Below are 118,573 nucleotides of genomic sequence, written 5' to 3'. Positions count from 1 at the left end.
GCCGACTCAATCATTTCCCTCGTCCGCAGCATACCGCTCTTGCTCGGTTGAATCGAGAGCTCCGTGTCAAGCAGCGGCGAGCCCGCAGCTCGCGTCCTTGAATAGGGTCTCCATGCTTTTCAATAGAACACTACAGGTGTGTTTATAGGTGCTTGGTATCGAGGAGTCACAACGGATGGTCTAGCGAGAGCAAGAACGATCCATAAGGAATACATTGGTCGTCCATCAGAATCCCATCATATCATCGAGATGATGGACTCGCTACGATCGGCTAGATGAATGAGAGCGTGAGTGACAGCTAATCGGAAAGCCGTTAGAACACGGAAACTCAGTTTTTCGCTGTGGTCGGAGCTGGCGAGGGGGACTGTGCCATCCCAATTAGCGTCCACGAACGTTACCCAGCCAAGCAGCGAACTGTTCAGGGAAGCTCGCAGAGAGTCACCGAGAGCAAGTCGTATCAACGGAGCGCGCGGGGTGTATCCCGCGCCACGAGACTTCTATTGGTCGCGTCGCTGGCTCCGTACCGCGTTCAGGGATATTGATTGGCCATAACCGTTTCCAGCGGTGCTCCACGGCGGCTCACAGAGTCGGTTCCTTTCGATCGAATCGTCGTCGGGTGAACCTGCCCGTCGCTACGCATAGTTCGAACGCACTCCTGATTGATACGAGGCTTTTTCCACGCAAGCGGCTCGAAGACAAATGAACAGATTCACCGAGAGAAGGCGCAGAGACTCATCGACCGACCGACCGCCCGACCGACCGACTGATTGTGACTGATACTCGGACTCGAAGCGTAATGACCTTCTTCCCTCCGGTGCGCCGTGTTGATAATTTCAATTGATCGACACGTACGCAACGTGTCGGATATCGATAAGGCTCGTTCCCCACGTATTTATCCTCCTATCATCGGAGCTTATCGAGCTGCTCGCCAGCCAGCAGTGCATGATGTTGAGGAGGAGTCCGGTGCCCTGAGGCACGCAGTCGAACGATTCTCCGTCTCCTAAGGTGGGCGAGCCACAGGCTCTGCCTGACCATATTATGTGCAGATACATTCTTCCAGGTGGATGCCCGGTGATTTCCGGTCCCTGACGCCGATACCCATGATCGCCATTCAGAGTCTCTGTCTAGCACGGATGCTAAACTCGACCCGAGTGCGAACACGGTTGAAGCCGTTGACGGGGAGGAAGATGATCCGAGAGCTCGATCTTTAGAAAGATCGGCAGGGTTTAGAGTCCTATCCTAGATTAGAGTCCTCATGTCGATTGATCTGGACGGAAATACTGGCTCGTGTCCGACTGACTGAGACTTCCTTTCTGACCAGAATCGGCCAGACCCGCCTCGCTGGAAGCGCAGAGTGCGCCGAGGAGCTCCTGACTCTCAGCACGCTCGACTCCGTCAGTTCGGTCAATGTCCCCATTCAACGGCTTCTCCTTTCTCATCTCATCCATGACTACGGTCATCTGGCCAAGCTCGAGTGCGGCTCCTTTCAGATGAGGCTTGATCGCAGACAAATCGCACCTTCCCGCTGTAGGCGAAGTCGGTCGCTCGAGTCGGCATCCAATCCAACGGTCAAATCGATGCGTAGCGCAGCTGCCCCGAGATCGCGGATCGAGTGCTCGCGTTACGTTTCGGTGGCACGCTCGAATTCCGGTCGACGCTGCGGGAGAGGGCAGGCGAGGAATTTCTTGCCGCTTGATCAGGCCGGATGTTTCCGGGCATCAATATGAATTCAATCCACGATTCCCTATCCTGCTGTTTCCGAGTTTCGAGGGGATCCTCTCCCAGAGAAAGTTGGTCATGGATGACCTCCCCCAGATGGTCGCATTGCTCGGAATGCTCTTCGATTGGGTGTAGGGAGTAGGTACCATTTCCACCTTCGTCCAGCGCAGGCCGATCGGTGAGCGGGTAACGTGGAAGCTCGAGGGTCTCTGGGTAGGGTGTGGTTTTGGGGGGAGCTCCACGGCGAAGCTTCGGCCTTGGCTCGGAGAACTGATGCTCGAATAAGTCTATCGATGTTCCCATGCTCAGAATCGTCGATGAAGAGCAATGAGAAAATGGGCCTTGCTTCGCAAAGACTCAGAAGAGCCCTTCCGTCTTGGAAAGTCTTGAAGGTCCTAACTGAAGGCGGACCATCAGTAACCTTGCCGATGAATTCGAGAAAGACAGAGATATTCATGGTTTTCCTATGATCGGTCGATGAGGCGGCGGAGAATCCAGTGAAATCTGGCGTCTGGAGAGCAACGGCTCAGGTCCGAAGTAGGCAGCCACGGAAGTCGCGTCCCCGAATTCCGTGGCCTCGTTGGACAGCGACATCTCGATCGGACTCTCCTAGGAGACATCTCGCTTGTCAGTGTGAGCAAAACTTTCTATGAATCACGATCCGCTCTATGATTAGGAAAGAGCAGACTTATGGACGGCGGCGTGGTCAGCGTCCGCGTTGAGGTGAAGCGTGAAATGAACCTCAGCGTTCGCCACGGGACAGAATTACAGGTGCCGGGGTTGGATCCTCTGTACTGCGGAGTCCCTCATTCCCCCTGCGGAGAAATTCTACCGGGAAAAACACGTTTCCCGTTTCCTATACAAGTCTTCGAACGTACTCACTGATTCCGACGCGACCCTGTGGTGCACCGGCACCGCCGGCGAGTCACCTGTCGAAATTCTCTCTCGAGAAGGGGGGCCATTTAGAATGGAGGGGGGAAAGGTGGGGACCGAGTGGCTTCGAATCAGAAATGCGGTGCCCGAAAGGACACACCCCTGCTAAGCTTACAACATCCTGATGTGGTGGACCCTTGCGGCCCCATCGAAGGCGGTGGCGTCAGATTCGTGCTTGAAACGACTTCGGCCCACCCGTCAAGATTTGTGAAGCCCCTCTTCCGTTTCTAGCGAAAGAAGATCGTAAGTGACGAGAACTCTTAGTAATTACGTATCCAGAATACCTTTCCTGACTGATCATCCTATTTTTTAACTGCCGGCCCACGCGGTTATGGCTCAACCCAATTACTGATGTCCTCATTAAAATATGGTGTCGTTCCGAAGTGCCTTCTCACGGTCCCCAGCAACTAGAGTTTTTCACCTAAATCGCTCGAAATGCCCAACCCCTCTGTGAGTACGCGCCGGCTTGCGGTAGACTGGAAATTCCAGGCTCTGAATTCGGCTTACCATCACAGCATCCGTAAAGAGAGGGGGTAGTTTCTAGATCTTTCGTTTATTGACCATCATGGATGGACTGGGACGCTTTTAAGGTAAATCTATTGCTCTGACATGAGAGGTATGATATTTTACAGAAATGGAGTCGCAGAATCGCCTGACTGGAGCGACGAAAATCTTCAGACTCAGACCTTCATAATATGAATACAGAAAATATTTTCTGTGAATGTCGTGCCTTGGCATGCCTCGACACTAGCTTGCATGCGAATCATCCGTACTAGTACACCGAACATGTTCCCAATCGCTCAGGGATTCTCGCATGAAATCGCTCCCGCTCTTCTTATTCTCGCTCTCGGGAGGCGGATTTTGCTGATTCTCGACCATGTAGATTAAGTACTATTATTGCCAGATGATCGGAATCGAGAGTCAGCTCGTCGGATTAATTTAAAATTATGCCCTTCGAAAACAAAATGGATCGTTGAGAACCTTAGATGAGGCCGGCGTCCTTGGCCATCGCGTGGAACATTGAACTGGGATCTTCGAGGAGAGTTTTCGGAGAGTCGTATTCTGACACGCTTCCTTCGGATAGAACCAGAACTCTGCAATGGGTTTGGGGAGAGTTTTAGCCAACGCTCCCACGACTGGAGACCTTCGACAATGGAACTATGGATCACAACAATCAACTCGCAGCCTACCTGTCGTAATCGAGTATGGTGTTGAGTCTATGGGCGATCGTGAGCGTCGTTGAGTCCTTGAATTCTTTCTTGAGCGTTTCTTGAATAAGATTATCGGTTTCCATGTCGACGGCCGCCGTCGCTTCGTCGAGGATCAAGATCTTCGATTTCCTGAGGAGAGCTCGGGCAAGACAGACCAGTTGCCGTTGCCCGACGCTGATGTTCTCTCCACCTTCGGTGACTTCGTGCTCTAAACCCTTCTCGAGACCAGTGACGAAGTCCTTCAAGTGGGCCTGCTCTAGAGAAGCCCAAACCGCCTCGTCGCTCTTCTCGCCGAATGGGTCGAGATTCTCGCGGAGAGTCCCGGAGAACAGTACGGGGTCCTGAGGGATGATCGTCAGCTTCGATCGAAGGTCGTGAAGACCTATGCGCGAAACGTTGAGTGCGTCGATCGAGATGTTCCCTTCTACGGCTTCAATGAGTCTGAACAGAGCGAGCGTCAACGACGATTTACCGGCGCCTGTTCGACCGACGACTCCCACCTGGACGGAGGGGAGAAGATACGGCGTTTGTTCGTTTTGCAAACCTGAGTTTCGACAGCGGTTTCCTACCTTTGCTGCGATAGTTTCATGTGCGAATAAAAACACTCGGAATCCGTGTTGTCATGTACTAACTTTTTCGCCCGGTAGGATCTGGATGCTGATGTTCTTCACGACAAGAGGGAGGCCATCGCGATAGCGGGTCGAGTAGTTTTTGAAGTCTATAGCGCCTTCGGCGGGCCATTCCGGGTCGGGTCGATTGCTTTCGACGATCCACTCGGCCTCTGATTCGACTTCGGCGTATTCGAGACACCGCTCGATCGAGACGAAATTCGTCTCAACGTCCGAAGAAGCTTTCACCAGCATGTTCAAGGTTGTGGTGACCTGCGAAAGAGTCCGTCTCGGTCAATACTATCGTTGAGCGTTTCGACTCGGATCTCTCGCTTCGGATCGCGATACGGGAGCGGCGCTGACGGAACTTCCTCGGTCATTCCTGATTCCTACTCACCGTTAGTGCAGCCGTGACCGAGAGACCGGCGTAACCTGGAGACAAGCGGTCGCGCGCCAGGGCCGCCAGAAGAGCGGCTAGGAAGACGATCATGTAGCCGAGGAACTCGAGACGCACCGATAGCCAACGCGAAGCGACTATCGACGGATAGTAGGCAGTGTGATTGATGTCTGTTTTCATATTCGATATATCCACGAAGCGTTTCTCTGCTCCGTAGGCCCGAATAGATGAGCTACCGGTCAGAGTTTCCGAAAAATGAACGTAAACTGGAGATCGTGAAGTGGATTCGATTCTTTTCAGATGTCGGGAACAGGCTATGTAGTATTTCTGCGGGGAAGAAATCGGCTCAGGTGAGTTTCTCCTCGATTCTTGCGAGGAGTAGCTCTTTCGCAATTATGCCTTCCTCGTCGTCAGATTTGATTCTTCAATTCTCCAGCAGGGCTTTCCGAATGAGTCGGAATCAGTAGTGTCACTGGGGAGCCTAGTAAGACTGACGGCGTGAATCAGAATCTGCGGGACAAGATCACGCACCTGGACCACGAAGTAGATTACCACGAGAGGTAATGCCAGAGCGAGAAAAATCGGAGTTTGCATCGAAATCAACACCAGTGACGCAAGAGTCCTGAAGAACTGTTGGACTACCATCCTCAGGTTGAATCTCATCGTGATGTCGGCAGTGTCGATATCCTTAGAAAACCTAAAACATCCAACGATGATTATAATCAGCGCTGCTTCCCCGCATTCGATCGGCCCTTGATCAGGAACGATCGCTGACTGAGCGTCACGTGCAAATTGATTAATTCATTACAGTTGTTCGCCCTCGGAAAATATCGCTCTACCTGTTGAGTATACGACCCATTGGCGTCGTATCGAAGAAAGACATCGGAGAGCGAAGAATTCGCTCAAGCATCCTCTCATGAAGAACTCGCCCGCCTTGAAGTGCGATCAAGTTCAACGAGATTGACGCCACCAGAGCTGCAATCGTTTCCCCCACTCCCCAGGCAGCATAAACACCGAGTCGGTAATCCCTCTGCGAAGTGCTGTTCCTCAGCTCGGGCTTGAGCGAATCCTCGCTCCAGGCCGATAACCAGAGCGACGTCATGATATTGAACACGCTCGTTAGGACGAAGGCGACAAGAGTAATCGCAGAACCGATTGCGCCCATCGCGACGAGGTAGTCTCTGTAGACTGTCCATTTCACGGAACCGACGGCCGCCTCTTCTTCTTTTGTGAGGGCGGCGCCTGGTCGGGCTCTCTTCTCGTGTTCTTGTGCAGATTCGCGACGTGACAGCTTTGATTTTTCCGAGGGAATGCTCGACGCAGTGGATCCCTGTCGCTGCCTGGATGAGCGTCTCCTAAGGCTCCCGACTTCAGAGACGTTGTCATCGTCCCCATTGCTTGTCATCGAAATTTGCCTGAGGGATAATTCAAGCCGGTGAGTGAGGCTTTGTCTGAATACGGAACTGAGGCCATTCGGTATTGGTGAGGCTAGTCGGCCGCGCTCGAACGGGGGCGAATCTTACTTCATGAGATGCGGTGGTGCGGCTCCCTCCTTGACAATTTCCTCCATAACTTTCATATCCTCCTCGGGAATTTCGTCACTACTCGCTTTTTCCTGGAGGTGCTGCACCAGGAAATCGGCGAACGCTCCTTTGCGTGCGACGAGCTGTTTATATGTCCCCCACTCGGAGATCGTCCCGTCCTTGAGAACGTAGACCACATCGCAATCGGCAAGAACGGAGAGACGATGCGTCACGAGGATTCGGGTCTGCTCCGACAAAAGCGAAGAACATGGGATGAGACGCTTGGCCATATAATCATCCACTAATATAATATCCCCGGGCAACGAATTCTCTAATCAATGAATAATTCAGCTCATATTGTGTGAACGGAAAAGAGCGCGCTGTCCTCTCACCTTTGCTGAGAGGATTCCTTTGTTGCTGATGACTTTGTCGAATATGTGCTTGCTGACATGAGAATCAACAGCCGAGAGCGGATCGTCGAAATAGTAGTTATCGGAGCCGGCATAGACTGCTCTCGCCAGAGAAATTCTCTGTTTCTGTCCACCACTCAGATTGATACCTTTCTCACCAACTTCAGTCTCGTCGCCTCCAGGTAGGATGGCTAAATCAGCTCTCAGAGCACACACATCCAGAACCTGCTCGTAACGAGCTCGATCGTATTTTCCTCCAAACAGAATATTATTCTTGATCGACGTCCCCTGGATCCAGGCCTGCTGCGGGACGTACGCTACAGAGCCCTGAAATCGAGTCCAAATCAGTTTCCTGTTCTTATCGTTCGAAAATCTTCTCCGCGACGCGATCAGCTCCCAATAAGAAGTCCCGGCTGTCTTCCGGTCGAGGGTTTGAGTAGCTCACCGAAACTGTAACGCTTCCCGTCTTCTTTGTGACGTCCCCAAGCAGCGCACTCAAGAGTGTGGATTTTCCTGTTCCCACCGTTCCGACGATGGCAACCAGCTGGCCCCTCTTTATTTCCATGTTGATGTCTTTCAAAGCGGGACTGATATCTGTGCCTGTGCCATATTGGAAAGTTCCGTCTTTGATGCTCACCGCGGTACCTGTCGGATTGAGTTCTTCTTAATAGCCTGCTTTGGAGCCTTCGCCGCGTACTGGAGCTCTTCGAACTTCGCCTGCTTCTTCTCGATCATGGCCAGAGGCTCTGGCCCAGAGCTTGAGTGTCGGTGATGAGCCTGAATACCCATCCCGGTAGGGGCAGGGGATTGGTGATAATATACGGAGGAAATGTCTTCTGACTCACCGCTGTCTTTAATCTTCGTCACGGCGTTTTCGTCGAGTTCCTCGCATCGGAGATACTTGTTGAGTCGCCCCACGGAGACGAAAAACATCGCGAAATACGTGATCAGTATCGGGAGGAGGGCCAACGGCACTTTCAAAATGTTGAACAAGGATAGCGACACGAAAGCCTTATTGGCATCGAGCACATTACTCGGATCACTCAACACGAAAGCGGCGAAAGAGGCCAATGCCACAAGGAAGGGAGCACTCGTGAAGGCGAATACCATGAAACCACTGAGCCACGCCTGCGCCTTCAGAGCGCTCAGTTCCTTTTCCCGGAGCTTGGTGATGCGCTGCATGAAGGAGTTCTCCCACGCGTACAGCTTGACTACTTTGATTCCGCCGAGAATTTCATTCATGAGTTTTGTACGTTTGTCTTTGTCACGCATCAAAGAGATCTGCAACATACGACGGGTCAATTTCTCGACCTTCGCTCTCTACCTGACCGGAAGCTCTCCGAATTGCATCGCCCACTCGAGCGAAGTTTTGATCTCTGACAAGGGGTGACGATTCGCAGTTTTGCTCTCGACCCAGTGGATCTCGTCCTCAAACGAGGTGGGAGCCGGAAAATCGCGGCTCGCTTACCTGGTATTTCCGGAGGAAGGTGGTCACGACCGCGTTCACCGGCATCAACAAGATCATGACGGAAACACCACCGAGGGTTGCGATGCCCAGCTGCTGCCACAGCATGTAGAGAGCGATGCCGATCATGAGGGGAACGGACCACAGGAGGTTCATCATGTGCACTTGTTCCATGATCCTGTGGAGAGGTCAAGGAACGTGTCAGCTAAACGGAGCCCATCTCTCGATGGATTACATCGCGCCGAAAATCAAGAATCCGGAACAACAAATACCTTTGACTGTCGACAGACATCAGGGTCACGATCTCCCCCGTGGTGAATTGACCCCTCGCCTGTGAGCTCAGTTTCAGTGCTTTGCAGTATACGGCGTACGTGAGCGCAGAGCGCACGCGCATCGCGAGACGGTATATGCGGTATTCGTATTGACCCGTGAGAATCGACTCGAGCATGGCCGAGAACAGCATCACAGCAGCCAAGAAGACTCCTTTCCACAGCGGATCTGCACCATGAGCTCGATTAGCGAAAATTCTCAGTGATTGCTCGAGGAAATTCCTCCCCATTATTTTTTTGAGACAGTCCCGAAGTCGGGTATCGAGTTGACTTCTTGAGAAACTCACCGTCGGAACTAACGAATGAAATCAGCGCACTGAGAACATTGGGGGACACGAAGGCTAGGAGCGAGGTGATGAGCTTCAAGAATGCGATGCCCAAGAAGTTCCAACCGAAGGTTTTGGACAAGGGGACGATGATATTTACTCGACTTTGCAGAACAGAGTTCCCATCATCGTCGGCCTTGCCGCTAGTCCGTGTTTGTTTCTTCTGGATTTCGGCTTCGTAGTGGGGCAGGAACTTCCTGATGACCCCTTCCGTTTTGTTCTCATCGTCAAGTTCCCAAAGGTCGTCCAAACGAATTCCGGAGTCTTTCTGGACCCTTTGATAGCCGAGAGCGATCAGACTGTGGAGGAAGAGCTCCTTCACTTCGTGCACTTGTTCTCTCCTAAGGCGTCACGGATAATTTTGCATGGAATGGAGCTCAACTCACCCGTTGAACCACCAGAACCAGAAGATGGAGAGGTACGAGGCGTCATTCTCTGGAGAAGACCTGTCGCTCTTCTTTCCGATGTAGTAGGACAATCGCTTATCCGCGAAACAGTTCAAGACAAGCTGAGCCAATGCGAGAGGGAAGGTGCACGTCGCCAAAACGAATCGGAGTCGACTGGGAACCACGAACTGCGAACAGAGTACCGCTTTTGGAAATCCGACCATGTAAATCCACGGAAATGACCGAATCTTCGGACGAGCCGCAGAGAGCGACCCAGACTCGCAGTCTGAGGCTACGTATTGCTCGCTCACCCTCGGCTCCGATTCGAAAGCTCCGAGCAGAACGGAGCGATAGCGGATTCCCGTTGCCACAGCGTAGAGTAACCAGAAGACGAACAACGAAATCGAGCTTATTTCACCCTTCATCTTGTTGTGGAATATCAGCGCCGCGACTCCGACCTGGAATTTCAAAGGCGAGGCTCTCACTTGGCGCTACCCTCCTACGCGAGCTGGTTAGATGAAATCACACGGTGCTTTGATTGAGGGCCCGATGCGCGTTCTCATCGCGAGAGACTGATTTATTATTATTACCAAGGTTAGGAGCTGGATCAGGGGGCTCCATAGTTGCGAGGAGTAATACCCCAGCGGGAGGTGGGTCACGTCCCATATCTCGCAAATCTGCACCAAGATCAGCACGACGCAAATGCACTGGAACGAAATTGAGTTCATAGAAAATCATGGAGCGGAGCCTTCCGTCGGCATCTCAAGTTTAACCCCGTCATGACGCCCCCGCCACTTCAAGTCTCCAAGCGGCTGCGCTTCGGTGAGTTCACCTATGCGCGAGAGTATGTATGACTTACCATTTTGGCGATGAGAAGAGCAGTCCATGGCAGCCTGATTCCTCGTTTACGGTTGAGCAAGAGTTCAAACAACGAGGAAATGAAAAACAGCGAGCACGGCGTCCATATCAGGCACGTGTCTTGGAAACACTGAGTGAAGTCTGGGTTCGAGGTCCCAACCCATGTCAAATTCCAGTCCTGTAATTCAATGCCAACTCGATTTGAGAATGACTTCGAACTTTGGGAAGCGCGGGCGCTCCGATCTGGCGACGCTCCGGGGGGGGGGAAGAGGTAGAATCCTCAGAGCTCCTCAGAGAAACCCATCGCAGAACAAGCCCATGCCCCATGCATATCTTTCTTGGAGACAGGTCTCTCCCGGCTTGGGCTCGAGCCGAGATCAGGTCGCTATAAGTAGTTTCGAAGAGTTAAACCATTCCCGTTCGATTTCGCTCCGCCATTGAGCATCAGAGTTTGTTCAGGGCAGGTGGGCTCGACGGAAAAGTGGGTCTTCCGCTCTGAGAATCTGACACGCGGAATCGTGGGCAGAGTAGGAGAAGCCAGCGAGTATTCGTTGGATTCCTCTCTTCTAGGTCAGCTCTAACATTCGATGAAAAAGAAACGGCGAGACTCTCGCTTCGATGCTCATACAGCCCAATTGAGAAACATCAACGACCCATTCTACCGAAATTTCTCTATTGCCAACCGCCCTCGCGGGATTTCGGCAAAACGATCGTTCGCTCAGTGGAAGGCGACATCAGATAGTGAGGTTACGGAACATTTGATCGAGCGTCGGAGAGCGTTCACCCATTTGACGTAAAGATGACGGCGGACAGTGATTTCTCTTGCGGAAGGAGAGAACAGCTCTCGATTCGTTTTACGACATTGCTCGTTTGTTTTGCTCGTTTGAACCGGGTCCGTATTAGAAACACGGCAGATTTACGATACAGGAACCTAGGATTCTGCCATCTCATGAGGCGATTTGCTTATGCATTCCAAAAATTGCTCGCGGGAAACACCGCATGCGAGATGTAATCGAATTTTCGAGACTTTGCTGCCTGCACTCGATGCGATGACGCACCCCCGGAAGAGATTGTCAATGAGCACTCCGATATCTACGACTTCCTCGAGCACTAACTACCAACAGAGTCTCTAATCGGACTCTCCGTGCTTTTTCCCGATCGAGTAGCGGAGAATAGTCCCGAACGATTCGTCCTCTGATGCATCGGATATCTTCGAGGATTCGCTCTCATGACTCACATACTCGAAAAAATCGGAAAACAGAGAGGGAGATTCCCGAGTCTCGGCCCTTCTCCGCACAACTTCCCGAATGGAGCTAGAATATCATCGATATTTGATGCCTCACTCCGCTCTCAATCATGAATCGTCGCGCAAGCGAATCTGATAGCTTGTCTGCTAATCCGAATAAAGCTTCTGAGATTCTAGCTGTCATACCCAGTCTCGAAGCCTTGCCCCCCTATCGCACGATAGAAAACTAATGCCAGCGAAATGCGCCCGTCACTCCGCGGAGTCCGATCTCTCGGAGAAGCCTTCGACCGGGGAAATAAGCTCTTCGGCGGACAAGCGGGCGCGCGCAGTGTAACCGGGGAAAACTTCCAGGGCATCGATAGAAAGTCGGATGCCGAAGAAGCGATGAAAATGTGTTGGCACCGGCCGAAAGTGCTGTCTCCAGTTTAGACTCTTATTTGGATGATCATTAGTTCCGAACTTACTCCAAGATCGATCATATGAATTTCTCGTCTGATTATGACACCGCTTCAGAGACCGATCAGAAGTTCATCGGCACCTTCCAGAAAATCGCTAACGGAGATCGTCGCCCTCTGTCTGAATAATCCGCTCCGGTTCCCGTTCATAAATCGAGGAGCTCATCCAGAGATCTGAGTTCTCTCAGTAACTTCCGATCCCGATGGATCCGGGCTTCCAATTCGCTAAATTGCATTCAGGATTTTGCGTGAATCGCGCCGCATGAGAGTGCGTTTTTGAGCTCCGACCAAGGGAAGTTTCCTTCAGTCTCGTCCCTGCTTCCTGCCTCTGGCTCTTGTCGGAACCTACACGCCCCCAAGAACCGTGTCGGAGGCGGTATGAAAGTTTTGAAATCCATTCCCTCACATTGCAGTGTCTTCAGTTCCGAGTCACCAAAAGGTAATTATCGCCGGAATTCGGCCGGAAACCTGCTCCACGCGCCACCGAAGCGAACGCGGCATCGTTCCTGGAGTTGTCAGAATGCAATCTACGCCATTCATTGGCCCTGTCAGTCGAACTCGAGGAAATCAACTTACCCACACTGGTCCTCCACAAAAGTCCATGGCACCGCGTTGAGCAGCGCCGAAACGAGTGTGGTCTCCGTAGCGGCAGTGTGGGAGACTTGAGTCGTTTTAAGTCCCTGAGCTGACGCACTTTCACGGCTAGAAAACACCCGCCATCAATTCGAAACTGAATCAATGATCTACTCGAGACCAGTAGAGTTTGATAACGCTTTTTCTTTCCCCCTTCCAAAGGAGTCGTCAGCTGATTATTCGATCGAGCGAGTAGCAGCACGCGAACAGCTGACGACAATGACTCGCGAGCGGTCGGTCTTTCAAAATCGGCGCCAGAGCGCTCACCGGTACTCCTCTAAACGCGCCTGAACATCGCCTCAATGCCGCAAAGTCGGAGCGCTTGAAACCCTTGTTTTTCGTTGTTCTAATCTCTGGTTCAGACCGTCAGAATCTCCTGGAGCTCTGTATTTATTTGTGTCATCCTCCCGCACCATCAGATATCTAGGCATTTAACTCTAGGCATTTATCGTCGCATGAAATTGAAGGCGCGAGGTCAGCGGTCGACGGAGAAGACCTCAGCGAAGTCACAGCGAGTAATCGTCGCGTGAATCTACCGGTGAACGCTTAGCTAGGGGAGACTTCCTCAGTCGATTCGGTCAATTTTCTTCGCCCTCGTCCTCTGCAAGCTCCTGGCGTTTTCTGCTTTCCCGAGAACACGTTGGCTGCGCCGTGAATCCTAAGCCAGTTCTCCTGTGGCTCGAATAACCGCCGAAGAATCATGCAAGCTCTGGGCGAGGATGCGACGCGTCGTCCGCCCTCATTGAAGACACTGTCTCCGCTGTCCTCTGTCTCTTTCTCCAACTCGTGCCCTCGCTTAGTGGGAGTTTGAAAACGCGCGCCCCTCTCTGCTGTCTGCCCCGAGCAGCAGCCGAGTACCGTCAGCCGCCATCTTGAAAACACTACTTTGCAGCCTGGACACACGGACTCCTCGAATCAAAAGTATCGAGTAAACAAAGGTGTAGAGTACGGGCTCCGTTGATCGGCGTCGCTGTCACCGATTAGAGGAACTTGTGTGGAGAAATGACTTCCTTGAGGTTACTCCTGCCCGCCCCCACGCAGAGCATATACGCTGTGCAGAGCGCAGATGAGGACATAAACAAAAATGAGAAAAAGGATCCCTACGCTCATTTACCCCCTTACGGTGAACGTAAAGGTTGGATACCTCGCAAAGTGAGTGAATCGACCCATTGATGCCCTATATGCGCGCTCGATGCCCGACAGGAGCACTGTCGGCTGAGGAGTTCGATTTGGCAGACATCAACAAACGATGGCTCCCCGATCTATTACAGCTCGAAGACTATGGAGACGGGGGCGCATACCCCGAAATTCAAACAGTACAGTACCCGCTCGACATGGGTCGAAAGAAAGAGAAAAGCGGTAACGCTCTGGCTCTGCAGGTGGACGCTCAAGGTATGTGGGCTATATCGTATGAGTGATTCAAGTGCAAAAATTCGGTAGGCGGCATCGAAGCCGCAGATCTGAGGACGATAAAACCCCGGACCTCTGTCCCACGTCGGTTTCCGTCGGCCTTTTCCATAGAATCGTGCAGGACATGACCTTATAATCGCTTCTTTTTACAGGAAAAGTGAAATATGACGCACTCCTCAAGCAAGGAGCCAATAAAGATAAAGTGGTATATTCGAAATTGAAAGATCTCCTACCCTACGACCTAACCGCCGAGGACGAAGAAGAGCTAAAGAAACCGGATGAAGAAGAAATCGCGAAAATCACCGAAGAAACAAAGAGAGCCCTAGAGAAACTAACTCATTCCAAAGTGACATCGGCCATGCCCGTCCGAGCGGCCGAGAAGGCGGCTCCAGCGCAATACATCAGGTAGGCTCTTGAGATTTCCGCGTTGAACTCCTTTCTGGACAGTCCCAGAGCTGTTCGTTGGTTATTCGAGAGCTTCAGCCCGGTAATTATCCTCCTCATTAGTCAGCGCTTGTTTCCAGGTACACACCCGCTCAACAGGGACCTGAGTTCAATTCAGGCGCAGGTCAACGAATCATTCGGATGATCGAAGCTCAGAAAGATCCCATGGAGCCTCCTAAATACAAGATCAACAAAAAAGTAAGCGAGCCCGGAAATCGACGATCGTGACGACGATCTACCTGCTGATAGATATTCCTACGCAACTCCATCTCCTCGTAGATACCTCGGGGCCCCCCGTCACCTCCACCCCCTGTGATGCACTCGCCAACGAGGAAGGTCACGGTGAAAGAGCAACAGGACTGGAAAATTCCGCCCTGTGTCAGCAATTGGAAAAACGCGAAAGGTTAGCTGTCGATCGATGAGTATAAATTAACCTCTCGGACTCTTCGTCACTGTCTTGTACCCGGCGCCCAATGAAGACTTCTGGGAATCACATCCGTCTCCGTTCCTATTCACAGGATACACAATACCTCTGGACAAACGATTGGCAGCCGACGGACGAGGACTGCAACAACAGCATATCAATGAGAAGTTCTCGAAGCTCGCTGAAGCGCTCTTCTTAGCCGACCGTAAGGCTCGTGAGTCCGTTGAGGCCCGAGCTCAACTCGAAAGGAAGGTCGCCGCCAAGGAGAAAGAAAAGAAGGAAGAACATCTGCGACTCATGGCACAACGGGCTCGTGATCAGAGAGCCGGTATACGGAACGTTGAAGACGTGAGTGTTTCGACTGACTTATCAGCTCTCGGTCGTTTCGCATTATCCCATTTCGCCGAACGTCGGATCATAAACGCGCTCGCTTCCAGGATGAGGACGAAGGCGTGAAGGATCGAGATGCCCTCCGACAAGAGAGGCATAGAGAACGCCAGAGAGATCGAAATATTGCGAGAGCTGCGCCCGACAAAAGGAACAGGTTGGAGCGTGAGAGGGATAGAGATATATCCGAGAAAATAGCCCTAGGTCTCCCATCGACGAGCGGCGCTCGCAGCACGGAGGTCCAGTTCGATCAGAGGCTGTTCAATCAGAGCAAAGTGAGTGTCAGAGATTCACACAGCGCGCGGAAGGACTTCCGATAGAAGAGACCGGCACATGCTGACGATTTTCGCATTCACAGGGAATGGATTCTGGCTTCGGTCACGAGGATGACTACAATGTCTACGATAAACCTTGGCGTAAAGACAAGGGAATTTCTGGTCAGCTCTACAGACCTCGCGGCGATAGAGAAACGGCTGAAGACCTGGAGACTATGATCAAGACCAACAGGTTCGAAAATCTATTGAGGGTGCCTCTTGCAAGATCCCTCCGGTTCTTTGGAATGACCACTCGGATGAAACAAACCCTGCAGATGGCCTGCCGAATTCGATTTATTCTACGCTCTTGCTTGCTCTCTCTTACAGGTTCGTTCCGGACAAGGAGTTCGAGGGCACAGATCGGTCGGAGAGTTCGAAACGTCGTGGTCCTGTGGAATTCGAACGAACAGCTGAAGTTGAGGAAGATCCGTTCGGGCTCGATAAGTTCTTTAATGAAGCCAAGAAAGCCAATAAGAGACGAACGGAAAGCGACAGTAAGGCGGGGAGCAGCAACAGCAGTTCGAAAAAACGGCGAGACTGATTCGGGGACCTGTCAAACAGAATGTACAATAAAGAAATCCTTTGTATCGATATCGGTACCTGTATTTAGAGTTCTGCGAAGTCTGTTGGTATCGAACAGGAACGAGGGAACTCCATCACAAGCGTGGCTCTTCCTACCGCGGGCTCACGTCACATTTCTGCCGATAGCACTTCCGAAACAACATTCTGTTTTCGGAGAGGTCGCTCGGCTTCATTGAGCCTATTTCCCGATTAAAGTTTCCAAGATTTCCCAGAGCGGTGAAGCTCTCGGATCCCGGAACCTCCCCATTGGATGAATTTCAGACGGTGCGAGAATGGAGCGTAACAGTATGAATGCATGGAAACCATGTGAGCGAAGGAATCATGTTAATCGGGGCTACGAAGGCGGTTGTGGAGCTTAAGCGCAACATGATTGATCGTTGACTGCTGGCGACGGCACTGGGTGCATTGGGCAGAAAACTCAAGATTCCAGATGATTCTTGTGTGATATGAGGAGATCGGCTTCGCGGCCTCATGCCCCGAATGGACTCGGATTTTGAGCGGCGAGAGCATCTCATCTCATTAAAAATAGATTGAGCGCCTCAGTTCAAATTTCCCCGCCCTGAAAAGAGCATTGGCCCCCTCGTCTCCAGACATTCATCGGCTCATTATCCGGGATTTTCTTCATCCCAGAGAGAGCCTAATCCTCTCCGACTTCTGCTCTCCGTAAGCAGCTGGATGCTTTCTTGGCCGATGAATCGGCCTCTTATTTCAGTATTGCAAAGGAAGCATAGCGTCTGATGGATATGACGTCTTCCCTCGTTTATTGTACTCCACGGCGCGATCGTAACATTTCACATCTTTTCTCCCTCGCCTCCTCTATCGCTTCCAAGAGAGCATGCAAAACATCAGCGTATAGGCTATGTTTGGATGTCTACGACACTAATACAAAAAACGCGCGCGGCCGGGCCGGTAGATTGCAACGGGGGGTTGGCAGATACGAGCAGCCGACATCGGTAGGGCGCAGAGGCGGCTGCCGGTCAAGAATTTTCCAAGAAGAACAGAAGTTCAGATCACAACTGTGTCAGTCTCCGTCGTTGGCGCCACTGGATTTTCCTTCTTGGTGAAACACAGGAAGGCTCCAAAATTCCTCGTCAAGTTCTGAGTGAGTCCTATCCCTCATCGTCTCACATGCCCGGCATCGTTCGATTATTTTCTAGAGGAAGATGTTCGGTCTCTTCTAGAAGGTATCGATGTGATCGCGATCCCGATTGATCTGATCTCTTGACGGGCCACGGGACGATCAGCCGTCCCTTCAAGACCTCAGAGGTCTTCCGATGTTTTACGTAATCCACGCAGTCCCTTTCATCAATTCGGTGAATGTACGAGAAACTTTTTAACGATCCATCCCATCGGAAAGTCTTCACTTGAGTTCCTCGGAGTTTCGCGCGGGGAAGAGTTCATTTGTATTTTCTGCTCCCAGGAGCTCTTATGAGCTCCCTTGACTGCTTCGGTCTCGGCCTTGATGCTTTATGCTCTCCCGGAATACGTTCTCGAATTCCACTGGAACGCGTAGAATGAAGGAACTTCATGTCCGCCGCACATTCCCGACCATGTGATCATAACCTTGATTAGGTGCGACATTCCGTCGATAAAGTGCGTCTTGTCTATTGCAGGGGAAATGGCGAGCAACAGCTCGCCAACGAGTTCCCGAAAACGGCGGCGACCGCCGAGGAATTCCGCGGAATCGTGCGATGATACAGAACCTAAGATCAAGGTAAATTCATCCCCTTACCCCTCCTTGAATGGGGAACATGACGTCAGGTGATTCCCAGCTAGTGTCTTCCTCCGTCCTTTAACGACAGTTCGAGGACTTCCGGTCCCCCGCACCCCTGAGCAATCCTCACTGAGTATGTGCATGCTCCAAGCGAGACCGAGGATTGCCACAAGAGGCCCCTCCCATTGGCGATGGCTCGATCCGACGGCAACGGGTGAACTTTGGAGTGCAGGAAAGTGCCATCGCCCAGAGTGATTCAGGGAAGCAGGTCATCCGGAGGCGACAGCTTCTGGTAGCGAATTCACGGGAGGCTTTGGAGTGGCTTCGGAAAGTCGTGCTGCTCCGTTATCTGAGCGCCACCCCCGAGTGGACCTCACCAGCCTCATTATAGCGACATGATCCGGAATGACGAAACATGTCTAGATCTGGAGAGGATGTCCAAGATTTTCTTGGTCACTTCTTCTCCTGGAATCGCCCTAACGCAGCCTCCCCTGTTGCAGTCATTGCGGAGGACCTCTTCGGACGCTGATTCGTCATGCGCAACGTCGATCTCCACGAATGACTACGGTGACCGGATAGGAACCATCGAAAAGGTGTCCGTGAAGAATTTCATGTGTCATTCTCAGTTGGAATTCTCTTTCGTCCCGCAAGTCAACTTCATCATCGGTCGCAACGGCAGTGAGTTATCGAGGATTAAAGTTGTTCTGGGGATGTGTGCTCTGGTTCTCCAGCGAGAGACGAGCATTCATCTCGGAGTCGATTCGTAGGAGATCAATCGAGCGGTTGATGAGTTCTTTGTGTACAAAGGATCTTTCTTCCATGCTTCAAGGTGGCAAGAGCGCTGTCCTCACCGCCATAATGGCAGGACTTGGTGGGAAAGCGAGCGTGACCAACCGAGGGTCGAAAATATCCTCGTTGGTCCAGAACGGCCGTCCATCAGCTCGCATTGAGGTGACATTGAACAACACTGGCCCTGAAGCCTTCAAAGCGGAAATTTACGGACCTTCGATCACCGTAGTTCGAACCATTCGAGTGAGTTGAGCTCAAACGTGAGTTAGACGGGGGACTCCGACCCGAGTCTATGCATGCACTTATCTGACGATTTCGAATACCATCATTCACAGGCTGTCGGTGGTTCATACGAGATTCGTGCGCATGATCGCCGTGTGGTCTCGACCAAACGGGAGGAGCTGCAAAATATCCTGGACCACATGAACATCCAGGTCGACAACCCTATAGTCGTGCTGAATCAGGAAACTTCGAGGAATTTCTTGCAATCGAAAAGCGCCAAGGACAAATACGTTTTTTTCCTGAAAGCAACTCAGCTCGAAACTGTGAAAGCAAATTACGAAGAAGCCGAAGAAAATGCCAGGCTGGCCACGAACCTTTTCGATACAAAAAGAGCGGTAAGTCATTGCTGAGCGCATTCGCGAGGCTATAGGCTCCCGGGTGTTCCGTTTGTCTGCGGAGCGGATTATCCGTTACGGAATCTCAGCCACCGCGGGCCCCGGGGTAGCGAATATCCGGCACAAGCTCAGTCTCACAATATTGTGCTCTCCCACGATGATCTTTGCAGAATTTACCTCAACTTGAAAAAGATGTAAAGAAGTACGAAGGCATTCTGAAGCTGCTCGACGAAATTGTCGACTCGAGGACTAGATTGAACCTCCTCAAGGCGGAACTCTGCTGGTCTAGAGTAGTCGCTCTTGAGGAGGAGGAACGCGAAGCGGTGCGGAACTCCGACAATGCTCGGGAGCAGTTGCGAGAATTCGTCAAGAAGATGGAGTCTGTGTCGGAGAACCTCGTCGTCGCCAAGAGCGAATCGGAGCGCTACTCGGCTGAATTATCCGAGATCGAAGGATCAAGGACAACGAGGACAGCGGATTTGCACAAGCGCAAACAGGCGATGGACGAAGCGAAGCGAAGTTTTCGGGAAATCGAGGTGAATGTCGTATCGTTCATCGAGAGCTCCGTCATTCAGAAGTAAAATGGCTCCGATAGACGCCCAGAGTTTATTTCTGATTAATTCTCGGAAGCGGGAAAGTTTGCCCGACGCAAGAAACTTCATCGCAGCTGAATTTCCATTCAGGACATTGAGAAGTCGATCAAGCGGAGTGTTCGAACCCTGGAGACGGACAAGGTCGCCCTGGAGAACGAGATCATTCGGGCCAAAACCAACTCGGACGAAGAATGGAGGAAAGAGAAGGAACGGCGCCTGAAAAAGATCGTCATTGTGGAAGGTAGCGTCTAGATTCCTTCATCCGGGGGATGCCGACGCCGACTTCGAAATACGCTCTCCGGCAGTAGATGCCTTCTTGATGTTAATTAAATAAGCGTTGTGAAATTCACAGAAAAGCTCAAGTCAGCTCAAACTCAAGAGGCTCGAGCCAAAGAAAGTGAAGCGAGCGTTCGTGAGAGCCAAAAGCAGAAGGATGGTGACATGCGGGAGGCTCAGATGGAACTGAGGAAGATCGAAACCGATAGTCAAAGTTTAGCTTATCAAATCCAGAACGCGAAAGCGGCTCAGAAAGACGCGGTCAATCGCTTCGGAGCTCGTACGGCCGATATCCTACGGGAGATCTCGCAACAGCGTAGATTTCGAGTGAAACCGAAAGGTCCGATAGGATCATTCATCAGTCTGAAAGGTACGTTTATTCGTCACTTGTCAATTCATCCGTCGAGAGTTACAAAATCCATGACGATTCAGTCGAAATTCCTTCACGTTTTCTCTTTTACGTTCCGCAGACGATCGATGGGCCTATGCGGTGGAGCGTCATTGTTCAAATTCCTTAAGAGCGTATATGGTGGATAACAAGGACGACGCAAAGCTACTTAAACTGATATTCGATAAATACAATCAGAAGGACATCACTATCTACACGCGGAAGTTCAGTGAAAGAAGATATCAGTGCGCAATGGCGACGCCAACTGCGAGCTCTCAGAATTTGACCCGGGTTGTCGATATCAAGGACACCGATGTCTTCAATTTGTTGGTCGATGTCCACTCAATCAATATGGTCTTATTATTCGATAGCGTCGAGGCTGCCTTGACAACTCTCAAGCGTGTGGACACCGTGCCGAAGAATTGCGCTCTCGCAATCGATGCCGAGTACAATCGAGTCAATCCAGCTCCCAAGTATAGGATATTTAGTAACGACCGGAATATCCAAGTCCACTTTCTGAGGGAGGCAGGCAAAGACAAATTGTCTGCACTGGAAGCCGAACTCAAATCACTACGGGAGAAGAAAAAAGCCTCGGAGAGTCAGTTCCAGCTCGTTCAGAGGGAAGTCGCTTCACTGGAAGTCGAAATCCGGAACGCGACGGATCGTAGGACGAAATTCAGCCTCGAATGTGCTGGCTTGGAGAGGCAACTGCGAGATCTGCGGGACTTCGAGGTGAGTGAGTTCCTCCTTCATTGAGGGTCGATGCCAGGAGGAAGTGTGAGATCTTTCTCGACGATCCATTTTTCGCACAGGAACCCGTCGCAGTTAACGTCACGTTTCTGGAAGACGAAGTAGCGGCGCTTTCTCGAACGATTGGAGAGAAAACGAAAGAGCTGCCCGCGATCAAGGAAAAGCTTCAAGCTCTCGTAGAGGAAGTTCGAGAGAAAAACAGAGCGCTCAAACAAGCTGAAGCGGTGGTGAAAGAGAGTGAGGAACGGATCAACTCTCTCAAAATCGTGCTCAATAAGTGCGCAGATAAGATCGAGAAATTCAAGGGCTATGAGATCGGCCTCGTTTACAAGTGAGTAGGAATGGAGTTCGGAACCATAGAACCCATTGATTTTCTACAAGCTCTCTCGATTCAAGCCAATTTTCGCGGTGGATCCAAGGGCAGGTATTCCACCGTGCGCAGCTTCAGATCTCAATGATGCTCAAACACCATTCTAAGTGTTTCTGTTATGCTCTTAGGAAAGCGCTGCTAGAAGCTACGATCAAAGAAAAGGAGACCGAGTTGAAGAGCAAAAGTGCGAAGCTGGCCAGCGTGCTCGACGCCACTGTGAAAGAATTCCCGCAGAGAATCGATACTGATCGGACAGAAAATGCTTTACAAATGGAAATCGAAACCCTTCAGGGACAGATAGCCAGTATGGAGCGAACGTGAGTATGAAAGTCGCGATGCGTCATACGTGGGAACGCGACGGCCGAATGAGATTTCCCTCGTCGTGGAATCGGGTGCAGAGATCGGCTTCTCCATCTCAGCGACAACTGAGGATAGATTCGAAAATATTACAGACAGCCCGATCCAGAGAGGACGCGGAAGACGTACCGACGTTTGAAGGAAAAGTTCGATACCCTCTCCGGGGAGCTGGACAATCTGAAAACTTATCTTAAAGAATTGGGCAAACTTATCAAACAGCGTCGAGATACTTTTGTCAAAGTCAGGGACTTGGCGTGTTTCCGAGTCAACACCGTGTTCCAGTCATTGATGGCAAGCGAGAATTTCATTGCTAGTCTTGTATTCGAGCATGAAGAGGTAAGACGGTGAAGGAGAATATGTTTTGACTCTGATTCAGATGATTCATGACGAAAAAAACTTATAAACCGCAGCTCTAGGCTGCGCGGGTTCGAGGATCGAAAATTCACGCCGAAGACCTTTCCAGCGCAAGCTGCAGATCGATGTCAAGGAGACGAGTCAGAGCGTGCGTCAATCACAGCGCGACGTGCGAGGACTTTCGGGTGGCGAGCGATCATTTTCCACCGTGTGTTTCATTTGTGCCCTCTGGAGCAGTACGGATCATACGCCGCTGCGAGTCTTGGATGAGTTCGACATTTTCATGGATATGAGCAAACGTCGGAAAAGTCTCCAGATGCTCCTTGAAATATGTCAGAAACAAGCTCGTTGTCAATTCATCTTCTTGACACCCCTGGAGATGCCGAACATTGATGCGTTAAAAGGTGAGACACTTTATTCCGGAGACGGTCAAAAGTTCTCGATCGCGTCTGATCCACTCTGTCAGTCAGGGGAGGAACGTTCGCGGAGTATTCACCTTCCTATCCGGAAAGTGTCGCCGTGAGAGCATTCGAGCTCACAAATATTCTTGATGTTTCAGATGGGTCGGTGAAGATCCAGATGATGCCAGAGCCTGAGAGAGGGCCGATAGCCGCTCAATGAACCACTGATTGTGCTTTTTTTCCAAGCACGAGTGAATTGAGATCGATCTCGGTCTGCGGCATATGACACGCGATCTCGTCCTGTAGAATACTCCTTTCCTTTGTGTGATAGGTTTTATATTTTAGAAGAAAATATGGAGGGTGAAGCTACTTCCGAATGGAAAGAAGGGATCTAGTACCTTATGAGAAGTCAAATCATCGATTCCATCGTCATTTAATTTATGTCTACATTTATGCCCCAGCCCAATCGGAAGACAACGCATGATACAGTCCAATGGTCGAAGATCGGATACTTGACTTGCTATAACTAGATGAAAATTGGATAGTCCCCGGGGATCATTGAGTTGTACCCGGGGATCCTGTGCCCCGCATCCCCTTGTCTTATTCGACCAATCGTCAAAGAATAGCGCGAGGGGGAAGCCAGCCACGTCGATTAAAGAGTCTGTCATGCTGCTCGTGAAAAACATACCAGTTTATTTCTACCTTAGGTCGCCCCGATGTCACCATTCGACTCACTGTCCCGAGGTTCCCGTTCCGGAACATGAGTTATCTCGTTGCCCTAATCCTAAGAGAGGTTCAATCCTCCACCCGAATACTCCACTCTCTGCGAAGAGGAAACTGGTTTTCGAAACGTTTCAGCTGGATGTGGGTAGCAGGCTCGAGCGAGATGCCCCCGATTTTCCCGGGATAGAGGATATCATAAACTCAGCTTGCTCAAAAAGATAACTCACCTGCGCTGGTTCAACGAAGTCGAGCCAGTCAGACGCATATGTCGGGAGCAAGCCCATCGATGAACATTTATACACCACTAGACCTAACGTAGCCAAGTTCCCCAATAAGAAAACGATTTTCTGCGGAATGGAGTGCGATCCCGATATGAGAGCGAAAGTTGCGTTGATTCTGGGGACAAAAAAGAAGCTCATTCGCATATAGAAGTCTTCGTGGGACTCGAGTCTGCCGCGGAAACATGGTCAGAATCCATACGCATTGGGGGGAAAAACTTACGAAAATAGTGCTTTCACCACGCGCAGAAATAGGACGCCAATCATCATCAGAGGGAATAAGGAAATCGAACCACCCGCCATGTACATGATGAAGAGATTCATGGGTATTTGTTTCGTCGGAGCGAGTGCTATATCCCACGATCGCTAGAAAGGAACGAGCCTCCTTGAAAATCAGAGCAAGTCCTCCAGAGGGTCACCCATAAGTGAATTTTCTTCATCGATCGAGAGTTCTCAGAAGACGGAAAATCGTGGACAGATCGTCACCTTCACAATCAGCTTGGTGTCGTTCTCCCTCGATACCTGGACGGTATTGAACGCTGTGTTCGGATACAAACCCGGGGGAACTGCGAGGACTTCGCCGCAACGCTCTTCTGTTTTACTGGATGTGAGAATCGGAAATTGAAATTCATGTGAAGCATTTCCAATCAAAGGCAGTGATGTCGATGCACCTGCGCCGATATACGCTGCCGGATAGACCAGGCATTGAGTCAGTGCTTACCTCACGGCGGGGTTCAGCACACATCGGGATTTTCTAGTCTGTAGCTGCTTTCCGGATGAAGACATAACGATCTCGTAGGGCGACCCTATGCGGAGTTCGCCAGACCTGACTCGATTAGAACACTGTTTCCGCTCTTCAATTTGACAACGCCAACATTCGAATGATGCGGATGATCTCTGCTCGAGGTAAGGGCGGGAGCGGGCTAATCGCGGGTATTCGGTCGAGCAGAGCTTCGGTGGCAGGGGAGGCCGTACGGCAAGGGATCAGGAGTTATTTCCTCCTTGCTCTAGTATGCAGTTCGCTGGTGTTCCTAACAGCGGGAGGTAGGAAGGGAGGCACGATCCGGATTCTAATCGGGGGTCTGTTCGGATCGGAATCGTACATAGAACAAAGACTGAGGGAATGAGGTTAAAAATCGCGGTCGTGTGCTGCGGGGGCCGCGACGTACATATTCCATCATTCGGGTGAAATTAAAATTCTCTTCCGGGATCAGAGCCTCCGAACAAAACTGAACTCCCTGACGTTGGATGGATGTCCCCGCGCCGACTCAACATCGATCCAACGAGAGGACTCTGTTTTATTTCACGTGATGAATGAATGCTGTTCTCTAGGAGACCTCTGCGGCACGACATCAAGATGGAGAGATTCTTGCAGGCGTCGCGGACCTCACCCGCTAGACCGGGTAGATTGCGAAACACTAATTCAGATCTGTATTAGCAGAATCATCGATTCTCGGATCTCATTCATCCTGGTCCCCTGAGCAGCATACTTCGCATCTGATCTTCACATGGATCCGTCTAGACTCTAGAGCGCAGATCTCCAAGTCGAATTTGAACCAAGATGGTCCCCAGCCAGCACCGCCGAATTGCCTCCGCGGGACTCTAGGTACGTGGGCACAGTAGACGCGAATTCCCTCATCGACCCCGACCCTGCTCTGGAGCAGATATGCTCGTCCTCCAATAAATCACAATCAGACTTGCTGCCTTGTCTAGGCTCGCATCGGGTGTCCCCGGGCCTGTGTCCCGGACTCACTAAGCACCGATTGCAGCTCGTTTCTTTCGCCTCGGTCGTCAGACTTTTTTACCTTGCAAGGGAACCCTGACAATGGTCCCGTTATACTTTATGATTATCCGTCGAACTCTCCTCACGGGAAGCCGTGGGGAGCTCGGTGAGGAATTCCGTTGGGAGTCGCGTCAGAAGTTCCTTCAGAGTTCCGCCTAGCGGTTTCCGGTCGTGCTTCTTTTCCTTTTCGGCCCCATCGATCGAGTTCAATTCGTATCAAGTTTTCGATTCGGGAACGATGATCAAGGCCAATCTGGTGTGCACAGATTGGGACTCGGCGAAGGCATTCACCATTCAAGAAAAGTATGGGTGTTTCGACTGAGAACACGTCAGTCGAATAGAGTCCAACGGTATTTCGTCTGTTCAAGAACTATGTCAGAGAGGATCTGGCAAAATTCAGCGCCGGGCATGAGAGAGTGGTAGAGCGCAAATGAACAGACATCGAGAATGCATCGTTCATTATTCGAATTCATCGCGATGCGAACGAGTCCGTAGCTCCAAGGACTGAGGCTTCAGAATACGCCCTGAGAGATGCTCCCACATCTTCAGGCTCAATCCAGTACGTTCAGGGTCAGATTTAAAGGTTCCGCAGCCACTCGGAAGACAGACAAGCGACGACAGCCGTCCCCTTGGGTGACATTCGGCCAGCGTAGTGACGACGGATCTCGTCTCCGCCCCACCCCACCTGATGCAGGCGTCACGGAAGCTCGTTGCCCTCCAGATGGTGGGCTCGAAGAGCTGGCGAGCTCGCACGCCGGAGACGATCCCCGAAGGCGAAGAGGCAGGTGAGTTGGTGAGCAGGCCAGGAATCAGGCCACCACCGCCACCACCGCAGTCGCCGCCGTTTTCGCCCACGAGACAGCCAGCAGAGCCCCAGCAAGTCGGAGGTCCTTCCTTCCTTGAGGGCTCGAGGCACGGCAAAATACCCTCTCCGTCGCGCATGCGTGAGGGCCTCCGAAGGAGCTTATGTTGTGTATTTGAGCAAGTGCGCCCCACGTTCCACGGAAAGGGAGTCCCTCGACCAGGTGCGCCGCCGTTTTCTGTGCACGAACTAACGTAAACTTTTCCGCATCTCGAGTGAAAACCCTGTGCGGCAGTGATCGCTTCATGCAAGCTCTGAGTTCGGTGTCGCGGAGTCGACGGCGGCGAAACTCCCGTTCCGTCGCCGAGTCCATCCCGAGCTGATCGAAAGGTAACGGATCCGGATGGCCGCCACAGACAATGGTGTCGTCCTCGCTTTTAAACGCTCGCCTTACTAACCGATAGCGGATCCACGGTCACAATTCGAGTTCTAGACAGTTTCGGTCGACTCGAGGCTTCTGCACAGCAGCAGAGCGGAAGCCTGAGATGTCTGAACCACTTACGCGGTGCAAACATTTTGGAGTGCAACCTTTTGTATTCCCTCCAAGTAAATAATTGACTCATGTACTTTCGTGCTTGTTTTCGCGGCTGAGGACAACGGCATCGAGACGAAAACTTAAAATTTGCTTCACGTTCTCGATCGGCAGTTCCGCCTCCATTTGAATTCAGTTGTCGACGACCTTCGGCCATCGTCTCGCGCGTGGTCCCGTGGCGCCCTGCTGTCTCCCGTTTCCTCCCGTCCGACTTTCGGTCGACTTCACCGTGGAGTGGCTGTCGCCGTTGTCGGTAGGAAAGCCTCCGGGAGTGAACGGCAACAGTGAGCGAAACCGCTGCATTCGGACTCCTGTGACTGCGAGCTCCTGCAGTCGAGGCTGCTAGTCGGATGAACCAGGATTTCCCGGCTTAACATATGTGATATGGGACCGATGGGAGAGCGTAAAATCATCGATCAGAGATCCTATTCCGTCCTCAAAAAATCAGCTGGCCAGATCCAAAATCCAAATTCCAAAAAACTCGTTTCGGTTTCGGACTGTTAGCTCAAGTACGAGGGGAAAACCCGAGTTCCGAACAGCCTCGCGGCTGAATCCTCGAGCGAGAGCTCCCTCTCTCGGGTTCTGAGCAGCGACAAGATGTATTTGTCGGTCATCTCAGGGCCCAAAGCCGTTCTTGGCGTGCTCATGCGACTCTGTATGAAAGGCTATCACGGGGCAATTCTCTCAGCCCACGCGGATTGTGGAGACGTCCCATACGATTCCACGGAAGGCGAACAACGTTCCATGCTTCAGCGCAACACTCCGAAAAACATTCCTGTACACTTTGTTGGGTAATCCCTTGCGAGGATTCAGACTGTTCTCCACGGGCTTTTGAATTCACTCTCGGTCGACAATACGAAGTCTAGAAGAGACACGCGAAGAAGAGTCGCGGGTGTTGTTGGCGCGCCAGCATTCATTTCCTCCGTAGAATAATTCACCGCCTTACTTTTTTTGGCCGACGACGCCGAATATGAGTTTCGAGATGTGCGTTTGTTTCGTCTCGATTTGAGGAAATCCCGACTGTGCTACGGAGGGGCGGGAACTTTCTCAGTCGACCTTCATCTCGTTTGGGCTCCGCTCGACTAATCCTTATGTTCGTTCCCGAACGCGCATCGCGACAGCCGAGGGGACATGGAGGATTCTCAATTTTTCGCGATGGAGATGCTAATCTTTAGAGGGTTGGAGCTCTATAAGCGAAGAAACTCGCGACTGGTCAATACTCCTCAGAGAGTGGAAAGTTGCCTCGTCGGGAAACGATCAGCGTGAATGAGCTCCGCGTTTTCTGCTGCTCCCAATAGAGTCGGCGGAAGCAACGGGAGAAAGAGGTCTCCATGAAAACAGCAATCACGTTTATAGCTCTAAAAGAGCCTTCGAGAGGTCTAGGGGTGGATGTTGCGTCGCCGTTTCCTCCCGGCAAAGTAGCTCCCCTCCAGGGGCTTGCAAGGCAACATGGGAGCCGTCTTCCTCGTTGATGAATGAATCGCAGATTCGGAGTAGCGGTTATATGGCCCACCTTGGGATAAGAGCCATTTTCCCTAGGCCGATGAATACGTTCAATCGTTAAATCCGTGGCAGCACCGACATCTGCCGTCGCGGCGAGCACGGCCCAATGCAGAAGCGAGAGTCGGAGCTGCCTAGGGAATTCGAGTTCGAGCATCAGGAGCTCGAAATCCCGTGTTTGTCCAAGGACCGCTGTTCGGACCTCACTGCGATCGCAGCGGACCGAATCCCTCGCCGAGGCGTACATGCTTGCTCCATTTAGGGTCGATCTCCGGCTATCGATCGAATCGTCGCGGAGAGTCGCTACCCTAGAAGAATTAAGATGATGCGAGACGGGCTCGGGGACAGGCTGATGTGCCGGGAAATTCCCTCAGCGACCGTTTTTTCCATCGAGCCCATTCTCATCTACCGAGTTCCTCTAATCCGTTTAGACTCGATCCCGAACACCAGCGACAGCGTTCAATTCATCACCGATGCGCTCGGAGATCGGGCCTCGGGAGTCGATCCCAATAATTATTTGAAGCTGTACGGGGATTATGGCAAGAGCTTTCGGTCTGATGTTGTGTGAGCCTGTCTTCTTGGCGCCGTTCATGCATGAACGAGCAACATTGTGTGCGCACCGTCTATGTCACTGTTCACCAGTCTCTCAATCTACGAGCTGATCTCCCCGATCGAGGATGCACGATGTCGACGAAGAAGTGCACGCCAGGGTTTCATCCCAGTGTGAGCTTTCTGTTCAGTCATGAGGCGGGGCCTCAGGATTTGTAAGCACGGCCTCGACCGGATTCAAGCTCGCGCAAACAGTGTCTGTTGTGTCTCAATCGATCGGAATGAGCGATATCTTGCGTCCTCATCCAAGCCCGCGTGCGCTCCTCGAGCCCCAGCGATTAACTCAATGGAGCGCCCGAGACGATTGGAGGAGCATATATATTTTTCCACCGGGATTCACCATATTATTCATCTTATTCGACCCTTGTCAACCCTAATCGACTGCTGAATGATGCGTTCTCCCATTGATTCAAGCCTGGGCGGGATGACCTGTGCGGGTCATTAGTTAAGTATTGGAGTCCAAGGGCACGTAACGGCGTATTCTAGGAGCGTCCGCCAACAAGCCTGACTCAACCCATGCGAAAAATTCTTGATCCCACCCGGGAAGTGAGACAACATCCGTCACAATCAGCTCCCGCTGAAAGCCACAGATGAGCGCCTGACACCTCGCCGCATCCTCAGGGTGCCCTCACTCAGAATACTTTTGGCGTCGTCGAGTCCGAAATCTCGATGAGTTCTCCTATCTTGACCTCGTCAAGCGCGGTGAAAGTTACAACGGGTTCCTCCTCACGGACAAAGAGTGGCGAAATTGATGAGCCCTCGCAGGCTTCTCACCAACGTACTCGATCTTACCGTCGCGTACGTCCGGGGCCCACACTGCGGAGGAATGGCTGCTCTGGTCGATCTCGGCAAACGAGGAGAATTTCTGTGAACTCGCTGCGAGCCTGGAAACAGGAAACATATCGATTCCCTCACGGAAGACACGTCTTCACAGTCGGTCTAAGGTTGTGGTGTACAGCGAGAACAGCTCGTATGATATCGCTTCGGAAGAAGTATCGGAAACGTCGCAGGATCCCGTCTGTGTGGCGAGTGGCGACCCAAGTCTCATCGGCCGAACAATCTGGAACGAAATAATAATCTACGAAAAATCTCCCAAGAGGTAAATTATTTAGCGGACACGGATCTCTAGAGCGCGAGATGGCTTCAGGCTTTCGACGTCAAGAGACCTCGGATTGGGTCATTAAGAACGAGAACTTTGGACGTAAGGTCTTAGTTTCTTCCCTCGTCAGCAGACTGGGGCCGGCATTCCGCTTTTCGAATCCAATTCCAAGGTCCCGTCTCATTCGATCTTGCTGATTAGAATTCGCTGCCACTTGGATCGTTCTCGCGCCGGGCGACACTCAGCTGATAGAATATTCGTTCTGAGCCGTCCGTGCGTCCCGTTCACTGCGATTGGACCCATTCGGTAGAACGGCATTCCCGGAGGCGACATTGAGAGACATGGCGAGGGGATCAGGCGGAGCGAGCGTTTCTCGCAAGCCCGGCTAGCTTGGGGATCCACCACACCTTCTCTGGACAGACTTCCGATTCGATCGATATTGGCCGGAACGTCGATTTCCGTTCGAGAAGTTTGATGAAGGTAGCGGCCGGCGGTGGGAGACAGTTAGAGGGACGTGTCGCTGAAACCGAGAATGGCTACCAGCGAATGGAGCATTCCTGATCTCTGAGTTCTGATCGAGCGTATCGTGGATATATTACACCGAGACAGCTCGACAGGTATCTCCGACGAAGCCAGATGGATCAGGAAGGAGCGCGACCGAGACAAACTCCTCGGTGGCAGGCCCCGTGTGTGCCTCATGCTATTGAATGCCTCTATAGATCACTCCACTTTCGGCCCGAATCAGCAATGTTCCGTCCTCGTGTCCGGGGACGGAACACAAGGAAATCTTCCCATCGGCTTTCCGGCCGTTTCCGGCTTCTCACCGAATGTTCTTGTTCCGTACAGTATACATAGGAAGAACACATAACAGACATGTTTCGATGACGGTGGACCCTCGGAGCTCTTACGCCGCGGGCAGATCTGAATCCATGTTCTTTCTCCAGACAGCGACCCCTTCATCGATTTGGACCCCGTGTTCCTTCGCCAGGAAACTCAACTCGTTATCGGCAATTGCTCGATGAGATCATTTATTTGTTACGATAGCGCCCCGGCGGAACTGGTGGGAACATTTTTCGTCGTCATGTAGTTTGCCTTATAGGACCGTTCTTTGGTCTAGGTCTAGACGACAACCGATAACATTCTCGGACACCGCATTTGAATCGAAGCATAATGATTGCCATTTGACTCCGGCGGTGTTGATTCCGCTCATAAAATCCAACTACCGACCGTTGTGGCTCGTCATGGAGTTCCACGTATCGTTGGTTGGCGCTTCGAGAGAATGACCGCTGTGAACAAAGTCGCAGACAGACACATTGTCTGGTTGAAATGCGACGCACGTCGCCGGCGGCTGCACGATAGAGCCTTTTCGATATGAGTCGTGGCTCGCTCGACTGACAAAGCGGCCTCCATGATATCTCCACGAGGCGACACCCTTCACAAGCACGCGAGAGTGAAGAACGGACTGGCAAAAACGAGAGGACACTTCTATGCGGTCGACGTATGCGGATATATAGCTGATCCCCTAGTCGGCACTGAAGTGTGATTATCGAGACCAACAGGACAACACGCGATACAAAACGTGCCCAATCGTGGCCGGAGGGACGAACAGGCATCGACGATTCCTCGTCGATTTCGTATTCAAACAAATCATCCTCCCACTCATTGGAAGCATCCAGCGCTCGAGATCGTCAGGCGCGAAGCTTCCGATGAGGTTCATTCGGTCGTATCGATTCTACATGGAACGACGATCAGTGGATACCGCCCCTGTGAAATTGTCGTTCAGCTCGCTTGGCTTTTTTCGGCAGCTCATCTCACCCGATGATAGCTGAGGAGATAGCTCCCGGCATCAGCACGAATCCGAGCCGTGATCTCAGTTCAGAGCTCTTCTAATCGTCTCGAACGTTGGTGCCGGATGAAAAACCGATGACTCCGAAATCTCGGATCGGAAACTCGACGTTCACATTATTATTGAATCGATTTTTCTCTTCTCTCTCCGTCTGAACTACCAGGGCAACAAAGCAAACGAGATGAGATATTCGATTAGACCCAGAGAGCTTATGCCGAGCTCTCGGAGCCTATTCGGTAGATGGGCGGTCGTCAGGATGCTGAATCGTTTACCTCATACCACCGTCCGTCATCAATTTCCCGCCTTGGCAGAGACTGGAGTGTAAGCAGAACCTGGAATGCTGACCCCGAGCTCGCTATTTCGCTCAGCGCTCCTGCCCGTGTCAGCATTCCGGGAGAACTTCGTCCGAGATCCACACCCGACCGAACTTACTTCGGCGGCTTCTGGGTAGATATGTAGACTAATTTGTTTGTCCTCTTCGTTGCAGGTGTAGAGCAGCGTTGTTTCGTCAGGATAAAATACAGCCGCTGCAGATGGGGGGAACGACTTTCGCAGAAAAATCGCGCTGCTGACAGCAGGCCTCTTTGAAGGCCGACGATGGGGAACGAGAACGAGAATCGAGCCAACCTGCGGGCTATGGCAAAAACGAAAACGCCCCCGCCACCTGCCGTCGTTATTACTTTGGACACGGATCCTTTCCAGGTTGATGTTACGACCTCCAACTCGCACCAAAACAAATCTCTTAGCAAGTGAGTTATATCAATCGGACTTTCTGAGTAGGATGATCCCTGGAAACGGTATCCGCTCCCCATTCAAAGGAGGCTGGAACAGAGGCTGCTCCAGCCTCTATACGCGCCAAGGATAAGCGCATACGGGGGAGTTGACACATCTCGTACCTCCGCGGAAGGTCTTCGATTATGAACCCCGATGTTTCGCGAAATCGACCGGAAGTTCACGTTTCAGCCCATGGCGACTCGCCGCTGCCATGAATGACTCTTACCCGTGATGTTATTCCTCTTCGTAAAAGACGGAAATCACACGGAATGAAGGAGAGGCTTCCCCATTGCGAGGAACAGAAACTTAGCGAAGAGCGATCCTGCGTTCGATCAGCTCTGATTGTTCATCGCTGAACGCAAAGTTCTCGTGCTCGAGCCTGTCCGTGGAGCGGAAGCTCAACGTTCGGCCGCTAGGTGAGAATCGATTGCTCGCTCTGTGCTGCCCCGGACCTCAGATATCAGAAAAGATCCCGGGGCATGGCGACAAGCTAGCGGGTCTCCGATGAATCGACACGAGAGGTGAGCCCTTGGACGCCGGGCAAAGAGTGATCGACGGCTCTGACTTCGATAATAATGATGGGTGCGATAGGCCGGAGTTTGACGTCAGGGCTTGAGGACCGAAAAACACCCCGACCACTTCCACGAGCGGCTCCCGGCGGACAACATCTGAGGGGACTTCTCCGCGTCGTGGGAGCACCCCCCGGGGAACTCGAGAAATTCTACCGGAGCTTCGCTATAAATACTCGCGACTCTAGAGCCGGTGTCTCCTCATCTTTTAGTGCTTTCCACAAGGACAACAATGAAACCGCTCTCGGATCCTTCTCATCTCTGAGAATCATTGGGGGATCGATTCAATATCTACCGAGATTTTCATTCCGCTTTCTATATCTAGTCTTTCAAGCCTCTGTTTTCATTTTGAATTCAATCTCCGGGAGCCCTCACCCGTCAGTAAGCCCGTGGGTGACTTCCAATACCTACCAAGCAAGATAGTGAGTTGAAAGGGCTGGGAGGGATGTTGTTGCCTCTGGTCGGATCGGAGGGCTCTCCCGAGCTCAATTTTTTGTGGAAATTTCTTGCTGAAGCCTCCCACCTCGAACCTTCCTCTCTCCGCCTCTGCGAAAGCCTCGGAGTCCGATAGCGCACTCGGTCGCGGGAAGAGAGTGAGATGTCCTTGGGAGGAAATGAAGAAACTCTGCTCGTTGTGCAGGAAGAGCGCAGATCAGCGACTCCCTTCTGAGAACTTCCGGCGAACGGAATCGCGGTACCTCGAAAACCGCCTCAGACATACAGTCCTCGACGCGTCGCCCGCTCAGGATCTGGGCGCCTTGACTCTCATCCATGCTCTCTCAAGCGTTTGATCGTGCTCACCTCGGCTGATTGGATCCGACTACGTACGTATTTGGTCAGCTGTCCGTGACTCGGGTACGTGTGCCGATTGACGCAAACTTCCGGCATTCGCGGCGCTTGACTGAAGGCGTTGCGCTTCGATGTCACCGTGACCTTGACGAGTTCGCGCTTATCGTCCACGTGACGAGAGGTCTGCGGGGAGCGTCGTCACCGTTAAATAGCTGTCCGGCCCGCCGCGAGTTCAGTGGGCTCCCGCACGATTTCGTCCACCGACGACGAGAGAGAGCAACGTGTCCACAGCCACCGTACGCGCAGAGGTCGACCCATCTGCACCATGGCCAGACGGCCAATGCGCGTTCAAGTGGCCACCATCACCGCACCCAATGTTATTATCTGTTCTAAAAGAGGGCTCGAGTGTCCTTTTAGCCATCCAAGAAACTCAGTTCGAAGAGCGATTCCTGAGCGATCGGCAGATCAGCTGCGACGAACAGAAATTCGACGATGCGAGGTCTAAGAGAGGAATAATGTGAACGATAGTGTGTGATCCGTCCTGGACAGGAATGATATTTGTTTCTCGTGCCTCCTTCCAGACATCGCGACTCATTACGCGTCGACTCGGCCGATTCGGCGGTTGTGAAAAGCAATGGAGGCCCTGTTGGATCCGGAGGTGCAGCGACGGGGGCTAAGGAGTCGGCGGGATCTCTCTGCAATGTTCGCTCGAGAGAGAACTCGATTGGATTCGAGGCTTCCGCTGCCGGGAGCAGCATAGACCTCAACGGTAAGTTCATTCCTACAACGAGAAGAATCCCTCGCTCTCGAAGATAGGGGATTATTCCCGAGTTCTCGGCTCCGCAGGAATCCCCGTAGTAGCAGCCGGCGGCGTCTGCGATGCGAGCCCGCGAGTGTAGGACAGAATTGAGTGAGCTTTCAAGACACCGCTCCCGTCGATTTCCCAACATGATTCTATCGAGTCGAGCTAGTACCTACTCCCGGGAAAAATCTCGTGTCGTCAATTCCCGATTGCGGGCGGGTTCATTGTGGGCGAACGCCACCTGTTCCGCCGCCGCCGACGAGCGTCCCGTTCCGCCAAGTCCCACCGCAAGGGTCTAGAAATATTTCGTAATCATCATTTCGGAGGACATCTAGCTCGTGGGGTCAATGACATCGTCGTTGTTACTTCGGTATCGATGACCGCCGCCAGGGCCGTTGCGGCGCAAGAGCCATCGATTGGCCCAGAAGGCAAGAGCCATTATTTAGAGCTGACATCGCTGCTGACTTTGCTCGAGAATGCGGTCAGGCAACAGCGCATCGAGTCAAGAGGTCCCACCCTTTTGATTCGAACTACGTGATGAGATGGACTATTATGGCGCATATTCATCGTCATCACGCCACCCGGCTGCCGGTGCCGCCAATACCCACGAATGGCGAGGAGGAGATCCGCTAAAAAAAATTGAACGCTCAATGATTTCTCTCGGTACCCGAAGAGGAGATCGTCGCCGCAAGCCCAGATTCTGGAAACACGCTCTTTCCAGCGATGGTGGCGGTCACACCGACGATCCTGCTTCCGCTGCTGATGGAGGCTTTTCATTGTTCGGCTTGTTTGGACGACCGGCTTGCCGGTGGTTTGCTACGAGTAGGGTGTGACACAGCCGGGCGGGCGGACGAACGAAAGTACGCAGAGTCGGAGAGCCCTAGCAAGCTGGCGGGCAGGCGGGTGGGCATCCGCGAAAGAACGCCGCCGCTAGTCTTCACTGTCTACGGCTTCTGCTGCCGCCTTTACTGATGCCTTCGTGACTCGACGGGGTGACCTGGTTAGGACAAGGGACGCTGGCGGCCTGTTTGCCCCCCTCCTCCCTGCTACAGGAATACCAGCGGCAGCCGCTCTCCGCGGCGGCGCGAGCAGAACGAGCAGCGAAGCTAATCTACGCTGCCGCTTGAGGCCTGGAGCGAGATGCCACCATTCTCCCGATGGGCAGCGGATCGTATTGACTCTTTCTAGCTATTCTTAGTCCTTCCATAACGCGAAATCGGCGGATCGTGCCCAACCAACCGTATCGGGATGAGCTGGAGTCCTATTTAGCGCCCGTCCGCGCAGGTCTCGGTCGTGTATAGGTTTGTGAAGATCCGTCTCAAGACGGTCTCGAGTTGCGCCGGATTTTGTGTCGGAAATTCATGCCGGTCAATTAGCGGGAGACCATGCGCAGCTGGGAGATGTGTTCGACTGGCGTTATTCCCCGGGAATTAGGTAACCTATTCTCCCAGGCTTAGAAAAAACCAACACTTGTTGATTTCTCAAGGACCTATTCCCCGGGAGACCCTGAGCCAGGTAGCGCCCTCCGTCGAGCATCGGGAAAACGGGAGTCGCGCCCCGGCGCGAACTTGGCCTCATGTAGAACTAGGTGGAGCCACGAGGCAGAGCTGGTGCCCTTTTCGGTACTCTCATCGCTCCCTGCGAGTTCCACTCGCGCTTCGGCCATGATTCTGAGCGCCGAGCTTCTCGATGACGACATGAGCATGACTTACAACTCGTTAATCGTGTCGGGTGTATGGTTCGGATCTATAGGTTGTTGTCGTACCGTAGTCGGCTTCGATTGCCCGAGCGACGATTCGGAGGAACATGCTCTACAGCCGTCCATACGACGCCGACGGTCGGATGAGCTTCATGGCTTATACGAATAAGAAACGCATCAACATACTTTTAAACACGCGATTTTATGCAACTTGCGTTCGATCGTCGCGCATCGCTTCTTGACCCCAGAGGAATAAGCAATGCTGAGACCGTCGAAATGGCTCGTGCCGAGATCCGAGCCGATCTCGCGGCATTCGCGACGGTCCACGGGCCGGACACTCGTTGGTCGCCTAGAGAACTTGCGCCGCGCTCGGTGCAGAGAAATTCCTCGGACTTCTTGCAGCCTCCCACAATCAGGGGCATCATCAAGAGCAACCGCGAATTCCGGGAGTCCGACCTTGGATGGGTTTCTGATTCAGGGGGGCCCGTCGTCAGCGGTAGTGTAATTCGCGATAAACGAGCGATATTTCCAATACACGAGCGATATATTTTTTTGTTTCTATGGTTACAAAATCATTGGCTGCAATCGATGCTCCCGAAAGACTCTCGTCCATGATCGCCGATGCCGCCGACGTCGTCGTCGTAAGGATGCGTGTTGACGAGGGTCCTCACCGTTTTGAGGAAGGACGTCATATGGAGGAGGGTAAATCACGTCGCAACGCCCTCTAGTGTTTCCAGCTGATGGTGTTGTTCTCGAATCCGGCGGCTGCTCCCTCTCAATGTGCTTCTCCATTCCCATCCGCCGACATTTTCCCAGTGGCGGCAAACGCTCCCCGTGACATTCACCGACCCGGTGTAGCCCCTTCGTGGCGGTGGCCAATGGAAACAGCTGCGGTGGCTAAGATGTTCGATCGCAACTTTTTGTGATAACTGCCGGATTAGGTATCGCAGCCAGCGAGCGAATTTCATCCTCGCGATGATGCTGGTGACGATGCCCTTGCGAGAGATAGGATTGACCAGCGTCGGTCAGGAAGGCGAAGCCGTGCCCAAGAACCCTTCGATACAAAAACTCAAAACCAGCAGCTCCCATTCGATCCACACGAACGGTTCCAACAATCAGCTCGCCTCAAATCAGAACAGCATCACGCGTCAGAACTCGGCGAATAACTGTAAGTTGACTGAAGAGAGTCTGGACGAGTGCGCCTATTCTAAAAGACCGGACGGGTTGATTGTAAGATGATGGAATTTCGGCGTGGAGGACGCCCGAGAGCTGGAATTCTTCTGCATTCGGCTAATGGGAACATTCCTCCGGTGCATCCAACAGATTAGTGTTCCGGGCATCGGGGAACGTCCGGCTCAGTTTCTACTTCATTTGTCGAAACCGGTCGCCGAGACGGAGGACTTACTCGTCCATCTGCTCTCACTCGCATAATTCCTCGCCGAGATTATCTCGTCTCTAATGATCTCGGACAGACAGCTCGGGCCCGCAGACAGCTCTCGCGGTTCTCGGATATGAACTCTTATTTCGAGGTTGGAACCGGCAGCAGACTCTGCTGCTCCCAGATTTCTAAACTTATCCTAGGGCTCGTCTGATATCCTTTGTTCTCGATAGAATGAAGCCGGCCGCCGACGGAGCAGCGAGAGAATTTGAGCAAGCTCTCTGTAGCTACTTCCATCATCTCTTAGTTAGAGCTGTCGAAAACATGTTCGAGAATCCGGAATGTATCGTTCATTTTTCGTCGGCGGTCGAGAAGCTTTCTACCCCGCTCTGCAATCGACTGTGTCTTCCGCGGTAGTTTCAATTCTGGTGGATTCTCTGAGATTGGAATGAAAAATGGCAGGGGAGCCAGGCTGGGAGCGAATCGATTCGCTTCTTTCTTCGGCTCGCTCAATTTCAGTCTTCGCTTTCTTTCATCCTCCCCCGTCCCTTATGCAGGCTCCATTCGCTAAGTTCGCTTGTTGACGACGCTGAGAGCGAGCTGTCAGCTGACAGGGCGACAGGAAAATGATTCGAACGGGGAGGTATGCGGCGATGTGGGACTTCTTCGCGTCCGTGGATGGCAGAGCTCCATCTTCGGATTCGACTCTCGCGTTGGAAAGGTTTTAAGCTTAGCATGATAGATGACGGCACCACCGTATCCAGATACGGCTTTCTGCGTGTGAGATGATCGATGTTCCTCGAGAGAAATAGACGAAAAACACTTCGGTCTTGGGCGCTCCGACTGGACGATCTCGCCGGAGACATCGCAGTCCGTTTCCGAGTTTCGGAAACGTTTTCGGTAGTTCCATTTTTCCGAAATCGTTCCCAATCCGGATCGCTCCGGTGCAGCTTATGCGGCTGGGAACGCTCAACGATCTTCCTCTGCAGTTTCCCGAAAAATCGCAATTCCAGCTATCCCAATCTACGCGAGAGTACGCTTGCCAGAGTCGAGCGTCGTTGATTGTTCCATTCAGGCGGCGATGAAGCTGCCAGAAGGGTTCCTCGAGGGCGTCATCGGCACCAGCGGCGGCGCTGATGGTCTCGTTCCCTGGACGATTTTTCCCGAATCCAATCAAGCGAGCGGAGCAATATCTCGTACTCGAGTGTGTTGTTCTTCGCTCGTCAACGTTGGTCGTGCTCCAGTTTCACCGACGTCGACGGAGTCATATCGACTGGAATACTGGGACGACCAGCCGCTAGGAGCGTCTGAGGCGAATTTTCGATTTTCGTTACGAAAAGAACGAAATCTGACGAATCAAAGGAATGTTGTTGGAAAATCGGATCCTCCCTCTCCAAATGACGAAGACGAGATGAGAGACGGCAGAGCACGGGGCGAGTGAGCTCTATCGGTCGGATTATCTATTCGACATTGTACGCTCGGAGAAAATTAGCGGGCTGGGGTGCAAACGGATCGAGCCCATCGAATTCAGATAGAATGCGATTAGTCCGTCTGTCTAGACTCTGGACTCTAAATCTAGACTGTGGGCGACTATCTCCCGCCTCGAAGAGAGAGCCTAGATTTAGTTCTACTGTCCGTTCAGGGAGAGAACCCAGGGACGAAAGAGCGTCCTACTCACGCGATGCGTCGACCACGTTTTTGTGTGAGTTTCTCCCTGTCGCTTCTCCTCAGAGTCCCGAGCAGGACAAGACTGTCTAAAAAAGTTGATACAGAGCCAGGCGGACAAACTTTGCGCACCTACCACGAACCGTTCTAGTATGTATTCAGGGATTCAAGTCTCATGCTTATGCGGGGTCACCTTGGCGATTACTGTGCATAAAACGAAATGTTCTCGAACCGGAGCGTATTTCAACCCTGAATACCGAGCAGCAGACTGCACAACGAGATTAGATCATGCGTTGCTAAAACACCACTGTTTAGCTCCGCTTTGCTTCGTATGATACAGAGGTCGTTCGGGAGCAATTCGGTGGGAGGGTGACATCCCCACAAGAGACCCGGAGTTGACAGAGCGCCCGACGTAACTTTTCTACGCGGGCTCCGCGGCATGCATACTTGCACGGTGCACGGCGAGGTGGCCTCCGTCCGCATGGGAAGATAGTTTAGCGTGAGGCGAACAAGGGCACCACCGGAGGCAATGAAGTTATCGTCTCTCGCTGCTCTTCGGTGGATGCGATGTCAGTAGCGACGCCGATCGCGAATACAGCAGCTATAGCGTCAGTTGGAACCTGGGCGAAGCCGAGGTCAGAAATTGAAACGACGAAAAATTTTTCCTCGGACATAGGCCCTGAAGCGGTGCGGTGGTTAACGGCAGGCCTCCGACTCAAGGCAAGCAGCCCGAGACTGCAAGCAATCGATCGGAGCTCCGTGTTCGGAAACATCGCGTCTGGAGCGTGATTGTTCCACAATTTTTTTTCCTATCCATATTCACCCATAACAATCTATTGGGCACACCAATGGGCTCATCTCTTTGTGGGGGTCACGTGTGAGATTTTACGGAGCGTATATCCTCCGACCACTGATTCCGACAGCCGAAAACGCCGACAGTCCTGCACCGTGCTGCGGAGACCAATTCAAAGGGTTTCTTATTCGTCAAACGCCGTTTTGTTTCTTCATTGTCGGGGAGTCGGAATGTCTCTCTATCAAGTTGAAGTCGACGTCGTCTAGGAGGCGATTTTGACGCTGTGCAGATTTCTTGATGGCGGCCACGACCGTTCCTGCTTCCAATTCCTCACGCATGCTACCGTTGCGAACGAGCCCTTCCATAACTGTGTCTTATGGGCTTCAAGCTCGTCGGGCGGCTCGGAAACCTGAACCCGTCATTCGATTGGCCCAATATCTGAGGCTTCGATTCCGACCTTCTAGTCGACCTGTGCGCTGACAGTGAGTCGCAGCACCTTGATACCTTTATAGGTAGCTTCCGGCCGATCGGTCTGAGTGAGAGACCGACCGGCCTGGAGGTCGGGCTTGCGCCTTATGAGCGATCTCGGCATTTAGGAAATTGCCCTAATGATACGGTAAGCGCCTCCTCTCACAGTGAGCCGACATTTACTTCAGCCGCCGGAGCGAAGCCTCGGAGATCGCAACAATTATGCTTAAGTCGCTAAACCCTATCTCAGGGAGAGCTGGACTAGCGCTGTGCATTTTAAGTGGCTTGCTTTAGCGAATCCCGATCGGAGGCGGCCTCCTTCCATGCATAGGAGAATTTCCCCAGGTCTGGCGACGGGGCGGATGGTGACAACCTTCATGCGAGCTTTTAGTTCGTCCGGAGCAGAAAAAGACTCCCGATCGTTCGAATCATTCCGAATGACGACAACGAGGAGAGCACTTCACACGAGCAGGAAACGACCGATTCGACGTTCATGAGAACGAGACCGTGTCGACAATTCAACGGAAGTTGCGAAAAACAGCTCGAAACCCAAAAATAAGCCGAGTGATCGCTGCTGCCCCCCAGCGTCGTCTCGACGGCGGACGGCTCGGCGCAGAGATGAGGGCGCTGCAGTTGGTATTGATCTATGTAAGCTATGGCGAAGTTACGAACGCCTCAAGGATGGATAGCTCATGCTGTGTGTGGAAGTTTGCATCAGGATTTTGTCCGGCTGCGTTCGCGTAATTCCGTGCAAAAGCGAGTTTTCCTGCCCCGATGCACGACACGGGAGAAGTTGTTTCTCGTCGTCGCCGTCGTCGTCGCCGCCCCTTCCTTCCCTGGAAGGGAACGATGCGGTGATGTTTCACGGTGTCACGAAGGAAGACTGCCGCTGCTTCGAACCTCTACTCCGATGAATTTCTCTCGCTGAGCCACCTGAAAGTACTTTGTGCATCGAAGCTCTACAAGCGGGTGCGATACGCTACCCCATCCCCACGGTGGACGTTTTAGTATCGCCGCAACCGGTGCCCTCTGATCTAGACTCAGCTGCCGTGGACGTCGTGTTCTTGTGTGAGGTGGTGGTTGACTTCGTAGCCGACCGGAATTTGGATGTTTTCCAAGAGTTTCCCCTGAGCCCCGTCAACCGAAGAGCCTCGCTCAGTCAAAGAGACCCCGAAACTCCGCTGGGCAGGGAACCCGTTGGCAAGCGTCCAAGTTCTTGCGCGACGACCGCCGTGGGCGTGTGTTTCGGTAGAAGTTGTTGTCGCCGTCGCCATCGCTGTCACCGCGGCCGTCCTGAGAGGGCTCACTCGGGCTCGGGCTAAGGATCCGGAACCGGCTCAGCTAGGCCGGCAGGGCTGCGAGTGGTAAGCTGTAATGGTTATCACAGTTCACGTGAATCTGAGCTGCGACCGACCCACCGACGACGGGAGACTCGCTGCAAGTGATGACCGGGCGAGCAAAAATCGAAGAGCGTCAACGACGTCGACGGGGGCGGCGGCGACGTCGAGACGCAGGATAAGTGTCACCCGCAGAGAAGTTCAGCCGAGTTTCTGCGACAGATTCTGCTGTGGCCGTTCGTATGGCAACAGCTCTTATTTCCGGGAAAATTCACATCCTTGGAGAGACGAAGACACTTCGTGTGCGCAGGAACCGCTGCTCGAGGATCAACCGGGAACTTACGGTTAGCGATTATTTGCTCTTCTTGTTTCATTGATTCGGCTTCAGTTCGGGAAACTCTTCTGTCGGGATTCCTCTGGTCGAACGATGTGAACCGTGGAATCGGCAGCTAGAGAGAACGTTCGACAACTTCTCCTGTCCTTCGTCTTCTGTCTTTCGGAAGGTGTGACAGAACATGGAAGACGTTTCGAAAGACAGAGACTCCTTCCCTTCCGGAAGGTCGTCGCTCGTTTGAGCGCATTGTTATTTTGCTGGCGCTCACCGGCCGTCCCGCTCGGCCACCCGGCCCGCCATCTCACAGCTTATTTGGCCGGCTGGCGGCGGAAGTTTGGAGCAACACTCTACCTGATGAACGAAAGCCCTCATCCATTACAGCACTGAATCTCAATCGGGATGTGAGCGCACTCCTGGGGGTGCGAGGGGGGAATCCGGAGGGTAGGGCAGACGGACGGCTCTCGGCCCGTCGTTCATCCGAAGACTAGGATCGGCGGAGGTGACACGAGACTCAGAAAATCACCCTTATTTCCTCCTCTGGAAGTTGGGATTGGGTCCTCTCCAGGACTCTCAAGTCTCCCTCAGATTCTTCCCGGATGCTCTGCTTTTGCCAGGCGTTCGGGAAACAACTTCGGGGAGGAGCAGAACGACGGAATGCGATGTACGCGACGGCGCGGTTGACGGGTGATCTGATTTTGCTCCCCCGGAATTTCCGAATGTTTTCGTTTTTTCGATTATTTATTCATTTACTCCTACTTACCTATTCATTTATTTATTTATTCGCCATAGCTTTCTGCTCGCTGACGGCCGAGCGCCGGAGGCCGTAGAAGTGCGACCGGAAAAGACTCGATGGAAGAATGGGTGGATGAGTGAGCGGGTGGGTGGGATAATTGAGTGGTTGCACGTGTACGTGGGGGAAATGGGAGGGTGATTGATGAAATCATGAAGAGTGAGGGGCGGGCTCGATGGGATGATGGATGGATGGAGAACTGGGCTGCCTTCGTTGTCCCAGACGGCATCCGCTCAAATCTACTCGACTCACCGATACTAATACCCCCCTTTGTGTTGCAGCATTCGCGGGTGAGCAGCTAGCCCAAGAAATCGCTGTCGGGCGGAGATGTTGTACAGAAAACTCTCGCAAAGTAGCCGCAGGCATCGTCATGACCGCACTTATCGCGCTCAGTTGGGTAGGAGCTGCTCATTGTCTAAAGGTGAGTGTCGTCTGCTGATCTTCTTCCTCATGTGAGAGCATGATGAAGACATTTATCTTGTCCGAGTGAGAACGAGTCACTCCTCCACCAACTTTGTCCCGAAGCGACTCCGCGCTCGGTCTGTCGTAGGCTGCGGTCGGATGATGAGACAGCGAGACCGCTGCGAGGGGATCTCCCGACGTTTCTGACTTGTCGCCATGTAATTCTCTCATGGACACTTTCTCCCGGGATACTTGATGACTAGGATTCCTAGCAGTCCCCTGTCCAACTAGGCAGCTTATTTCGCATTCATGTCTCGAAGTAACGATCTATTTGGGGCTTCTGTCTGGTAGACACGCTTCTCAGCCAACGGAGTGAAGTAGTTAACCTTGAATGAAAACTGCACTCACGCTCTGAACTAACTTGAGCCCGGATTCCAGCAAACCTACAACCGGCCGAGAAATCGAACACGATTAGTGGAAGACACCTCCGCGGACAACTCGACGGAAGCAGAATTCATACCGTTCGATGCGCCATTTTTCACAACATGGCTCTGTACGGCGTTCAATGTGCTTTTTCTTCCTGTGTTCCTCATCGGGAGACAGTGTTGGTCCCGCGGCACCACGTGTCGAGTTATAATGTGAGTACTGGCCGTGAGTGCCTCGTATGAACTGAAAGACTTCGCGTTCAGAGAGAGCGATCTCCCGGGAGCTCAGTGAGCTTTCGAGTCTGCTCTGAATGGGTTGCCGGCTCGAAAATTAGCATGATGGAGATTTTTGACTCGGCGTTCTCCATATTCCCGCAGTCGAGAGAGTGTCCGAGACATCGGAGGAAGTGGTAAGGCGCTCGGATCGTGTCGGGAGGTGGTAGTGAAGAACTCTTCCAAATGTCGTACGCAGCCTGTTCATGATTAAGGATTCCTCGTACAGCGTTCGCTTGCTTTGGGTCCGTTCGGAAAGCGGCTTATTTCCTTCGACACCTTTGAGGCTGTCGAAACGGGGCAATTTATCAAGTCCGCGACTTCCCTGTACTTTGTATTTCGGAGAATGGAGATTCTCCGAACTAACTTCTCGGAGAGACAGCTCTGACACCACAGTGTCTGTATTGTATCGGAAACCTCCATGGACGCGAGAGCGTTGCGGCAATTGAATGGATATGAATCGTGCTGGCAACATTGCTCTGGACAGGAGTTGCCGCTGTTTTTCCTTCGCCTTCACGACGACGGAAGACCGTACACAGAAACAGCCTCCGTAGACCGCAACAGCGGTTGCACAAGCCAACACTCACATGAACAAAAGATGAATGTTGCGTGGCGTCTTTTTCGCGCAGACGACAGACAGCGACGTTTCCGGATGGCTCGAACAAGCCGAGGAGATCTCCTCTGCTCCGTCGAGAATGCGGCGCATCGGAAGCTCTCCGAATCTCAACGGGATCCGCTCGTCTCTATTCTCGAAACTCCAGACCGCAGGAAAATTACACCTGGTCTCCGAAGGTTTCGAGAGCTGGCTTCTTGCGATTCAATCGATGTTCCGCCAATACTTATTGGACGGGCGGATGGTGGTATAGCGTCGGCGAAAGAGAATCCTTTCCGAGGAGCGAGCTCATATGAATGAATATTGCGGGAAGCGGGGTATAGCCCTTGATCGTGCGGCTGGAACGATTGATCAGGTTGTGGTGACGCGGTGATCGGCTCCGGTCTGGTGGGAGCCGTTTCGCATGAGCGGAGTACGGGGTGCTCGAAGCTGAGATTTCCACGCGGAAAAAACAGATTCCAGCCGAAAGCCGTTCCTAGTTCGCGCTCGAGATTAGATGGCAGCGGAATGAACAATCTCCCGACGCAAGAGTTAGCTTCGACAACGCCCGGGTCTGGCACGCGGAGCGGAACGTGTCTGCGAGAAGGGAGCCGGATCGGAGTAAAAGCTGAGTGAGAGGAATAAGTTTGAGATCACTCTGGCGAGATGGACACGGATCTCGTTCGCGGCGTGGAAACGTTCGCGAAGCCCCGTAATTGATGGCGGAACGTCAGCCGAGCGGCCCATGAGCTGGTTTCGTTGGATTAGAGAGAGTCGGATAGTCTGTGGCGAACCGCGTTGCTTGATCCAACCTACAGGAGCTTCCTCATTCATATTTGCACACGACCACACCCAAATCGTCCATTGACCGTTACGCACTTCATCCGGCGAGAACCTCTACCCGGGAGACGAATTTCCTCAAACGAGCGTTTCGACGAGCTGCCCCTAACAGGAGCAATCACAACTTGGCGTGGCCATCGAACAAGCGAACTCGAACCCCTGGGAGAGCGCATAGCAGCAGAGTCTGAGCCCCCTCAGGAAGCCAGCAAGCCGGCATGGACCGTGAATCGAATATTGAAACCTGGACCTTTTAGAAAAATGAAGAAAAGTCGCAATTCATTATGCTGCTCATCGCTGTTGAGTAGACGAGGACGAGAATTTCTTTCCGCGGGAATTCGCTGGAGGCTCGAGAATGTCCGCGTCATGGAACGTTGCGGTGCAGGGCAACCAACGCGACGTCTCGTGAGGAACGCGAGCCTTCTCCAGAATTTATCTGGGATACATCGTCGACGACTTGGCAATGGGGAGCTCTTTTCCTCGCCTCGAGCTGTCGTGTGAATGGAATCGCAAGCGATTGCCGCCGTGCGAGTTTCTCCTCGAGTGTCTCCTTCAGAAGCATTCTGTCGTGGGTCGTGGACCCATTCGCACCTCGATTGGCTTTGTACGAAGTGGCAAGCGGGCTCGAAGGGCCTAGCGATCGAACGGACGGACAGGCAGACAGGAAGACAGGCTTGCGAACGGTCTTGCAAGAAACAGTGGAGAGAGTTCAAAGGTGTTGTTCTCTCTGTTCGGGACGTTTTACCGTTGGTAGAAGTTGCTTTTTCCGCGCTTTGCCGTTCTTCCTGATCGGTAGGTGAGCAGTCGAGGAAACCAGTCGGATAACGATTTCTATTTTTGCTTCCAGTGACACACTGCAGCGGTTCCAGGAAAAGCAACTTTCGTTCTCGCAGTTCTTCGCGCGATGTGGTCTCTTCACCGTAATGTGGATCGTAACGAATCTCCTTCTCGTATTCGGGCTGCGGCTCCTAGACACAACCGATGTCTTGGCATTATACTCGGCTCACGTAGCGTTTGTGTATCTGCTATCATGGGTCATCCTCCACCAACAGTTTGTTGGCGTCAGAGTGAGTACCGTACGGGTTGTTACAGCCGAAGATGATTCGTCCGCTTCCTCCGTCGAGTTCCGCTGTGCTCAGCTTGTGGTTAGAGCGTCGTGAGGGATTGCATTCTTCTCTTAAACGGGAAAGACTAATCAGTTTGGCCTCCGATTGATTGAATGTCTCGTTCGACGCCCTTCACCATCGAGCAGAGCGAGAATCGAGGGAAAAACCCCCTCGGTGATCGAAGCCGACCGTTTGCGAAGCCTCGACGAAGACAAAAACTGCTTATCGGAGGCAATCAACTCAGAACAACTGAGCTGCGGTTATCCGCGCCCCGTGTCCTCTATCAGAGGATGGTGAGCTGCCTATAACTGTCGGGCCATGGATGAATAATAGTTCGCTATAAACACGGCTGCCTGAGGTCTCGTGTAGCCTCTGTTTGACCTCTGAAGGTCACGCTGATAGGACTCACTCCCCAAATCCCTTGATGAGAGCGTAATTCGTGCACCGGCCCAGATCTCGAGGCGTAGTGGAAAAGATGATTCCTCTGCGACCATAGTCTTTGCGAGTTTCGCGAGGCGGTGTGGCCAAGAGAGTTCGGGGCTCTTCACGCCTCACTTCGCATGGTTCCGCGTGTTTGCCCCCGAGTCAGCCGAATAGTCAGACCGGCAGTCAGTCTGTGAGCCCTAGTTGGCAAAGAGTTTTGCGAGTTGGAAGCATTAGCTCGTCTTGCGCTGCATAAATCAGCTTTCAATCGCAGGCTCCTGCTTGTGATAAGCTTCCCCTTTCGCGACCGGTCCGTTGGCTCAGCTCCCGATCGAACGAAATACAAGCTGTTGATGAATAGAGTTGACATGCGTGCCACCGTTCCCCGTCCGCTCGACTTGATTATTATCGATACTGTTGCAGCTCCGCTAACGAACACGGTCGTTCGCGGTGAGCTCGCCGATGCGAAGGTTCCTCGAGCCTCTCAGGAAGGTCTACCACGCTGTATACTGCTGGCGTTTTCAAGCACAACGTCAGCCCGGTACTGACTTGCGACAGTTCTGAGAAATGTTCACTGCAGTTTCGGCGGGCTTACCTCCTGAGTGAGTCTGATAATGGAAAAGTCGGCCTCATTACCGGCGGGTAGACTCGAGCATCCTGTCGCAATCATACTCTAGCTTGATTATGAAGCTCACCGGGAGAAAATTTGAGTTTTTCCCGCAGCGAGAGCTCTCATTACGCGGGAGGGATGCGAACCGAGCATCATCTGCATCCCTGGCTGCGCAAATTACTTGCGTCCGTAATTCAAGGGCACGCATGAGATGGCATGAGTCTTGGAGAAAGTCGGTCCTCATCTCCCGGGGAGCGGGAACTCCAGACTCCATGATCAACGACGGGCTCACACTTTTGCCTCCTTTCGATTGGCAAAAATTTGATTTCTTTCCTCACAAGCATAAAACGATCCCGTTCGCGAAACGAGCTTGCGACCAAGTATCAAAGAGAGACACCTGGCCAATCTCTGGATGAACAAATCCGTCCATCAGTTTTTAATTCATTACGATTTCGTTATAGTCGCAGATCAGAATTAGATTTGCCTCGCGATTGACGAATTAGATAACCATCGCGGTCTAGCGGTCGAAGAATGAGATGCGACTGTTTCCCCGAAGATCGCGTCAAGCCATGCGAATTCGCCGAAAAAACAACACGGCTGCGCTCTCCCATACCGAGATTAACTCGTTTTAGATTGTTGGGCGGAGGCCACACATGTTGACGATGACAATGAGCGGAGGCAACAAGAAGAAGAATCGGCTTGGAGCCTGTAGGTCGGCAGCGAGCGCCGCTCCATTCGATGCAGTTGTTGAGCGAACCGGTCGCTGTAAACGGGACGAGGTCGCTTGTCCCGGGTCCAGACAATGTGGAGACTACTCAGCAAACCAGTTGCATCGATTTATCCCTCGCGGCGGGTGTACCGACTCCGCAAATACTCTCTGAATACAGCGCCCTGAAGACATCGTGCATGTTTCAATGCGATCAATTCAGTAGGAACGATTATTCGCGGAGCCGACGTGGGCGTCTTTGGTTCGCGAATACGTTGCTCAAGCGACCGGCTCCTTGGCTAATGCATCCCGCCTTGCAAGCAGACCATGAATGGCGAACTTCTTGAGATCCGAGTGACTTTCTCGCGGACCGGGTAACTCCGGCTTTCGCTGCCCGGAGCGTAGGGAGCCCCTGGTCTTGAATTATTGAACTGGATTTCTAACCCCGACGCGCCGCCGTCAGTATCGTTCTCAGCGACACGTCAAACGCGTGTCGGGATCGCTTTCACCGCGCGGTGTCAGTGGATGCACGAGCGGTGAACAATATATTCATTCTCTGCCAAAATTATGGGCTCGTCAATGCGCTCAACATTCGGATCTAGCAGAAATAACGAGCTCGCCGCAGAGCGATCTTATTTCCTGCCGACCGACGACCCACGCTGCGACCCATGCAAGCAAGTACATAAGACGCTTCCCTTTCATTGCGGGGCCGTGACTCCGGCGAGCCGGACGGAGCGGGGTTCGTTTGCCGGCTGTATTGCGGAGTCGATTTCGGACCTCACGTCGCGACTCCTAATAGACTCGCTGGTCGTCTACCGTACTGCCCTATCTTTGCTGACCGAGCAATGCTTCCCCGGAGATTCAAATTTTCGCTTGCGTCTGCATGAGCGGTTCGGACGGTGACGTATTACCCACCGAACCGGGTCCTCGCAGGAACCCCACCAGCCGTCCGCGCTGTCTCTCAAGGTCGTCCCGAGTTCCTCGGTCGGCTAATCGATCCCAAAGCTAAGTGTTCCGGTCTTGCATAAGCAGCAAACTTCCGAAAGGGTCGGACCCGTTTTTCCGATGAGACGACACGGGTCTAGCTCCGGTCCCAGAAAACTGGAAATTCGGAAGGACCTCAGTAAACTCCTCTCGGGATCGGAGCTGGTAGGGGCGCTCGCCGCCAAGCTGACCGTATATTCTTGATTTATTCCCCGAACATCTACTCAGATCCATATCAAACGATATGACCTCCGATGCGACCGGTTCCTCGACGATTCAACCGATCGTCACGATCGTACCTCGATCTGCGCAATCGCATTTAGTATGTATCATTTGCGGTCAAGCGAGACCGAGAGAACAAGTGATCTTACCGTCGCTCGGACGGAATCAAAAGGAATCGCTGCGACAGATAGCATTCGTGTCGCACTCGATTCACGACGGAGCAGAAAAGTCGACTCTTTCGCGATACTCGCGCGCCAGATCAATTTCCAGACTTCTTTCGGGAAAAATCCTGCTCTCCTACGGAGGTTCGCGTCCAGTCTGCGAGCTCCCTCTCTGCCATCGACTCCGTTCGGGGCCACCACGCGGCATTCCATCAACTTCGATTCCTCCGGCTGTCCTGCTCGCCATCAGCTCCCTTGCCGTGCCGGCGGAAAATCGAATTCTTTTTCCAAGGCAACTCTCTCGTCTGGGCTTTCAGTCCGGTCATAAATCCCACGAGAGTGTCTTCGGCTCGACTTTGAATCAATATTTCCTTTACAGATCGTGGCTATCATTCTCGTAAACACGGGGGTGGCTCTCCTTGCCTATATGGATGGTGTTTCGGGGACCACAACTCTCGTCGGAGTAGTGCTCTCAGCCACAGCGGCCGGCCTCTCCGGGGTCTACAAAGTCACTTTCAAGAAGCTCATCGGTGAGTAACTCGCTAACTGGTCAGAAGGAGCTCAGCCCCGGGGAAAAAAAACGCTATCCGCAGCGGGGAAAATTATGAGGGAGAAACTCTCAGCCGATCCCGGCGAACGGTCGGAGTGTTCTCATAAAGTCTTCCAGAGATTCAGTGACCTCGGGTTGACAAGGCCGCAGCGGGCAGAGGGTTTTTATTTCATCACCCGATCTACCCGGGAAGGTCAGCCGTGAAAAAAACCCATGTCCGGACTTGAATCATGGAGGATTTTCTCATCGGGAAACGACGCTTCGGCTTCGTAACGGTCGAGAGGATTGCAGTTGGGTGTGAGGTTCCTCTCGACGGGGGAGGGCCGAGATTACGTGAATGTCTCTTCGTATGAAACCAGTTCGAATGGAACGAGAGGGCAAAAAATGAAACCAGCCTAATCAGAGACGTTCGATCTCTTCCCTCTGCCTTCGTTGGTTCCACGGTCTGACATCAGTTCTCCCAAATCCTACCTCAGCACGATGTTCGCCCGAAACTAACAATCATCTTACGTTTCTGACCGCAGGTGATGTGACATTTGGTCAATTGGCAATGTTCTTCTCCCTAATCGGTTTTCTGAACATCGTCTTGCTCTGGCCTTTGGTGTTGTGCTCGTACCTTCTCAATCTCGAGAACCTTGTATGGGAGCATATGCCCTGGGGCTTGCTGTTCGGAGCCGGAGCGCTTTCGCTCAGTAAGTAATGATTTTATTAGCGCGTATTTATAGTCTGTCTCCGGCCAAGACACGATAGACTTTTTTTTCTATTATCTCGATTATCAACGCAGTCGACTCACCGTCGATGACGGCAGCGACAGCAGATGGGACGGGGAGACTCATCTTCGCAGTCGGCATGGTCTCATTAAGTCGAGCCTACTTCAAGCCTACGGGCCTTGTGCCAAGCTATCAAGCTCATCCTCGAGATCGTGGGCGTTTCCAATATGTACAATGACTTGTCCTTGATTGCTGAGCGAGGAGCCTAGCGTTCGGAGAAGCAATTCGCTCACATTCCTGAGCCCCGCTTGTGCGAGGGCTTCGCGGAGACCTTTCTCTCGAATGGTTAGACACGGGAGCCTTGAGAACGTTCGGAACACGCGTATCAATACGTGACCCGATTCCGTTTTTCAGCGGCGAATTTGTTGGGGAACCTGGGAATCGCTTGTACCTTCGAAATGTTCCTTACGCTGGGATTGGCGTTCGCGGTTCCGATATCTGCTATCGTCGACATCTATATGTATGAGGTGGTATTCCAGGGCATGAAGTTGGCCGGCATTCTTCTCATTCTCCTAGGTTTCATGTTGGTGCAGCTCCCAGACGACTGGCCCGACTACCTCACCATGCTACTGCGATACAGGTTGGTCAACGCGAGAATAAACAAGCCGCTGGGGACGATGAAAGTTTTTCAATACTTGCTCCCGCTGACGATGATGATGAATATGGTTGTGATGGAAACCAATTTTTTTTGTCGAGTTCCTCGTCTCGAAAGTACACACTCTCTCCCGGTTTCTCACCGTCATCGTCCTCACGAAGCTTATCGGCTCGAGGCTCGTGCTGGACGTGGCAAACAAGAGCATGACTTTTCTCTCCAAAGAAGAATGGAAGAGAATTTCCGTTCTCCCAATTTCCTTTCTCCTCAAGAAAGCGAGCTGAGAGCTGAGAGATTACATTTTTCCAAGTCGGAATTTCTCCCCCCTTCCGGTTCCTTGTTCATACATGAATGAAGAGTGAGCATCCACTTATGAGGGAGAGACTGTGGGTCCTTTTTTTTTCTGCAGTCGGGCAGTGTTTTCTTTTCCGGGCTGCGGTTTTCATCATCGTCCGGGCGCTCCCCACGCGGCGAGTTCCATGTATTTTTTTCTTTTTTCACAACGGCGTCAATGTAGTCGATGTTTTGTGTCTCTGTTTTGTCGGATTTTTTTCCGAGAAGAACGAAATATTGTTTTTCCCCTGTTCCTTGTACCCATCGTCCGTCCGTCCGTCCGTCCGTCCATTCGTTCGTTCGTCCAACTGTCTTTGAGCGTCCTTGAGAACGTCGGTGTGTGTCTTTTGTGTTTACCCACCTGATATTCTCTCTCCCCCTTTCTCCTCGAGTTGACTGACCGCTGCCATCCTCGCGATCGGACTCCGGTTGCCTTTGGATCAGCCGGTCAGTCATGGATCATGTAACACTGTGACTGACCTGTACTGCGTACATTGTTCATCAGTAAATTCATGCCGTCCTCTTTGTATTTCTTAGCGTGTATGGATGCAAGAGCTGTTGATGTTGATGGGCTACACCCAGCCCAGCAGGGTCGACCCATCATCATAGTCTCATTCCCGGTAGTTGCCATCTTACCAAAGTACTTACCTACTACTACTACTTCTACTACTACCGTACAGAGAAGTGCAAAGACACAGACAGAAATACCGTTGTGTGTAAGTAGGCGATCACGTTCCCGTTGCTCGCACACACTGATTCCGATTGGCCCGAATTTATCCGATTTCCCTGGAACTCGCAAGTTAATCGTCCCCTCCCCATCCCGAACGAAAAAGAGAGAGTTTCGTTCGATCGCCCATTCACTCCAATTCCCCCCAAGATCAGTCCTCAGCAATCTACCCGAGTCCAGAAGCTCATCTTTCCGACCTCGCGTCCATCCCGTGAACGCTTTGAAGCTTATAATCGTTTCTGGTTGAGCTCAAGTCCCGGTCCCGATTTACGAAGCTGGGAGATTCTCTCCTCTCTGTCCCCGATCCCTCGCTGACTTGTCTTGAACGTCTGGTCTTCGTTCGTGTCTCACTCTCTCCTCTTTTAGTGGGCCCGCATTTTATCTTTCTTGCGCGTATGTTCCAGACGTGACTGGAAGCTTCTCCTCTCGAATCTATCGGCGCGTTTCCGGAACTTCTTCCCTTCTCAAACTTATTCGACCCGCTCGACATGACACATTTCCTCACGAATATCTGAGAGTTTCATGACCGAATTCTGTGCTCACTTTCTCGATTCGATGGTTCTCTCTCAATGCGCTTCACTCTTCGGAATATTTTACTCGCCGTAGCTTGAATGTAAATATTCCCTACACGTTGCTCATGCTCCATGCAGCAGTTCCATTAAAATTTACCCTTCGTTGAGGTTATTTCATAATTCTCTATGTGTACAGTGTTTATTGAAACCACTAGGGAAGCCCGGCGATTGAGTGGTTGCGAGTTCCCCACGACAGTTTCCCACGGCGCGGCGTCCAAACCACCGCTTCAAGATCTCTAGCTCGTCTCGTATTAGCAATACGAGTGAGCTCGCACTTCATCTCCCCATGAGTGAGCTGGTCGCTCTCTTTGTGAACCGTGTTCTCGCAGGGCATAAGCTTCCATCATCGTCCTCTCATGAGCTTGTCGGATCCTGACGAGCTTGCTTTTCGTCGATCTGCCATCCACTGACATACAAAGACATCACGACCATTAGAGCGAACCAAGCCCGTCTCATTCGATGCATTTAACAACAGCAGCGATTCCCCGCGAGAACTCATTAGTAGGTCATCGATCAACGGGGTTTTCTTGTTACCAGGCGCTCTTTCATCTAATGAATAGGAGGAGGCTCTCTTCCGGAGCCTTGGATCTTTCGCCGGGCGACCTGGCTCTGCTAACGAACATAGCCTGATCCATTACTATCTGATTCTCTCTTGTCGATTCTGGGTAGCGTTCTCGTCTCGTTTTTGGTCAATAATTTCCGGAAGGAGTTGCTCCTCTCACAATCATCTTGTATCATCATATACATGAGTTTTCTGTCATACCATGATGTCGGGTGGTTATATTCTGCAGACAAGACACGATTACTCTCGCAACCCACACCACTCCGGTAACTCCCTGTTTCCCTTCGAACCTCCTTGTAGGCCATGTAGAAGCTTCCCTGCTCCGGCTCACATCACAAAGGCTGCTGGACAATCCCTACTCCGTAAGGAGTTGGGAATAACCCCTCGCGCAGAGATTTCTGCACGTCTGATCACCTCGATTGCCTTGAGCTTTTTCCTTTCTGCCTTCTTCGCTCAGCCAAGCGCTCCCTCCCGTGAATTGCCTATGTTCCGAGGGTGGTAGCAGCGTTTCCCGGTCCTCCTCCGGCTCCATGAGGAGCTGAAGTTGCTTATCTTACTTACGCTTATCTTACTCGAGTACCCCATGTGTTCGTGGAACTCATCTTTGCCTCGTTTCCACCCGCTCTACTCCCAGAGCTGTTCATAGAGTATGTTTCGAATGGATATCTGCGAAGATTCCTCCATGCCGAATCACATCATCATCATATCATCAAATAATTAAACTAGCTATGGACGGCTTTGAATCTGCGCTCCGGTACACCGATCGTTTGACGCCCGTTTCTAGAATCGGTGACCGGTATTCCATCGGGTATGCCTTCCCCCATCCATTGTATGTGGCTTCGGTCGGTAGCTCATTCGTTTGTCAGTCGTTTCAGAGAAATGTTTTCATGCATGTCACGTTCATACGTTGTTACAAGTGTACGCGAGTACGAGCGTCACGGTTCTCTGTGCGCGACATACGGCTTTCACCGAGCTGCTTCTCGGCACACGGGATACTAAAGCATTGCCTCTCGTCTTTTCTTCTTTCGAATCGTCCGTTGGACTCTACCGTTGGATTACCGCTGGTGGAACTGTTGGGACAACTTGCTTCTGCATCCATTCGCTGTGACTCCCGGGTCCTGATTCAGCATCTCATTGTGCATTCGTCGACAGCAGACCCGGCGCCTCGAGACGCCACTCGAACCAGGAGAGCAAGGCGTCGTCGATTCACGACATGGCTACGGGCCACAGGTCGGGCCTGCGAACCGCAAGCGGGCGCGTTAAGTGAAGCCCTCTCGCGTCTTTCCGCCGGAAACAGGCCGTCTGACTCCCTGGATGAAGCGACGAATTCGTCCCGGTGCTTTCGGGATAGAACGAGCTCCTCGCTGAGCCAAGCATCGCTTCACTTCCAACTTGAGAATTGAGAAGTCCTCTGCGAGACTTGAACCGAGAATCTCAAGTGACAGGATCAACTATCTCTATTCAATCACGGATGTCTCTCCCTGTCCCTGCATTCAATCGGAGAGAATCAGCCACGGGGCTGTGGTGGCTCAAGTGTTGAGAAGGGCTGCAAGACTTGCCCTTCACCACATACTGTATATAGTGAATGACTTTCAAATGACCTTCGATGTGTACCCGAAATGTACTTGATGATTGTAAGCATTGTTGACCCCAATTAGTGTTCGTTTTGATGTGAATCGAAACACGAGAAATAAATGAGGTTCCCGTTTTATTGAAAAGAGCCTCGGGGTCGTTCCTTCTTTCGGAGCCGCGGTCGATAACGGCTCATCCTCGCCTGACGGAAGTATCCAGATACGAGTCCGTCATGAGATTTCTAGAAACAGAGATCCTAGCCTTGGGTCGCCACTAAGGTCGGAGATTTGAATCGACCCGCAGATGAAGTCATCCTTCCTCTTCTTATCAACCGTACTTGATCGGACGCGTGAGAGCGACAGGAGATCCTCGATATCTATGAATGTCCGTCGGTGAAAAATTCGTTCCGTGATGAATGAACGACGAATATCCATCTCGATCGGGTGTCTATCCGGGGAATCATCATGGCTCATCGTATTTGTTGATAGATTCGAGGTAGGCTCCCGCTGAGTAAGTCAATATCACGGAACCATGGTGGGCGAGCGAGATTCTGCGGCGAGCGTCACGTCGTGGTGAGTCAACGAAGAAACGATTGACAAGAGACCTCGAAAAACGGTTAGGCCTAGTATTCGGGGTCATTCGGAGCTGAGGTTGTCAGGGAGTCTCCCCAGCTGATTGAGCTGACGGCCGCGGACAATCCTGACGTCCCCACCGCTACTTCATATTTCATTCGTAGAAGGATTTCAATTGGAAAGGACAAAGGAGTAAGATGAGACTGAATTCGCTAACGAATCGCAGGAAAGAGCTGAGAATTCTGAGCATTCTGGCCTCGATACTGAGAGGATACGCCCAGCTCTTGGCTAGATAAAGCCGCTGCTTCTGAGGCCAAAGCTCATGAATGGATCCGATCATGCATTGAATTCCCTCATCAATTTATTATTACTGAGCTCTTCAATCACGATGAGATCCTCATCAATGAGTCGATGTCGTCTTCAGCAACCTACGTAACACTCCGGAACAGCTCACTCGCTCCCATAACGCGACGCATCCCGTTTTTAAGCAATCAGAGTTTCGATCTAACGCGATTTGCCTTCTCCTCGTTCAACCAGTCGATGGACCCCTGCACCGTAAGCATGATATCTTGGGACAAAAGGAACACACTGTGTTCGCCGCCACAAAGGAATGTTATGGCGATTCCATCACAGAGGTGTCCCTTCGAATGACCATCCCTATACAACCGGAATTCTGTTGAGATTCGAATTCGTCAGCGAAATGCCAGAGCGGGACAATGGCGAAATTAGGACTACTCCGATCCCTGGTGGCGCGTGACTGCCCTCCGGAGAATAGTCGGGGACGCGTCGATGATAATCTGAGCAGGAACGCGGCCGCCACGGCCAGTCGGAACTCCATCCGACGTTTGAGGTCCTCTAAATAATTCTACGACGAAAGCCAGGCAGGATGTCGAGAGACCTACCGCCAGAAGCAAGAAAGAGCCTTTGACGTCTCGTACCGCTAGAGGCTCCATAGCCACGGTTTCTTCTCGCGCACACTTCTCAGCGGCGAACATTATGAACTTCAGCTGCTCCTGATACAAGCCAGCTCCCAGCACGGCGAGACTTCTGTAATCGACGATGACTTGAGTCTTGAGAGCTCTCACTTCGGGTGCATCGGAGTGTGCGTGGGAGAGCCGCAGCCGGGATCAGGATCGATACATCGCAGATCTCTTCCATCATCTTCGTAACATTTATCGCGGTTGTCCGTAGAATACTCACGCGGACCTGATGTCTCCTCGCAAAGATCGGGATAGCATATACGAGACAAAGAAGGTTCCGAGCAGGGGCCCCGAACTCTCGGGTGAGGTCATGACTTCGAGACATTTACCCCTCTCCTTCCAGGCTTTCATGATCAAGCCCTGGCAAATTTCGGGGGTGCAAGTGATGACTCGTTGCTTAGCCGCCACCTCGGACATCATAGCCATCAGTTTCGGGCCATGCGAGAAGAGTCCTCGCCTTTGAATCAACCTTGAACTCAATTTGCGGAAGGTTTCGGTTTTCGGGTCCTGGAAAAGATTATCCCTTTTATTCGACTTCAGCGTGATGAGCCCCGAAGGCCGAATCATTCAGCAAACTCACCTGGAACATCAGAGACAGGGTCGACCCTGCCTCGCTGTAGATTCGGACGTTTGGAAATCGTAGAACATCCTCGTATTTGTTGATGAAATCCTCATCTGTCCTCACGGTCATTATTGATATGAGCTTGCTATTCAACAAATTCATCAAAACGAGCGGGAACACGAACATGAAAGCAGAAAGGCACAGACGGAGCCAAGGAGAACGTCGTCTCAGAGGTGCTAAAAATTTATGACGGTACGATTTCACGAAATGGATGGATGTAAATGGGTCGAATCTGGTATATTTCCCTGCGTCATCCGAGCTGGAGGTCCGACAAACGAAAATGAAGCATACCCAACAAGAAGATGCGCGAGAAGATCTCCCACAAAAAATGAGCCGGAGACGCTCTAGCTGTCTGATCCGTCGGCAAGAGGAAACTGTAAAAACATCGAGCTCATCACAAGTTCGAGAGAACTCGACGATATGATTTTTTTGGAGAACAGTCTCCCGGGCTGGCTTAGTACCGCTGCATGAACCAGCACACTGCTGCGAGCGAGCATATGCTGATGAGAATCGAGATCCATGCATCGATCGTAAAGGCCGTCATGAATTGGAAAGGGTCCACCCACTGCGTTGAAACTGGTTTAAGCTACTGGAATAATTCTCGGCAGATCCTATGAGCTCTAATATCGACAGAGCGAACTCAATTTCAGCGCTCCCCAAGGAGATACGGGATTGGCATGCATGAATCTATTGTTGCTTCGACCTTTGAAGGCTGCCATGTCAGGAATCGATACGTAGTCGCCCCGAGGAAGACAGCTTCAGCCAAATCGATGCGTTCCTCGACCATTACCGAGGGCGCCAAGAAAACATCAACTAGCTGCAGGGATGAAGAAAAATTGAAGTCTCTGCGGAGATTGCTCTGCCTGCCACCGACGCAGCGGAAATTAGAAAAATATCCAGGAATATCGAATGAGCGATCCAGTACCTCCGATTCAAGGCGGATGTTTCCTATTATACTCACTCCTTTTTGGATCAGACCCATTACTCCCGTGAAGCTTCCATTTTCGAGACGCACCCCGTGTGCCATGTCTCCGGCGAGCAGAAAGCTTATGCTGGAACGCGGATCGTCACAATTCACGAAATTCGATTAGATCACCGGATATGTATCGGGTGATATCTTATCTCTTCCTATCCAACCTGCCGATCCGGGCCTCGAAGGCATCGAAGAAGAGCGTCATAGGTCCTGCGACCGAGACTTCGTCTCCGACTCGGTTCAAGGCAATGAAGGGGGTGAACTGTAAGAAACCCGCTTCCGAAATGAAGAGACGGAATCTAGCGAGGACAGAATACATGCCTCCCGCTCTCATGCATGTCAGCCGACCGTCTTCGAGCCTCTCGCAGTTCGGTCCCATTAGGTACCTAGGGAGCTCACGTTAATGACGGCCACGCGCAACGAATCATTCACCGTTGCATTCATCGACGGCCGATGAGCTAAGATCCTCGGCGTAAAGTAACCCATTCGGCCAGCCTGCGGAGAACTTTTCTCTTCTCATTGCCATTGTACAGAGGACGGATGAATCTACGACTCGGCGATCGAGGTCGTACACATATTACACAATACTACTACACAATAGTCGGTGGAATCCATTCCGAGGAACAGTCGCTCTGGAGGTCGAAGTCCCGAACGCGTCTTGGTAGGAGGAGAAAATTACGCTCGCAGGATATTTACCGAGAAATCAGAGGATCTTCTTCCTGCGTAATATATGGGAGTGGACTTTCGGCTCCGTGAAGCCAAGCTCAGTCTCGACGTGCGCACGCACGGAATGGAACAAGGATCCGAGGGAATGGTCTACAGCCTCGCATCAATCGCTACTAGTTCGATCAATGCCGTCCGCGACATACTCTCCGTTCACGGCTCGAGATTAATTTCCTTTGCATTGGGATTAATTGCGTCGATGACGGAATTCCGACGTGCCGATGTGAGACTGAGAGGATCGATGGCACTGCGGAGCGATCGCGGCGTTGATAAAGGAAATGAATTCCGTCAAGAAGCTATCGAAGCATCGAATCGGCGATGCAGGGACCTTGCAAGATCTCGACGAATGATTCGAAATCGGACTCGATCACCATCTGGACCCGGGGGCTGAGACGATTCTCTGGTAGGTACGGATCATGAGAGCCGTCTAGAGACATCGGTACTGTCCCAGGACCCCATCACCGGTGTCGAGCATTGCTGGAATCGATTGCGTTTCATGGGTTACGTCAGGATGAAGCTCTACATACAGAAGCTGACGAATTTGGGTGCTCGGGGCCCAAATTATTGTATTCCGATTTGGGCTGTGGTTCGAGAGCGGCCACCGCTCCCATTCCTTACCATCATCGAGAGCGAATCTCGGGTTGAGGGGGGGCTCCGGTGCCCCTAGGGCCTGGGCCCTGCTCCCGGTACGGCATTGGCACTGTACCGAGTCCTGCTGACAAGGGTACTGGATTTCCGAAGGAAGATCTCGAGGACCAGAATGAGAACGGATGCAGTTAGACCAAGGCTCGAGAGTATGAAGCAACCCTCCAAGTCTCGGGGAGCCAGGGGTTTCTTAGAGATTCTCTCCCCTGTTTTACACCTCTCGGCGGCGAAAGTCGTGAAGCTCAACATCTTCTTGTACACTTGGGATTCGAGCACTATCATGGACCTGTGAAGAAATTCCTTGCTTCGATGACATTGGTTCCGCAAAGTGAGTTCATCGGATCCCTACAAGCGAACATCGCGCACACCTGGACCGGATGCGTTCTCGTACTGAAGGCGGCAGCGTGTAGGACGCGAGGAAGGTTCCCAGCATACCTCCCGAGCTCTCGGTTGTGGACATGATTTTCAGACATCTACCCTCTTCCCTCATCGCTCTTATAATCAAGCCTTCACACATTTCTGGATTGCAAGTAATGACTCTTCTTCTCGCTGCCACCTCGGACATCATCTCGAGTAGCTTGGGCCCATGCGCAAATAGTCCTCGGGTTTGGATCAGCCTCTGACTCAATCTGCGGAATGTCTCGCTTTTCGGATCCTGCAAGAATACTCCCAATATGTAGCAGAGCTCTAGTTTGATACCCGATGGAGATCGATTACGAGGGCCCCATTATATCAATTTGTTCTTGAGAAACTCGCCGTAAACATCAGGGAAAGACTCGACCCCTCTTCACTGTATATCCGGACCTCTGGGAATCGTAGAACATCTTCGTACTTGTTGATGAAATCCTCGTCCTTCTTTATGGTCATGGCCGATATCAGTTTGCTGCTCAAGGAATTCATCAAAACGAGGGGGAACACCAGCAGGAATCCGGAAAGACAAAGCCGGAGCCAAACCTCATCTCGAGAGAGGGGATCTAGGGGAGATCGATCGGAATATAAGATATCGATCTGTGTCGGAAACTTCCCGAGTTATGAACGGGAATCGATGCTAGTCGGCTTAAGCACGGTATTCGTGCGCTAACCTAGAGACAAGGCGCGCGAACACACGCCCCACAAGACATCTCTCAGGGGAGTTCCAGCCCCTTGATCCGAACGCATGAGGAACCTGAAAGTGTCGACTCCTTGATCGGAAACGGAAGCGCAATAAATAATGAATCACGACCCGATCGGACGAATCGAATACAGTTCGTACCTTTCCATGAGCCAACAAATCATCGCGAGTAAGAGAATGCTGAAGAGAATCAGCAACCATACGTCGACCGTGAAAGCCGTCATGAATTGAAAGGGATCCACCCACTGAGTGAGCGAGAGCAAATCAAGAAAGGATAGGTAAATGATTAGGAATTCGGGACAGCTTCGCGGCTCTGCCTAAGACTGTCAGTGCCGTCGATTCTTTCCGCTGCGCACCTTGGACGGTTGCCAAGTCACGAGTCGATAGCTCGTTACGTCCAAGATGAGTGCTTCCGCCAAGTCGAGGCGTTCGTCGTTCATTATCACTGGCCCCACGAACATATCGACTTGCTGCAGGAAGATTTTGAAGAGGTTTCAACTTACTCGGGGTAATTCCAGCAAGATCATGGTGATCGACCGACCCGAGAGCCTGACCTTTAGTACTCACCCCCTGCTCAATCAGACCCATTATCCCCGTGAAAGTTCCATTTGCGAGACGGACCCCATGGATCATTTCTCCGGCAGGCCATACAGTCACTCTGAGGATTTCAATATTCTGAAACACTGCAGTGTCGGTGGAGTAAAGGTCTCCATGGTTTGGAGCGGACGTGCTTGATTTTTCTACTCGATCGGCATACCGGTCGTGGATTAACAAACGCACCTGACTCCAGCCGAAGATGCCATGGCTTCGAGGAACACCTTGAGCGGCCCGTTGACCGAAACTTTGCTGCCATGCTTGCTCAGGGTAACGAAAGGCGGGAACTATGGGATCGTAATGCTAAGTTAATTTTCGAGATCTCTCCCGAATTAGGGTCTATCGTGGGAACTCCTCGACAGCATGCGATGTGGAAGGAATGGAAGCGGAGAGAATGATCGGGAAATACTGATTCCAGCTCACTTTCCTGACTGCGACACGCAATACATTCTCGGTCGTGTTGATCCGAGATTGATCAGGTAAGATCACGGGATCGAAGTATCCCATGGCGGGAAGAACTCTGTCGGAGAAAAAACATTCTGATGGATAGGCGTCTCCCTAGGAGAGGGATTGTGCCGGAAGAGGAAGCGCGAGGGATCTCTCTGGTGCAGATGACACCGCGTAGGGACTTGGAGCTGACGGAGAACTTGCAGTCTCAGAATCTATTCGAGTCGATGAGCTCAATCGGACTTGGTCGCAGCGAGCTCCATCTGCCGAGCGCTCACGTCTAGGAACTGAGTTTTCACGTCTTCCTCCCTATCATTGCAACTCCTGCGATAAAATTCCTACCTTCAATAGCTCTTTCTCTTCTTAATCGATTCCGTTTGAAGCGGAGAGCACTCAACTTTCTCCACCTCTTCAGCCTGGAGAGACAGAGAACCTCTGCCTGACTTGGTGTTGGAGACTCTGACAGCGGTGCGCAGCGCGGAATCTGTACCCGTCTCAGAAAATTGAGGAGCGACCCCCGCGAGCAGAATTCAGAAAAAAAAATTCGATCTGTCACTGAAATCGCGACGCGACCAGCCGGAGACTTCATGAATCGTTCCTGGGAATCCGATTGCCGGCGTTCGTCTCTTAATCGCGAGTTCATTGAGGCGTCAATCGATTATTAGGATGTTCTGTGCCTCCTTGCGCGATCCACGAGAAATCGATTCGGCAGCTCGGACTGAGATTCCGCTTTAAGGCAGATTCCGCTTTAAGGCGAGGCTATCGCGACGAGAAGTCCGAATCGGTCAGGCTCGAGGCGATTAAGAAGAGCCTCCGATCGGAAGTCTCATCTCATTTGAGGGCCAGATGAGCGAGCTGGGAAGATAAGACTCTGAAATAGGTAGGTTCCACCCGCGAGTGACGTTTGGAGGTTGGACCGCAGAGCCAGAACAAGAAAAACTCTTTTATATCGTTGCTCTACAATCAGTCTCAATGTTTATTGTTCATGCACGGGTCACGGCCAACTAGAAAAGTGACAAGTCATGTTTAGCTTCTCTCACTTCCTCGATAAAATTCCCGTATTCTAGGAAGGAATTATTCTCGGCTTCACGCTGTCGAGCCGCGGGTGTCACTCTGTGTCACGCCCATTGTTTCTAGATAATGAGCCAGAATTCATATAATGAAGTATTGTCGGGAATCTCGTCCGTGTCCCGCGGAGGTGAGCGTTCCAGTCTATGGGCTTCCCGAACACCCCCTCTAACTCTAAAGCAAATCGATCCCGGCTTAGCATGAATGGTACAGCCTTTCGTATTTGGGCAATATCTACAATGAAACAGCGGAAAGAGTGCTTGGCTCTATGTAAAACTTCTTCAGGATTGCAAAGGGAGCCCCGAGCTCCGATACTTCAACCGAAAATTAAGCAGTACTTGACTTAGCGTCGGCTCCTCCCCAGACCGGATTAATTATACCCCATGGAACCGTGCAGTTATTCTGCCGTGTTCGAAAATCCTGAGCCCGCCCCACAAAACAGGGGATCCAAACAGCCCCAACCTAGGAGAAATCGAAGATTGAAAAATGTGGAAGATTCGGATATCTAGTCGCAGTACAACTGATGTTTCCGAGCAGAACTCTCACGGAAAGTTTGTGTACTCAGAGAACCATATCAACATAGAGAGGAGTCCGAAGGGGAGTTCTTTGAATAAATTGAGAGCGGCCATCGATTCTACCAGATCGAAGCGAGAATGTTTCGCGTTCAGATCCGCCGGCTAGCGGTACGGCGGCTCTCTCGCGCTGCTCATGCATCGTGCGATCTATGGATAGCTCGCGTGAAAATTAAGGAACGACAATGATACCGAGACCTCGATAATTACGAAACCCCAGCGGAACTCCTTCCTCGCCGAGCTCGGCTCTCACTTCCGCGATAGGAATCGATTCGTTCTAGAACATGATTCTCTAATATTCGATGCTTGTTGAGGTTGATTGGGTCGAGTGTGGCAAACAACAGGATGAAAGTGCAGCTAAAGAGCGAGTGGTCAGCCGACTCGTCTCTCCGTTGCTACGAGTGTAGTCTTCACAGATACAAGAGAGAGGTAGTCATTGTGATCGTAGTAGTGTCCAAGGTCACAATTATTAACGACGTCCGTCGCGCTGAGGAAGACTTTGGGATCTAGGGGTTGTCGTTGGCCTGTTGTCGAGTTGATGAAATTAAGCTTGCTCTGGTGAAGTATTCACTCGTCCAGTGGAAGTCTACCACGGCAGTCTACGCGATCACGGTGTGATTGGAACTGGTGGGGGGGAGGTTGAGTGGAGGAGTGTCTTGGCTTGAAGGGGAGGGCGTCCGCGACCACTTCTCGCGTCCGAACCCCTCGTCGTAGTTTCCCTTAACTTTGAAGAGTTGTTGGTAGTGAGCCTCGCAGTACAGTTTTCCGCCAGTTTGCGAATATCCATCGAGCCTGGAATGAAGACGAGTTCGGTGTCATGGGGGAGTACATTGCTTATTCGGAGAGTGGAGTGGATTGCAGTCGTTTTCCGTATCGTCGTCTGTTGAAAATAAAAAAGATTCCCTCGCAGTACAGCCGCGGGGAAAGGCACAAAGAATATGCTCACCTGAGGTTGATGTTACAATGAGTACACTTGAAGCACTTCGTGTGCATTACGAGTCCGCTAGCTTCACGTCTTTCCATAGGGAAAACTTTCCCTTGGCACATCGCACAGACCTCGCTCTCGGGTGTGCCGAACTGTATCAAAGGAAATGATTGCAGGGTGGGTTAGTGAGCACTCTCCAGTTAGATAAGCCACCGATGAATTAATCAAACAACCCATCCTCCTATTAGGCCGCCAAACAGCTCCAGCCCGTCTATCGATCCACTTCGCACAAAAACTCCTCCTTCACCTCTGCGAAGACACCCCAATCAGAATAAGACCAAGCAAAGCCCTCTACCGAGCCACTCGTCCAGGACTGCGAGAAAGTTCATCCTCGGACCATGGATTCTCTCACATCGGCTGATCCGATCAGGCTGAACTAGGTTGAGGATTTTTCCCTCCAAACAGGATAAGAGGGCAAGCGCTCTCTACAAGCCAGAGCAGAGGAGGAGAAGGAAATGAAAGGAAGGGTTAGCTTTTCGCAGAATATCCTCCGTCTGCGCCGGGATATTCCGGAAATGGACATACTAGTGGTTAGGTCCCATACCACTACGCGTCGAACAATGTCAAACGACCCCAGTCTCGAGCGTTTCAGTTCAGGCGCAATCTGGCACTCAGATGACGCGGGTTTTCAGACGCGGACACTCAAAGTCATTTTATTCGGAAAGAATCCTTGACACTCTTATTAATCGCCGGACCGACGCTCCCCGTCTGAGACGCCGATGTCCTTGTCATAACGGCATCGGAATCCATCGACTGAAGAGGATAATAAACGCCAACTCGCGTGTCGGCCGATATTTTCGCTTGAAGCAGGAGAAGAACTTGAGGAGCTCTCCTGAAAATCTACTCTCTGTATTTACACCTTGTGTAATAAGCACAATCCCCAAATAACAGCAAAATGGAGTCCTTGCGAGGACCCGAACGGAAAACGCCCCGATTTCTTCGATATCCAAAAATCGATCGAGACTTCGCACGAACGGGCTTGATTCAAGATGGAGTCTAGCCCGAGTTCGCGGTAAATTTCCCTCATTGTAAGGTAGAATCGTTTCATGGTTTGTTATACGTTCCGGAAAAAAAATCTGGTCGCTTCTTCCATCCCCAGTATTCGATATGGAAAATTCTTCGTCGGCGCAGCATTTAGGGAACCCGCTTGGGTCCGAAATACAATCGTTGCCAGTCGAATTCATTCTACTCTATCATACTATAGATGGGAATTTCCCGGAAGCTCAAAAAATAGGAGCGACGGCGCATCCGCCTGGAGAGTAGTCCCGGCCGACAGATCGCGACGTTTGGCACACGGGTATTTGAAGATCACTGAAAACAAATCACTGTTAAACCTTTTTGGTCGCTAGGCAAGCTCCGAACCCGACCCGATTCTTCGAGCGTGGGTTTGGGGCTCGAATCACAGACGCCGGTGGAATCAGTCGTCGAGAAAGTCACATTCATAGCGATCGTGACTGACCGACTCGGACGGGATCAATGGATCAAGGGGCTCACCTAATGCCCTCGACTAGGTTATTCGCGACCGGAACGAATGAAAACCGGACCCATTCGATTTCCGGTCGCTGCGCCGCAATCGTCCGGATGCCGCAGGCTTTCGTTAGTGGAGCTCCGATATCTTTACTCGAGAATTCCCACGAGGAAATCCCACGCAACACTCGCTTCATCACGTGAGCAGTAGCCGATTAGTTTGGGGGTCAATCATCAACATTCTCATTAGATCCACGAATCCTTAACCAGAGGACCGCAGAACGCGCCCAAGGATCAGTACCGTCTACCCACTCCTTCCGTCCCGAGGCCAACCTGACGCCATTCCGAAAAGAATTCCTCATTTGGGTCAATCCGCTCATGCTCCCACCTTCCTATGCCAAACTTTTTCGGGCTGATCCACACAGCCAAGGTTTAACGTCCCGGGTACTGTTATTCACATTGCTTCCGAGGACGGATCCATACAGCAAATGTACCCAGGAGGATCAAGGCCGAGTACCTGCGTTTCCGTAAGGAATATTTTTCCGGCAGCAGGGATCGAACCCACACCGCCTCCCGCGCGAGCGGCGTCGTTGCGGCATTTCACGAAGTGAAACGCACGTTTGCACGAGAAGTGACAAACGCGCTAACCACTCGACCACCCGTCGGTAAATTTCCTATGCCAGGGTCCCACCTTCCTATGCCAGGGTCTATTCAAACGAAGTCAGTCCCTCCGCATGTGAAAAGCCCCCTTGAAAAGCGGGATATTTCATCCATCAGCTGTAGTATGAAGTGCTCGCGGGACGTCACCGTGCCGACCATCATAACTCGAGTCCCAAAACTTAAAAGTGCTCAGGCGTCTCGCCTGTCATGCAGTTACCTCCGGTCAGAGTGAGTTTCGTTAGAGGAAGTTTTCTCGGAATTCAAGAGAACACGAGTCCGACGACCTAGGGACGGGGTTGAGACTTACTACAAATCGGTTGACCTTCGGCTTGTTGCGCTCGGCAGTCTGGCCATTTGTTTGCAAGCTCTGATTGCTGTTAGGTTCAAACATTGCTCTCATGTTTCGGGTGATGTTGTCCACGGGCAGGCAATCATCGTCGAGGTTCGCCGAGTTTTTCCGCTGCTCCACGTCGGACCAGTTCTCGAAGCGAGCCTTCATCGACTTGGTTTTGTCTGCCTCGACCTGGATATCGTCGTCCACCTGCCGCAACACAGAGACAACGCTTGTCAAGAATGCGTCTATTGACCATCAAAAGAGAAGGACACATCCGAACTTTTCCAGGGCCTATTCGTCCGCTTAAGTTGATGCTGCATTTTTCATCAAGTTGGAGCGAGCTTGGACTCACCTTGTAACTGCACTTGATCACGCTGGGATCTACGACGGGGGTGTTCTCAACGACGTTGTCCTCGAAAGTCTCCCTGGGAGGTGTAATCCTCTTCAGCGCTTTAGGCCGAGAAGTTTCCACCGACGAGAGACTCTTTTCGGCCGGCGATTCGATCTGGAAATCCGGGAGAAGGTCATTCAATATTTGCCGACTTCGTCGCCGCCGAGGAATTCAATTTGCGGCACGAAGGCGATGATCGATAACTCGGAATTACAATATGAGCTCGGCCTGTCCAGCTCTAGAGGGGGAGGGGCGATTCCCCGCAAAGAATAATGAACGTTTGCATGCAACTGAGCCGTGCCATCGGCCAGATTCCGGCAGATAAGCTCCATGGGTTGCTTGCTCCGGGCATCCAGCATGTCAAACACATTCTCCATTGGAATGATAAACGAAGCTAGCGCTACCCCGCTGTTTGCCTCGCGGGGTCAAATTATGCGGTTGGGTGTTTCTTCTAGTTCCGGCAGCAGGGAGAATATAATTGCCCAGCTCCGGACCGGTCGACCTAAACTCGCCCTATGGCGGGACTCGGCGGGTCTACTGGATGCTTGAACTTGCTTGATTAATTGATTACTCACAAGCTCTTGGAACTTCTGACGCATCTTCGTAGCTGTGTCAACTTTAGGTATGTCGTCGATGACCGTCGAGCTCACGACCACATTGGGGTCTCGCTCGCAGGCTGGAGCGGGAGAGTTCTCCTTCTCCAGTTCACGAGGAGGCGTCATCCTGAAATCCTTTTTGCTTGTCGGTTCTTCTTTATAATTCTGGAAGAACTGCAACGGAATTCGAATTCTCATTAGCCAGTGCTGTGTTTTGGGAAGAATCGACTCGTGTAACACGCGAGTAATCAAGTAACTCCGCCGTCACCGAAACGGCGATCCCAGTGATCGCTCGGACTGCGGATCGAGAGATACGAAGCGCTCTTCGTGTAAACTCTGAGCTAGCATTCAAAGGAATTTGCTGCCGCTGCACAATGGATTTCCCAGGGATGAAAGCCCCGACCTAATCATTCTCCAATAATGTCAGGCGAGCTGCAATAATTTCATCGGGGCTCTGCTGTGCTCTCGATAGAGAGATGGCTCACCCGGCGGAGTTCCCAAGCAGGGAGTAGTTTTCTAGTCCCAACTAGGGATCTGATGGTCTGAACCGAGAGAATACCGTCATATGCACCAAACATATACTCTTGATCGCCTCTCGGGACTTCTGTATCGTTTACGCGCACCGCATTCTCAGGACGTCCCGTTAGGAAGGCGTGTCGACGCTCCCGCCAGCTCTCGAGAGAAATTATTATATATCAGAATGGAATATCGCATTACCTTGAAGCGTTCAGTGAGGGCCGTGGTTTCGACCTCGATGTGGTCTTTTTGTCCGGGTTCGCTCGCCTTCACAATTTCGATGTTCTTGTTGGAGTCGCCAGGGGACCGATTCCAACGGCTCTCCGAGGCGGTCCTGGCGAGCGGAGTCGGCGTTTGGGTCTGAGGACGCGATGTGATTTCTTTGTCGAGCTGTCTAAACATGTTCTTGGCTTGGTGAGCGATGCCGGTCTCTTGACAAACCGACAGGTCCTCCTCTTTCTCAGATTTGACGCTTTCCAAACGTTCCGCCTCCTGCTCCTTGATGACCTGGAAGCAATCGCTCATTAGGCCCCTGCAGCATCAATGGAAAAGGACACTTCCACTGAAGGTGTGACTGGACCTACAACAGCTTCTCGAGAACAACACTGGACTTCGATGAAAGCCTCCTGCGGGGCTCAGGACGGGAGGAGGGATCGAGCTAGCTAGCTAGCTATCTAGTACGATTACGGCTGAAGGGTTCGCGCACAGCAGCCGAGTATGGTTAAACCGATCGGCGGCATTCAACCGTCCAAAAATCGGGGCGAAGCTCTAGCTGTCTACTACGCTTATGAGAAACAGTGGAATTTTGTGCACACGGTATGCGTCATGTACACGGGATTAAGCGGGAGTCAAGCGGGAGGCTGGGTTAGCACAGCAGACCAGAGGCGCGTACCTCTCCCGTCTCGAATTTCTTCTTGAGATTCGTAGCGAATGCGTGAGTGACATTTATGTCGTCTGGTGCGGACGGTTTCTTCGAGTCCGCCTGATTGGCGTCCTGTACCGCTTTCTCGTAGACGACCTTCATCGACTCTGAGCGGCCGACACAGATTTTCTTGCGCAAAGATGCCAACTCATCCTGAAACATTCGGGCGTCGAGATCTCGTTCGTCTTGGAACTGCTGCCTACCTCGGCTACTCTGTCCACCGGAATGGGGAATCTGGACTCTCTGGGATCGATTCTTCCCAATGCTCCCTGCTCTCCGATGCAGAAGAGGGTGGGGAGAGGGGAGACGCCGGTCGATCGAAAATATCGATTTTGGACTGATCAAGTAGCTACTGAGCCGTAATGTCTCCCCGGGAACTCAACGGACCGTCGATTGCAAAAGTGCCGGAAGGTGATCAGGGAATTTCAGACCTCCTTCGGAGGTGTTCCGATCGTTCATCGGTTCAGATCAACAGCGAGGATGACGGTTGATTCGATGCTAGTTCGTTACCTTGGCCGCTTCTCTGTGCTCTTTGCTGACTTTTCCAGACTCCCACTTGTTCTTGAGTTCGTTCATCTCTCTGCAGACCTCGATTTTCTTCGACAAATCGATTTTGTCCATTTCGTCCTCGCCTTCCTCGTCAGAAGAGTCAGCCTTAGCCTCGCCTGACGCGACAGATTGGTACCTGAAATTGATCAAAACGATTCTCTTCACGATACGGATCAAATGGAGCAAAATCGGTTGCCTGTTCGGGACGAGGCGTGATGATGAGCGATCGAGAAGGAGCGAGAAGCACCGGAAGAGACCAAGATGAGCGAGAGAGGAACGAGGAGGATGCTCAAAGGAGTCTAACTAGAAGGCCGAGAGTCAAGACGTTGATTGGGCATTGAGATTGGAGGCAACGCCAGAGAGGCTCCCGCTTGCAGACCGGGATCAGATGGGAAACACGCATTGGCCTCAGCTCGTCGAATTTCGACGGTGACTTGATTGGTTGCTGACTGCCCTTTCTCTCATCACGAGTTTCGGATCGAATATCAATCGGGTCGAGTGTAAATCTCGCTGATCCTGAGAAGAGGTGATTCTGCGGTAGACGTACTTTTCGAGTCTCTTCAAGACGCTAGCAGACCGGGAAAGTGCGCTTCTGTCGGCGACCGAGGTTGATTTCTTCACTTCGTCCTCCGCTTTCGACTGGTTTTCGAAACGCGACTTGAGCGAGCCGAGATTCAGATTCAGACCCTCCAGATCTTCCATGTTGCTACGAGTGTCGCCTGCGGATAGAAAAAACAACCCGTTAACAATATTCCCGCATGGACCGTGCGGGGCTCCTACCGGAACGAGATGGATGGGTACCGATTGGCAACGCATCTCCTTCGCAAAAATTCAGAGAACCTTTTTTACGGATCACCGAAAACAGACACGCATAACCGACACGGGAGCAGAAAAAAAAATAACGAATGTCGAGTCTTTCCCCCTAGCTGTGGGTTTGGCCTATTCAATTCAGGAAGACTCCATTCCAGTTATCATCATCGTCGGCAGCGGCGGCGGCATGTGTGCGCGGCGTTAAGTGAGCGACCGGCTGACTACCTGCCGGTGAGTGAGTGAGTGTGTCTGTGTGTTCGTGTCTTTGCCGTAGGAGGAAGACGCATTCTCAGCGTCATTTATCTAAAAACAAAGACGGATTCATTCGGCCGAGAAAGAGGCGGATTTGCTGCCAACCGACCATCCAGCTAGCCAGAGGTCCGAACTAACCATCCGGCCAGCAGTCACTGCCAATGGACAATGCACAAGTGAAAAGCGGCCAAAAAACAAATCCAGACAAGTCGTACCGTCGAGCCCCCTCACCTCCCCCGCTTTTTCAGACGCTTCGCTCGGAGCTGCCAGCTCCCTCCGACACAGGCTCACACGAGCCAAGAGGATCGCTTCGAGACTGTCCAGAATCAGAATTCGCTTTTTAGCTCTCTTCTCTCTTGGGGAAAAAAGTGCAAGTTCTGACGATCCGGTATTCGGCGTTTTTCTCTGCTTTGGCCCACTGCACTCGCTTCGAACGCCAGGCACTCTGATCTTCCGCTGAAATTGCCGCAAACAGAAAAGCCTGCAGCTCTTCATTCTCCAAAAGCTCGACGCCGTAACGAGCCCAATCGCAGATCCGACAGAGGAAAAATTGGGAAAAATTCCAACCTTGGCACGTTTCAAATGATTCCGCCCTCTTGAATGGGAGGCGCTAACCTCGACAGCGTGGGGGTCTAGATAAAAAAGTCGGAGCGAGTTTTTCCGGTGATTCTTACGGCGAGTTTACTACTGGTCGACGTGGATTGGCGTACGCGGAAGATTGACGGAGCGAGCCGGTGAGCATGTGGTTTCAGCGGTCTGATTTCGTACAGGGGTCTCATCGCGGATGGTTTTTATGACCTTTATCTAATACAAACACACGGGCAGACCGCAATCGATTCTTTCGAGACGATATCTGGCCGTGATCACCGTACCCGGGGAGACCGAAGGCAATTATTGTTCCGCATATTTAGACGCAGAAGTTTCGCAACCGAATCCAGATTCTTTAGAGCGAGGAACTCGAATCCGACCGATTACCTACTCTGACGCAGCCGTGCGGCTTTCTCACCGGAGTAGCTGAGGTGCCTCATTTTACGACAGGAATTGATCATGAATTCCCAATCAGATGCACTTGCGCCTCGGCTTGACTCGGCGCACAGGCCGTGATGAGGAAGACTCCTCTCCAGACACGAAAGCATTTGGCCTTTTCTGTCGATTATTGACCGCGAAGATAGACTCCAGAGTATGCAAATACGGTGTTGACAGCAAGGCTGATAAACAGAGAATCGTATTCGTCGTGTCTGGTGCACGTAGCGGAAACGACACAGACATCCGAGGCACTTACATTCGGCGTCATTTCGACATTCCCAGAAAGCGACAAGAATAAAACGACGACATGTATACGCTCTTCTAGATTGCGATCGCATCCAGGCTCCGAAATATCCGGGCAGGAGAGGGGCTACCCTACTACCCTGTCGCTCTCCACCCGGCCGCGGGTTCACTAACGGGATTTTCAGGCTAACTGCAGCAGCGCAAATCGGATTTGAGACGTGGAACTTATTCCGCAGCTTTTATGTCTTGAATCCCTGATATTATCCTTTCGGAGATCCGTCCTCCGCGCAGGAAAAAGCGGAGTCTCTCGAATTGAGCGGATGCTGGCATCTGATTTCGCTCCGTGAATTCTGCCAGGTCCGCACCCAGGGAAACCTCAGGAAGCGTTCAATTTCAGCCGATTGCATGTCTGCGTCTGCGGATCCTTCGAGAGCCGTCTCGGTCAGGAGCCGTCTAGGTTCCTCTCGGATGTTGCGATGACGAGAACGCCACCATGTCAAGGACATCGCCCGCATCGACCGGACCTTGACTCAGTCAGACAAGTCACCCCGCAGCTCTAGGATGACTCATCTCCCCATCCGAACAGATCAGCTAATCATTCCCTCAGTAATTCTATCCGATCTTGAACGATCACGTCCGCTGATGATACTCTCCCCCAGAATGCTACGAAGTATCATGGTTATGGGAGTTGGAGGAAATACGGGGTTGGGGAAGCTTTCGGCAGCGCAGCCCGGAAGGAGAAGTTTTCAGCGCAACGGAGAAGTTCGCGGGATCAGAGATTTATTTTTGCGCAATGCGAACTCATTCAGAAGCCTCTGACAAACTTAAATCCATCGCGAATGCTCCGAAATCCAAATCTTCGGGAGATTGGGACGTCAGTCCGAGCAGAAACTCGGTCGACCCTCCGCAGACCACCATTCCTAATTCTCGCCAGCCGTTCAGCGAGGATTCGATTTCGATTGTTCTCGGTAGGTTTTCGAGGAATTCACCAAATTATAGAGATTAGCCGGATTAAGGACAATCGTTGCTGCTCTCTTCCAGTTAGTGACACCGCTCGAAACTTCTACGTGTGGGTGTCAGTATCTCCGGCTTAGCTGGGTATCCAGAGGGAGGGGAGAGAGGGAACGAAAACAGCGTCAATGGGCTCAAAATGAAGCGCTTTGAGAATGTCGGAAGCGGAGCGAACAACTCGAAACAAGTAATTCTCTTGACTGTTTCCGGCGTTCGCGAGCGAGGTCGAATCTTGTGGGCATTCGTGCCTCGATGCTTCTTTTGTCGACACTCAGTGGGCGTTGCGGAGTCTTGTTATCACTCGACGCTTCTGTTTGCTCCCAAATAGACTGTTCTCCCCAAATGTCCGAAACGTTGACGTGACTCCGGACAGGGCCAACGGCAGCGCCTTTGGAATCTGTTCTGTTGACATCGGAACACATGGTTTGAAAGTTGAAATCGTGGGAATTCGGGAAGCTTCCGAGTCATCGTCGAATCACGCTCGATAAGGCAACCAAAGTCCTGTACCCGGAGGTAGCAAATACCGTCACGCAAGGAACCCCGATAGCCGCCCATCTATCTATTTTCTTCCCCCGCGAACTTTCGTATCAATCGTTTCGGCACAGTGGAGAACCTCGGGCTCCGTTTCAAGTCGGCGGTAGACGGAACAGTAGAACTGATCTAGAAGTTTGTTTCTCATCTTTCTGCTCCACCGCTCCAATAATTCTCACCGATTCCGGCTGTGAATTGACCATTAGTTTCTCGGCTGTTCCTTCGAACAACGAGAGCGAAACTTGCAGAGTTCGTGCGGTTCGCGCGAGACAACGAAGAAGAAGCGGCTGAAGGAAATTAGAAGTTTACGGTCGGGCCACCTAAGCCGCCTCTGTGGCGGTAGTGGCGGTGGCGTCGGTTGGTAACGTAACGGTAGAGGCAGCAGCATGAGTGAAGATACCATCAGCATCGGCTACTGCATCCAGAGCCGACATTCCCAGACGCTCGCGAGCAAATCAGGAAGATTCGCTTGTTATTGGTGTTAGCGAGAAGCAGCCGCAGAAATTTCGCCTCCATCTTCTCGATTGCGAGCAGCAGCACCAGCAGAAGTTCCTGCTTTGAACTTCTCGCCTGTTTCATTCCCGAACTCTCAGCATCACTACTGCCGCAGTAACTTCAGCCAGTGGCCGAGGAAAAAATCACCGGAGCTAGAATTCCTCCAGCGATTTCATGGGTCGCAGTTGTTTCGAAGAACGCCCGCGTGGCTTCAGCAGCCGACGAATTCCCGTTCTTGGGCAGGGAGCTTCTTCCTGACGCGTTGCAGCGGCGTTCGTCGTAAACGATTCGCTCTCACGCCCTCATATATACCCATATTTATTTTCACGTAAAAACAACACTCGATCGTTCCGCGGCAAAACGAACTTTTGGGAAAGATTTGTAAATTACACTCGACACCCTGTCCGCTGGCCGGTGGACGGTCTGGCAGACCGGCCGGGCGGGCGGGCGGCCGCTTCGCAATTCGTTCGGACAATCTGTCCATTCGTGTGTTGCTCGCTTTCGAGACGGCGCGGCGGGGTGAACGCGTGTCGTGACGTTCCTCCGAGGTACCTCAAACGTATACAGCCAGGGAACTCGGCAGCCAGTCAGGCTCATAGAGCTTTCGTGAAGAATTCAGTCTCTTGAAATGTTTCGATGCCCTGTGCCGGGTATCGAAATCGAATGATCGAGATCCTTCTCGTGGAGAAATGTCAACTGCCTTGGAATTCCAAATCACACATGCGTTCTGAGACAGCCTCTTGGGCATTCCAGCCCTGACGGAATTCCTCGGTTCCCCTCGCTTAATTTCACCGTTGTAGCTCACCCGTGACCTTCCGTCCGAGCACCGAGTCATAACCTGAATCCCACTTGCACAGCGACAGCTCCCAGCTCTTGAATTTTTCCTGACTGAGCGTTTATTGAATTCCGAGTTGTAAGTAGTGGCGCCACCGAAGCAGATTCTGTCGTTGGAATCCGTGACTCATAGTCAGAAAGCTTCGAGCACGTCCAGTCTCCCATTCCAGAGCTCAACATTCTCTCGAAACTGTCGAGCAGCTCTGACACGCTAGACGCTGCGCAGGAGTGAAGGTCGAGCGAAGAGATCCTTTGGTGGTGAAATACTCTCATTCGCGAGCGCAACGAGCTTGCCGACCCGCGGTGGCTCGCATCTGTTTGTCAGCGATGACAATCGGAATTTCAAATGGCTATTTTCAAGTACCGCTGTCCGACACCAACAGCAGCTATGTGGAAGCGATGATTCGCTCGTTCGAATCCATTTTCTTTTCCTATTCTTCAGCTCATCTGTCTGCCCATCCATGATAGGCGTAGTCTGGCGCAATGCGAATGAGGGCAAGCGTACTTCACCGAGAGGATCGACTCATAGCGACTTGCGGAGGCAATTCCGATCATCCCCGGAGCCCGAGAAGCGTTGGGCGATTCCGCTGCCGGTCGTCGAAGGAGACATGAGCCTCCGAATTTCACGTTGGAACCCGGACACAAGAGTCTCTCCTAAACTTCCAAAGGGCGGAAGGGAGGAGAAAAATGAGCTGCGAACGCCGAGACGTACCTCGGAGTCTCATTTTTCGACTTTCGAGCCGGCTCAGAACAGGTATAGGTCGCTCTATTCTATCGAAAGAGATCGTCGAGTGCACTCATAGACACAAAGTTTGAGAAATATCTCTTCCGGCCGATTCTACGCTGCATAGGAATAGGGTGACGCTTTTTCCCCCGAACCTCCCGGTGCTCCGGAAGATCGCGTGTTCGGAGTCCTCGTCCTATCCTACATCGCAAGCATGGGAACTGCATTTCTCCTCGGGGGCGATCACAGAAATAATAGAAATCGATAGTATCGCTCGAGAAATACAATGGCCGGATCCGCTCGGAACAGCCGGCTACGGAGATCGCGTTTCCGCGGCGGACGGTTTCCTATGACCGGGCATGATTAAACAGCGGCGACCTTTTCCCGTTTTTAGAATTTCCCTTCCTCTCTGCGCAGCCACATAGCTACGACCCAGGATAAACGGTCGCCAGGCCGGTCGGCCGCGGCAAAAACTCTCATAGCTCGAAGCGCGGGAAGACTAGACCGCAGCGGAATTTTCACTTTTGATAAGGGAGCGACTCCCGCGATTTGGTGCGGCGAGAATCTCGCGAGTAATCACCAAACATTTAAACGCGCAGCGGAGATTGAAGCTATGCCAAGCAATAAAAGCAGAGGATCCGAATGTCCACGGAACAAATTATCCCAGTCGTTTGCGGCGACGCGACGTTCGAGTGAACTTCCAGCAGGACGGCGCACCGGTGGAAGAGCGAAACGATTTCCTCGGATGTTTTAGAGTCCTCGGGACGAGGTAACTGTCGGCACTCATATCTCGCTCAACCACTATTGGGCTATTCGCCCAGAGGAATTTCCACGACCGTCTCAGCTTGCGCTCTCGCAGGAGATCTCGGACGGGGAATCTCTGCCCTGTTAGTTTCCGGGAGCGGTTCTCTTCGAGAGTATTCCTCCTTCTCCAGGAGCTGCTTTATTCGGTCCCGAGTAATTCAGAAGATCCCAAATCCCCTAAGAAAACAGATTTGTGAATAGCCAATCCAACCGCGTGGATAGCTGGGAGAATTTCCTCGCCATGGAGCTGAGTGGTTCCTCTACACCCGGACTACGGCAGTCGAGCGATAGTGGCTTACTGCGGCGACGGGAGTCCCATTCTCATGGGAAATGGACGTCTTCCCTTCTGCTCATAGAGCGACTGGACCGTCAAAATGCAACGATAGCACCAGAAGAAAAGGGAAAAGAGGACGTCGCAGCATGTTTGATACTGTCGGCTGGAACGAGGCCCGCCGCTCCGAAGCAGCCGCCGAAACCCGGCGTTGTTGTTGTGGGAATCCCTCATTTGGGTTCATTAGGGTGGATCCGAAGCCACAAACGGTCAAAAAAAACGAGCAATGGTCCCGACCGCGTGAGACCCCTACACCTACGAGCGAGACGCTACTGCGGAATTAATGAAATACTTTTTAAAACCGATACGTTGGCTCCGAGTCGAAATCAAAGAGTTTCCTCAAACTCGCAGACGGCGTGGCATTCGGAATTCTTTGTGCCCGATAGCAATTAGCGCTAACGGATGCCCAGTCTTTACGGAAGGAGAGGGTCCGTCCTTTTAATACGTATGAGTGGGCAGATCCAGTCACCGATCCTAAATTCATTAAAATCTTCCGAGTCAAATTCATTTGAGCAATTACCGACACGTCGACGAAGCATTCGGCGAAAGCCCAGATGGGATCTCTCACTGCGATTCGGTGAAATCCCGCTGCTCTCACCGGCCACGTCGTCTTAGTTCCAGCGCTTTTGGAAGGAATAATGATCGTATTTTTGAAATGGCGCATCTCGCGAAAAACGTCTTCCGCCTCGTTCGTGTTCTTACCGTTGTTGTCTTATATTAGTTTTATTCTTATACATTAGACTTGACTGGCGTCTTATCAAGTTTCACCCACGGCGACCGAAACTCCGACGAACAACGGAAGAAATCAAGCCCTACCAATGTCTATTCCAGACGCCTCGGTCAACGAGTCACACGAGGTAGACGAGAAATGGTTCCAGATATCGCAATTCTCCAAGCTTCGCAAGCATCTCATGATAATTATTCGTTTGGGAAACTCAGTTGTTGGACCAAAAGATTGTCTTGGAGCTTCGAGTATAATCCGATGAGAAATTGATGCCATCGGAATGGTTTGAGGATTCGGTCAGGTATTCCCCGCCAACTTGACGATGCATTCGACCAGAACGAGGTAATCCGATAAAACCTAAGCGCTGACATCACCGTTCGGTATGTCGACCAAAGTGTGCTTGGGATTTTTGGCTTCGAGCGTCGTGAGCGGACCCCGAGCGAGCGAACATTCGAACCACCAAGATGGACAAAACTCGGCGGCGATGCCTCGCCACGGAACTTGAGTGTTTGTACAAACTGGGCACCACAAATGCCATATCAATGACGTTTTCTGTTTATCGATTACGAAACAGGCGGAGAGAAAAGACCGGAGGCCCACCGACCTCTGCTGGAACCCAAAGCTGAACTTTTTTTTCTGTGAACGCGGCTCGGTCCTTGGTAGACTGCCAGACCGCCTGATTCGAGCAGCGTGACGCGCTGAGATAGCTTTCCCACAGGTTGACATTTCGGTCTTGTTTCTTGAATCTGAGAATAAAAGAGAGTGGGGCTAATGGACCCTCGTTCGGCCATGGAGCGACGATTAATCTTCGTGAATCTCGCGCATGTGATTTTCTTCAGCCTCTTCGGGTACTTCCAGAGTGATATTCACCTCGCGCGCATCGCGTTGGAGTGATCTCGGATTTATGTCTCTCGGAAATGATTCACGACCCTCAATCAATTAGGAGACACTCGCTCGCGGGGAGCAATTTCGCTCGAGCCTGACGTCGCTACTTCTGAGGTATCACAGCCGTGGAGGCTTTCAGGCACTTCACTGAGGCGGACCCTCAAACTGACGGTGACAGCGTGATACGGAGGACTTTCCAAAACGAGAACTGCAGTGCAACTTGCCTTTCTGAGACTAGCGCTCGGTCGGAGATGGACCGCTGAATCCCTCGAGGGCGAAGGACCCGGGGATGGGGAAGGAAGTACTCCAACAGTCGTAATTTGGGGAAAAACGCGTGAGCCTCGGGTTTGGTGTCCGCACCGCTCCCGGCGTGTGACCCACTAACGTCCTCAAAGATCTGGACTCGAAACCGTCGATTTTATCTCCGGAAAGCCCCGTCCGCTCACTCGAATGGTTTTCAAGAACGATGTTCAAGAGTAAAACGATTAAATCACCGGGATCATCTAAATCCACCGAAACGTGCGTGACTAGGCTCCGACAGAGGGGACCCCGAGATCAATCAGCGTATGCTCAGTTGCGTTATAAGGGGGCCGGTCAGTCAGGGTATCATTGCTCCGGGAGCATCACAATCCTCGATGGGAGTCCCAGAAAGCCGAATTTTCCTCGAGATTCGGTCGTAATGAATAATGAATGAAGCCTAATATATTGACATCCATCGGTACCCAGATCGTGGAACAACAGATTTGGGGAATTTTCGAACAAAAATATAAGGGGGGGGGGCATCATATCGAGGTCCCGGCACGGGATTTCAGGAACCCGCCCCGGGCATCTTCGAGGCACGTTACGCTACTGCGTATGCTTCCACCATCTCCTGAACATCGTTTAAGAACGAAGGGACGCTTATAGAAACTTTCCACGATTAGGGATATGTGAGAAATTTTTGGATCGATGGACGGTTGCTCGTTCAACACGTCAAGGAGCGCGCCCGGCCTCTATGAAATTTACATCACCAACTTACTTCCATCTTGAGGATCCGAGTCTTTGTCACTTTTCGTAGGGCTCTCCAAATCAGTGGTAGCACACGCCTTCGACTGCTGATCGTTTACTTCGCCGAGGACCGCCATTTCGCCGTTGCTTGGGCCGTTCGAGCTCGGCTGCTGTCGTTGCCCGACCGGAGGAACACCACTGGCCGAAACGGCAGCCGCGGCAGCTGCCGCGGCAGCAACAAGAGGCGTCCGAATCCGAAGAGTTTCGGAGCGTTTCGTCTGCTGTTGCTCTTGAGGCGGCTGCTCGGTGGCTGCCGTCGGATGAGCTTTTGTTTTGAGTTCTACAACGACAGGCGGTGGTGGCGGCGGCGGATAGTTGGCGTTCTCTGTCAGAGGAGCCTCTGGAAGAGAGTTCGACACTCTGGGATTCTCTCCCCGGGCCGCAACAGGCAGATTCTTGCTCTTGATCTCTTCGATGAACGCTAACTGGTTCGGAACACCGGTGAAGCTCGCGAGGAGGGCCGCGTTCATCTCCGGCTCCGGCGGGGGAGTCGGCGGAGGTTTAATAATTTCGGACAGCAGTTTTGGAACGGCTATCTCGTCGTGCTCCATCATCGAGGCTTCTGTGGGGTTTTGCGGGCAGTCATCAGTCAGCTGATCGTTCTGGGTGGGCATGAAACTTTCCTCGGTATCCATATGCGGTAGAGAGTCACAAAAAAATTCACTCATGTCGCTCAGAGCACACCGGCAGCGGAAGTCTATCCGGCTGCACTTTAGATCAGCTGGTCGCTTGACTGATCGACTTGTGGGCCGATTATCTGTCTATCCGTTGGCCTAAAGTAAGTCTATCCGTCCGTCCGGCTGTTCAACTGACTGACTGACTGACTGACTGCTCGAGTGACCGATGAACCGAGCAAGCGGCCGACCGTCTATTCGAAGCTATCTTCCTCACTGACGAAAGCGCGCACCGCAGCTAACGAGTAGCTGATGGCAACGTGTGAGGAGGCGCGAAGCGCTCGAACGACTGGCAACGGCATCCGCTGGAGCAACAGCAGCACGCGGTGTTGGAGCCAACGTTGAATCAGAAAGCTCTCAGAAAGAGTTATCGGAAAGGGACCAGTAGCGGCGACGTTGCTTGGGGACCACCTGGTCCTGGGCCGCAACGTTCGTCGCTTCGATTCCATCGTCGTTTAGAGGCTGCAGAACGAATGCGCTCTGAGAGAAGGACTACTGCTACTCTCAATGAGTCTTATTATCCCCCTCTGGTGGTCGGGGAATTTCCAGCGAGTTGGTTCCCTCGAATGAAGTAACAGATCCGTTTCCCGCCAAGTCACAGCCGCGGAGCGGAAAAAAAATGCGAAAAGATCCCCGATCCAAGCGGGGGACGCTGACCGATGACATCTTCTGATCGCCAGATTCGACCGATTGAAAAAACTATCCGATGGCCTACTCATTCGCTACATTCTACACATTTTCTGTTTTGTCCGATCTGTAGCGATCGAATCATGGGGGAACGCGCCACATACGTTCCGAGCGCTGGAGTACGCAAAGGAGGATGCGGATTACCCTTCAGTTAGCTGATACCTAACTGAACCGCCTCGTCAGAATCTTGCCGGAGAGTCCCTCGAGATCCATGATAATCCACCGTGAGCATCGAGAAAACCTCGCGGACACTGAGGGCCACATTATTCGTCATATCGGATTCCATGCACGGATCTTCAACCGGTCTGTAATAATATCGCTTGATTGAACCTATTTCGGAGGCAAACGAACGCTGGGTCTTTCCAAACAGAACAGCATCAGTGCCCGACAAAGTAGTCAACGACCTTTCGCATAGGTCCCGGGCGTCCGACCGACCGACCGACGGTAGACCCGTTTTGGAATGTGGAAACTGAATTACCGCTCGCGTTGAGAGGGCGCGCGAGTGAATCGACTCTGATATTCGAGGGGATTCGACAGCGGAACATTCGAAACCCACGAAAGGGTCTGCGACCCAAAGGACGACCATCCCTGGATGTTTCATAAAGCATTACTGTCATTCGTCAGAGAGAAAATCTTCATAATAAGGAATTCAGGCCCTATAGGACTACTGCTCTCCAAAGGTCGTCCGGGCGTCGCCCCACGGACTGACAGACCCAATCGCTGATGCTCCGTTTTGTTGGGATTGGAAATTCGGACACCCTTTCCGCTTGTCCGCCCTCGGGATTTTCGTTTCCCAAAGCTACTGGAATTCCAGATCGTGATTCCGAGCGTTGACATTGCGACCGATGCCCCTGGATCGACGGAACCCGAGTCTTCTACTTGACCTGTCGTCGAGTCCGTCACTCCTTCGTGTTACCGCATCAGTTGTCATAGCCTAGCGGGAAAGGCACAGACACCCATCGTTTCCATGGCCGGTGTGGCCTTGTGGATCCCGAAACACCGTCGAGACGTGGAGCAGGGCTATGAATTGAGCGGAAGGAGAATTCTATGTTTCAAGCCTCAAGGGCGGAACCTGAAGTCAGCTGTCGTCGGCATCTTGACTCTTCCGGCAAGTGTTGTGATTTCTGGTAGGGTTATCAAAACGGGCCAGCAGACAGGCCGTCGGTGATAGGAGTTGGCCTTTGGAACGATTTTTTTGACATCAAATACCCGATCAGTAGCGAAACGGAGTCAACAAGCCGAAGTCCGAAGACGGGCTGATCTATGGGCCAGGAGAAGCAGAGCGGAGAATGATCTTCGGCTCTGTATTAAATCTATCAAGCAGTCGTTTCCCGGAGTGTAATTTTTTCATTCTGGCCCGCAAATCACGGCTCGATAGCTCCCCCATCCGATCGGACTATTTGAGTGAAAGGGCAAGCGGAGCGGGAAAAGCAACCGACATGCGATATGTATCGCCAGGTAACTTTTTTTCGGACGGTGTTTCCCAACCTGTGTCAGAGAGCGGGGAAATCCCTATCGAGGCGATCCGTCAATTCTTGGCTCAGCGAGGCAGGCCATCGTAGAGGAGATTCTCGACGTATGCGCCCCATGTCCTCCACATGAGCGTCACATTAACGTATAGGACTCGTGGCAGTCTCAAATGCTCCAGGTCGAACTGACCGTATCCTCATACTCCGAGTATCGGAATGAGTGTTGGAACTCGTTGAGGGAAATAAAAAAGAAGTCGGACGCGTACACTTTCACCCAGACTGGCCTTGGCGTCGGACCTGGCCTTGCCGGACTCCAGCAAGGAGGGCGAAAAAACACGTCGAGAGGAAAATTCCCAATCGAGATTTCCGGAATTTCTGACGGCGCCTAGCGGAGCTTTTCCGGAAGGTTTCACATCTTTCTCTCGGAACGGCTCTGCGTTCGCTCGCTGGATGCCTTTCGTCCGGAAAAATGGCATCCGCGACATTCCGACGATTCCCGTGGCTGTCTCATATCGTTCGCGTACTCCCCTTGTCTTCTTCTTATTACGTTCGTCGGCCACTTGGCGACGGAGAACTCGGACAGAAGAAACGGGACATACCTCGTTCCGAGCGAGGAGACAGACGCGGTTCGCTTCTCGCTTATTTTTGGAGCGAGCTACGTCGCCGTATAGCCAGCATGTCGGGTCGGTTAATCGGTGCTGTCAGAGAACATCTTCCGCCAGCTACGACAACGCCAAGATTTCGTGAATATCGTTCGTTGATGCGGTACGTCCACGAGAAGAAAAACAGAATTCTCAACGCCACCGCCATCTCACTGCGAGCTAACTGAAGAACGGCAAGACAGGCCGGATCCATCGACACGGATTCGGTCCCTTTCTGTGAGACATTTCGAACAATGCTCCCTCTTCACACGGAGACCGTCTCTGCAAAACTTAATGAGGCTCCCCCAGCCATTTCGACGCATTCAATCCGACGGATGATTCAGATTCATTAAGAGGTTGAATGACTGATCGTCAGGATTGCCGGCCACTCGGCGAGAAGGACTCTTTCTCTTAGAGTTTGGTTCTCCCCGGGCGATATGAGTTTTCGGAACGGGAAGCGACCATTGTCACGAAATTTCACTCTCCGCACGCTACCAAAGATATGGTCAATGAGAATTTCCTTCGCGCCTGGAACATGATTCATGACTGTGCTTCGTGACCGGACAGCAGATCCTCGGCTCGAGAGAACGCCGTCGATTGAGAGGAATACATTTTTCGTGCGGTACTTCAATCTCGAGTACCGGCAGGCGGATGACGGAGACTTGACGGCTGAAATTCGCAATCAGAGCGAAAAGCTTCCCGTTTTGAAAACATCGCGGGCTGTATCCTTCTGCACCGTCGTAGAAGAAAATCTCAGGATCCTACTAAGTCGTCTCTTGCCGAAAAAGCTGCCGTGAGGGAGCGATATGATCCATTTTCCGCAGAGATCGCCGCAGGACATGTTTCCCGGTCAACACCTTTTGCTTCTCCGCAAAACTTCCAGCTGATACCAAGATTATCTCGGACCGAGTTTCTCGATTGATCTCACGTTTCCATTCCGGTCCGGTGTTTTTGGCAATCCCATTCGAGGCTCCCACCGTGGAGAAACTCGCAGAGTTTGCCCAGCACCGGCAAACGTGCCCTCATAAAAAGGCTCCTCTCTTACGGACGCAGTTTTGTCCAAAAAGTTGTTTCTCGGGGATGATGCGAAACCTCCGCGACTAGTGACCGGCGGATTTTCGGACCGTTACAAACGGGATAAATTTCATCGAAAGGTCGATTTCATCCCAGAACAAGCAAGTGTTCCACGGAAGGCTTCCGGCTTCAGCAAGCTCCGCTCAGTCGCGTCTAATGCGACTATAATGGATGGCGAGGTACTGCTCGATACTCGCCCGTAAGCGGGTGAGAGCATGCGTGTGTTTGCTCCGACCGACTGTCCGCGAGACTCGGACCCGCGCTCGAGCCATCGACTCACCGTTGCGGAAAATCAAAAGCGCCAGCGTTAGTCCTCATTTGCCGTCTACCCCGCAGCGTTCATCGTTCGGTGTCGCTGATATCGACGTTTTTCTCGTTTCATCGAAATTTGCAGCAGCCGACGCACGGATAATAGCACAGCTGAGCGAGTAGGTATCTATTCTGTGCAGTATAGTTGCAGGCAGAAAAAACGCGAAGCCGAGGTAGATTTTCCTCCGATTCCGCTGATTCCCATAGCCGTCGAGGCATTCATTAGCGCTAGAAGCGGACGGCGCTCCCGGAAGAAAATTCCCCAAAGTCTTCGGAGCTAGCTTGGGAGCCGACCAAGTTCTTGCGAAGCTGAATTCCGTTGAAGCGGGATTTCGGATAGCTACGTGCGATCTCGATGCTTCCGATGCTTCTTCTATTGGATAATTCTGCAGTGCCGTCGAACGTCCGAGCAGCAATGAACTCCATGCAGATAGCAGAGTTTTTTGCCGGCTGAGAAAAATCGATCCTTGTATCTTTGGCTGCCGTCTTCGTGCCAGCAGGATGTGTTGACGAGCCGATCGGAATAACTCAGTCCCCCAGGACTTTTCCCCTCGAATCGCCGTCTTTCTATGATGCTTTGATCGATAACCCCGCATAGCGTCCGGCCCGACGGGAAGTCCGTCTCGTCAGCGATGTCCCGTTAATTACTCTTCCGGCGTCGGCACAGTAGAATTTCGAGTCCCCTGCCGCTGTCCCGTCCGCACCCTGTAGTTGTAGTCCCGGTCCCGCCCTCGAGGCCTATCGGTCGATTCCGTTCGCAGCATCGGCGTATCCAAATCGACTTACCTAATTCGGTCTTTCGTAACACGGTCATAACGAGACCAATATTCGGGAAGACTCATATGCTAGGTTGGACGAAAACGCTCAATTATTCACTCACATCTTACAACATCTGGAGAAAGCTGCATGGGCTCGTTTTCGCGGATGATCATCTCGTGCTTACGTTGTTTCCCTGTAATCATTCGGGGTATTGGGAATCGTCCCGAATTTTAGTGGTACCTATCACTCTGGGAAAGTCCACGAAACCCCGATGCACCTACCGTCATGGTCGAGATCATCGTTCCCTGAAAGCAAGTCCTGACCTTCGCAGCGGCGAAATGAGGGAGAATCGCAGAAGGACGCAGGAAGCGAAACACTCCGTTAGTTGAGTTTGTTACGGAAATCACAGCAAGAATCAATATTCAGGAGGAGAAAGGATTATATGATTATTCAGCGTTTTTGGATGGGGATCGGGTTCTCCCTTGGGGAATTTCTCAGACTGGGATGCTCAGCCACGAGTTCAAGGAATTTACTTATTTCGCCAAGTGCTCGGTCAAAGCGAGGGTCTGCGCAGCCAGATTCCGAGGCTCATGAATACCAGATCCGTAATTAGAATCATTTGCGTGCGAGAATTGGAAAAAGATCCTCTCTCATCTCGACGCATTCTTCGTGTTCGTCTGAGTGAGGCCAGACTCAATTTTTCAGACACGACGAGTGGTAGAAAATAGAGTACCGCGTGAAGGAGCTCATCTTCGAAACTCGGAGACAATATCCCTTCCAGAGATAGGAGGAGAGCTGAGATAAGGCAGACACAATCGAAGCACTCACCGAACTGATCTCTCAGAAGCGGGAGGTCATTGCCTTAAAGTGGCCGATTGCCGAGGAATCAAATGCCAAACTCAATTCCTCCACTCGCTCCACAAAAGCTGTTCAACCTGACTAGAGTCCTGGAGCCAGTCAAATGGATATTGCTTTGGTCAAACGACCATTTTGCACCATGCGATTCTCGTACAATAGAGCATCGAGGAAGCCATTGAAGAGGTTATTTCCAGCGAGAACCTTGACCGTGGACCTCCTTCCTCGAAGGCGAGCTTTCGCATTGGCCCGTACGTCACCCTTTGCGGACTTGAGTATGCATCTCGCATAAGATATAGCACGCAGAAGCATTCCGTTCCAGCGGCGCACATGGGAACCGATACGACAGCTGCCCGTCGTGAGGCGATTCTCCGACGGGTCAGAAATGTACGGCCTTGCATTTTCGACTCGACGATTTTTTTCTTGAATCCCAAGCGGATAGAATCTATCACAAGCCCGGGTGCGAGTACATCAATAATCAAAACCGAGAATTTTGCTGCTACAACGACGCCGCCGTTGTCGGGGACGCCTCGGCCCTTCCGACTCCCGAGGGCGCTCGGGAAGCCGAGGTCACAGAGGATGCTATCACGAGCTCCGGCCCACTATCCCGCCGCTGCTGTGGTAGCAGCGAAAAAAATGATGATGATAATAATTATTATTATTATCAATCGAGAACGGGATGAATTACATTCAAGAGTCCAGTTATACTTCCGATCCACTCCCTTCGGTCATCTGTTTTCCGCTGCGACAGACCCTCGCTGACACGTTCGACAAACACACTGACACGGCAGTCGAGGCCCTACGAGGCTCATCGAGAACTTACTTGGTCCGGAATCCGGCTCGAAGTTGACCTTGGGTTGGAACAATTGTTTGAAATGATTGGCGCAGTAGAGCTCACCCTCGTGAGAGTTGTACGATTCGGCGCTGGAAGAATGACAGATGTTTAGGCTTGCGTGTCACCATGACGGCTTGAGGAGAGCTTTTTTCAGAGCAGTTGGACTCATGATGGACGAGGACCGGAACGGTCGGTCATACGCGGAGCTCCTCTCGCAACTTCGTAGCGGGCAGCGTGTATCGATAGGCGGACCGCGATTCAGGGGCGACTCAGATGACTTTTCCGATAAAGAACTCGTGTGGGTCAGGGCGAAAGTGGGTTAACAAGGCGGAAGAATCGTGCCATTTCCTTCCGCAGCTGTCCTCGGCACGTCAAGCGTTTTTCCCGGACAACCCAGCTGACAACTCGCTCAGACATCTCACTTCATCCCCACGCTACATGACATCGTCCGAGGAACAAAAGTGTGAAGAAATGTCCATGGATCGTCTAATGCCACGAAGAGGAACAGAGAGTACGGAAAAGCAGCCGGAATGGAGAGATTCTCGGGTGAAGGGGCTTACGAATGAGTCGGCCTGTCGGGAGATCTCTCGGTCTAACACAGCTCTTCCAGCTCGCCCACCGCCCACCATGGGTCTGTCGACAGAGAATGAGGCGAAAATCCTCTTTCCATGGGCAACAACCGAGATAAAAAAGAGAAAATCGTTCGGAGGGGCAGACGGGGGCTCGAGACACCCTGAACCGACATAGGGCCCCCCTTCCCCTTCATTATCGTGGGCACGTTACCGTCATTTTTTGACGCGTGGACGCGCGGCTGCACAGTCTTTCAATCGCTCAGATCGGGCGGATCAGAAACCGCGGCAGGGGAACCTACGGCGAGCTGCCTGCATCGCCGGGAACTCCTGAGGGGAGGCAAACTTCCGGAGGAAGAGGTCTCTCTGGCAAGAGCAGCCCCTCGACGAATCAGTCAGTGTTTTTACGAAGTTTTTCCCTCCATTCGATCGCTCGGGACGTGATGTAGTTGTTGGTAAACTTTCGAGGCGCGTTCCTTCTCCTCTTGTGGCTCAGAACGCTTTTCCTCACTGATAGAATCTAGCTTTGAGCTCTGGCGTACACACACTGCTGGGATTCTCAATCCCAGAGATGATTTTTCCTCCGCTCGAGTGGTGTTCGACTCTTCGGCTGCACCGGAATACTAACGTTGCGCGAGATGGTCTTCACAGGGAAGACGAGAGGGACGTTCAACCGATCGAACGCCCCTGTCACAGACCTGGAGGACAGCTTTGCGGTTTTTTCTGCGGAGCTCGAGCCTTGTCGCATTGGCTCAAAATCTTTGAAGGAAGGCCAGGAAAGAATATTATGGACGAACTTCGCCTCATACTCCGACGAAGCCTACGATAGAGTGGTGATTCCTCGGAGCGTGATCGGAATGTAAATCAGATTCTATCGCATCCTGATATCACGAGCGCGGCGTACGCTGACCTGATGATTGGTTTCCGCTCCCTCCGGCGTCTTAAGGGTCAGTTCTAATCGATCCCAGGGACGGGCGATCCGGACATTCCAACGATTCCTCGGGGACCTTGATCTCGCCGCATAGCCGAAGTCGCATTCGTGGACATGAGTTGAGGGAAAGTTCGGGTACGAGTAGCCGCTCAGAATTTCACGCAGCGGAGATCGCCCCCGGAGAGACCTTACGGAGATCTCCAAGCTGTTCGTCGAGAGCTCCCCCCCGTGTCTTGTGTGTCTCCGGACCTCTATTCTTGGCCAGGGGCACCATGAAAAATTGAAGGGCTACGCGAAATTGCACAACTCTTCATTGCTTGTTGCAAGAATCCTCGTGTTCCGCGTCGGAGCCTTTCACAAAGCACGAGAGTGCACCGGCCAGTGCGAGCCGGCGAATCCTGGATCCTGAGCTTATTTATTCTAAAAACTCCCGCCACAACAGGGACGGAAGCGTCGAGCCGTAAAAAAAAATTTGTTTTCATCCGGAGAATTTTTCTTCAACTCTTTCGTCCGACACGATGAATGTACGACCACGAGGAGGCGAGGAGCTCGGTAGCTATATTTCGCTCAAGCTTACGAATTCCGTTAGAATTTTGCATCCAAAATAAGAGTAGGTAGGTAATGCGAGACGGGGGATGCCCGTCAGAAGTTCGAGGTAAACTTCGAGGCTTGATATGGCAACCCTCTGAGCTCTGGACGATCCGACTATCATCCCCCCCGACGGCAGGAGTTCCAACCCGAGGCGAGGATTGCGGCGCGTTTGAAATCGAATGTGTTCACCGGGATTTAGACTCACCTCAGAGTTTTGCTGCATTCCTTGCAACGGAAGCATTGCTTGTGATATTGAGCCTTCTCGGCGCGGACTCTTTCGGCGGGATACACGGTCTTCTGGCAGCGTTTGCATTTGGAGTCCGTTTCTCCGCCGTCAACGCTGAATTGGCTCTGGACCTTCTTTTTGTCTACGCTCAATTTCACCTCTTCAACTGGCGAGGGCTCCCGAGCAGCATGGATACTCTGCTGCCTGGAAAAGTTCTCGCGCTGCAAGAATAGTCCTCCGTTTAGTTCGATGTTGGATTGGACATATGTTTGAGGTTCTTGACGATTGAATCGAGCTCGTCGACTCTGAGCACTGTCCCATCGATTCCCCGACGGCCCTCAACAAGCAGGGGACACATTTACGAATAATTATTACTCTTGCCGTCCTTCTTGCCAAACCACCACAAGACCTGCCGGCGTGCAATGTGACAAGCTAGTGCAATCCTCGACATCCACGTCCCACGCTGAATTCGACGTTTTTGACGTACGCCCCCTGGGTCGCCTTCAACCCTCTCGGTGAGGAGACTCCTATTGAATAAGCTTCTGTACCGGGCTGTAGCCTCCGGGGCGATTCTCTATGTCTCCCGAAGTTCGACGCAGCGAAGCCTCTAGCTCTGTGAGGATTTGTTGACGTCCCCTGTCGGCTCACGCATACTCTTCTATTCATCCAAAGCCCAGACGCGGCGGGCGATACCTTATGCCGCAGCGTCCGAGGGGTATTCCCCACGGAACCTGCGCGCGTTTTTTTTATTCCATTGATAGATCTTTTCTGTGGAGTTTCTCCGCGACATAGCGATCCAATCTTCAAAACCGGCTTGTGAATTCCAGAACAAGGACAGCGTTCAGCATTTGTTCAAATCAACGAAGTGGGCGAGATGCTCTTGAAACTGTGTGGAGAGCATCGGGAAGGGTGACGGAGTTTTGTTTGTTTCTTCCATCTGCGGAATTTCCCACTTCTACGCCGGCCGCTGCTTGCGAAGGCGCACACAGAGGCCGCGCTGACATCGACCGGGAGCGCATAAGAGAGGAGCGAGACGAGCTCTTCGCAGAGTCAATATCAGTCGGGTACCAGCTCCAGAGCATCTCGGAAAACTTCGAGAGGCGGACGGAACCGCCCACGGACGGAAATGTCGCTGCCGAAAACGTCCTCGAAAAAAAATCGCTATTGTTACAAGAGTCGGTTAGGGACTCGGCGCCGTCTTCGAGGAGCGCGATCCTCCAAAGGAAATAATTTTTTGCAGATGCTTGTATTCAGAGCTCAAAAACGTGGTCACAGGACTGCATTCTACCCTTAGCCTGCGTTGTTTTTTTTCCATTCGCAGCCTTTTCCGCAAGGTCATCATCCGCCTCCCGTTCACACGAAACGACCTTCACGCAAAGGGAGAGGCTGGGAGGAGACTGTCCCGCCCAGCGCCGCCGACTGTGAAGTCTTAAATTACTTGTATCACCAAGAGAAGATAATCTCCAATCTCTGTCTGCTCCCGGTGATTTTTCTGCGAGGAGCCGGGGAACGGGGAGCATCAGAGAGTAATTCCTCCACAGACATCATTGGTAAGAACATTTTCCCTGAAGGCATTCAGTCGGATGGCGCTGTCTCCGAATATTAACATCAGAAGAACCTCCCATGTCAACTATAGGCAGGACTCGATTGAGACTAGCAGGACCGACACCATTTTCCACGGTAGCAACGATTGCTGTTAGACCACACTGAACAAGTATCGCCTTGGGGCGGTGCATCCAACGACCACGGTGGACTTCGACAGGTGCGGCTGACTATGTGGAACTCCATACAGTTCCTTCTCCGGAGTTAGGTCCCGGATTACACTTACTAGCTGCAGTATCCGAGGCCCTGCCGATAGAGTCCTCCTGAGTGGTCGCCGCCGGCTCTCCTCGCTCTCTGTACGGCGGAGAAACCGAGCCCGCTGGAGGGGGCACGTTACGGATTGGCATTGTTAAAGTCGTTTAAATCGAGGGTCGCGACTTAAAATTTCCCCAATATACCAGAGCTGCCTACGAAATGTCTTTCAAAACACCATATTCCCACAAAGTCGAAATTGTCTCGATAGAGAATGTCTCCAGCGTGTGACGGCCAGGGCATTTCTTCTCAATGGCGTCATCCGTCGTAAAGACTCGAAAATACTCGTGATCGCGTATCGCATACCGGCTCCGGCGAGGAGTCCCGCAGTACGCGTGAAGTTCCGCTGAATGGAGCTACTGTTCAAATAGACTGACTAAGTTGTCAGACCTCGCTTCAGGAAGCCAACAAGTGTTCCGCGGAACATTATTCGATTCCGGGTCCTTGAGCGGACGAAGTCAAGAAGGTTCCCGACGAGAGCTATCTGTCAGTGATTGCTCGCACATCTGTTCTCCTCACTTTTCCTCCTCAGAGCTTCCGATTCCGCGATCTGGAGCTCGACTTGTGCATCGAGGTCTCGTCAAGTCGGAGCTTCCGGGGAAATTATACCGCTCAAACGGAATCTCGTCGAGTCGAAATAATTCAGAATGATTCTCTTAGTCGGAGAAAGACCCAGCGGCCATGTTCGGTGTGTTGTACAGCAGCGTGCGAAGAAAAATTTCAGAGCTCATCAACAGCTTGCCCTGGCCGTGTGCCGTGGGACTTGGAATGAATAGCATACGATGGATGAAGAACGCAGGACCCCGATGCAAACTTTTGAGAGTTCGTTAATGGGAGTAAGTTCCGGAGCATCAATGAAGCGCGTGACACGGTGCTAATGCAGTTTGAAATCAATACTCACCAGAGCGTTAATGTTGACAGGGACTAAGTCGTCCGGGGATTGAGCCTTTATGATCTCGGAATGCCCCAAACTATTGTACGCATTCTTCTAAACCGGGCCGAACGCAAAAACGAAAGGAAAACAGGGTTAAAACAGGCATGTACATACATCGCTCATATATCATCACGTCGAGCTAGTAAAGCAGGCTTGGGGCGGGATTCGGCGAGGGTTCGGCACATTCATATAATAAAAACGACGGAGCTTTCGAATATAGGGGAGTTCCCCGAGGCGAAACAAATCCAGAGCCCATATATGGATTTCCGTCTCGAGCAGCAAACATAGAGAGCACACTCACGAGCCGTCCAATGTCTATTGAAGGGATATTTTCTCGTGCACGGAGCGTCCTTTCCGGGGGCAAAGAAAGCGTTCCTCCTCCTCCTCCGTTGCAAGCGTTTTGGACGTAACTTTGTTTCTGTGGGTCGAGTATAGGATCACTGTTATTGCGCGCAGCCGGTCGTCTCCGCAGCCAGCCGACAACCAAGAGGAAGGTGAGAAACATAGCCCGGCATCAAACGAGCGCAAACGGCCGAGAACGTCGAGCTGGGAGGAGAAATCTTACGCTGCCACCAGAGTCCGACACCTGTGCAGCAAGTCGCCTCACTGTCGAGCTGCATTTGTGAATGGTAACGGCGGCGTCGGACTGATCGGAGGGGTGGGCAATGAAACAACACAGACGCCGCCGTCAACTGGTCACATGTTATGAGAAACGTCACGGATCGAGCGCGTGGCGAAAGAGCGATTTCAAGGTAAGTCGCTCACGTTGGGGAATCTCGGCGACTACATAACGCTTCCGATTACTCCATCAGCATGGCAGCGAGCGGAGGATTCACTTGAGACACAATACCCTGAGACAACTCCACGGAGTTTCAAGACCTAGGTCCGGAAGACCATGTGAAATATCGGAGGGACTAACGGAGCTCCCATGAGAGCAACGAAAAATTTTCTGAGAGAGGCAGGGGTAACTTAGACTCGATGACATTGGTCCTCTACACGGGGCAGATGATGTGAGTTCCAAGCGACTCCGAAGGCAAGGGAGCAGGGGTATAATTACGAGGGTACCCTAACCGCTCGACGCTTTGAAAGAACTCGGGAGTTGCTTTCGCTGCCTCCATGAGCATAGTTCAAGCTTCCGAGTACTGTGTACAAGCTCAGAGGGTAATCACCAGGAAAAATCGTTGCTCTCTGGCGCTCCCGGAATGCATCCGAATCTCAGCTGAATTCCGTACACGGCGTTTCTAGGAAATCTTCGCGAGATTTCGACCAATAGGAAACATCGAACTATGTACAGTCTTTCTCAGACTGTGATTTTCCGCGGCTCCTCGAAGGTTAATTCTGATATTAGGGTCAATGTCTGCACTCAGGGTCGGCTCGGTACGCCGCCCGCGTCAGGGGACATGAGTATCGAATATCGTCCGGTCGACGCAAAATTCATTACCAAGGACGAAAGGCTGACTCCAGTGACAGCGGTCTCTTTAAACGCGCCGTTGCGTCCCAGTCCATTCTCAGCAATCGTGACGTAGCTGTCTTTCTGTGGAACAGGAAAGCCTGGTGAATTCATGCACACGGTCGACGGGACGGGAAAGCTCTCGGTAGGAAGCATAAGACGAGCGAACATCGATTCTAGGAGCGGCTTTTTTTTCGATCACATCCGAGCCAGAGCACAATGGAGCGGTTAGATTCCATGTATTCTTCTCTGCGATTCAAAAATGGAATGGGAACGCGATCCTGTCGGAAAGGATGCTTTGATGCGTACGAGGGATCGCGGGGAATAGCTTACCAGTCGTGCGAGGGAGATGTTGCATTCATTGTTGAAGCTGCTATTGGAGTTTTCGTCCGGGGATGCGGGGGGATCGGGTTGTAGGAGCGTGCGGGACTGAGATACACGAATGAGAGACTCAGGTAAGTGGTGCGCGGGGATCTTAGAGGGAGTTTGGGGGAGAAATTATCAGCCCTCGAGCACCGTTCTCGCGTCTACCACAAGCGCAGGCTGCACGGAACTGGCGAGCAACGAGCATAAAAACGTCACGTCATCCTAATCCCAGTACAAGTTTCGAAAGGAATAATTTTTTCCTGGTCACACGTCCATCATATGCATGTGTCGGAAGCTGTTCCGGACACGTGCTCGAGCGGTGAAGCGGTCTCGTTTGCTCCTCACGGTAGATCAAGATCGAAGTCGCGAAACAGTCTACCTATGAATTTTTATCTCCGATACCGGTGCTGAAACTATGCGTCCCTCGGATAGGACCGAGGATGACAGGGGAAAAAAGTATAATGCTCCTCATTCCTATAAAGTGTTTTCCTTCCTCTCTACTGACTCCGAAGCCATTTTTAAGCACCAACCTTGTTCGACGGAGCGGGCGCTCCCTCAGTTCCCGCAGTCATCTTGCTCGAAGTGGTGGTTGTTTCCGTTTTCTTCACTTTGCGTACTACCGTTCCGGTGCAGTGCTGAAAGATCGTTTTTTTCGCTTTTAGAGAAACCACTATTATTAGCGATAGTCGGAGGTGTTATTCGCGTGATCGTCACAGCCGTTAGGGCATTTCGTTTCCGTTCGGGAGGAAGAAACGCTCTCCCTCTCTTGGAGGGAACACCATCGCACGCCACCCCGGAACTCGGATGCTCTTGATGCCTCAATACATGCTAGAGTTAGAAATTCATCGAAGCAGGCGGAATCCTAGTTTTCAGCAACTCATACACCGACTCGACAACCAAAGCAGACGGATCAAAGGAGATTCGTTCAGAACTTCCGGCACCGACCGGAGGATACCCCGGCGTCTGATATCCGCTGTGAACTCGTTCCTTCCTACGGTCTTCGCGCGGTTTCACTCTCCAGGAGGCCTAAATGTCTCGAATAATATCATCCATCTTCGTCAGTTGCCGTGCGACTTACGTATCTGTCTACGGGCGACGGCGAGTGCGACTCGGTGTCAGAGTTCTGACTATCGTCATCGTCGTCTATGTCTACGCTGTCGGTAGTTTTGTTTGTGACTCCTCGTCGATGATTTCGGTGCTGCTGCTGCTGGGGTCGAAGATGAGGTTGATCATCGGCCTCGCTGTCTTCGGCTTCGACCAGTTCGTGGATGACTCTGTTTCTCTCCCGATCATCGGGCAGATCAGGAATGTCCTCCAGCGTGGGCGACTTAGCAGCTTGGATCCTGATAGGTTCCAAACAGGAAGACGACTCCTCACTGATGGTCTCGGGCTCGTCGGGGCCGTGCTGCGACAGCGATGCGTCGTCCAGCAGTTGCTCCGAGTCGGGTTCGTTGTTATCTGGCTCGTCCGATGGCGAGTCGGCTTCCTCGGCGGCGAGCGAATACCGTGTTGCGGGTTTCGGGGCTTCCTTCATTAACGAGTCGAGCAGTTCAGAGGTTTGTTTTTGTTCCAGAGCCTTTCCGTCCGACTTGTCCATCGACAACGCCTCTTGTTGCTCCCGTTTGAGCCTGAGCATGTCCTCGACGGTGGCCTTGGCCAGCTGGACAGCCTCGGCGACAATATTTTCTCCTAATTCAACTAAGCTATCGGTACGTTTCTGCGTTTCGTCGGATTCAACGCAAAATATCTCGACGCTGGGTATCGAGTCCCGGTCGGAGGAAGCGTTCGGCAGGGAGCCGACGTGCTCGCAAGACGGCGACATCATGTCGGAATCCTGGAGTCCCGGTGGTGTCTCATCCTCCGGAGAGCAAGTAATCGTCTCCTCGATGTCCAAATTGACTCCGTGCGTCAAGAGATCAGGGTTGTCTTTCGCGAGAGCCTCGAGCACGTCCATCTCCGCATCGTCGAGCAGGAAGCGTTTACCAGCGGCACATGAGGTGTTAGTGTTAGTGGTAGTCGTATGGGAAGGAGAGGAAAGATCGAGAGGTGACGTCGGAGGCGTCGAAGTCGGAAGGTAGTCTTGAGATGCACAACCGGTGCCCAGATGCGAAGGCGACGACATGCTGTTAGAACCTGTTGAAACTTCACTGTTCCACGCCGGTTTATTCGAGCAGCGGGCAAACCCTTGCGTCCGATACGAGCCACACACTCGAGACAGGAGCGCCTCTCTTACCTGCAACGAAACAAATAAACATAAATGAACAGCCTCCGAGCCAGAGCAGGTGTTCAGGCAGATGGAGAGAGCCGTCGAATCAGCGAATCAGCTGCCAGACGGCAGTAAACGATAATGAGTCCCAAATGTCACGGACGAAGACGACCCGCCACAGGCGCAGTTCGACGTCGCCGCAGGCTCACACGTATTGTACATATACATACATATATATTCCGACACGATGGCAATGCATTTGCGCGCGAGGATATCAGCGACGATCAGCCATTCGTCGCTCCATTTACGAAATCGGGCGTTTCAGCCCATCCGGATCCCTCGTTTCAGCAAAACTTCTCCGCCCCAGCCCACGAGACCAACATTGCCGCATTGATCGTTTCGACCCACTCGCGGACGGCGAAAATACCTACCGCGACAGTCAGTTACGGTTATATTTCCCGCGTAACGAGCGGGAGCGGTGGTTTCCAAGTCACGTCTCGTGATAGAAATCATCTGACAGCCGAGAATCAACCGATATTCCCGGGAGCCTGGCAGGCGCCCCGTCGCCGTCGGACTCCATGACATATGAACTGAACAAACTCCCGGAATTCTGCGCTTTTGGAGGGCATGCTCGAGCGGAACCGCAGAACTAAGAGGACTTAACGAAGATATCACTTCCACGACGACCGGTGCCGACAATGAGCTCCGGAGTCGAATGAGCGCTCTAGTTCATTACGCGTCCCAGAGCTAGTTTCGCTCCAATAGCTCTCGCCTACACCGTTGAGTTAACTGTGTGATGGCTCGTCGGGGAACGCATCGTTCGTTATCCACCAACGCCGCTAGTCTCTCGGTGGATATTTGCTTTAGTTTCTCGAGCGAGAGAGCTCGCGATTGTAGAGTAGTCTCGGCAGGGAGCTCCGGACGAAAGGAATGCCCGTCACGATGACATCCGGGGAAGCAACCTCAGTAACGCTCCGATGCTTCCACACGGGACTCTAAGAATAGGTCGACGACGATGACCTTGGCATCTCACGCCTGAATCGTTCCTTCTTACCCTTGATTCTCTCGCCCGAACGGAGCCGACATTGAATCAACTCGAGCGGTCCGTGTGGAGCACTTTGTGATAAATCGTTGAGCTATTCCTCCCCTTCCCATTTTCCACGGTCCAGCTCGCTTGGACTGACCGTTGGGAAGCGAATCGAAGGAATCCGCAGAGACCTCCGGATCCACAATAAAACAGTCTCTGTCTCGCCAGAGCTATTGGTGAGGGTTCCCCTACGGTTATCCGACCTGAACCCCTGTCAGGGATTAGGAGAAGAGATAATACGATAATCGAAGGAGTGTTGATTGAAGTTAGAAGACTTCTCTCGATCTCTCCGGCATCAGGCGAAGAGATCGGGGCTATGCATCCGGCGTCTCGAGCGCGATTTCCTCCTTGCCCAACGCAGTGAATCTTCGCGATTCCCATCGGAGTTCCCGCAGACGCAGACCTTCCGAATCTCCTCTGAGCGGCTACAGATCACACTACCACGCGTAAGGGTCCAGATGCTGACCCATGTGATCCAGCTGCTCGTGAGCTGCTTGTCGGCTGAGAACTCCGTGGAGTCGGGCGGTGTTTTCGGATCACACAGAATCTCCGATACGATGAGTCGAGCTTCCAGCTCAGTCAAAATGAGTCAACGAGGAAGGTCAATAACGATTTGGTAGTTCGGAAGATCTCGGAAACCTGGGTAGGTATCGGTCTCGGGAGGATTTGGGGGAACGTTCGGCGATTAACGCTCCCTGGATCGAGAAAGCGCCCGGGGTGAGGTCATACAAGAAAAGCTGACATCGCTCGCATGTCCAAGCTCGAGTTTCCGAAGTTCATTCATTGAGGAACGGAGAAATCCCCCTTGACTGATTCAGCAGCGCTTGCCAAACATGACCAATGAACTGAAGCGCAAAAGCTGAGCCATCACTTTATCGAGAGTTCGTCACACGAACATCGAGAACCCCGCCTGCGAACGACTCTCTCAACGTGGGAGTCCGGGCTTGGTGAAGATTTCCACACCTGTTCTCCTGATATTGTTCGCCAAACTCACGCAATTTTATCGCTCGCTCTCGCATCTCCCTTATCCGAGAATCGTGTCACTTTCCAGGAAGTTCTTTCTCGCTCCAGCATACAACGAACTCAAGCATAGAGAGAGACAACAGAATCAGGCTGACGTGACTAAATGTAATGAGGAGAAAAAAGATTCCAGTGACCGCCTCCCTCCGATAGTAATCAAGTTCGTGGTTCCGCGATGCTCCGTTTTCCCTCCTCCCGCTGCTCACATTCAGTGAACGCTGGCCAGCACTGCGGCCGCTATCGCTGACGTTTTCGTCGGATCAAAGCGCTTTGATTGTTCGGTGCTCGTATCGCCGCTCGTCGGACAAGCCCAGCTCGTGAGCCCCACGGATAAGCTTACGCGTTGCCCAACCGACATTCACACAATTAAACACCTTGAAGAGTATCAGTAGCGGGCTTCCAGCTCTCATTCTCTGCTCGATCTCTCGGCCCGGCAGCGGCCCCGAGAAGCTATATTCAAGTAAAAAATTTATAACTCCGGCTAAAAATTCATTTCCCCCCTGGCGGCCGCGAGACGAGCATCTTGCCGCTTTTCTCATTCTTTACCTCACCTAACCAACCAGTCTGCTCGTACTCGCCGCTCACACTGCTGCCGCTTCCCTATCTACAAGCGGAGTTCTTGGAGTAGCACCGCGAGAGATGGATGGGGAGACATAAAAGCGCGCAAAAGCATGAGCTCCCACGCGCCCAGACACGCCGAAGATCCTATGGCCGGCGTCCCGTGTCGAACTACTTTGCTGGACGCAAGTGATGTCGAGTGATTTCTCCGCGTCGTCGTAATGAGTAGGGAAGGGATCGGCTCTCCTACATGGAGCTCATTGAGCTTTCCCAGTGGAAATCATCGCTGTCGGCTCCTCGCAGAAGTAGAACGGAATCGACTTCGACACTTCAAGCGGAGAAATCAGAAATCGTCAGAAACCATTAAACGTGCATCGCTCTCACCGGGAATCGTATCCCTCGAGGCAATGGAACGGAGTGAATTTCCAGTTTTTCTTGTCGTTACGGGCGTTGCAACTATTTCTCCCAGAAACTAAAGCGCTGAAAACTGCATCCGGCGGGGGATGGGCGCGAGCGATTCACGTATTCCGGAGCGTTAACTCCGTAAGAGACAATTCGGGGAGACATTTCCAAGGGAAGATTCAATAGTGAACATTTCACACGGCGTGAAGCGAAACTCGACAGGCTCGGGGCCGGGCGGCGTTTCCAAGAATTCGAAACAAAGAAATCGCGCGACGTCAACAAGCGGGAGATCGGAGGGACGAAGTTTTCCAGCCAGACGAATGCGATGAATTTTAGTCCGAATTGCTTGTTCGCGACCATAAGTCATTCGGACGAACGAGGCGTTTTTCGAGGTAGCGCTCGCTACGGAGCTTCTCCCCCTCGACGTGAGCATTCGGAGGCCACAGATTTCGTCAAGGGGAGATGGACGCCTCAGACTTCTGTGTCGTGACTCGGAACTTCAGCTGTTTGGGGAACTTCGCGGCGACGGATGGGCGAGCAGCTGCTATCAAAGCCGTGGGTAAACTGAAAGATGAGTTGGCTAGTCTGCGTAGGCTGATAGCGCCAGCCAGCTTGTTCCCCAACACATACATATTTCCTGGCGATGGGAGCGATCTGAGAGAGTCATCTCCGAGGAGGCGAGCACAACGGAAACGGGAGCAGCCAAGCTGCAATGAATGCCGCTTATAGAGAGATTCGTTATTTTCCCAGCCAGTTCCGTCTGCAGATATTTTCTTCTGTTCTCGTGGATCCGTTGTTTCTTCGCCACAGAAAATAGGAATCTCCATAGACCCGACCGAACGGCTTCGACAAGGAGAGCCAAACACGCTCGACGTAATGGGAAGACGGGCGGCGTAATAAACAAGTGATGACACATATAAAAAGCGGATGAACAGAGGAGTTCCCGAAACCATACTGAGATGTTCCCGGTCCCGAATTTCCTCTCTTTCATGCTGGTCTCGAGTCTCGAGGAGCACAATGAGGCTTTGAGAGGAATCGAGCTCCGATGCATCATTCGTGGATATCGGAAATTTCTTGCATCTTCCTCCACATAGTGCCATCTCGGAGCGGATGGAACCAGAGTTCCTACATAGCTTCCCGATCAATGGTGCAGGAGGAGGGAGTGCTCATTAGAGAGACGGACGGGGGCGGGGAAAGGAAGTCCCGATTCATTGTCAGCACCCTGATGATTCATACGTCATCGTATCGAGCCTCCTGAGGATTCACTGATAGAACCCATTGATTTGGTGATTATCCGTACGCTCTCTGCTCTCAACGAAAGTGAATCATGTGCTCACGGAGGTAGCGACAGAACGCCTCACCGTCCGACGAGAGCATCGGTGCACCGATTGTTTCGAGCCGAGCTCTTAGGAATCCTACGAAGCGTTACTTTGTGAGCGTAATGAGCGGCCAGCTGATCTACTCTCACACGGTTCTAGAGCGAGTGTCCCAACCGTCTCTAATTAAGTGTCTCTCCACACTCCTAATTAGGTGATAAATGTCCCGCTATGAGGAATCTAAGCTGAACTCTAAGACTTGCGTTTCCGCGACGTTGAGCGAAAAATGGACGAACCGTGACGTCTCCTTCCGCAGAACCGTCATTGCGAAATTAAGACATGGGATCCGAACTCTGCCCAACTAAGGGAATTATCGCTCCGCGCTCACGTCGAGGGACACAATAGTATGCACGGATCCGAAAACCTCGAGAAGGAACGCCTGCCTTGAGAGAGTAGAGCGAACTTTCACGGCTTCGTGCTTTCTTGGCCACCGGAGCTAGGCCGGAGTTCTGTTGGCTTAATTGAGGAGTGTTGTTTCCAACTGAAATAATCACTTACTTTAAAATTCGCTTCCCGACAGAGCAGCGCGTGGTCTTGTAGCTTGCACTGGTGGAGTTTGTGACCACAGTCGCACGGCACGATGGGGCAGCTGGAGTCCTTACACGTGGAGACGTTGATGCAATTTTCACAGTGGGAGTGGATGTCTTGGGAGACTGGGGACGCGACAGTCGAGGACCCGGCGGCAGGCACCTGGAAATGAATTCGAGTGTTAGAACTCCACCAACGAGAAAGACTCGCGACTTCCATCTGTGCTGAGGACGAAGACTTTTTCGAATCGGTCGGGATCAGATCGAGAGATTCACTCGAACGCTCCGGCCGAGCTCATTGAGACTACTGTATCGGTCTCACGATTCTCGGCCATGAACGCGTTCTCGGAACACTTCGGAGCAGATAAGAAGCTTCGGGCTGTTTGAATAGGGCGTATAAGCGGCTTGTTTATCTGAGGGAGTGCAGAGTCGACCGTGATTTATAGAACGTGGTCCCGGGCGGTGACATTTGATTCGCTCGCGCAGCACCGGCGGCGGCAGCTCGCGAAAATAGCATCTACCCACTTCTGCGAAGGGCATTCTGAGCAGCCGAAAGGTCCATTCAGAATTGTGCGGAATCACAGAGGACAGTGGACGGCTGGTGGATATGAGGCGCATGTCAAAAACGATCCAAAGGAAAAAGAGCATCCATCCGAAAATGACGGAACAGTCCGGAGACTTCGAGCCCCCGAGAAATGTTTTATTTACGGCTCTGTACTATGAATGAGTTCACCCGTAGGTTCGAAAGTTGATCGTAGAGCAAATACCAGACGCAAGGGGTAGTCGATCTCGGGATCTCGCGGCTAGATATTCCGGTGTTTACTCGCGTGAGGAATGGCAGGGACAATTCATCATGAGGGAGACGGAATTTCTGCTGCTCGTGTGCCATTCCCAAGTTTACTGAGTCAACGAACTCGATTTAGCGTGCTCATCCACGCGTAATCGTATCGTATCCCGCCTGGAGTTCCCAACTAAACCACCGTTCCCTCCCGACGATGTTCACCTGTTCCGACGCATGCGATAAGTTATTCAAGAGGAAAAGAGACGCGCAACCCGCTTCCCGAAGTTCAGCAATACTTCTGGCCGCAACATTCAACATTGAAAGAAGAGAGAATTCGTTGAGTGTAGCCTCAGCGGCGGGAGCGGAGCGCTGGAAAATGTTTCACTGATGTTCGTTGCATGCAAACGACGACGTCAGGTACCCGTTTTCCAATTTCCTGGGTAATCTTGTGTCTTAAACGACGGAATTCCGCGATGCATCGCGGAAATCGGCGGCGCAAGCGGCAGCGCCGCTGACGTTTGTCTCCCGTTTTGAGAGAGCGTTCCGACTTCGACCATCCATTCCGAGTAATCGTGCCATTGTGCAGCACGGGAGATTAATGCATGTATCCGCACAAATCAACTCAGACAATGGGGAAGCCTGAGCACACACTGAGAATGGAATCCGATTTGGCTGTCGTAGCTCGATCGAGTCAACCAGCTAAGAGATACCATTCGACAGAAACATCTAGTGTTCTTCGTCCCTCGCCAGTACGGAAGTCGGCTAAATCCGAAGACGGCCTTGGAAGTTCCGATCCGCCTCGAACATCGAGTGTTGAACAGGCATCCAAACGGGCTTTTAGTTGGCGGATTTTGTTGACCCACAACGGCGGGAGACCGAGAGACTTTGGCTCACGTTTGCTCAGTGCTCACAGCGTCTACAGAAGACAGAAACGTTGCAAGGCGGAGAACGTGCTGCCAATTCCAAGGAAAACGTCGGAACCACTCGGGACACATCCCTTGTGATGGATGCAAGACGGCCAGAAACCGATGATTCGTCAACGACGGGGAGTCGAACGACGCTTTCGCCGGCTTGACGGACCGAGTAGAGCGGAAAACTCTGTTTACATAGTTTCCCGAAATTCGATATCGCTCTAATTTTGGACATTTGTCGACGATCTCGGGGCCCTCGCGGAGCGGGGATTCTGCTGACCGCAGCAGAAGAAAGCCCATCGAGAGCTTAACTCCATCGAAGAGACAGTCAACAACGGAAAAATAACTCAGAACGCGATCAACTCCCTTTGGATTGCAGTATCGCGATCGCTCTGGAGGATACGGGATCGGAGCAGCTGACCGAATGGTAAAAAATCGGGACCGCCCCAAGCGTTCGAAGACGTTTCATGATCATGCAAGAACTTCTGCTGGTCGCTCTATCTATCGGGGTGAAGGAAGAAGTCAAAATGAATTTTTGACCCATCGACCTTCAACCCCGACTTTCGCTTCTTCATAAGATGTTTTGTGCTTAATGGGAATCGATGTGTAAATAATTAACTAACTAAGTGGTTTTTCTTCGACTAGGGACTGAATCTTGCTAGGAGAGCATGTTTCCCGTCTGAATTCTTGTGGCCCGCTCCACGAGATCGGGGAGCGGTCGCGTGCGCCCGTCACGCGTCATCCGAAGTGAGTGGAGTATTTTCCTATAGGCGGGATCGATAGATGCCCGCACAGGCTTCAAGTCGTCCGCTCACGGGCGAAAAGCGAATTTTCGTTGCGACTGCTCTGAGAAGACGGTACATGAAAACTTGAAAATACCCCGGAATCGGACGACCGCGTCTCTCCAAAGAGAATCCGATGAGATCCGAGAAAGAAACCTGGAATGGTCAGCATCCCTCGCGGATAAGGAACAAGCACTACGCTCAAAATATCACGGTAAATCGAGCATTTCTGTCGATCGGATGTTACCCGGAATAGCTGCTGTTTCCCTCTTCAATACCGCGCACAGATGCCTCCCTCATTCGAAGTCACAACTCTCGCGAAAACACGTCGAGACCACCTTCCGCTCCACGTATAAATATCCATTCTTATCCGACGAGAGCGTTCGAGCAGACGCTGCTCCGCTATTCGTATGAAATACCTGACTAAGGAACGATCCGGACACAGAGGGAAATCAAGTCGCGAAAGAACCGTGGAATGGCCAAATGAAACTATCCCGCGACGTCGCTGGAGCCCTGAGGGGCCTGCCATCGCCCTCAGAATTTTCCCGTCATAAACATATTCTATGGACTTCGGCATATCCCTCGGATGCCTTGAATAATCTACAGACGTGATGGATGACCGTAAATATCAAAATTCGACTCGGGAATATCTTGCTGTTCTAGTCTTCGATCAGTCTGCGGGGAGAGGGCATGAGAAAACAGTGTCGTATGTCACGCGCGAGTATATGACATTTCCGTACTTGTACGGATTCGGTACATCGAGGGAACATACCTACCCATGCGAAATCGAAGATCTTGCGCACGTCACGCCATAGGGAAAACAAAACGTATAAACCAATAATCCACAGATCGAGACTGATCCACATTGCGCCGGTGTTTCTGCTGCCAAACAGGCGGCGACGGATTCGCTAGCTCACCATCAAATCATTCTGTCCGTGAGCGCTCCGCGCACAAACTGCTGGCTGGCCACACGGGCGGCCGACCGGCCATCTATCTATACATCCGAGCAAGCTACTCGCCGGCCAGCACTCATTCTCACTGGCCGTCGCGGATACATAGGATGGGTCTATCCGCCGACAGCAGCATCAACATTTGCCGGCAGTAATACAGTCCGGTCGGCGATGAAAGCCGTAACCTTAACCCAGAGATGAGAATCGACAATCCGATGACGTCATACTCGCTGCGGTCGGGTCGGCGATAGGAGAAGCGCAAGGAGAACGAGGTTGCTACTGTTCCATCGATGGTTTTAATCATTGGAAGATTACCGAGGTCCACTGTCTCCAAATTCTGTATCCCAAGAGGTGATCCGTTGCGAAGAGAATCTATCTGCTCGAAGATTGGAGACTGCTCCATCAAACCAGCTCCCGGAACTGCGACCTTCAGTGAGGTCGACGGCTGTCATCGTAATCATCTGTGACCTCTTCAGGTATGACGGAGGTTTCGGTAAGAGCTCGCTTGCTCTCCGTGTCACCCATTTCTTCAAGGCTCCTGAGTGTCGTAAAATTGAGATTGCCGCCACGGCCTTTATGAGAGGGAGAGGCTATGACCGATGAGGGAGACTCCGACCGAGTTCGGGGAAGATACTCTCATTGTTTTTGTGTTTACTTTCTTCTCCATCAAGGATCTTGACGAGAATCCCCCCAGCCCATCGCCCCTTCCCTCGAGTCATCCTTGTCGGGAGATCATAAATTCGACAGCGACTGCGTCCGCGATGAGTAAGACTGCTATTTTCTGGTTTCCTGCGGATTACTGATGCTGTTTCCCCATTTCAGCTGAAGTTTCGTAGTCGATTCCGACTGCGAGTATAGTTATTGTTTCCGGATAGTTCCCCTATGCTAATTTCCACCTTCCAACACTATTCGGTTATCGCAGGTACTTAACGGCTCATTCAGGAGAAGTGTACTTGGAGAAGGATATCCGACGTGAAACCCAAGGACAGCGTCTGGACGAAGATTGCAAGCTCCAAAAGCGCCCATTCCAAGACTTCCCCGTCCAATCCCCGAATATCATAGTACCCCAGGTCTGAGATCTTTCCAATAATACCTTCGCGCCGCCGGTTTTATGCGCTGCTTATGCATGTAATGAAAACCCGATGCGTCGATTCGAATGAAGTTGGAGCGCGGGGCCCTTCGAATGCTCAGAACTTCGCAGAAATTACGCTTTGAGTAAGAATGTGAAGGAGAGAGATAACAAGCGAAGCTTGAGATGGGCAGCAATCGTGGAACACCGGGGGCGCAATTCGATGGCTCGTTCCCGGCCATGAAATATTCGGAGCAGACCTCTCAGCCCATACTTTTACCCTGGTCTTTTATGATCGGGTCTCTTCTGTGGTTGGAACAGCTACACCCTCCCCGCCGACATCGTGATGTGTGCTCGAACTCTCAATAGGACTCTTCCCCGTCCGAGTATCTTCGCGTATGCTTATCAGAAGAACGATAAAGGCAATCGGTCCAAATCATAGATAGCGGTGGCGCTCCTGGTGAGAATTCGCCGCGACGAACTCGCTCGGGCTTCGCAATCTGACGGTGAAATGTCGATATCTCAAAATAAGCTCTCCCTGCCTCTCCCAACGGTACCCGATGAATCCCGAGCGGTCTGTGCCCAATGAATGAACGGGAAGCCAGAAATCGCCGCTCATGAGGGAATTGAGCGCGAGACACGCACCTCGGCCCCGATTGATAGAACCGGAATAAGCACGGACAGCGAGGGCAACGACACGCGGTGCTTTCTCGTTGGCTTCGTGAACATCTCTTCCGAGGGATTGCTTTCAAACCGCTGAGCCACGCCTCGTCGATCGAGAGAAACATGCAGAGTAAATCGCCGGGCGAAGGTAAGCAGCCAATCTTCCAGGGCCGGGACATCGATATAACTTCAAGATCTTGGTAGTCGCGAATTCTTCCGGAAGGTTCACCGTTCACCTCGATGATGAACCCTACCCAATCGGCCGAAGCAGGTCGATGCGGAGGAGCTTCCCATGCTTAAAACTCGACGCAGACTCGAAAAATCCGGCCAGCAATGAGCTTCCTTTCAATCCGAGCTCCGTCTTCCGGAGTGCTTATCGATACTTCTCGAGTCGGTTTCTCAAAAGCAGCAGCAGCTGCTCTCGCAGGCGATCGATGTATCTTTTGAGCTCCCAATGGGACCGGGAGCGCAATTCTATCCGGATGTTGCTCGAGCGAAGTTTCCGAGCATTTGAACTTTCACGAGCCCTGTTCCGAACGGTCATCCTTTTGCTTCAGCTTGTTCGTCTCCGTGATCTCGGGAGATGAAGCAGCAATTGCAGAAATGACGACGAGTTCTAAGTAAAGGATGGATTTTAGTACTGCGCTGCCGAAGGAGCTCCGTCACGTCTCAAGCCTTGCGCGATCGTCAACTGCAGAGCCTTCCTTCTCGGCCCTGGGACCTGGAACGCTCTCAGCCAGTTTCTGTAACCCGGACTGTCGGCCCGCCTCTGGGACTTTCGGACGGGAAGGCCCCGGGGAGTTTGAACGGGGGATTTGAATGAAACTCCCGCGCCTAATCTAGCTTATGAATTCGGTAGCCACTTCGGGCACCTCTTGCTCATTCTGCTCTTCGCTTGTTCTTTAGCTTGTATTATTGTACGTTCCAAGCCCAATCACCCTCCCGGGCCTCAGCACCTGGATCCCAGAGAATAAATGTGAGACCAACGCAGCGAAGCTCGTTTCGAAGATTTTCCAGTCGGCGCGGAGGAGGCGTACACCGCGAAAAGAAGCCCGGGATAATACATTTCACTTAAAGTCCTCTTCTTTCGCTCGTTTCCTCGTAGACGAACAGATGGACCATTCTATTGCTCGACGGCTTCGAGAGCTGATAAACCGATAGCATATTTTTCGCTCTCACCGCTCTAACTTCGTTAAAGCTGAAACCTCGCCGTTGCGAGTACCGCCGAAGGATTGCCCTCGTGGACGAGTTTTAAAGCGAATGGGTGCAGGTGGACCGAGACCGAGATTCAGCCGGATTCGATCCTCCTCACGGAAACGCTCTCGACAGCGAGAGAATCAAGGATCCAGTGCAGCTGAGCAGAGGACCGGTCGGAGGGCCGGTCGGAGGGCCCGGATTCTCGCGGAATTTCACTCGGGTTCGCCTTCAGAAAGATTTTGAGTTTTGAGGCACCGTAGAAGGGAACAGGGCAGAATGCTCCCCATCGGTTGGCTGTGCTTCGGAACGTGCGGAAATATAATGGCCGACCGTTTACCTCGCTGGTCGCCTGAGCAAACGGGCTTCAAACGGCGAGCGGAGGGAGACCACGCATTCGATGTTTTTCAGAAGGAGGCAGTGTAACAATTCACGTTTTCCTCGGCTGCGTCATAATTCATCTTAGGCAGAAGCAAGCGGTTGCCGGTGCGATGTATTTTTGACGTGAACCCCGTGCAGCAACCAGAGGGGAAGAGCTGGCAATATTAGGAGCCGCCGCCGTAGACTTTCGAGTACGACGGAATGAATTCACAAACACAGGGAGCGAGAAAGAGAGAAAGACAAAGCCGCGACAGAGACCGAGAACTCATTTGCGCGACGGGCACGATTAATTCTAGCGAAGAGCTTAGCCGCAAAATCAATTAGCAAACGACGCAGCTGCCACAAAGAGCTGGTGACGAGACTGAGAACAATTAAATCGATGGTTTCGCGCACTACACACGAAGTTTCAGAGATCAAAAGTTCCCCCAGGCCGAAAAAAGTCTCCGAACATCTCCCGCGTTGCGCGATCTCCCAATGCGAGGAGCACTGAGCCCGGCCTCCCGAGCGGGAGCTTCACCGACCCTCTCTGGCGGAATTGACTGATTGGGACTTTCGGATCCTGTTCGAGGAACTCGTATTCTCCACGAAAACTCTGTAAAACGTTCTAGCGCGCCTCGGACTCGCAATCGGCTGGAAATTCCATAGAGAGAGCTCGAATCGAAGTGGCTCCTCCAGAAACCACGGCATGGCATGGGCTATTTAGAAAGAAGATGGATTACATAGATAAATACCAGTGATAGATAACATCTCGGCATCGGCCTGACTGAATAAGGAGAGGCATCCGAGAGCCGCCGCTATCAGAGTGAAAAACCGAGCGGAGCTGAAGAAAAAAACTTGTGCGGAGGGAGGATCACCAGAAGAGGCGAATTTCCGTCCCTCAGCCCGAAACTCAACGACCGATCCGAAGTGAAATAATTGACAAGATCGACGAAGCATTGGAAATATGAAAAGATAATCAAATTCGCAAACTCAAGGAAATCCACGACGCGACGTCCGTGGAAGCGATCGATCCCACTGCTCCGCACGGTCTCCCTGCGGGAAGAGTCGAACGACGAAGGCCCCCCGCCGCGAGAAATTTCTTCACGGTGTTTTCAGGGAAGCCGTCTCCTTGCGAGCGACCTCTGAAGCATCCCGTGACAGAAAAAACAAAGATGACTCTGGCGAGTTTCGTGAATTCGAGGTCGGAGAAATTCCTCCTTACGGGAGCTAATTTATTCTCGCTTCAGATTCGAGGGAACAGGACCCAACCTGGAACGTCAGGGATCCTCACTGTCAGTTCCGATGACAGTTTCGCAAGCAGTGAATTCAAAGGTCTCAGATCGCATGATTTCCGCCCGGGTCGGCAGACAGTCGTAGTGAAATAGAAAAGTATCATACTCTGTGTAGGCTTGGAACAGTTACACATGGGATTCGGAGGAGAAGATGAAGGGGAGGGAGGGAAAGCGTGTACGACGCTATAATCCGCTTCAAATTCTGGCCGCCATCGCTTTGTATCAGCTCCAAAGCGACTCGGCTCCTGCGGCAAAATGAAAGTATTTGGAGGAAAACAACTCGAAGCGGATTTCGCCGCCGGTCCCGCTGCTGACCGTTGGCATTGTATTGTCTCGGTCTCAAACGATCGCATTCCGACGAGATTTAAAACGCCATCTAAACTTGTTCTCCGCCGGACTTGAACAGACTGGGCGGGCGGGTGTTCGGTCGGTCGGTCGGTCGGTCGGTCGAACGGCTGGACAGACAAGACCCTAAGCTTAAGACTGTGAGTGAGTGCTCGGTGTTCCTTCGCTCGCTCGTCCGTCCGTTCGTTTAGCCGATGCGGCTGGCACCCGCCGCGCCAGCTATCGGTGAGCCAAGCTTTAGACGGAACGTCACTACAAAAAAAAACTTGCCAACCTCACGCTGCCCTCGGTCATTGTAAGCGAGCGAGAAAAAGTGCTCCTTCAGAGCCGTCCAGAATGAAGCACGTCTCCGAAAGCTGCGTGTCATCAACAAGACAAGAGTGTGAATATTCACGACGATGCGACGTCCTCATCGCCCGAAATTGCGCTTCATTGACACCGACAAAAAGTCATCAGTTTCTGCCCGCCCGTTTTCCGGGCGGACAGACAGTCAGTCACTCGGTGAAAGGTTTCACCGTCAGCGACTCAGTCGAATCAGTATATGTGTGCGCGATTCGCAAGTTCCTGGACACGCCTCCGAGCTCGCCATCGCGGAAAACGAAATGACTTTCACGAGAAGCAAGGCAACGAGTGAGGAGCATCCCTCGCGATGAATGGCAGGGAGTAAATATCAGAATTCTTACTATATTAGAATCTTCTGATGAGACTTCCCTTCCCGATCAGTGTCTCGCATGGTGTTTTCCCTACCAGAAACGAAAATCGAGCCCGGACGTCGACGGAAATACCCGATTGGCGGAGCTGAGGCCAACCCGGATCCGAATTCGCACGACTTCGACTCCCCCCTCGAAGCTCTCGAAGGTATGCACGACTCGTTGGCATGGTGCCACAAGAGATGTCGTTCGATGCACTTTCGAATTTCTGCAGGCCTATTCCAGAATTTTTTTTACAACGAATCACTTCTGAAGAGACGTCGCGGACAAGCTGGGTGCAGTGCAGTGATTGCCGATGTCCGCGCGCCGCCGGTTCCCCGAATGTTCGTCGATGCAGAAAAACACAGATGACCTTTGTCCGTTCTCCACAAGACAGGAGTCATTGATCCTGATCGCTCGGATCGAGCACCCCCACCGTGTCGTCTCCCTCACAGCGATGAGCATGCCGAAAACTGATTCTGTGACAGCAAGAGCTGTTCCGTTCCCCTTCCGACCACGTATCGGGTCACCGTGACAGAAATTCTGAGAGATTTTGCGTGGTCTCGAATTTTCTTCCCCGCCCCCCTACCGCCCTCGAACGAGCCGATCGCGGATCATTGGGCGCGATCGGTGTCGAGAAAAGACGCAGCCTCCCGAAGAGACGACTACAGACGACTCGGTCAGAACGCGAAAATTCGATTCGACGGAAGTTATGAATCCTCGTTAGCAATTCAATCCGGCCCACCATCGGGACCTCTACCACGTGTTTCCGTCCGGATCTTCTTCGACGTACCAGAGCATCCTGAGCTGAGGATAAATCCACGTGAGCTGAGGTTTCCATGGAGATGATCATAGTGGTTCGGGATGCACGGTGCACTAACTTTATCCAAATGTATGTGCCTACACCATAAACTCCCACCGAGTTCCCTGCTCGCTAATCAGCCACTCTATCCTCACTTAGAGGAGTATCCCGAGGTAGATAAGCGGAAAGTACTCGATGACGTTGAACGGATGAACCTGCCTCTCCGGCACGGTGAGCGAATCACTGGCAGAGCTACCGAGGTGACCGTTCGAGCGTCTGAGTGACTCCTGAAGTGACTTATAAACTGACACAGCAAAAGCGTTCAAAGGTTCCACGGACGCACCAGGAGGCGGCACATTCCGATGTTTCTATCTAAAGTCAGTCAGTCAGTTAGACAGGCAGCCGAGCAGCTCTCCGCTCGTTCGATGATGCGCCATGGCAAGAAGGCAAGCGAGCACCCCGGCAGCCAGGCCGGCAGGCAAGCAAGCGGGCGCACAAACACATACAAACCCTCTTACCCAAACGCGGAGGCAAGAGGCAACGAGGAGAGTGAAAAGCGGCGCCGAGATCTCGAGCAAACAGTGAACGAACGCACGGACGAACGAACGAACGACCAAACGGACGGACGAGTGGTCGATGTGTCGGAGCAAACCGAACCACAAGCGGTCGGACAGGCGTCGTGCGTGCGTCCGGACGAACTTACCGCCCGACGACCAATTGACGAAGTGCGCGTCCGAAAGTCGCTCCGTCGGTCTGTAGGTCTCGTCCTCGAGCCAGCCAGCCAGCCAGTCAACCGACCGACCAAGCATGCGACCGGTTGAGCCGAAGAGCTCCAAAGCGAATGACAACGATGCAATGGCGAGCTCCACTCGGCACTATCGAGCCAACCACTGAAGTTGATCGCCTAGATAAGAGCCGACGGTCGAGGATTTCGAATAGATCAGAAAATATCCGCCTCTCTTAAGCAGTCGGAAGACCCCTGGTGCCGCTCGGAAGATTCTCGAGGAATCTTTGAGAATTTCGGCTGAGGCTTGATCGCCGATGAAAATCAGAGGAATCACTTTGGCTCATTATGATTCTGAAGGCGGTCCCGTATATTGAATTCTCATTCCACGGTCATTTTCTGAACGAGCCACTGCTCTGTCATCTGACTCCTTGTTTACGCCGCATCGAGCTCCCCTGATGGCTCGGTCGGCGGCGCGAACGAGCTTGTCGAATGGCCATAGGATCCGAGCTGTAGACGAGAGCCTGATGGACTCGTTGTGCTGGGATGGATTGACACGAGATCAGGCGGAGAATAAACCGAAACAAAGTCACCATTGGTACGAGACAAATTACCCAGCCTCCTTCGCTCAGCTGTTCCCAGCGTCTCGCGGGTCTCTTGCTAAAAGATTCTGCTGCGTGTTGCCGTCGCTCAGCCAGTACCGAGAGCTCCCCCTCTCGTGATCGGAAGGAGCTGACGACTCGTCCTGATGCACATTCTCGATGGAGGTGCAATGACTCGTCCTGAGCTGCTCGCTAATGCTCGGAGCGGTTGTCCGTGAATTCATTTACAGAGTAACATGCAGTAAGCCCTCCATGCATCCGGATCGTTCGGAACCGTTCCGACAGGGAACGTCAGAGGATTACAGGGGTCGGACAGCTCGCCAGATGACGTCTGTTCTCGAGCTCGGATATATCGGCGAACGACGATGCTCGTCAGTGCTCTGTGCAACTGCGCCCAACGCTGTAGCGATCGCGGAAGGGTGACGAACGCGGAGGCTTCCCAGGCAGCCTCGAAGATGCTCGATGGTAGCCAGCCCCACCCTCGGAACAGGACAGAAATCTATTGCGAAAAGTTCGTGGCCAATCGCCGGTCCAGAATGCGGAGATGAATTGTTTTTTTTTCTCCCGTACAGACGGATTCCCAGGCCAGACGCACGCAGCGAACGTGCCTCGGTGTCCATCAGCGTTTTTCGGACGAGAATCGATCACGGAAGGCTGCGGCGTCCGGACAAGCAAGAAAAATTCATGAGCCCCACATTCACACGGTAGACTCGCAAGTCCGGGCGCCTATCCGAGATCGCACTGTCCCGTCCCCTGCTGGATAAAACCTCCAGAAACTCTCCGTCTGGATTGTGGAGCGATCTTGCGTGTTCTGATGAATGAAACCCAGCTCCGGGAAAAACCTCCGATCTCGGCTCAGGATCTGTAAGTCCGTAGGGACTGGATTTTGGAGCCCGGATTCGGATACTACGATTTTGCGCAGCATGGCCAGTCAAACGGTGAAATGAAGGGGACGGGGCTAAAGAGGCCATGTCCTGAATGAGCCCGTGCAGACTCGGTGAAAATGAGAGGATTTTTTAAGGAAAATCTCTGCCTTCCCTTCGCCTCCGTGAGCATCACTCCGCAGGCCCATAAGTCGTTCCCCACTCTCATCACGTTATTTTCCTTCTTTTCCCACCAATCCTTCCCCACTCTTTTAATCATTATGAAGGCGTGTTGGGGCACCGATCAATCCCATGCAGCTCGTACACTTCACGGCAACGGAACTCAGGCTATGACGAGAGAACCATAAGAAACCTCTCGCTCGCCTCAATCTGTAACTCCAGCCGAGAGCGGTCCTCTGTCCTCAAACCTCGACAGCCGCTGCCGGAGCCTTGCGATTCCACAGCTTTTCCGGGGAAAAAACGACACATCTTCCTTTGGGGGAAACTTTCTCCCCACGCCCACGTCCGCCTTCGTGAGCTCTCCTGTCAAACTCTTGTCTGTGGAACTCTTCAAAACCATTATTGCTCCATCGACAAGAGTCTTCTCATAGCCACCGGCGAGGTTTTCCCTGTTTAGCGGATGAGAACAAGAGGGCAGCACTCTTTGGAAACCTCCAAACTTAATAAATATTGTTTCCACTTCCATTAAAGCGTTCGAACATTCATTTCTGCCGATCAGAATTCCTGTGCGCCCTCGTTCTTGAATCGTTCAGCGAGATGGAGCAAGAGCAAGAGCAGCAGCCGCAGAACTCCACCGAGGTGGTCCTTGCAGCTGAGCTCGATCAAAGCGAGCGATATTTCCCTTCTCCGGAAAAGCGAGCACGATAAAGCGAATCGGAATCTTGATGTCTCATTTCCTAAGGGCCCAGGAAACGATTATAACAGTCCCGATTCCCAGATATGGCGTTCTACACCGCGCAGCCAGGAATTGGATCCGAGATCTTGGATAGGGTTGCGATTCCGGGGAAGTTCGGCGGCTCGGGATTTCGACGATTTCTTTCTTTGGTTGGCCTGCTCTCATCGACTGTAAGTTGACAGAGTACACCGCGCTCGTTCTTAGCTGCTGTCGAGGATTTCCGGTAGTCCGGCTTTTTCTTGTCTTCCCAACGTCGGAAGTAATGAGAAGACATCGCTCCATCGACTCGGTTGATAGATGATAGATGATAGAATAATAGAGGAGGTTCCAGCAGCAGAGGCGCGCACAGGGGGAGGGGGGCAAGGGGGCCATGGCCCCTACCAAAATTCTTCGCTTTCAATGCTAAAGTATGGACCCCGAGAAGGCGCGTCATCATTTTTGGTCGTCTGGCCCCCTCTAAGACTCTAGTTGCCCCCCCAAAAAAAATCCTGTGCGCGCCCCGATCCAGTAGGGTCGCTGTGTTGCAATTTCCCCGAGTCCAACGTCTGTGAGCGACAGACCGAGGAGCTGGGAATCAACTGTTTTCGTAGAGGTGCCGAGGCGGCATCGAGAAAGGAAGCTCGAGAGCGGCGCTAAGTGGAATCGGTGGGCGAGATTCCGTCCCCCACTCAGATCCTCCTGAGCTCCGCTTCAACCCGAAGCTGCGGCACCGCTACCTAACCGCCGGCGACTGAGAGTGAACGAATTCTTTCGGAGTCGAAGTTTTAATGTTCCGGCGAGGAAACTTCCACTCACATACTTTCCCTGGCACACATCATTTGCCACTATCCGACATACATCAGCAAGCATGCGTCCGCTGCGTTCTTGGAATCTATGGAGGAGGTGTCATCAAAAAGTTGCGCGTCGAGAATCTGCCATCGGTGCCCAACGAGCAAAAGATTGAGTGGTAGAGCTCACACCCGACCGATATAAAGCCCTTCAAAACGAAGTGAGGCGAGGAAAAGCCTTGAAATTTCGAGCGGAACATTCCTTCGTGTCCGTCGCGTACACGTTGAGGGATGTCTAAGCGACTGAACGTCATGCATACCACATTGAACCGCGGGAACACGTACTCTTCGAGTCATCGTTGACCTGCGAACTCGTCGAGCGACGTGGTAGCCTTCGAGCGCTCAGATTGAGCTCGGCGGGGCGGTACGAGTTTTCATGGTCCAAACTTTTCCCGACAGATCGGACCTTCCCGGGAAAAGGGAGTGTTACTGTCCCCGCAAACTTTCGACAATCGACAACCCGAGAGGAAATCATCTCGACGAGCCGCTTCGTGGGGATCTGTGGGCGGCTCCTTCGGTCACACAAGTCCCGACTGCCGATAGAGTGGCCGCCAGAGCTCCAATGAGGACCGGGGAAAATAACTTACCAAATATTTCGCCTTCCTCGACCACTTCAACATACTCCAAGCCTTCTGCATGGATGATGGAACAAAACACAAGAACGAGTGAGAAACCCCTCGATGGTTCGAATTGAGCTTCTGCCACCGCGAGAAAATTGCTCTCTGTCTGTTGTCGTCCGCGACCGTGATCGCGACTCGACTGAGGGCCGATTGACTTCGATTTCGTTCGAACAAATACACGGTTGACAGAATCAAAAATAGCACAGATACTCACAGAAAGCACATCCGAAAATCATAAAAAAAAAACGTCGCGAAACTAGCTCTCTTTCGGGAAATGACACAATTCAAATCCAGTCGCCAGCGTCAAACGCTGCCGGCCCGACGGTGGCCAAACAGTAGCCATGCGTTCTCTGTGCTAGATAGGGGATGGATCGCGCGGTCCAGAAACTCGCTATTGTCTCCCACCGCGAGCTTATCACACAACGAGTGCCGCGACCGGACGGCACTACAGACTCGTCTGATCATTGATTTCGACACAACCACCTCGTTTCGAGATACTCGGATTGGGGCTAACGATCGGACATCAACCGGCAATCGATCTCGACTCTGACACGGTCGAGGACCTCTCGATCACAGATCGAAAATTCATTATCATTTCAAGGAGGACGCCGAGCGAAAGGAGCAGAAGCCAATCTCTCGTTCCTGAATCGAATCTCTCGCGCCGTCAACTGACTACGTTCTGTGATCGGATTGTTTTTTCCTTAGATCGAGGTAGTCTTCGAAGATCCCCCGGACGGGTCGGCTGTGGCGTTGATTCAGTCAAAAAAAAACTGTCGTGTCGCTGCACTGTCCCTGAACATCTTCCTGCGGACGTCCAGTTGTTGTTGTGCCGTGTTCACCTTTCAACGTTGACGGCGAGGTGGGGTCCTCCCTTCGATGTCTGTCGTCCCTCCCACGCCACACCGTGGAACGCCACGGCACAGATCGGCTTTTAGCGAAAGCGCACCGGAAGTCCTCTTGAGTTCCACTTTTCAGATGCCACCAGGCTCCCGAGCGAAATGAGACGCCTAGCCTGACTTCCTCTGGGGGTTTTGCTACGTTCATTCACCCCGATCACCGAGCTTGTTGCTAATTATTGATCTTTCCCTCATGCTCGTTTTACTAATCTCTTCGAAATCGACGTCTCGATGAAAGCAAACCCAGGCGCGATCGAAGTCGATATCTCTCGTCGGATTCGACGATTGAACTCCCGCGGAAATTTCTCTACCTCCCGTCCATGAGAGACCGATCGCCTGGGATTGTGAGCCGGATAGCTTGGGCGCCTTGTTGTCTCAGTGGGAAGACGGACAGTTTCTCGGAGCGAATTGCTATTATTTTCAGCCATAAGATCTGATGACATGCCAACGACTCTGTTCTCGATCGTCGTCTAAATAACGACCGAAGAATCGTTGACAACTTTCTGACAGCCTCCGAGGCTGCCACGACTGATCTGATGTTCGACCAATATGTTCGCTTCGGACGAGGTCGCTTTTCGTAGTTCCCTCTTCATAATGAGACACTACACACTACTAAGAGCGTCTCGACGGTCGACGTAAAATCGACATTTTCGTTCGGTGGTCCCTTGCTCCACCGCGACGACATAATTGCGATTAGAAGAGATAAGAAAGGAGAAGACACTTATCTAGAGCTGCTTTCGTGCGACAACTCTCGCTCCAGGGATAATTATACAAAGTGCCGCGTTAAAGAGAATCTACGTAACAACGCGAATCTAATGAGATTGGACTTCTCAGGGCGCCGAATTACGTCTGAGGAGCGAGGCAGCAGGCCCGGTGGCGTGTCGGCGGCTCAGGAGCACGGTGACATTCCTCTTCTCGAAAGAACTCCCGCCCGGAGTATTCGTCTGATGATCAGACATCGAAAGAGGTCTCCTGTATACACCTATATCGAGAGTATCAAAGTAGCATCTCCTCGAGCGACCAATGGCTTTGACCCAGAAAGCGATTCTACCCCGTTCACTCGCAAACCACAAAGTCAGCAAACATCTGAATGGCCCACATACACAGCGAGGACCCAGTCGATGCGCCTTGCCGAATATCGGTCCATGTTTTGGTCGTTTTAAAGCCTCTTCCCTCCAGAAGCATTCTCGAGCGGACAACATTGGAAATCGGAAATAGATGGAGGAGGGCTCACTCACGCGAGCAAGAGCGACGAACCGCGTTCCCCCGACATATATGTTGCACATACGTTTTCGTAGAGACCGTCCGCCGCCGACCGAACGACTATGCTTCGTGACGTCATCTTCCTTCGGACCAGAGTGACTGGCGACGAATCGCGCGATTTTTCGCACAATGGCGGCCGCTGCTGCGGAGGGTGGGTGGACGTGTATACGGAGGGGGAGGAGAGTTGAGAGGTCGATCTCTCTCGAACTGTCACGTCAGAGCAAAATATAACGTCGTAATCCTCAAAACCCGTTGTTATGCGCCGAAAAGTGACCGGCCCGCCGACAGCGCAAATAATGCCCAAGGAACTCCCTCGGCGCCGCCCGCCCGTGAGCTCGGGCCTGCTCCGCGTCAGCTCCGGGCTGACAATACAACCTGTTCCCTCTGCCGCCGGGATATTGTGAAGGATAGGAGCGCTGCGAACATCCGACACGGAAAGAGCTTTTGTACTTATAAGCCCCG

The 118,573-nt window shown here is 52.2% G+C and overlaps 6 protein-coding genes across 6 annotated transcripts; 2 read left to right on the top strand and 4 right to left on the bottom strand.

The window, feature by feature from the left end:
• Positions 1–3,312: 3,312 nt before the first annotated feature.
• On the bottom strand, positions 3,313–9,715 carry LOC100901531 (multidrug resistance-associated protein 1). The gene is made up of 15 exons (XM_029110633.1): positions 9,619–9,715; positions 9,308–9,495; positions 8,892–9,220; positions 8,539–8,776; positions 8,270–8,444; positions 7,650–8,082; positions 7,247–7,446; positions 6,784–7,128; positions 6,392–6,636; positions 5,708–6,283; positions 5,400–5,565; positions 4,869–5,195; positions 4,496–4,744; positions 3,843–4,363; positions 3,313–3,746 (listed from the first exon to the last, which is right to left on the bottom strand). The coding sequence occupies exons 4-15, from the start codon at positions 8,727–8,729 to the stop codon at positions 3,635–3,637; spliced, it is 3,540 nt and encodes a 1,179-aa protein (XP_028966466.1). The 5' UTR covers positions 8,730–8,776; positions 8,892–9,220; positions 9,308–9,495; positions 9,619–9,715; the 3' UTR covers positions 3,313–3,634.
• A 3,786-nt stretch (positions 9,716–13,501) lies between these two features.
• Positions 13,502–22,929, top strand: LOC100901249 (structural maintenance of chromosomes protein 6). The gene is made up of 22 exons (XM_029110637.1): positions 13,502–13,651; positions 13,771–13,891; positions 14,062–14,314; positions 14,434–14,551; positions 14,633–14,756; positions 14,872–15,125; positions 15,215–15,439; positions 15,523–15,671; positions 15,806–16,009; positions 17,674–17,746; positions 18,275–18,452; positions 18,604–18,806; positions 18,899–19,180; positions 19,351–19,716; positions 19,864–20,014; positions 20,126–20,419; positions 20,520–21,169; positions 21,250–21,518; positions 21,686–21,874; positions 22,010–22,250; positions 22,378–22,672; positions 22,828–22,929. The coding sequence occupies exons 1-22, from the start codon at positions 13,502–13,504 to the stop codon at positions 22,887–22,889; spliced, it is 4,851 nt and encodes a 1,616-aa protein (XP_028966470.1). The 3' UTR covers positions 22,890–22,929.
• Positions 22,930–23,338: 409 nt separating this feature from the next.
• Positions 23,339–24,543, bottom strand: EMC4 (ER membrane protein complex subunit 4). The gene is made up of 5 exons (XM_003740390.2): positions 24,392–24,543; positions 24,157–24,271; positions 23,894–24,036; positions 23,620–23,788; positions 23,339–23,492 (listed from the first exon to the last, which is right to left on the bottom strand). Exons 1-5 carry the CDS (start codon positions 24,454–24,456, stop codon positions 23,454–23,456), a joined length of 531 nt encoding a protein of 176 aa, XP_003740438.1. The 5' UTR covers positions 24,457–24,543; the 3' UTR covers positions 23,339–23,453.
• Positions 24,544–37,368: 12,825 nt separating this feature from the next.
• On the top strand, positions 37,369–55,653 carry LOC100901107 (putative thiamine transporter SLC35F3). The gene is made up of 8 exons (XM_029110634.1): positions 37,369–37,702; positions 43,581–43,720; positions 44,140–44,339; positions 46,676–46,895; positions 50,420–50,570; positions 51,115–51,282; positions 51,715–51,940; positions 55,299–55,653. Exons 1-8 carry the CDS (start codon positions 37,510–37,512, stop codon positions 55,411–55,413), a joined length of 1,413 nt encoding a protein of 470 aa, XP_028966467.1. The 5' UTR covers positions 37,369–37,509; the 3' UTR covers positions 55,414–55,653.
• A 5,089-nt stretch (positions 55,654–60,742) lies between these two features.
• On the bottom strand, positions 60,743–62,445 carry LOC100900966 (uncharacterized). The gene is made up of 8 exons (XM_003740410.1): positions 62,362–62,445; positions 62,125–62,225; positions 61,912–62,002; positions 61,701–61,814; positions 61,486–61,589; positions 61,316–61,398; positions 61,025–61,207; positions 60,743–60,888 (listed from the first exon to the last, which is right to left on the bottom strand). The coding sequence occupies exons 1-8, from the start codon at positions 62,443–62,445 to the stop codon at positions 60,743–60,745; spliced, it is 906 nt and encodes a 301-aa protein (XP_003740458.1).
• Positions 62,446–63,336: 891 nt separating this feature from the next.
• On the bottom strand, positions 63,337–102,102 carry LOC100897966 (uncharacterized). The gene is given in 20 exon segments (XM_029110636.1): positions 63,337–64,817; positions 64,972–65,102; positions 67,445–67,678; positions 67,824–67,976; positions 68,438–68,632; positions 69,176–69,481; positions 69,867–70,049; positions 70,407–70,581; positions 70,993–71,164; positions 85,897–86,015; positions 87,450–87,554; positions 89,762–90,003; positions 92,538–92,624; positions 92,872–92,988; positions 94,012–94,104; positions 94,917–95,021; positions 95,465–95,590; positions 95,660–96,619; positions 101,534–101,725; positions 102,088–102,102. Coding segments are annotated over 20 exon segments (3,903 nt in total). The 3' UTR covers positions 63,337–64,624.
• Positions 102,103–118,573: the final 16,471 nt, after the last annotated feature.

This window comes from Galendromus occidentalis, unplaced genomic scaffold (genome assembly GCF_000255335.2).
Source record: "Galendromus occidentalis unplaced genomic scaffold, Mocc_1.1 scf7180000076944, whole genome shotgun sequence".
NCBI classification, from domain to species: Eukaryota; Metazoa; Arthropoda; class Arachnida; order Mesostigmata; family Phytoseiidae; genus Galendromus; species Galendromus occidentalis.
This window is presented reverse-complemented; position numbering and strand designations above follow the sequence as displayed.

Bases quoted from the DNA above. Each gene is read 5' to 3' on its own strand.
- LOC100901531 (XM_029110633.1), bottom strand. From the start codon at position 8,729: ATGCTGTTCTCGGCCATGCTCGAGTCGATTCTCACGGGTCAATACGAA. The intron at 4,745-4,868 runs GTGAGTAGGAAT...ACTCTTTCGCAG, and splicing joins CGGTCACGGCTGCACTAACG to GTCACCACAACCTTGAACAT. The intron at 4,364-4,495 runs GTTAGTACATGA...CCCTCCGTCCAG, and splicing joins AGATCCTACCGGGCGAAAAA to GTGGGAGTCGTCGGTCGAAC.
- LOC100901249 (XM_029110637.1), top strand. From the start codon at position 13,502: ATGACTTCCTTGAGGTTACTCCTGCCCGCCCCCACGCAGAGCATATAC. The intron at 15,440-15,522 runs GTGAGTGTCAGA...TCGCATTCACAG, and splicing joins GGCTGTTCAATCAGAGCAAA to GGAATGGATTCTGGCTTCGG. The intron at 16,010-17,673 runs GCGAGACTGATT...TGTCTATTGCAG, and splicing joins AACAGCAGTTCGAAAAAACG to GGGAAATGGCGAGCAACAGC.
- EMC4 (XM_003740390.2), bottom strand. From the start codon at position 24,456: ATGTCTTCATCCGGAAAGCAGCTACAGACTAGAAAATCCCGATGTGTG. The intron at 23,789-23,893 runs GTAAGTTTTTCC...TTTTGTCCCCAG, and splicing joins GTGGTGAAAGCACTATTTTC to AATCAACGCAACTTTCGCTC. The intron at 23,493-23,619 runs GTGAGTTATCTT...TCCTCTTCGCAG, and splicing joins ACTTCGTTGAACCAGCGCAG to AGAGTGGAGTATTCGGGTGG.
- LOC100901107 (XM_029110634.1), top strand. From the start codon at position 37,510: ATGATGCTGGTGACGATGCCCTTGCGAGAGATAGGATTGACCAGCGTC. The intron at 44,340-46,675 runs GTGAGTACTGGC...TTTTGCTTCCAG, and splicing joins ACCACGTGTCGAGTTATAAT to TGACACACTGCAGCGGTTCC. The intron at 51,283-51,714 runs GTAAGTAATGAT...TCCGTTTTTCAG, and splicing joins AGCCGGAGCGCTTTCGCTCA to CGGCGAATTTGTTGGGGAAC.
- LOC100900966 (XM_003740410.1), bottom strand. From the start codon at position 62,445: ATGGGATACTTCGATCCCGTGATCTTACCTGATCAATCTCGGATCAAC. The intron at 61,590-61,700 runs GTGCGCAGCGGA...TCGCTCACTCAG, and splicing joins TGACTTGGCAACCGTCCAAG to TGGGTGGATCCCTTTCAATT. The intron at 61,208-61,315 runs GTTAGCGCACGA...GATCTCCCCTAG, and splicing joins TTCGCGCGCCTTGTCTCTAG to ATCCCCTCTCTCGAGATGAG.